This window comes from Loxodonta africana, chromosome 6, assembly GCF_030014295.1.
Source record: "Loxodonta africana isolate mLoxAfr1 chromosome 6, mLoxAfr1.hap2, whole genome shotgun sequence".
Lineage (NCBI taxonomy): Eukaryota > Metazoa > Chordata > Mammalia > Proboscidea > Elephantidae > Loxodonta > Loxodonta africana.
In genome coordinates, this window is record NC_087347.1 from 29,962,184 (window position 1) to 30,106,362 (window position 144,179).

The 144,179-nt window shown below is 44.8% G+C and overlaps 1 protein-coding gene across 1 annotated transcript; it reads left to right on the forward strand.

Moving 5' to 3' along the window:
- Positions 1 to 10,064: 10,064 nt before the first annotated feature.
- MARCHF4 (membrane associated ring-CH-type finger 4) lies at positions 10,065 to 115,677 on the forward strand. The gene is made up of 4 exons (XM_003406073.4): positions 10,065 to 10,586; positions 90,728 to 90,883; positions 95,558 to 95,750; positions 115,313 to 115,677. Exons 1-4 carry the CDS (start codon positions 10,065 to 10,067, stop codon positions 115,675 to 115,677), a joined length of 1,236 nt encoding a protein of 411 aa, XP_003406121.2.
- The last annotated feature ends 28,502 nt before the right edge of the window (positions 115,678 to 144,179 follow it).

Below are 144,179 nucleotides of genomic sequence, written 5' to 3' on the forward strand. Positions count from 1 at the left end.
AGGGTTCTATGGGCAAAATATTGAACAAAGCTGGAAGCATCAAAAGAAGATGGAAGGAATACGAAGAACCCCTGTGCCGAAAAGAATCAGCTGACATTCAGCCATTTCAGAAGGAAGCGTATGATCAAGAACCAATGGTACAGGAGGAAGAAGTCCAAGCTGCACTGAAGACGGTGTTGAAAAGCAAGGTTCCAGGAATTCACAGAATACCAATTGAGATGTTTCAGCAAACAGACGCAGCGCTGGAAATGCTCACTCACCAAGAAATTTGGAAGAGAGCTACCTGGCCAATTGACTGGAAGAGATCCATATTTATGCCTATTTCCAAGGAAGAGGACCCAACCAAATGGGAAAATTATTGAACAATATCATTAATGTCACATACAAGTAAAATTTTGCTGAAGATAATTCCAAAATAGTTGCAGCAGCACATTGACAGGGAATTGCCAGAAATTCAAGCTAGATTCAGAAGAGGACATGGAACAAGGGATATCACTGCTGATGTCAGTCAGATGGATCTTGGTTGAATGCAGAGAATACCAGAAAGATGTTTACCTGTGTTTTATTGACTATACAAAGGCATTCGGCTGTGTGGACCATAACAAATTATGGATAACATCGCAAAGAATGGGAATTCCAGAACACTTAATTGTGCTCATGAGGAACCTGTACATAGACCAAGAAGCAGTCGTTCAAACAGAATAAGGGGATACTGCAGGGTTTAAGGTCAAGAAAGGTGTGCATCAGGATTGTACCCTTTCATTAGACTTATTCATTCTGTATGCTGAGCAAATAATCAGAGAAGCTGAGCTGTATGAAAAACTTGGCATCGGCATTGGAGGAAGACTCAATAACAACCCGTGTTATGCAGATGACACAACATTGCTTGCTGAAAGTGAAGAGGACTTTAAGCACTTACTAATAAAGATCAAAGACTACAACCTTCGGTATGGATTACATCTCAACATAAAGAAAACAAAAATTCTCTTTTTAATAAAGATCAAAGACTACAACCTTCGGTATGGATTACATCTCAACATAAAGAAAACAAAAATTCTCACTACTGGACCAATAAGCAACATCATGATAAATGGAGGAAAGATGGAAGTTGTCAAGGATTTCATTTTACTTGGATCCACAATCAATACCCATGAAAGCAGCAGTCAAGAAATCAACCGATGTATTGCATTGGGCAAATTTTCTGCAGAAGAGCTCTTCAAAGTGTTAAAAAGCAAAGATGTCACTTTAAGGACTAAGGTGGTCCTGACCCAAGCCATAGTGTTTTCAATTGCCTCATGTGCATGCAAAAGCTGGATAATGAGTAAGGAAGACTGAAGAAGAATTGATGCCTTTGAACTATGGTGTTGGTGAAGAATATTGGATATACCATGGACTGCCAAAAGAACGAACAAACTTGTCTTGGAATAAGTACAGCCAGAATGCGTCTTAGAAGCGAGGGTGATGAGACTTCATCTCATGTACTTTAGGCGTGTAGTCAGAAGGGACCAGTCCCTGGAGAAGGACATCGTGCTCATAAAGCAGAGGGTCAGCAAAAAAGAGAAAGACCCTCAGTGAGATGGATTGACACAGTGGCTGCAACAATGGGCTCAAGCATAACAACAACCATGAGGATGGTGCAGGACCAGGCAATGTTTTGTTCTGTTGTACACAGGGCTGCTGTGAGTCAGAACTGACTTGACGGCGCCTAACAAAGCACTGACTTAGGCACCTGTAGATTAAAATGAACAGCAACAATGAAAAATCCCTGTTCCATGGGGCTGAAATTCTAGAAGAACAAATTGAAGGAAATGATGCTAGCATTCTTCTTCCCTGTTTGAAGCACTTCTTCTCATGGGTTCTTAGTCGTGAAGGATTTAGTTTCTACCAAGTCCCTGGGTTTAATGTGGGAGTCTCAAAACTTTACCTCCTCCAAGGCTTGGAGACTGATGTTTGCCCAAAATGCTTATATGATCATGGAAATAGATGCTGGTTGAGAGATAAGAGTCTCTGTGTATGTGTATTGGGTGGTGGTGATGGTGATAGTGTACAGAAAGCTTAAAACAGCATTTATTATCCTACAATTTCTGTGAGTCAGGAATTTAGACACAGCTTAGTTTTTTTTTTTTAGCTGGGTCTTTTGGCTCAGGTGCTCTCATAAAGTTGCAGTCAAGATTTCTGCCAAGGCTACAGTCATCTCAAGGCTCAAATGGGGAAGAATCTACTTCCAAGCTCACTCACATGGTTGTTGCCAAGATTCAGGTCATCCTGGGATGTTGAATTGAGTTGAGGGCTTTGGTTTCTCACTGGCTGTTGGATGGAGGCCACCTTCAATTCCTTGCCATGTGGGCTTTCCATAGTGCAGCTCACAACATGGCAGCTGGCTTCCATGGGCAAACAAGCAAGAGGAGCTGAAAATAGAGAAAGCAAGCAAGATGGAGTAGAAGTCTTTTGTAATTTGGTTGCTAAAGTGATATACTATCACTTATGCTGTATTATATTTATTAGAAATAAGCCACTAGGTCTAACTCACAGTTAAGGGCAGGGGATTCCACACAGCGTGAATACCAGTTAGCAGAGGTCATGGGAGCCATTTCAGAAGCTGCCTTTCACACCTTAGCCTGAATTTTGAATTATCTTTTGACACGGAACATAGTATACACACTTGATGAACTCAGTATGCACTGCGTGGGGATTCCATGTTGCAGCTGGAAATGTAATTAAAAAGGCAGCATCGCATAAGAGGAGCATAGGTTTGGGGCTCAGAGAAATCTGTCAGAATCTCAGCTTCGGTGCTCACTAAATGCGCGACCTCAGACTGAATTTCGCCATATCTCAGTTTTCTCTGAAAAACTATGAATAACAACATCTTCCATCTAAAGAGCTTTGAGGATCAAAAGGTCACTTGAGGTACGCTTGTTAAAATGCAGATTCTCAAGTTGCTCCCCAAAAGATTCTTATTCAGTAGAGTAGGGGCGGCACCTAGGAATTTCTATTTTTAGAAATAGACATGTGCCCAGGTGTTTCTAAGTATACATGAGAAGGGTTTGGCTCAGGGTGGTAGCTATTAATAACTTGTTAACAGTAATTCTGCAATTATTTTTGAGGCACTATAAGTGTGAAAAGTGTCAAGTGTGATATAGTAGAAAACAAACTACTGAGGATTAGAAGACACCTGGGTTCTAGCCCTTGTTCTGATGCTCTGCTGTGGGATTTGGGGCACAAACCTACCTAACCTCTCTGTACCTCTATTATTTTTCAGGTTCTGTAAAACCCCTTCTAGCTTTGATGCTCTCTGTCTAGGTAAAGAAGACACAATAGCAGTTGGCGTGGGGATCACTTTAAGACTCTCCCGGTAGGAGAAACAAATGAAATGGCCTCCTTGATGAGTCTTTTCTGAATCTCGGGGTCAGCTCTATTCTTCTCTTATTTCTTTCTAAAGACTACTCATTGCAGCCTCTCATTCCGCTACTCGTCTTCTAATTCATATGATCCCAGTATCTCTGAATGCAATGAAATATATCTGAAAACAACCTCATTTAAAAGAATAAATCTATTAAGGAGCTGAGAACTTTCTGCCGTGAAATGAAAAATATTGATTGCTTCCCACCTGTTAGCAATGAAATTCCATCCAGTTAATTAACCTGCTCAGAGATAAAGTTTATTTCTGCCCTTCACCTTCAGCTCCAAATCTTTAAAACCATTAAAATAAGTACCTGGTCAGTGAATAAATCTTCTCCTAGAGTGGCATTCAGGGCTTTCTGTGATCTGGCTCCAGCCTACCTTTCTGGCTTTACTTCCGACTATTTACCTTCAAGTGCCCTTCACTTCAGCCAAATGGAAGCGCTAAAGTATTCAGTGTTCCCATGGCCAGGAATATGCGTCCCTCCTTCTCTGAATTCTACATATCTTAACTCAGTTCAAGTGCCACTTCTTGAAAAAGATTTTTTCTTCCTGTGCTCTGGCATCTCCACCTCTCCCCAAGTCTTCCCACCTCTACTAATCACTACTAAACTGCAAGTATTACCTCTCTGTTCTGAACACTCCCAAAGCTTTTTATACCTTTGTAGCATTTACTATTTTATACTTTGTGTTATGATCACACGCACATTACAGTACTTGGCCCTTTAGGATGCAATTCCAATTGGATTAAGTTTTTGTGTTCCTCATACCTTCTTAAAAAATGCCTTGCCTATAATGGATATTCAATATTTTTTGAATGTATAAATGGACATTTCCTTTCTGGTGGTTTTTGTTTTTGAGGCTCACATCCCCTGTTTCAACACCCGCCTAAGAGGATCTAACTTAGTGAGACTTTTTTCAGGATGTGTATTATATATAAAACTAGAACCCCAAGCCTTTTAGTTTCCCTGGAGAAAATCTGTTGTTGCTTTCCATCCATATCAGCTTCCTATTTCTAGAAATCTTTTTGCTTTTCATGGAAGGGTTCGGCTGCTTATGGTTGTCTGTAAGTCTTCTTATGGACATCATTCTTTTCCATGATCCTGAACAAAGATGACCTTTTCATTGCCTGCCCAAGTTTACTTGTGTGACATGCTTGTCACTAGCATTCTTTGAGTACAAATTCCAATTTTATGTAAAGCAGATATGCAGTCATATATGACAGTGTCTAGGTTGAAGGGAAGAAATCTGGCAGCCTCACTGAAACAAAAAGGCCATTCACCCTGTCTGAGTTACCTGATGCTGCTGTAACAGAAATACCACCGGGGATGGTTTTACAAAAGAGAAGTTTATATTCTCATAGTAAAGTAGGCTAACAGTCCAAATTCACAGTGTCAGCTCCAGGGGCAGGCTTTCTCTCTCTGTTGGGCTTCTCACCAATCTTCCCCCAGACTAGGGGCTTCCCTGCACAGGGACCCTGGGTCCAAAGTATGCACTCTGCTCCTGGCACTGCTTTCTTGGTGGTATGAGGTCCCCACTTTCTGCTAGCTTCCCTTTTATCTCTTGAGAGATAAAAGGTGGAGCAGGCCACACCCCAGGGAAATTCCCCATACATTGGATCAGGGATATGACCCAGTAAAGGTATTACAATCCCACCCTAATCCTTTTTAACATAAAATTACAATCACAAAATGGAGGGCAACCACAGAATACTGGCAATTATGGCCTAACTAAATTGATACACACATTTTTTGGGGGACATAATTCAATCCATGACACACTCGTTCAGCATTCATTTTCTTGATCACTTACTAGAGCTCAGGTGCTGCGTTATGTGCTGATAATACAAATATAAATATTACGTGGTCCACGCCTTCAAAGAGCTCTGAGTCTTGTGATAGGGAGATGAAAGTGTGATGAGGTAATTATTCTAGGGTGTGGCTTGAACAATGCCAGAGGCAGGCACAGAGTGACGTGGCACACAGAGGAGTTTCTCTGAGAACAGATGGAATTAAAACAACAATAAAGTAGTCCTCTTTTGCAGTTCAGTCAATGCTGATATTAATAATATACGTATTATTTACTAGTTATTAATAGCAATGCCCATGGAAGCAGCAGTCAAGAAATCAAATGACGTACTGCGTTGAACAAAGTCGGCGGCAAAACACCTCTCCCAAGTATTGAAAAGCAAAGATGTCACTTCGAGGACTAAGGTGTGCCTGACCCAAGCCACGGTGTTTTCAATCGCCTCATATGCATGAAAAAGCTGGGCAATGAATGAGGAAGACTGAAGAAGAATTGATGCCTTTCAATTATGGCATCAGGGAAGAATATTGAATATACCATGGACTGCCAGAGGAATGAACAAATCTGTATTGGAAGAAGTACAGCCAGAATACCCATTAGAAGCAAGGTTGGTGAGATTTCATAGCACATAACTTTGAACATGTTGTCAGGAGGGACCAGTCCCTGGAGAAGGACATCCTGCCTGGTTGAGGGTCAGTGTAAAAAAGGAAGACTCTGAATGAGATGGATTGACACAGCGGCTGCAACAATGGGCTCAAGCAAACAATGCGAGGATGGCGCATGACCAGGCAGTGTTTTGTTCTGTTGTACTTGGGGTCACTGTGAATCAGAACCGACTCGATGCCACCTAAAACCACCACCTTGTGCCAGGTCTCAGCATTCATGGTGTTTACTGGGGCATGATTCAGACAAGCAGCTACCCTGGGTTAACCAAGACTCAGCTATCACTGAGGTCTTTGTTCCTTAGTGCTTGTAGGGATAACTCATTCACGGACATGACAGCAAAGGGGTAGAATTTTTTTGATTCATTGAACTGAACTTCATGCCAATGATATTTTGGTGCAGACTTTTTTTTTCATGTTACTCTTCTGTGGTTCCAAGGCTTCTACACAACACTACGGTTGTGTAGAAAATTCATTGGATTATCTTGTCCAAGGCTATGACCCTAGAGGTGTGTGCATGCGTATGTCTATCACAGAGAAAAAGAGACAGAGAGATTTATGAGGAAAGGCAAGAAAGTAATCCTGAATTTTAAATAGCCAAAGTCTATGGCTGCGTATGCTGGATATTTGTCAGGACCACTTTAAGTTCCTTTCTTTTTCTTGCTCCTCACATTGGGGATATTTTCTGCTTACTAGAAACTCCTTGAGAAGGAGGGGGTAGAACGACATGAAGCAGGAGCAGAAATGGAGAAGGTATGTTAGTCATCTAGTGCTGCTGTAGCAGAAATACCACACGAGTGGATGGTTTTACCAAAGGGAAATTTATTTTCTCACAGTCTCATCAGCTAGAAGTCCAGCATTGGCTCCAGGAGAAGGATTTCTCTCTCTGTCAGCTCTGGACAAAGGGCCTTCTCCTCAATCTTCTCCTGGTCTAGGAGCTTCTTGGAGCAGGAACCCTGGGTCCAAAGGATGCGCTCTGCTCCTGGCACTGCTTTCTTGGTGGTGTGAGGTCCCTACTCTCCACTTGCTTCCCTTTCCTTTTTATCTCTTGTAAGGTAAAAGGTGGTGCAGGCCACACCCCAGGGAACCCAAAAACCCAGTGCCGTCAAGTTGATTCTGACTCATAGTGACCCTATAGGGTTTATATTGGATCAGGGATGTGACCTGAGCAAGGGTGTTACATCCCACCTTGATCCTTTGTAACCACTGGCAGGGATTATGATTTATAACACATAGGAAAATCACAACCACACAGTTCAGGGAATCATGGCCTAACCAAGTTGACACATATTTTTTGGGGACACAATTCAATTCATGACGAGAGGACATTAAAATTCATTTGAAATTACCCTTTTGTCAGTGGCACAGTGGAATGATTGAGTAGGGAAGAAGTTGGGGATGTTGGTTATGATGAAGCTCTAATATTGCTCTGGATTCTTATGATTAATAATGGAAATTGGTCTATGGCTTGGAATAATGACGACTATGGTCATGGTGACCACAATCCGTTCAACAAATATGTATTGAGTATCTGCTACATGCCAGTACTGACCTAGGCACTTAGTATTAAAGTGGATTAAAAAAAAAAAACTCCAGGGGAGGCTCGGTTCTAGAACAAATGGAAGGAAATGGTGCTAGCATTCCTCTTTCCTGTTTGAAGCATTTCCTTCTCATGAGGTTTTAGTCAAGAAGGATTAGTTTACACCAAGTGCCCAGGTTCAGTGTGGCAGTCCCAAAACTTTTTTTTTTTTTATGTGTGTGTGTGTGTGTTGGGGTGTGGGTGATAGTGTACAGAGGACAGAAACACTACAATCGTGTCATCCACTGATACTTTCCAACTGGGGGGAAAATGGACGAGTTAGCACCTGAATTGCTCCCCTCCTCCCCACTTGCCTTCCTCCCTCTTCGTTTTACTTTTCACTTTTTCTCTTTTCTCCTTTCCTCCCTAAATCCCTCCCTCTCCTCCTTCCTTCCCTTTCCCTGGCCCCTCCCCATCCCCTTCCCTCGCACAGTTCTCTCTTCCTCTGGTTGCCTCTCCCTCTAGCTTCTTTTCCCTCGTCCCCTTTCCCTCCTCCACCCCTCCGCGGCGTCTGCGTCAGGCCCCCAGGAGCGTGACGCGCTGGGTCTGGGTGGGAGCTGTCCACTAGCTCCGGGTGCTGAATGCAGCAGCGGCTGCCTTGGCGGCGGCAGAGATCGCCGAAAGCCTTCTCTTCTCCGAGAGCCTTGCTTTCCAGTCTTCGGACGGTCTGCTCACCGCCCTACCACCTCTCTTCCAGCACCACCCCTTTGGGAACTGAGCCAGGGGGGCAGCAGTAGCGGCGGCGGGTGCTGAGCAACGGGCGGAAGACAAGACAACACCTGGCAGCAGCCTCGAATCTGATTTGCTTCTTCTTGCCTTTTATAAGAGATATATTTATATACGGTTTTGGGGAGTCGCGAGGACTAAGCCGTAGCCAAGTGCCGGCTGCCTCCCACCTCGGCCGCATCGCTTGGCTTTCTCCTCCCCACCTTCAGCTTGCACCGCAAACAAGACTTACCTCGTTGCATCTGAGAGGAGAGGTAGCAACAGTGAACCCAGCCAGCCAGAGGCAGCGGCGAGGAGGGAGGGGCGGGGTGGGGGGGCAGGGAGCGGGCCGAGGCCGACCTTGGGAGGGGGGCAGAGCTGCCGAGGAGATCCAGCAGCCGCCCTCCTCCGCCCCCACCCCACCAGAAGCACTCTTTCTTGATTATTTGAGAGCCGAATTATTCCGCTAGTGTTATTTCATTTCTTCTTACCCCTACCGGCGCCCCACCCGCCCCCACCCCTACCCCTGCCTCGTCTTTGGTTGCATGGCAGCGCTGCCCGGGCGCGGGGGCTCAGGGCCGGCCCCCCGGGAAGGAGGAGGAGGAGGAGGAGGATCATGAAGCCGGGAGTCGCGGCCGCGCCGGACGGCGGGCAGCAGCCAGAGGACGAGCCGGAGCAGCCCCCGCCCCGGAGACACCCGGACGCCGAGGAGCAGCCGCCGCCGCCGCCACAGGAGCTTCGGCGGCCGCTGGCAGACGCTGAGGAGGAGGAGGGCGCCAATAGCCCAGAGGAGGAAGAAGAGAAGAAGGCGAGGTCACACGCTCTCCCGGACTTGCATTTCTCCTGGCCCTTGTCCCTCGTCCGAAGGGGCCTTTGATGGAGCCGAGGGGAGGGGGCCGCGGATTTACAGGCTGCAGCATGGGTGGGCTGAGGGCTGAGATCCTGTAACCACTCCTTTCTTCTGCCCCCTCCCACAAGCCCTCTTCTCTACCCTCTTTTTCTACTCCCACCTTCTCCCCACACCCCACGCCCAGCCAGGATCTTAAAGCTCAGGAAGGAGGCAGCTCTGCAAGGGATAAGCGATCTTTTCTTTCTTTTTCTCCTGCCTTTCGTTTCCCCAACCCCTCTCTTCTCCTAATTAGCTTTCCCCTCTTCTATGCAGCCCTTTGACTGCGGAGGCAAAGCACAAGCCCCTTGCCCAATTTCTCCCGCAACCACCACCCGCCCAGCCACTCAACTGCTCTCTTACAAGCAACTCTGGTGCTACTGGGGTAAATGGCCCCAGTTTCCTGCCCAAGAGAGTTGAAACTTCTCCCAACCTTTCCCTCAGTCCTATCTGAGGAAAGCTATCTTTTCTCACACAGACAGTCCTCAATCCTTCACTGAGCTAGTTTGCCCTAAGCCCAGGTCAATCCACCCTAAATCTGATTTATAATCTTAACCGCCCTCCTCCTTTTGTACAAAAGAAAAAGATTTTCCACTGCCTGGGAATTTGGGAGGAACCCAATAATTTCCTAGCCAACTTCTCCTGGGGAACTTTCTAACAATTAAATCTTGATCTCAAGGTCCTAACAGTTTATCCTCAACACTTCTTTTATCCCCCTGCCCCTACCTTTGCCCCCAGGTCAAAGGCAGAAAGGAAACACCCTGAGCAAGGTCTGAGGTGGGGGTGGGGGAGCAGTGGGCATGAAAAACTTTTTTGTTGTTTGGCTTTCCTGGTAGGGTTCAGAATCAGTGACTCACAGTGCTCAGTTATGGGGGCATTTATTTGCTCTTGGAGGGGGTGTAAGAAGAGCCAGTGAGAAAGCAGAGTCCTCTCATAACACAGATACGTTGTGGACCCCTGAACCCTCCTACCCTCCTCTGCAAAGACTCCAGCTGCCCCTCCTGGGCTCTCTGCCTCGGCTGGGCACATGCTGGTGCCCCTGAGTGGGCTGCTCTCCTGGTGGTGCTGCTGCTGCTGCTGTGGCTGCTACTGCTGTGGACTGTGCGCCCCGGTCCCCCAGATGTTGTGCCACCAGGGTCTCCTCAAGTGCCGCTGCCGCATGCTATTCAATGACCTGAAGGTTTTTCTGCTGCGGCGCACCCCTCCAGCCCCCCTGCCCATGCACGGAGACCCCCAGCCCCCCGGTTTGGCGGCCAACAACAGCACCTTTCCGGCTCTGGGTGCCGGGGGATGGGGAGGCTGGAGGGGCCCTCGAGAGGGGGTTGGCAGAGAGACCCCTCCTCTGCCACCTCCACCACCTTTGCCACCTTCTTCTGTGGAAGATGACTGGGGTGACCCAGCCACAGAGCCACCTGCCTCCCTGCTCAGCAGTGCCTCCTCAGATGACTTCTGTAAGGGGAAGGCTGAGGATCGCTACTCACTGGGCAGCAGCCTGGACAGTGGTATGAGGACCCCGCTCTGCCGCATCTGCTTCCAGGGGCCGGAACAGGTGAGTCCTTTTTCTCTCTTCTCCTGCTTTCTGGTGATATCTCCAGTCTTGCAGATTGCTACTCACCTACTTGCCCTGGGAAACCATTATGCCGTCTCTAGTGTGAGGTCTATAAGTTTTAAGAGCTCCTCGGTGATGTTTCTTGTGGTTAAGTTTACTCAAAAGGTAACTGGTTCCTGGTGGAGCTTCTTTGGTTGTACTCTACTTTTTACATTTTCCTTCCAATGCTAGTGTCTTAGTTTCATCCCAAATTGTCATAAGTATTTTCAGAATAGAAGATCCAGAAATCAGAAGCGATGAAATGAGGGAACTTGGTGGTACACTCACGCTTGCGGCCAAAGTATTTTTTTAAATCTCATTTGTTGTGAATGACATTCTTCCCAGCTCATCTTCAGTCCCAAACTCAGACTTCTTCACTCTCCGAAAGTGTGCTGAGCTCTTGTTCTGTTTCCCTATTCCCATAGACTGAAATGCTACAATCCTGTTCTTTTGCTTTGAGACTACCCCCTCCCATATGACATTGACATCCTCAGCAATATGTTCTAGTCACTGAGGAGCAAATGGAGGGGAATCCTAGATCCCAGAAGACTCTTCAGTTTTGGCAGACTCAGGTTTTTCTGGGTTGGAAAGAAACAGCGAAGTGGGGATGAGAGTGAGTTCAGGGTCTTGGAAAACGGAGTAGGAAATCTTGTTATATCTGTTCCCTTTTTCAGGTTTGAAGTACCTTGTCTTCAGACATCCCTTAAACTCTCTCCATCCAGGGTAGGGAATGCCAAGGTCCTCCTGGACCACAGCTTTCCTAAGTCTGGAGGATCCTTCCCACTCCGTGCATTCAGATTTTCACAGACGTGCTCACCCCACCCCACCCCTTCCAGCTTCACTTCCAATCTAGCGCCTGGAACTCTGGCTAGCATGTACACATTCTTCTAGAGTCATGAATTGTGGCAACACTTGCCGAAGAATCCCGGATAGGAAAGGCTCACCTGAAAATCTGCTGTCATTAGTGATACTGGAGAGGCAGCATTCCATTGCAACCTGGGCAGGGTTAAGGGGCCACACCAGCCACTTCTTTAGTACTTTTCCTGAAGCGGAGGGGAGACTTCTGGGGCGCTCCTGGAACAAGTGGCAGCACAGCAGGATGCAATGCTGGTGCTTCTGCTTGGCTCGAGCTCTTGCTGAGGGCTGGCTCTGTGAGATGCAGGCTTAGATGACATTTTCATTCATTTTATCTTTGCTGTGAATGGACAGAGCACGCCAGGGACCAGTGATGATGGAGGCCATAGCCTGGGAATTATGACAGGAGATGATACAGATCTCAGTGTGAATAAATGCCTCTGAGAGGCTGAAGGCCAGGTTCTTCTTTTGCATGACCAGGATTGTCTGAAGTTCCAAATGAGGTGCTGCCCAGAGTTGAGGACTCCTGTTAGGTGAGAAGGTCCAGAGCTCTACACAGCTCCCTCCTCCAGCCCTCCTTGCCACTCCCAGCGCTGGCCTCCAGCAGAGCTACAGAGTGGAGGGGCTTGGCTGAGCAGTAGTGAGCCTCTCAGTGTGGTGTCTGGTGCCTCCTGTCTTGTTTTTGTGGTGTTCCAATTCCAGAGTTTGCTCCGAAAGGGAGCATTATCTTTTCCAAAAGAAGAAGTTATTTAGCCTTCCTAACTTCATAATCTTCCTTCCTCCATATGGGCTGGCTTGGGTCTTCAGTCACAAAGGCTGGCTGGGAGTGTGGCTTCTGGCAAGAGCATCCATGTTTCTAGAAAATGGCAGGATTTGGAACCTGTCCTGGGATGCTATTTCACCTGCTTCGTGAATGTCTTCAAATTGCTTTATGCTTCCGGGCCTCTTTTTCAACTTCTCTGATTTAGAGACACCTTTTTCTGTCTCCCTGCTTTCCTTATAGGATCCAGGAGATGATGAGTGTGAAAATGCCTTGAAAAGAATTAACAAATAATGAGCAAGTATTTCGATAACGGAAAAGTTGTATTTTATTAAAAAAAAAAAAGAGAGAGAGAGAGAGAAAGCGATCATTAGCAATATGGTAAAGTGCCCTCATATAATACAGGGTCTGGTAGGAGGTTAGGGGCTTTCCTTTCTTGTTCATTATTTTTAAGATTCAATAAAGCATTGAATGAAAAGTCTATCACCAGTAAAGGAATGGGCTGTCTTATCATGTGGGGAGACTAGGGGTCATGGTGCACTGACTGGATCAAATCCAAGTACAGGGAAACCTGTAAGAGCTGGAACTGCCTTGTTTTTTCTGGGTCTTGTGAGTTTTCCACTTTTGACAGGGTGCAGTCTTCCACTTCTCTGTCACTCATTTTAGTGGAAAATATTTGAGTTTTCTTTCTCTGACAGGTCTCCACCTTACACGGTTTCCAGGTTTGCAGGTTTTACTTTACATGCTCCATATGACTATTATATTTTGGGTTTACTTAATCGGTGCAGGAGCTGGATGTTTTAATGAGATTCTGCTCTAGTAGTTAATAATAGTAATATGGATACTATGTTAGATATGGTCAATACATTTTTCCCACTTTCCTCTTGATTTTCTTCTCAGAATTTCAGTAAGGAAGGGAGGCAAAGGGGGCAAGGATAGGGAAAGCTCTCTAGAGAAGGCGAAGGGATAGAGAAAGTGAAAAGCTGAGATTTGAGAATTTTAGTTTCTGTTCAGCAACAGAGTTGCCCAGCAATTGTCCACACGTGGTCCTGGAGGCAGTGTAGACAGTCTGCAATCTTAGTAGCTGAGTGTCTTGGTCTTTCCCCTGCCCAAACAGAGCAACTAAAGAGCACCCCCCCCCCGCCCCGCCCCGGTCATTGACCACATCTGGTAGGCTGCCACATTTGAAGACTGAGTCTCTGCCTACCCAAGGCTTGCATGTGTGTGGTGAAAGACAGCTGGAGAACCCAGCTAGGTCCACCTTTGCACATATCTACAAAGGACTTTGCATCCATTTGTTCATGCATACATTTACTTAAAAGATGCTTATTGGGCATCAACAGCATGCCAAACACTGTTCCAGTGAATATCCAGGAGAAAACAAAACAGATGAGATCCTGCTCTCCTGAAGCTGCCATTCTAGTGGAGACAAAAAATAGATGAGTAAACTAGCAGGTCAATAAGAAGATTTTGGGTGGTGCTGAATGCTTTTTCCTAAACCAGGAAATGAGCTGGACAAGAATGAAAGGGAAGGCATGAGCAAGATAGGGAGATGAGGAACAGCTTTCCTGAGAATGTGCCATTTGAGCTGACACCCAAATAATCAAAGGACCTAGCTATGCTAGAGGGAAAGCATTCCAGGTGGAGGAGACAGCAATGCAAAGGCCTGAGTGGGAACAAGCTTGGCATGTTTGAGAAACAGAATGAAAGGAGGACGGGTGGAGAGAGAGGGGTAGGGTGGGAACTAGTGCGTTGAGAGTTCCAGCTGAGTAGCCACTTGCCTTCTCTTAGTCATTCATCCAGGTCAGACAGGGGTCCAGGGTCCATGAGAGTGTAGGACAAGAACCCACTTGGCAACTCTGCACTCTCCATTCTTGGTTGAAGGTGCTCTAGGTCACTTCAAGGGACACTTCAAGTGCAGTAGTGGGTAAGTCAAGGTCTCCGAAGTCAGGTTATACCAGTTGAAGGCCTGAACAAGTCAAACAACCTCGATGTGCCTCAGATCCATCTTTGTAAAACTGGGATAATGATGATAGCCCCAATTTCATGAGGTTATCGTAAGCATCAAATCAGTCAGTACTGTTATAGTAATGCTGGCACATAGTGTTTTGTTATTGTTGTTGTCATCATCATATAATTGTTATGATGATCACAAAGGCAAGAGGGTGGCCCCTCTGCCTCTTTTAAAAGGAAGAGTCTGCCCTGGCTCTCAGGCTGGCAGAAGGACTGCAATGACTGTGGCCTGGCTGTGGTAGTGGATTGCTTCTTGGGTACTCACAATGCTCTAGGTAGAGAGCACTGGTCCTCTGTTTCTAGCATCAAAGTCTTTATTAAGCGCCTACCTGCACCTGCTGCTTTACTGAGCACGGTCTAGAGACACAGGGAAGATATGGCTCTGTGATGTGGCCCTGCCCTCTGGGAGTTCTACAATCTCACCCAGACATCACAGAGGCTGATAGACATCAAGAACACACAGACAGGGAGCCTGAGGTGAACGCCAGTAATATCAGGTACAAGAAAAAGATGTGTGCTTAAAGGCAGCTGGTGTATGGCGTGCCTATTCAGAGAGGGAAGTGGGGGAATTTGCTATCTTTTCCCTAATTACTTAGAGAAGGCTTCTTTGTTGCTGCTGAAGACCAAGTGAGAAGAAATAGACTTAGGCTGTGAGGCTGAGGCTAGAAGCGTGGAAGCAGAAGAGATGTGAGATACATGGTTAGACAAAGAGGCAAAACTGCCTCCTCAGCTGGGTCAGTTGTGGAATACCTGAAGGTGTTTAAGGATGAAAGCCACCGTAGCAGTGAGGGGCCCCACTTGTTTTGAACCTAAGGGAAAGCAGGACATGAGGGCCCTTGGAATGGAGATCAAATAGAGCAGTTTTAGGAGGAACCCTAGCAGTGTACTTAATTTTCTTAGCCCTGTGTTTCAATTTTATGTTTTCTGTCCCCACAAAGAGGAGAGGCCCTTGGGCAAGTGTCTAGATGGAGGCTCACAAACTGTAAAATAACATACATTCTAATCGCCTATCTTGGCAAATACACCTGGGAGACCAGGTTTAAATTTAGAGCCTTTGGATTCCCCTGGATTCTGAGCTGAAATATAGCCAACAGAAGTTGCTGGCCCCTGGTTCACAGCCCACCCCGATTCTCTTTCCACTGCTGGTTCTGTGCCAGCTCCACCGTGAGGGGTCTTGATGCATATGGATGGACACTACAGCCAGCTTGTCCAAGCTTTGTCCATACCACTCCACCCCAACAGCTGCCTTCTGTGCCCACCCCCTCTGGCCTACAAGGGAGCTGAAGAAGAGGATGCTGCAGGCCTTGGGAGCAGGCCCAAAGTTGTCTGGGCAGGAATTCTGGAACCGTAGGTAACCAGAACATGTTGTAAAAGAGGCACATGGCCCCTTGACCCTGCAGACTCGTTGCCTTGTCGGGAGGGATGAAGCTGAAGAAGGGCTGAAGGAAGGCCATCTAAAGCAAGGAGCCGTCCTGTCTGGGTCTTAGGGAGGTGCTGCAAAAGGACTGCAAGATCCCTGGAGGCAGCTGCTTGTGTGTTTTTGCTCATCATTGGGTCATCACCTCCCAGCCCATTGCTTGGCACATGTTCACTTGTTGAATGAACAAGTTTCTGGAGCTCACCCAGTGGCGACTCCACAGGCAGGGGATCTAAGGAGAGGAGAATGCTTGAGAGTATCAAATGCTGAAAGTGCTCTACAGAAGAGGGGCAGACCTGTCCTGTGGGACCACAAATGGCAGTACCTAGGGCAGTGATAGACTCTCCAGAGAAGCAAACTTGGGTTTTGATATCAGAAAGAACTTTCCATCAAAGCTGTAACAAGAGTGTACGGGCTGCCTTAGAAGGGGAATCATGTGGGTGACTGGGACTAGATGGCTCTCAAGATCAATTCCAAACTTCAGATTCATTACGATGAGATTGTTTTGGGGTCTACTGCCACCACCAGCTGCTGCTGAGTCGATTCTGGGTCACGGTGACCCAATCTGTGTCAGACTAGGTTTGTGCTCCATGGGATTTTCAGTGGCTGATTTTTTGGAAATAGATCATTGGGCCTTTCTGCTGAGGCATCTCTGGGTGGACTTGAACCATCAGCCTTTTGGTTAGTGGCTACGAGCATGAACCATTTGCACCCACCCAGGGACTTCTTTGGGGTCCAGAGAGAGTTTTAATCTAAGGAGGAGGAGATGACCTCTCATCCCTTTCCAGTTCAAGGGGTCATCTCGTCCCTGTACATCTAGCCCCAGTGTATGCAATACCTGGCACGCACAAATGTGTCTTCAAGCAAAGATTGTAAAGAACAGCCTCTGTCCTGTGCTCATAGAAATCCCCGGTTTTGGCAATCATGAATTTATACCTTGAACACACCATGGTAAAAGAGCAAGCCCTTCGTGGCCAATAGGCAATAGTCTAAGGATTCAGAATCATCCCAGTAGAAGGGAGCCCAACTTACCCCAGAGTTGTGAGTAGGTTATTTCCACTGTAGTCCTTCAGTTCCTACTTCTGCCAGCCCTGGTTCTATTTAAACTGGAAGTGCCTAGGACCCTTTCCTCACTCGGGGCTTTCACCCCCACCATCGGGTACCTGGCCATCTTACAGATTTAGCTATCTATTGTTTACATACACACACGCACTTATGAAGAAAACATCGAGTGCATCTGTTCATGCTCACGGATAGAACTGGGATGGGTAGGAGGGAAGACACCCTGGTGCCTTGACGATTGTGGAGTGGCTGTCACCTAAGATCTTTAGTCCCTCCCCCATTTTTTATGTCATTGTCTATACACGGTTGTTGTTGCCTCTGGAGTCATCCTTCTCTTGCCAGCCTGTATCAGTTAAGGGGTAGGTTGGCTAATGTGTTGGGTGTGGCTTCGGGCTGAGCCCCCGTACAGAGGGTTACGTGGTAAGGTTGTTAGGGCAGGAGGTTGTGAAATGTGGATTTCAAAAGAGCCTGGAAGAAGAAAAGAGAGATATTGGGAATCGCTCGTGTGCTTGCTCGCTTGCTCTCTATCTTTCTCCCACTCTCTTTTCCTGCCTGTGTATTGGAGAAGCCCAGCAGTGGCCTGTGAATGGAGGGGAGGTAGTGGAGGGGGAAGGGATATTCAGAGAAGTGTGGGAATGAGTGAGCTGCTTCTTGTTTGCTGGGAAAGAAGCCAAGTTGGAAGTGAGCCCTGGATGTAAGGAGCTGGCAAGCGAATACCGTATGGCCCAAGCTACACACCATCCCCCTCCCGAGATGGATCATAGGAATGATAGCTTATGTGTGCATGCGATGTATAGTACACATTGATACCTCCCCCAGTGTATGTTAAAAGTAAAAGTGGGGTACACATGGGGCTGACTGCCTTGTGATAAAATAGATAAAATTGAACAAGTTACAATTTGAGCCCTCAAACTGTCAGCAAGCAGTCAGCAAAAAAGGGGAAGTCTGTGAATATAGGCTCCGTCAAACTCTGTGACCAAAGAATTGTGGACATCACACTCCTACAAGGGGACAAGCAGTCCCCAGGCTTTGACCCAGCTCATTGCTGTTCTGAGAGTTTCTCCAGGGCCCATCCCCAGGTTTAAGGAGGGCATGTCAAACTCCTTTCTTTCTCTATGGGAAGACTACATGTGATTGAAGGGGATCAGCATCATTTTCTCCAGAAGAATCCTCCTGAAGCCACCCTAGTGGCTAGCAAAGAGCTGTGCACACAGTAGGTGCTCAGTATGTATTTATTGGTTCTTTCCACTCCCTTCTGGCACATGCTCATTCCAGATTAATAGCGCTACGTTCGGTCCTTAGTGTATACGTGGTGGAAGGTGTATTTGTATGTGTGTGTGAGTGAGTGTGCGTGTGAGTGTAAGTGTGTGCAAGTGGGTATATGAGAGTGTGACGTGTGTGTGATTAAAAGTGTGAGTGTGTAACAGTGTGTGTGTGAGAGTGTGTGTGTGAGAGTGTGTGTGTGAGTGAGTGTGACAGTGTGGTGTGTGGCAGTGTGAATGTGTGTGTGTATGGGCACATGTATTAAAATGTCAAGCAAGAGGGGTGTGAATGATCCCTTGAGGTCGATTCCATCTTGTTTTCTGATTCCATAATGAAAAATAATGATGATTCTCAGCCTAGTAATCATGGTGATTATTATCCCAGCTTGGGACCATGTTGCCAGGAGCAGACATTTTCTCATTCTATTGCAGAAGGATGAGAAAAGCATGAGCTTTGAAGTCAGAAAGACACGATTTAAGTCCCAGTTTGGGCCCTTCCCAGCTGCGTGATCTTGAGTGAGTTATTTAACCTCCCTGGACCTAGATTTTATTGCTTACAAAATAGAGATAAGATACCAAGCTTGAATGCTTGTTCCAAGGAGCCAACATGATGCATTAAGTCCCAGGCACACAGCAGCTCTTCATTCTGTCAGCGTGTCTCAGAGACCTGGGGTGAGTCTCGGATCACACTGCCACCTTTCCTCCCACCCTTTCTTACTGGAGCCTTGAAAATGTCAGGCACTCTACGGCTGTGCTCTGACCGGACTCCCCCAGCTATTTTGTGCCTGACAGTCGGGTGCATTGTTGCCTGACTCAGCTGAACTTCGATCCTCTCCTTCCTGGGCGCTGCACTCCCCACATAGTTGACTTTATCCATCTCTGTCATCACCACGTCCCTGATAGGTCTTTATTAAGCAGCACTCTGCTTGGCAGGGACTGTGCAGAAGATACTTTGCTGGACTTGGAGCCCCTAGAGGCCGGGAACACACCGTGCATGTAGAGGAGCACATGGTCTCACCAAGTGCACACAGCAAGAGGCCTGCATTCAGGGTCTTCCCTAGGCTGTTTGTGGTTCGCTGCCGTCATTGAGTCAGCCCCCGACTCATGGCAACCCCATGCACAATGGAACAAAACACTGCCCGGTCCTGCGCGGTGATTGATTTTGAGTAGAACAGTGTTCTGTTGTGAACCATCGTATGAAATAGCTTCCAAAACTTAGAATTTAAGTTTAAGATGTCTAATTGATGTCTTCAGATTTTCCTGTAAATTCATTGCACAATCTGGAATTACCTTCCAAAAGACTTAAGGGAATGCAAAGATGCTATTTGTTGTAAGGTACTTTGAATACTATAAGTAAAACAAATTGTTTTTGTTTTGTTTGAAAAAAATAGATGGTACATGAATATGACAAAAATTGTAAGTGACTGAAGTTGGGTACCACTGACTTGGGCTGTATGCACTACAATAGTTCTGAAACGTTCTTGGACACCAAGAGGTACTTCATGAAAGTGATGAAATGTTGATTCTCCAGCCATGGGCCCACGGAGGGGCCTTGAAATATTCATTTTCAACAATTGACTTGGGCAACCCCAAAATAGGGGTTACTTAAGGGATAACGTGGTTTAGACAGCAGCTTGAGGAGGCAGCCAAATGGGGAGAAGAAATATCTCCACCAAACCTGAGGTTCTCAAACGTATAAGGAACAGGGGTGTGCAAACTGGGAGGAGGAGGGAGGATTTAGTTGGGAGGACACAGGCTTCACTACCACGGCAAAAATAAAGACTGTGACTCATGGCGACCCTGTGTGTCAGAGTAGAACTGTGCTCCACAGGGTTTTCAATGGCTTAGTTTTGAGGAAGTAGATTGCTAGGCCTTTCTTCCAAGGCACACCTCTGGGTAGACTTGAACCTTCAACCTTTTGGTTAGCAGCCAAGTGCATTAAGCACTTTTTATGCAGCCCTCCATTTTCCTACTCCCCTTTTAGTTAGATGGAGACCATGTGACTAGCTCAGCCAATGGGCTGTGTCACTTGGGGCAGAGGCAGGAAGGGATGACACCTGCTACGTCTCTCTCTTTCCCTGCCTTGGTCACCCGAGGGCCACAAGTTTCAGATAGGAGAGCTCCAAGGTGAAACAGGAACGCCTAACTTACACGAGACTGTGGCATGAGGGGACAAAATGTTGACTGTGTAAAGACACTGAGATTTGAAGGCTTGTCTCTTCCCAGGTGATGTTACTTTCCCTGACCAGTACAACCAACAATCCTCACTCCTGACTTATGTTCAGAGGGTATTTTTGAGCAAACTCAAATCAGGGGCCTCCCCGGGGGAAGCCCCAGAGTCTCTTGAGCAGAGCGACAGACGGTGCGCCCCTTGCTCCCTCGCAGTGCTTCAGCCCAGGAGTGGCGTATCACATTGGCTATTGTGTGTCATCATTGACTGGGACTATAATATGGCTGTGGACAGGGGCAGGGAGTGGGATCCTCCTGGGTGCCTAAAAAAAAAAAAAAAAAATTGGCCTGGAAAGAAGAAATCTAGATAGAAGTGTATTCTAGAAATCTCCCTCAACAATATTAGCACCTCTCTCTTAAGGTTGTTGTAGGAATTAAATGAGAAAACACATGTTAAGCATTTAGCACCTTGCCTAACTCACAGTGAACAATAAATATTAGTAGCTATTGCTATTACTTCTATCTCTATAAAAGTGGGAAGTCCTAAGGAATCTCCAAGCGTCTTCCAGTTCTGTTGTCATTTTTTATATCATATCCAGTAGATGAGCAGTACCTGGGACTAGTATAAATTCAGTCCATTCTTCCACCAATAAGAGGGAGTCTCCCTAGAAGAATGGACTTTGAACTGAGTTCTAAAGGCTGGAGCTGGGGAAGAATTTGGAAAATAGGAAATGAGGACTGTTCAAGATCTAGAACAATGGAAGCAAAGATTCAGAGATGCTTCTGGAGAAAATTAGCATGGCGGATAGGAGCATGGGGCTTTCGGAGCCTGGGAGAACTACATTCGAATCCCAATGTTGCTGTGCCGAGGATGTGTGACCTTGGGTAAGTCCCTTAAGACTCAGAATCTTAATTTCCTCCTTGGTAGAAGGGGAATGATAATAGTAGAACCTGTCTCAGAGGTGGTTGTGAAGCTTAAGTGAGATAATGCCTACAGAACTCTTAGTATGGAATGCGAACATACCATCAAACCACAAACATACAATAACCATTAGCTCGGGATGTTCTTACCTGACCTCACCCAGCTCTCCACTGTCTCCTAACTTTCTTTGAGGATTTCTGCTTTGGTCTGTGTGTGACTGTGGGCTGCTGATCTCAGGAGGAGCTCCCAAGATATCATAAGCAGTGCTGTCGTTAGCGGCTCTCAAGTTGCCCCCCAGACTTTTGGCAGCCCCATGCACAATGGGACAAAATGCTGCATGGTTCCGTGCCATCCCGGTGATCAGATGTGGATCTGACGGTTGTGATCCATAGGGTTCTCACTGGTTGATTTTTAGAAGTAGATAGCCAGGCTTTTCTTCCTAGTCTATCTTAGTCTGAAAGCTCCACTGAAACCTCTTCAGCAGTACAGCAAGCCTCCACTGACAAACAGGAGATGCACTGGCTGAGAATCTAACCCAGGTCCCTTACCACCATCCCCTAGGTAAACCTAACTATATCCAAGCGTTTCCTGGAGAGAGAAAAAATAAAAAATAACAATTATCTTACAGATATCCGCACTATGCTTTACATGTAGTAGGAAGCCATTGTGACGAATAAAAAAAAAAAAAATCAAAAGCATCCCGAAATTTTAGAGTGACCTCTTGTCAATCAGCGTATTGGCAAGTATTAACAACAGATACTCGAAGTACAACTACAGTCATTTGCGGGTTTGTGAAACTTTTTGACATTAAAAGGGGCCCAAATTGGGGGCATTCTGTAGAATAATTGTTCGATAATTTCCAGAAGTGTCAAGGTCATGAAAGATGAAGAATAATAGGGAAAATGTCACAATTGGAGAAGGCTTTAGAGACAGGACAACTAAATAGCAATCTGTGATCCTGGATTGGACCCTGTACCAGAAAAAGGGCATTAGCAGGACGAGTGAGGAAATTTGAATAGGTGCGTAGATTAGTTAATAGTATTGCCTCGATGTTAAGTTCCTGATTTTGATCACTAGGCTATGATTATCCTAAGATGTTAACCAGTTGCTGTCGAGTCAATTCCAACTCATAGTGACTCCACGTGTGTCAGAGTGGAATTGCGCTCCATAGGGTTTCCGATGGCTGTTTTTTTTGGAAGTAGATTGCCAGGCCTTTCTTCCGAGGTGCCTCTGGGCAGACTCTGACTACCGGTCTTTCGGTTAGCAGTGAGTGCATTAACCGACCGCATAAAATGTTAACATTCGGAAAAGTGTGTGAAGGGCATGTGGAAACTCTGTGCTATTTTTACAGATTTTTTAAATAAGTCAAATGATTTCGAAATAAAAAATAAAAATGTTTGAAAGGAAGGTTCCTTATCCTTGGACAAAATTGGTTAGTGGTGTAGAGAGAAGAGCATGGGTTTGGTGATTAGCAAAACCTGGGTTAGAATTCAGGCTCTAGCATTTGCTAGCTGTGTGGCTTTGGGCAAATTAATTAACTCCTCTGAACTTTAGTGTCCTGTATCTGTAACATTCAGTTAATAAAAATACATACCTCATAGACATGTTGTGAGAATTTAAAGAGACAACACCTAGCGCCGTGCATGGAGAGTCCAGTAAATACTTGTTCTCTCTCTCAGCCCCTCCTTCCCCCTCTGTCCAAAGTGCAGCTGAAAATGCCTCGCATGCTTCCCCAGGTGAAAGTAACTGTGTGCTAAGTGCTTTGAGGTTGACAGGGTGACCCCTGAGTAGTGCAAGTGTTGTGTGGGCAGGAACGTTTTCTCAATAACAGATTTTAGCATATAAACAGAGTTAATAGTCATTGGCATAAACAGCATTGGCCATTATACAGTGTCCTTTACTGCTTCTTAACCTGACACCCCGAAAGGAGCCCTGTGGCACACTGAGTGAGCGTGGGCTGTATATTTTGATTCATCCTATGGCGATGCCTCCAGGATTCCAGATTTAAGCCTCCGTGGAGCGTTGCTGCTTTAGAAAGAAAAGCTTTCTAGTCCTGGGTTTCTGAGTTCTTCAACAGGTTTAGAAAACAGCTGCCAAAACCAGGCGGCTGCGGGTGAATGGGAGAAGGTGGGTGTGCGGAGGTGTATGCGCCTGTTGTGTGTGTTTGGATCTGAGTGAGAAGCCTGCAGGCGCAGAGGTGGGTGGCCACGTGCATGCATGGAATACAACTACAATATTTAACCCAGGAAAAAAGACACTTTGGTGGGGCACTGCCAGGTCTCCGCTGGTGTGGCTGCTCCCATCTTTTTGCTCATTTTTGTTCCAGAGTCTCGAGGGTCTGGTTTTTGCAAAGTCACCACTGAGATTCTACACCATACTTGTCATCTTGTTTCTTGCTTCTGACATGTATTAAGTACCCGCAGAAACAAAACACAACCAAAAATCATGTTGGAGTTTGAAGGAGGATATAATGCAATTTCAAGTGTTCCCTATTTTTCTCTCCCCGCTCCCCCCCCAAAAAAAATTTAATGGGACATGGCCCTAGAGAGAGGCTCCTCTTTAGATTTAATCTTCATCCTTCCTATTAATGCAACTCAAGTTCAAAAGTATTTATTTGACATGATACCTGGAATTCACTTCAGAATAATCCAGTGATTATGGACGCAATGAGACTGGCCGTGTGCTGATGATTGCTGAAACTGTGTGTTGGGTAGAACTTGTTATTGTCGAGTCAATTCCAACTCATGGAGACCCCGTGTGTGACAGTATTTAACCCCACAGGGTTTCTTAGCTGTGATTGCAGAAGCAGACCCTCAGGCTTTTCTTCCCCAGTGCCACTGGGTGGGGTTGAACTTCCAGCCTTTAGGTTAATGTTGTTGTCAGGTGCCGTCAAGCTGGTTCTGATGCATAGCAGTTCTATTTACAACAGAACGAAACGCTGCCTAGTCCTGCGCCATCCTCACAATCGTTGTTATGCTTGAGCCCATTGTTGCAGCCGCTGTGTCAATCCATCTCATGAGGGTCTTTCTCTTTTTCGCTGACCCTCTACTGTACCAAGCATGATGTGCTTCTCCAGGGACTGATCCCTCCTGACAACATGTCCAAAGTATGTGAGATGAGGTCTCACCATCCTTGCTTCTAAGGAGCATTCTGACTGTACTTCTTCCAAGATAGATTTATTAGTAGTTGAGCACAAATCATTTGTACTACCTAGGGACGCAGGTGATAGGTACAACAGGGTTTATATTACTAATCTCTCTACTTTTATCTGTTTGACCTTTTCCATAATAAAAAGTTTGAGCCTATTGTTTGGTTAATGAAAAAAAAATATTATAAAAAGGCATTAAACAGGTTGTACAAAGAAAAAGAGGCAGAGCTAGCTTTGGGAACATTTAACCTGGGGACCAGAGTCAAAGACAGATAGGACCTGAGTGAGTCCCACCAGGTGTTTCATCAGTCTTGCTCAATAAGAAGAATAATTCTGGTGATCTCTTAAGGGACCTACCATCCCCAAAGGTCATGAGTTAAAGATGAAAATCTTCTGTCATCCATTTCCTTCCTGCTCTAGCTGCCTGGTGGCAGCAAGGGGATCAGCATGACCATTCACTCAGCAGACACTGATTGAACATAGCTGGCTGCCCAGCCTTGGGGATGTAGAAGAAAGACAGGGAGCTCAGAGCCTAGATCAGAGACTGGAGAGTTAAGCCACCAGTCTGGGAAAAATAACTTTGCAAAAATTCTCCTGGTTGATTGAATTGAGCGGCCACAAGACAACATGATGCGTACCTTTGATAGGGATTGCAAACATTGCCCTAAAGAACCACACATGTGGGACGGGTGATGAGTAATGCCTGGGAGATCCAGAGAAGGATCTCCAGAGAAACTCACCTTTGAGTGGCCAAATCGGGATGAACAGGTGATAAGACAGTTCAGGGTAGAGGTGTGTGCACAGACATCAATAAGAGACTCCTTTCCATCTGGCTCGAGGCCTCTCTCACTCTCTCACTGCTTTTTAAATTGGCCCTGCTATGCTTTAATAAAGCGAGCCCTGGTGGCACACTTGGATGCTAACTGAAAGGTTAGTGGTTGAAACTCATCTAGCAGCTCTGCAGGAGGGAGACCTGGTGATCTGCTCCCAACTAGAAAACCCTTTGGGGCAGACTTGAGGGTACCTAACAACATGCTTTAAGACCCAGTATCACTTTTGATGGGGAGTCGGGTAGACTAAAGTGTGGGTAGGGAACAGGGAAGGGAGGGGCTCATCTACTCCTGTCTAGCACTTAGTACAGTCCACGCAGCTTATTTGAGCTTGGGCCTAATGGCCTTTTTGTAACTGGAGCCTAGTAGTCTGGATGGCTTTGGGAGCCACCAGCCTGGGAATAATAACTCTGCAAAAATTCTTTTGGTTGATTGAATTGAGTTTTTAATCTGGAAGCCCTGGGGGGTCTGGAAGGACCCTCGTGAGCCCAGAAGCTTCCGTATCCTCCAACACATGCTGAACCACAAGCTCACATTCTCGGGGTAGGAAGGAATGAGCAGATATTATTTCCATGATTTTTGGAAGTGAGAAACCAGGACCAGAGAGGTGAGGTGACTCGTTCAAGATCGTGGACAAATCATGGAGCTGGGATCTTCTATTTCTCAGCCTGTGGCTGAACTGACCTATGTATGTCAACATTTTTCAGGCTGAGAAATACCAGAGAACCCATCTGGACCTTACAGGAGGGAGCAACTCTTCCTTTCTCCTTCCTTTTTCCAGCCACAGAACTATTTATTCATTTACTTCCTAATACAATAAGTTGCAGTAAAGTGTTAATTTACCAGAATGTTTGGAGAATAGAAGAATTTGGGGATTGAAAACAGGCAGGAGGGGAGTGAGTTTATGGTTAATTTAATTTTCTAGGGAATTTAGGCCTAACCCTGTAACTTTTATTTCAGTTTTATTGTTGAAAATATTTACAGAATGTGAGTCCACTTTGCAGTGTGTTTGGACATCACCCAGAATTTCTTTAATGTTGGAGGATATTGTTTAAAATTAGGCTCTGTGGTTATAGAAGGCATAGAAAATGAAGTTCGAGCTTCATGCACTAGAGGGTATCTCTTAGAAGTTGGTGGGTAGATTTTATTTATTTAAACCGTGACATCAGCTTGCTTTATCTTTCTTTCACAAGAGTGGAGAAAAAATTCCAGTTCATTCATTTAACTCATATTTATTGGACAGCTGCTTTGAGCCAGAACTGTGCTGAGGATTCTGGATATAACAGTGAGCTAGAAGCTGCTCTTGCTTTCCAGGAGATTGCAGTCTTATGACTACAATTATAGTGTGGCAATTACAATACAGTGCTAAGGACTAAGAATTGTGCAAATACAGTGGGAACCCAGGCTTGAGGTTCCAGGAGGGCTTCTCACAAGAGGAGATAGCTACGGTAGTGGTAGCTCAGTGGTAGAATCCTCGCCTTCCATGCGAGGCACCCAGGTTCAATTCTCGGCCAGTGTACCTCATACACAGCTACCACCTGTCTGTCAGTGGAGGCTTGCATGTTGCTATGATGTTGAACAGATTTCAGCAGAGCTTTCAGCCTAGGAAGACAGACGAGGAAGAAAGGCCTGGCGATCTACTTCTGAAAATTAGCCAATGAATCATAACAGTCTAATCCCATGTGTGTGAAGTCTCTGTGCATAGGGGGTTGACATGTTGGCAGCTAACAACAACAACAACAGATCTGAAGCTGGCCATGATAAAGAGTAGGAAGGACAGTCCAGGCAAAAGGAGAATCTTTTCAAAAGCACTGAGGGAGGAAAGGAGTGTGGCCCTAGGAGGAATGGAAAGGCCCAGTTTGCTACAATACACAAGTATTCATTCATCCTCCTTTTCCTGCCCACTCCAGTTAGTGGAATTGGATCTGCCTTCCTAGAATATCCGATGCAATGGCTATAAGTCTCATTCGACTTTGGGGCTTCCTCCGTGCAGCCCCAGCTCAGCCCAGCCTGGTTTCTTCTACCAGGAGTCTGTCTTACCTAGCCCACTTGAGGGAAGGGTGTTCAGGAGTCTCAGCATCTTGGATGATCTCCATGGTAACAACCACCTCCGCCCAGCAACAGGCTGACAAAGGAAACTGAAGAGGCCCAAGAATTCTAAACACTCAAGGTCCCTCCAATGTGGTTGGCAAATGGTGTCTCATTCAAGACCCCAGGCACACTTTTCTTCCTGGTTTCTTACCTGGGATAATTTTCTGGCCAAAGAGAGCCATGAGAAGATGTAAAAATATAGCACAGTCCCTGTAGTTTTTCTAGACCTTCTGTTTTTCCAGGCTCCCTATCTCTCTGTGTTTGCCCATGCCTGTGAAGATCTGGTAGACTCAGAACTAAGGTACCATGCTTGCTGTTTTTCCTTTTTAAATGATCATTCTCTGGTTGCCATCAGCATTACCACCTATCCTTATTCCAGAAAATGCTAACAGGTTTTGTTACTTATAGAATAGCACAATTTGAGAAAGGGGCAGCCCCTTATTTTTGAGATAAGGGAATTCAGGACCAAAGAACGTAAGTGATGTGTCCCTGTTGCTGTTATGTACAGGGACTGCCTTAGTCATCTAGTGCTGTTATAACAGAAATACCACAAGTGGATGGCTTTAATAAAGAGAAGTTTATTTTCTCTAGAAGTCCAAATTCAGGGCGTAAGCTCCAGGGCTTTCTCTCTTTGTTGGCTCTAGAGGAAGGTCCTTCTCATCAATCTTCTCCTGGACTAGGAGCTTCTCCACCCAGGAACCCTGAGTCCAAAGGATGTGCTCTGCTCCCGATACTTCTTTCTTGGTGGTATGCGGTCCCTACTGTCTGCTTGCTTCCCTTTCCTTTTATCTTTTGTAGGATAAAAGGTGGTACAGTCCACACCCCAGGGAAACTCCCTTTATATTGGGGTCAGGGATGTGACCTTAGTAAGGGTGTTACAATCCCACCCTAATCCTCTTTAACATAAAATTACAATCACAAAATGGAGGACAACCACACAATCCTGGGAATCATGGCCTAGGCAAGTTGACAGATATCTTTGGGGGAAGCAGTTCAATCCATGACAGGGACTAGGCTAGCCATCAGTGATCCAGGCATGAATAGGCTGCCATCACATGGAGCTTACAGTGTAAAAGTGAAGTCTAGCAGAATAACAGGCCCTTAGTCATGATCTACAATCAACGTCCATGGAAGCAGCAGTCAAGAAATCACATAATATGTTGTATTGGACAAATTTGCTGCAAAAAACCTCTTTAAAGTGTTAAAAAGCAAAGATGTCACTTTGGGGACTAAGGTGTGCCTGACTCAAGCCATGGTATTTTCAATCACCTCATACGCATGCAAAAGCTGAACAATGGTTAAGGAAGACTGAAGAAGGATTGGCGCCTTTGAATTATGGTGTTGGAGAAGAATATTGAATATACCATGGACTTCCAGAAGAACAAACAGATCTCTCTTGGAAGAAGTACAGCCAGAATGCTTCTTAGAAACAAGGATGGCCAGACTTCGTCTCATCTACTTTGGACATGTTATCAGGAGGGACCAGTCCCTGGAGAAGGACATCATACTTGGCAAAGTAGAGGATCAGCAAAAAAGGGGAAGACCCTGAATGAGACAGATTGACTCAGTGGTTGCAACAATGGACTCAAACATAGCAACGATTGTGAGGACGGCGCAGGATTGGGCAGTGTTTCATTCTGTTGTACATAGTATCACTATGAGTTAGAATTGACTCGACAGCACCTAACTGCAACAACAAGTCATGTCAGTGGTCCTGGTAGGCCTTGGCCAACTGGGTGACCTGCTCCAGTTCCTTGGCATAGTTCTGCTTGCAGCCCTTGCCTCCTGATGTGACGTGAGACTTTCAGTGCTAAAACTGGGACAGTCCCAGCAAAGTGGGACAGTTGGCCAGCTTACAAGAATGCTCCCACTAACTACATTGTTGAGTGCTAGACCCAGGGACCATAGCTCACATACTTCGTGTCTGTTTGTCCATTTGTTGGGAACCACTTGTTGATTGATTGGCTGATAGGTGACTGTCTTCATGCTCTGGAAGAGCAGCCATCAGCTCTTTGCCAGGCTGCTTAGAGATGAGGTGTGATCCCTGCTAAGAAGTTAGGTCTCTAGCACAGAGCTTCTGAAATTTTAATGTGCATATGAGTCACCTGGGGTCCTTTTTGAATTGCAGATACTGATTCTGCAGGCCTGGAATGGGTCTTGAGATTCTACATTTCTACAGGCTTCCAGGCTAAAGCAGATAATTCTGGTCATAGACCACAGTTGGGGTAGCAAGGTGGTCAGTAATTCTCACCCTTAGCTGGCACACTAGAATTATTTCAGGCTTTTATAGATGCCCTAGAAGGCATTGGTTGTTCAGTGGTAGAATTCTTGCCTCCATGCAGGAGACCTGGTTCAATTCCCTGCCAAATCACCTCACGCACAGCCAGCGCCTGTCTGTCAGTAGAGGCTTGAGTGTTGCTAAGATGCTGAACAGGTTTCAGAGAAGCTTCCAGACTAAGATGGACTAGGAAGAAAGGTCTGGCAATCTACTTGCAAAAATCAGCCAATGAAAAACCCTATGGATCACAACGGTCCGATCTGCAGCTGGTCATGGGGATGGCACAGGATTGGGCAATGCTTCATTCCATTGTGTATGGGGTGACTATGAGTCACAGGGGCCAACTCCTTGGCTGCTAAGAATAACAACACAGATGCCCAGGCCACAAATCCAGACCAATGAAATCAATTTCTTGGGGTGGAACCAGGCATGAATATTTCTAACTCTCTGCAGGAGATTTCAATGTGCATACAGAATGAAGAATTCCGGGAAGGGTTGTGTGCCGTCAAGACAACTCCAACTCATAGTGACCCTATAGTGCAGGGCAGAACTGCCCCATAGTGTTTCCCAGGCTGAAATCTTTCCAGGAGCAGATCACCAGGTCTTTTCTTCCATGGAGCTGCTGGTGGTTTGAACTACCAATCGTTTTGGTTAGCAGCAGAACGCTTTAACCATTGAGCCTCCAGGGCTTCTTCCTAGGAAGGGAGAGGGAAGAAAATACCAGAAAAATACCGGCTTGATGATAAAGACTGATTGATTGGTCCAGATGGGCTAAGCTGTGCTGTCAAGAGATTCGCTGGAAGTAGAATCAGAAATCTAAAAGAAGGAGCTCATTTTGGAAAGCCCAGAGGCAAAAATCTTAAAATAAATAAAATAAAAACTCAGGAGTATAATGGTTTGTATTCTTTGGCTGATTAGCAGGGAATCAACAAGATTCTTTGAGCCCAGTCAACAACCTGTTGGGGAGGAGGGACCCCTGCCCTAGAAGTGTCAAGCAGGAGAGAGCAGAGCCCCTACCTCCAGGCCAGCACTGCACAGGTTTCATGGACTGAGTCATCTGAAGGAGTCCTCAACTATTTAGCATTTCTTTTATTTCCTTGCTTGTTGACACTCCCGAGCAGCTGCTCCAAACATTTCTCATTCTCATCAAGTTGCCAACCTCATTCTCAGTAGATGACCTTGCCTCTGACTTTACCGAGAAAATTGGGGTCAGCCTGTGACCATTCCATCATCTCCCCCTTCTGCCTGCCATCACTCCCTCTTCATTTCTGCAAATGTCTGTCTTTACCTAATCTTTCTCTTTCCCTCTGGTTTGACAGGAAGGCACCCTGCCTCTTTCCCAAAGTGACCCCATGCCAATGCTCTTCCCAGCTTCTTCCACCTCCCCAGAGACTTCATTTCATCCATTGCCACCCCACCTGCAGCCCCACACCTCATTCTGGACCTCTTTAATCACTTCCTTTCTACTAGCTCCTCTCCTCTACACAGGCACGCTCAGAGGTTTAAATGAAAACAGATCTTTTCTTCCACCTTGATGCCCCTTGGAGGTGTAGTCCTCTCCCATTTCTTTCTGTCCTTTCTTATTTTGCAGTCTTTCTGCTTCTCTACCACCTGACTGAAATTGTTCCTTGAAAGATCCCTGATGACCTAATTGTAAGACCAAGTGGCCTTTTAAAAGCCCCGCCCTCCATATTTCTTCTGCAGCATCAGATACTCTTGGTCCTCCCCTCGTTGCCAGTATGATTTCCTCTCTTGGTTTCTGGAGCCCCATGCTCTCTTGGTTCTATGTCTTTCTTAATGTCCGTGGGTGGTGAATATGAGGATTGGCTGCCCAACATGTAGCCCACCCGGATTCTGGTGAAGCATTGGGTCTTTCCCCATTGTTGGGTCATGAAATCGATTGCATGATTGAGTTGCAGCCAGCATTCTCCTTCCTCTCTCCTTGCCCCACCATGAACTAGACTAGAATAGGGCAGAAAATAGAGTACATCCTTCGTAGGAAGGAAAAGTATTGCTAAACGTGTGTTTTCACTGTGGACTGGTAAAAAAGTTGGGAAGCATCTGTCCTAGTTTGCCTCCCAGTACTGCAGAGCTGGAAAGTAAAAACAACTAACTCAGCTTTTCTCAAATCGCTTAAGAGTATGTTCTTAAAATCGAGAGCCCTCCTCCCAAATTCCCTGTATTGCTGATGGTCTCACCAGGGTTGCTGCTCCCCCACCACCTCTGTGGACTTCTTCCTCTCTCCCCATCCATACCTAGTCAGCACTAGGTCTCACTCAAAGGACTCTGGCATTCATCTCCCCTCACATTTCTCCTTGTTTCAGTGGCAATTACAGATACTATTGTTCATACCAAGAATATTACAAGAGCCTTCTAACTACTCTCTAGACCTCCAGTTTCTGGACTCCCCCAGACTTAAGTTATAATCTCGTACTGTCATTTATTAGCTATGTGATTTCAGTAACACTGCTTGGCATTTCTGAGCCTCAATATCCTTACCTGCGAGGTGGAGAGATTCCTTACAGGGCTGTTCTCAGGATTAAATGAAAGATACACAAAGAATATATATAGAGCTGGATAAAGGATATGCAAAAGGTTAATACAAGTTGGGAACTCAGAGGTTAGCTTCCAGCCTCCTAAATCATCATACATGCTGCTACCAAACCTTCTGACTCCCAGTTGCCTACTGAATAAAATAACTGAACTCCAGTCCTAGTCCCTTGTTATAGATTGAATTGTGCCCTCTTCCCGCAAAATGTGTGTCAGCTTGGCTAGACTATGATTCCCTGTATTGCCCCCCATTTTGTCATCTGATGTGATTTTCCTATGCGTTGTAAATCCTACCTCTATGATGTTAATGAGGCAGGGTTAGAGGCAGTTATGTTGTATTTTGAGTCAATCTCTTTTGAGACATAAAAGAGAGAAGCGAGCAGAGAGGAGAGGGACCTCATACCACCAAAAAAGAAGCTCTAGGAGTGGAGCACGGCCTTTGGACCTGGGGTCCCTGAGCTGAGAGGCTCCTTAACCAGGGGAAGATAGACGACAAGAACCTGCCTCCAGAACTAACAGAGAAAGAAAGACTTCCCCTGGAAGCTAGCACCCTGAATTCAGACTTATAGCCTTCTAAACTAGGCGACAATAAATTTCTCTTTGTTAAAGCCATCCACTTGAGGTATTTCTGTTATAGCAGCACTAGTTAACCAACACATTCCTGAAGGCCCCCTTCACTTGACCAGTCTTCCATTTAAACCTTCACTTTCCTTCTGGACTGTGGGACAGCTCACCATTCCCCCAACAGACATGCATGCTCCTATCTCCCCACTCTTTTTCCAGGCAGTTTCTTCTGCCTGACCTTCCCTTCCCCCCAGGCTCACCTCTCTCCTGACAGTTGCCATTGCAGTACAGTCACACAGAAGTGAACACAAGAGCCCATCCACTGCCTGGTGTGGCCCCATCAGGCGCTTCCAGGGGAGGGTGTACTGCAGATCATGTGAACAGCTCCCCAGGGGCCAGTGCAGACAGGAAGGGGGTGTTGGACTTTGCCACAGGCATGGGGAAGGTAGAACCTCCGCACAATCCCTGCTTCCCGCTCCACGACCCAAACTCACTCATTTCTCTGCCTGGAATTAACTCCAGAGTCTAACACACGTACCCCATTCCCACTTCTTTATATAGATTTATGCCCCCTTTCCCATCACCAGTAGCTATCCTAGCTCAGTCACACTCACCTTCTGCTCTCTTGCCAGTCCCTCTGCAGGTCTGCCTACAGCCCTGGCACATCCACCAGGAAGTCAGGTGCTGGTAGGTGCACAGAACGCCTTTGCACCCAAAGGGGTCCTTTCTGCTCTTTGCAGACAGGCAGACCTGGGTTTTTCAACCAGCGTTTTTCTCTTATATCAGATAGGTGCCCTTGTGGGCTCCTGTGACCCCATGTAAAATTGGCCCTCAGTTTTCTTATCTGTCAAATGGAGGGAATATCATGAGCCTATTGGTTTTTTTATGGGTGATTATGGGTGACTGTGGGGATTAACTGGAGTTACAACCCGTAGAAGTCTAGCACAGCTCCTGGTTTGCTAGGGCCAGAGGGTTCACACTGGATTCCTGGGATGTATGTGCACAAAGATACATTTTCTTTGGCCCAGACTGGGTATATTCTTTTTTTTTTTTTTATTTAACAAAAGACCCCTCCCCTGCCGCCTTCTTGATATAATTCCTTCTCAAAAATGGGACAATCTGGAATTATGGAGCTACTTCCTCCCGTGAGACAATTATGGGCTGCTGCTGAGTAGTAGCTGCCCCCTAACCATGGGCAGATTTCCAGGTCCCCTACCTAGCCCCCTTACCTAGCCCTTCGTATACATGACTGATATTTAATATCGCCACACATTGAATTTTTCTGTGCCGGTAGTTGGTGAACAGCTGCTGTCCAGGGCTTCACTATCCTGGCTGCTCCAGCCCCTCCCTTAGGACTCCCCCTCCCTGGGTGCCCCCAAGGCCCGACAACTAAAGGGTTAATACCCAGCTCAGTAGGGGTTCTCTGGGACCCTTCTCAGGGCTACAGGGCACTTATTGGCTGCCCTCAGTGCAGGTCCAGTTAAATATTTTGAGGACCCTCCCTGCCCAGATGTACTGGGGCTTGCATCCTTGTGTTCCCTACTCTGTCCCCACATGGAGAAGAGGGCCCGGTGCACAGCAGGTGTTATTTGCTGACTGAGTCCTCTCTTAAGCCCTCAAAAAGTGTTTCCTCTCTCACCTCATCTTCCCCTTTCTTTGCAGCTACCTGAAAACCAGCCCACCCTGTATCCTCTCTCCCACCTCAATCCACACCCAGCCCAGAGGGGAGGGCTCTGGTGTTGTTCCACTGCCCAAGCCCCTCAGCGGTGAGCAGGCCTCTTCCAGGAGCCAATGATGGAGGGATACAGATGGTGCCTTCTGCTTTGTGGGTAGCCAAAATGTAGTCATTCATGAGAGACTGTGGGTGTAATCAAAACCATTTTATTTCTCAGACAATAGAAACAAACAGAACAGCAATCTCAGTGAGGACATGGCAGGACCAGCAGGGAGCAGGCAGATTGCAGGAGCTGCGAAATGGTATAAATTAATGGGAATGATTTTGCTGGCACTTCTCATCGCCTGCCTGCTTCCTTGAAATGGTTTGAGCAACTGCTTTCCTCTCCTGGCCCCTTGGGGCTGGCCCTTGGAGAGGGCAAAGGCTGGAGGATGTGGTAGAGAAGGAGGGTCCTTAGTTCCTTGAGAAGTCCAATGCTTCAGAGGAGGAGGAGGTGATAGTGCACAACCTGGACAGAACCGTGGGCAGAAATGTGGGCACACTAAATATGAGCAATTCCAGGGCTCTAAGCCCTGCGCTGACCCTGGCTGGCCGAGTGACATTGGGCAAGCCTCCACACCTCTCTGGGCCTTGTTTTCTTATACTGAGCAGATGGCGCTAGTGGAGCTTCTGAGTCCCTGCCAGTGCCGGTATTCTGTGACCCCACCATACCCTTTCATACCCCACCCCCGCTCCATTTCCTCTGTTGCAATTATTTGGCTTCTCTCACCTACAACATAGAGCTCCTCCTTGAGGGCAAAGGTCGTATCCTTTCCCTTTCTCCTCCCACCCCCCAGGGCCTAGGAACCTCCAAGAAGCTGGGTGTATGTTGGAATGACAGACTTGACACATAGGGGTGGGAGGGTGGTGACTAAGATGGCTGCAGGCAGCCGTCATGGGCGACTACTTACAAAGCCGGGAGAGGGTGTTGCAATTACTGGTTCTGAGTGGAGTCAGGTGGAGTTAATTATGTTCCTGTTGAGACTCAGGCCTGGTGACCCCCCTCAGCCTCTTCCCTTTGCCCCCCCAAGGATAGCATCAGGCTGACAGAGGAAGAGCTGTGGAGGGCATCACAGGAGCTCCTGGCTGAAACCTAATCTCCAGCTCCTCAAAATCATTTTGGGTTTATATTCACGGGTCTCCCTAAAAACCCATGGCTGTTGAGTCTATTCAGACTCATAGCGATCCCATAGGACATAGCAGAACTGCCCCCCCCCCCCAGGACTTCCAAGGAGCGGCTGGTGGATTTAGGGTTTAGGAGGGAAAAACCCTCAGATGGTCAAGTTTCCTCCCAGCCCCACAAGAAGTCCCTCATTTTGGCCGTGAAAAAGAAGCAGGGCTCCAAGTGCCCAGGTGGTAAAACAAACCTGGCAGCAGGCTCCGTGGAAACACTCCAGGGCTGAACAGCCAGCCTACCCTCTCCACTGCCTGTTTCCTTTGTTTGGGGTAAGGGTTCGGGAGGGAAGATTCTGGAGAGGTGTGGGAAGGAGAGCACAGCTCAGGCTGGAAATTCTGCTTCTTCATCCTGGCTGCCTCTGAGGGAAAGGGGAGGGTGCTGGGGAGTGAGCCCAGCAGGGAGGTGAGCCAGCTGCTGCTTGATTTAAGGGTTGTTTTCAAATCACCCCAGCAGGAGGGCCAGGGAGATGGTAGGAATTAAATGCCTAACTCCCCTGAGGTTCCTTGGTACCTTGTAAGGCTGAGTCCTGGGTGGTAGTGGGGTCTCCCAGAGGATCTCTATGGTATCCCTGGTGATGCCAGCCTTAGAGTTGAAAAAAAAGACCCTGATAAAACCCAGAGCACCAAGTCAGTGCCCACCATATAGTGGGCAAATGAAAGAACGAATGAGCAGATGGATGAATGACCAGGAGGGCAGATGAGGATTTGAAAAGAATTGTAAGGCTGCCAGACTCCCCGTGTTAATGCCACTTCTGCTCTTGCCGAAGAAAAACACTTCTCGGCTGAGCAGCTTAAAGAGAAAAGTGTGTTTTACAGGAAGGGGTGGGGGGAGGAAAGAGTGAATGGATTTTGTGTTTTGACATATTTACTAAGAAATGTGGAAACTGCTTAGCACCTGCTAATTAGAGTCAGAGCAACCTGAATTCCCCGCAACATGCAAATGCCAAGGGAGCTACAGCCTGGAGGATGGGTGAATTTTCCGAAGGGGATGATGGGCTTTTCCCAGTTGAGGATGGAGGACCGTGGGAAGTGTGAGGGTGGAGATGAGGACTCTGCTGAGAAGGGCTGGGTCATCCCACCCTACCTTAGATTTCTTGGCATCTTTTCATCTGTTGGAGGCCAAAGCACACTTTCTTCTCTCTCAGATGCCCAGGATGATGGGGCTGCTGTGGGACGGAGGAGGGGCTTGGTGACCAGATACCAGGTCTGTCCTCTCAAATTAGAGCCAAGGAATTGGAACATTGAAGGTCAAAGGACTGGTCCAAGGTCACCCCTGTGTTTCTTCTCTGTACTTTTACCTAATTCGCATCTCTCTTGGGACTCTTCCCCACCTTCTACTGCTTCCTGGGGACAACAGAGAGGCTAAGAACACAGGCTCTGGACTCAAACTGGGTCCAACTCTTCCTCCACTACTTGCCTGTGGTGTGGCTTGGGGGAAGTTACTGTGGTTTGGAGGCCTCAGTTTCTTCTCTTATAAATGGGAGATAATAATAGTATCCACTTCATAGGGCTGTTGTGAGGATTAAATGAGATGATCCATTTAAAGACCTTGCTTGACATTTAGTGCTCAATAAATGTGGGATATTATGTTCCGTTGTGCATGGGGTCACCATGAGTCAGAAGCCGATTCAACAGCAGCTAACAACAACCACCAGGATTATGTTTGAAGACTTTGGAGCCCAAGATCCTTGAGTATGAATCCTGGCTTAGACAATTATTAGCTGTGTGATTCTATGGGAAAGGATCTCTTCATGAAAACAGAGCCCTAGGTACTCCAAGGAGGGATTTTAATACAGAAAACTAGTTATGAAGGTGTTAAGGGAGCTGGGAATCCAAACAGGAGATGCTGAGGCAGAGCAGAGAGAGCAAAATAGGAAGGTACTACCACCCCAGGGTATATCAGCATACAGCTTTGAGCCATAGATAGGGTTTTCAATGGCTGCTTTTTCAGAAGTAGATCTCCAGGCCTTTCTTCCAAGGTGCTTCTGGGTAGACTTGAACCTCCAGTCTTTGAGTTAGCAGCCAAGTGGGTTAACCATTTGTACCAACCAGGGACTTCTGGGAATCCAGGCTTCCTGGTGGAAGCTGGGGTCACCAAGGAGGGGCTGTGGAGGGTGGGGAGTGAGGGAACTGAAACCAAGGAGGAGACATAGCCACCACTGAAGTTACCTGAAGCCGGGAGGGAAGGAGTAACTACTCTGGTTTTTCCCCAACTCACACCCTTCAGCCTCCCACTTGTTAAAACCAGTTGGTAAGCCAATTGACAGCAGAGCCTAGGAAGAAGTTTGCGGGGATCAGTGCCCTGCCATATACAGCAGAACAGGGCAAGGCAGGAGTGACCAGCTCTCTCTAATCTTAAGTGTTCTATACATCCTAAGAAAAAGTGGAGGAAGGAAGAGGAAGCCAGATGACCAACTCGATATGGTTATTGGGAGGATTTGATGCAGCAAGGTGTACAAAGTCCTTAGCACAGTGCCTGGTCATAGAAAGAGTTGACTAATGGCTGGTTCATATTGCTCCTCCTTAGGAGCCAACTTCAACATTACCTCTTTGTCAAGTCATAATTGACCTATGTGGTCTTACAACACTGTGCTCACACTTTTACAGAACATTTATCACATTGCAGTGCAATGCTTTGATCAAATAGCTATCTCTTCCACTAGACTATAAGCTCCTAGCAGCGTCTTCTTCCTCTTGGTATCCCTCACTTCCAACACAGTGTGTGCCACTCAATAAATAGTTACTGGATGCAAGCCCTCTGTGTCAATATACAGCAGATAACTCTTCAAAGCTTCAAGCCTGTGAACTCCAAATGCAGGCGTTATAGGCTATGGTTTCCTAGAAGTTGTTATTGTTAGGTGCTGTCCAGTCAAGCGGAACTGTCCCATAGGATTTTCTAGTCTGTAATCTTTACGGGAGAAGATCGCCAGTTCTTTCTTTGGCGGTGCCTGTGGGTGGGTTGAGCTGTCAACCTTTTTATTAGCAGTTGAGTGCTTATCTGTTGGGCCACCGGGGCTCTTTTTCTTAGAGGTAGTAAGAGTATCTTAATGGGAGGAAAGGAAAGACAAAGAGTGAGGGATTCAAAGAAGATGAGAAAGACACTTGGGGGCTTATTCAAGCTCCTGCATACTGAAGGTTGACAGATCTGGCTTCCAAGCTAGTAGATGATTTACAATTTTTTTTTTTGTCTTATAAAAATAATACATATTCAGTGTAGAAAATTTAGAACATATAGGAAAACAAAAAGAAGGAAATAAACTTCATCCATAATGCCAACTCCCAAAACAACCACAGTTTATATTTTGGGGTTTATCCACTCAGTCATACATGCAGGCTTTTCTTTTCCTTATTTTTGTTTACTAAAGTAGTCTCAGTCTGTTCTGCAACCTGTTTTTTCTTTTTAACTTAATAATAATGCTTGCACAACTTTGTAAGATATCAAGCGCTCTTTTACAGCAGTTTTTCAAGCTTCAAAATAGCTCACTGTACATATTCGTTTGATTTATTTAATCAATCCTCTCGTTGAAATTTTTAGTTTGTCTGGAATGTTTGATGGTACTGGACAATTCTAGGACGGAATCATGTAGCCTAATCGTCCTGTACGCTGTTATTATTTCTCGAGGATAATTTTCTAGAAGTGGAATTGCTGGTCAAAGAACATGCATATATTTACAGATCTTAACAAGGATTGCCAAATTGCTTTCCAGAAAGCTTTTTTCTTTTCTTTTTAAAATCTATTTCCACTGGCTATAGAAGAAATGGTTCTGGGTAAATTTACCAAAACGGATTGCTCTGAAGTTACTTTTGCCAAAAATCAATTCATCAAAGAATCAATTCACTTAAATAAATAAATAAATAAACCAAAGATAGTTCATTAAATGACCGATTAAGAGAACAAACAAGTCAACAAAGGCACTGATTCACATTGTTGTGAAGCAACTTGTTTTGCGTGGGAAGGTTTTCGGGTGGCTTTTGGAGATGGCCATCAGGTTTGAGTGGACTGGTTTTCATTTTCTCTTCCAGACAGCAGTTTAAAGATTGCTCAGTTTGCTGAAATGATGGGGTTTTTATGTGGATCAGTATCTTTAATATTTGGAAAGGGATTTTTCCTCATTTTGGCATCTTCAATGGGACTGCCAGTTTTCACTGATTTCTTTTGAATTCATTTTTATGCCGTTTTCTGTTGGCACACTTTTAAAATTTTTATGAGTCTTCAGCTAATTTCTCCATAGTGCCTTGGTTTGTTATTTCTAGCAATTAGTGGAGAGTATACGATGTGGGTCCTACTGTCACTTCTTAGTTCCTTTCTCATCTTACCAGTCATTTAGTACTTCTGGGATTCTCCTTCCTGAATAATTTTATATTGATCGTTCTCGTCCAGCCTATATGAGCCACTCGCTCTACTGTCCATTATAGTAGTCTCTTCCAGTTTCTCTTGCTCGTTTTCTGCTGCTTTGAACCTCTGACTCCTTTATCTCACTTCTTCTCCAAACTGTTACCAACTTGTCTTCTCCCAGTTACTCCTGTTAGAAACCAAAATGTCGGGATTTCATATTACATGGGACTGTTTGAGATTCCTTTGATTTCTTTAGTTTGTATGCTGGAGGGCGTGGTTTTAATTTTTTTCAATTATATGCATTTTTAGCATTCATTTGCTAATCTCCTAAATTGTTTATCAGCTTAATGCATTTCTCACAGTCACATTTTTAAATTCCTGTCTTTCCCCTGGGGTGGAATTGTTCCAGACACTTTGAAGGCTTTTGCATGGCAGTTTCTATTTTTCCAGTCCTTAGTCATTGGGGGCATTCTTTCATCAGCCCCTCCAATGGTCTATCAGTCATAATTGTGAATTTCTGGAATTAAATTAATGTGATTGTCTCTGCCTTTGTTTCGCTTAGCCCATCTTTTGGTTTACTGAGACTTCAGGCAATTTATGTTCATCTCCTTCATTTATTTATGGTGAATGTGTATCAGATTTGGTGATTTTGTCTGTCATTGGTATCTTCTTTCTGATATTTTGACCAGCTTTGTCCCTGAATTGTGAACTATATAAATTTTCTGCAAATTGCTACCAAGTTGATACTACAGCTTATTTTTTATGACATATAAATCATACGTCATTACTGGAAATAGCACCTAGCCATCTGAACAGTAGGAAGCAGCTCTGAAGGTTCCATCCCCATGTCAATCTTCATGGTACTCCAGAATCTGCAGGTTATGTGTGTGTGTGTGTGTGTGTGTGTGTGTGTGCATGAGTGTGTGTTTTAAATTAGCAAACTTGGTAAATTGGCTGACTTGTTCAACATCCTGGCTATTTGGAAAACCCATGTTTTAGTGAATTCTTTTTTGACAACCCAACCTCCTTCATTAGGAAAATGTCAATTTCCTTGCCAACTGTATTAGTTTTAAAAAACTACAACAGATTTAGTGGCTTAAAACAACATCAGTTTATTTTCTTACAGTTCTATAGGTCAGAAATACGGTACCATCTCACCAGACTAAAGTCAAGGTATTGTTGGGCTGGGTTCCTTTCTGGTGGCCCTAGGGGAGAATTCTTTTTCGGTTCATTACGGTTTTGAAAGAATTCAGTTCCATGCAGTTGTAGGACTGAGGTTTTTGTTTTCTTGCTGGTTGTAAATTTATGGCCTTTTCCAACTTTCAGAGGTTACCACCTTCCTTGGCTCATGGTCCCCTTCCTCCGTCTTCAAAACCAGCGTCAGTGGTTAACCCTTCTCACATTGCAACTCTCTGACTCACTCTTCTGCTTTCCTCTTCTGCTTTTAAGAGCCAAGAAATTAGATTGAGTGCAACTGGATAATTGAGGACATTCTCCCTATTTTAAGGTGAGTTGATTAACAACCTTAATTTCATCTGCAAATTTAATTTCCTTTTGCCGTGTAATATAACATATTCATAGGTTTTCAGGTTTAGGATGTGGACATTTTTGTTGCTGTTGTTGTTAGGTGCCGTTGAGTCAGTTCTGACTCATAGTGACCTCGTGTACCACAGAGCGAAACACTGCCCAGTCTGGCACCATCTTTAAAATCGTTGTTATGCTTGAGCCCGTTGTTGCCGCCACTGTGTCAATCCATCTCATCAAGGGTCTTCCTCTTTTCTGCCGACCCTGTACTTTACCGAGCATGATGTCCTTCTTCAGGGACTGATCCCTCCTGACAACATGTCCAAAGTATGTAAGATGCAGTCTCGCCATCCTTGCCTCTAAGGAGCATTCCGGTTGTATTTCTTCCAAGAGAGATCTGTTTGTGCTTTCGGAAGGCCATGGTATCTTCAATATTCTTCTCCAACGCCACAATTCAAAGGCGTCAATTCTTCTTTCGTCTTCCTTATTCATTGTCCAGCTTTCACACGCATATGACCGATTGAAAACACCATGGCTTGGGTCAGGTGCACCTTAGTCTTCAAGGTGACATCTTTGCTTTTCAACACTTTAAAGAGGTCCTTTGCATTAGATTTGCCCAATGTATCTTTTGATTTCTTGACTGCTGCTTTCATGGGTGTTGATTGTGGATACAAATAAAATGAAATCCTTGACAACTTCAGTCGTTTCTCCATTTATCATGACGTGGCTTATTGGCCCAGTTGTGAGAATTTTTGTTTTCTTTATGTTGAGGTGTAATCCATACTAAAGCCTGAGGTCTTTGATCTTCATCAGTAAGTTCTTCAAGTTCTCTTCATTTTCAGCAAACAAGGTTGTGTCATCTGCATAATGCAGGTTGTTAATGAGTCTTCCTCCAATCCTGATGCCACGTTCTTCTTCATATAGTCCAGCTTCTCAGATTATTTGTTCAGCATACAGATTAAATAGGTATGGTGAAAGAATAAAACCCTGGCGCACACCTTTCCTGATTTTAAACCAATCAGTATCCCCTTGTTCTGTCCGAACAACTGCCTCTTGATCTATGTAAAGGTTCCTCATGAGCACAATTAAGTGTTCTGTAATTCCCATTCTTTGCAGTGTTGCCCATAGTTTGTTATGATCCACACAGTCGAATGCCTGTGCATAGTCAATAAAACACAGGTAAACATCCTTGTGGTATTCTCTGCTTTCAGCCAGGATCCATCTGACATCAGCAATGATATCCCTGGTTGCATGTCCTCTTCTGAATCTGGCCTGAATTTCTGACAGTTCCCTGTCAATATACTGCTGCAGCTGGCTGCAGTAGACATTTTGGGGGACCATTTTCTGTCTGCCACACCGTTAGGTATTGTTGTTAAAATGATAGGCCTAGATTTAGGGGAGTAATGTAGGGGACCCATTAGTTGCTTTGGACCTGTGTTGCAAAAGATGTGTTCACCCAAATCCTGATTGAGAATGATTCCAGCCTGTGGTCTGTTCCTGAGGGTGTTGAGGACACCAATCAGCAAGAGATATGTCCTTGGAACAGGTATCTCCCACAGGACTGTGCAAACTAAATATAGGAGAATGGAAGTGCCCATTATGACCCTGAAGGAAAACAGGTGAGAAGAAACTTGGAAGATATTCAACAAAATGGGGTCAAAGGAATTATTTTAGAGCGGAGAGAGATGAGCAAGGCAGGAGCAACCTGGGGGGCCTATTTTGTAGTTCACGAACCTAGAAATTGCTGGGTTATGGGGTATGCATGTTTAATGTTAGTTGTTATTGTTAGTTGCCATCAACAGGTCTGTCTTTCGATTCACCTCTGAGTGGGTTTGAACCACCAACGTTTCGGCTAGTAGTCAAGTGCGTAACTGTTTGCACCACCCAGGGACTCCTTCAACATCTAGTAGAGACTGCTAAACAAGTTTCAATATTTGTTGTACCGATTTACACTCCCACCAGAAGTTAAGCTTCTCCAGAGTTTCTGTAACTCTCTGTGTTTTACGTTGCTTTTATTTTAGCCAGTTTGGTAGAGGTACGAAGTATCTCATTGTGGCTTTAAATTCACTTTTCTGAAGACCACTGAGGCTGGGCACTTTTCCGTAAACGTATTGGCCTTTTTGGTGGTTTTCTTTTGTGAAGGATCTGTTTAAGCCTTTTGCCCATTTTTCTACTGAGTTATCTGTCTCTTTCTGTTTGATTTGTAAGAGCTCTTTACAATTCTGGATTTCAGTCCTTTGTCATATATGTGTCTTACAAATATCTTCTCTTATCCTGTGGCTTACCTTTTCACACTCTAAGTTAGTCTTTGGATGAACTGAAAGTTTTCATTTTATTAATTTCATTTCCTTTATGGCTAATGTTGTTTGTGTACGGGTGAGAAAGTTTTGTCTACCCCCAAGATCATGAAGATATTCTTCTTTGGTTTCTTCTAGAAGCTTTATAGTTTTTCCCTTTATGTTTAGAACCACAATTCATCCAGAGTGGATTTTTTAGATTTGATTTTCTAGAATTGTGGAAGATGAACGAAGCTGGGATGTGGCAGGAGCAACAGTGAGATGGAACCACAAGGCCTGGGTTCTGCCAATCTGTGTACCTTGAATGACACATTCAACACTCCTGAGTTTCACTTTTTTCTCTTAACATCAGGGTTGTATACCTGCTTGCCTTACCTGTCTTACAGGTATATTCAAGGTTAAATGAGATAGTCTATGTGAAACTGCTGTGTAAACTCCAAAGGAGAGATTGCAAACTGTGACCTACGAATTGTCTTCAGGTAGCAGATAAGATTTATTTTTGGCTAAAAAAAAAATTTATTCTTTAAAAGTTTAAATAAAATCTCACATTTCACATAAAATGCAGATGTCTGGCCGGCAAAGATCTGGGCACTGTAGACCTGGCTTTACACATGGAACCAATGGCTGGAGCTGAGTAAGGCTCACCTTTACCACAGCATGCTTCCATGGTCACGCCTCACCTTTCTCAGCACATACACATATGCACTCATACTGCCAATTTTACTCATCTCTGCCTACCTCCTCTCAGCTAGTGACCCTTGTGAAAGCATTATGTCAATATTAGTTGTTACTACTCGTTTAAAAGTCAGGGACATGCAGGGACAGAGCTTTCTAGTGTTAAGTGTTGCTAAGCACTGGAACAGGTGACTGAGGGAGGTTGTAGAAATATCTTCCCTGGAGATCTAAAAATAAAACTGATTTGTCCATAGCCTCTCCAGGATACCGGAGAAGCCTGGGCAAAATGACTGCACCAAGTCTCTTCCAGATTTTAAATTGGGCTGGGAGTAGGGAGGAGCTATTTTAGAATCTGTATGTTGGAGGGAGAGGGGGTGGAGATTTTTCATAGGTTGTTTTATATTGTACTAATAATTCCATATTTGGAAAACAAAAAATTTCAGAATATGGATAACAGAAAGGGTATGAGGCTTTCGTTTATCAAAAAGAAGCATGGATTTGTCAGAACTTATTAAACCGTCCACTTAAAATCTGTGAATTTCACTGTATGTAAATGATATCTTTTAAATGATATCTTAGTAAAAAATAATGTACAATAAAAACAAAATTTAAAAAGGTAGGCATGGTTAAATAGTAATTCTAAGCTTTGTCAGACACTTATTCTGTGCCAGGTACTGTAGTGAGTCCCTCCATGAATTAAGTTGATTATTTTACCCTCACAATACTTTATAAGGTAGATACTATTATTATCCCCATTTTCCCAGGCCTAGTTCAGGGTGATGAAATAATGTACCAAGTTCTCCAGCTGGTAACTGGAAGAGCTATGTCTTGAACTCCAGATTGAAAGACTCCAGTGCCCAGGTTCTCGTTCTATCTTCAAATCGTTTGGGAGATTGGAAGAAGAAGAAAATTAATTGTTATAAGCTTGAGTAGGGAGAGATGATGTAAATGTGACTTACCTAGAGTACCAATATAAGCATTTATTGGCACACACATTGCTTATTCAATATTAGGTATGCTCATCTTGAAAACTCAAGGCATTGAGTTACCATTGTCTCTAATGTGCAGGTTGGTCAAATTCTACACAAGAAAGAAAGGGTGCCTCAGGGGCGTCGGCAGCTCCTTCCTGGGGGACATTAACACTTCTTGGCCTTAATAGTAAATTGTTTTGTTCTCTGACAGGACATTTCATGACAGGTTGTTTCTCTCTTCACAAAATACACCCTGAAGCACCCAAACAGGCAACCTGTGCTTCTTAAGACCAGTGGTTCTTAATTTTAGAATGCGATGAATGCTAAGAGCCCTCTCCATAGAGAAAAAAGTGTATGTATACATACTTGCAAAATAATACTAACAGTTTCAGGAAGTTCAGAGAGGCCCTGAAGCTCATTCATGGACCCCAGGTTAAAAACGTTTCTCTAAACTGGGTTGTGACCAACTTCCAGGGGACTCCAAGCCAGCCTCTCTGGCTTTCCCAGGAACCTTATTACCAGTAGGCCAATAATCTGGCCTTAGTCGTCTTTTCTCCTAATGGCTTGAATGTTCATCTCTTGCTTTCTTCTTGTCTCCTGGTAAATTGACCCCAGTAGACAGGAGATGATGGCTTTGCTGGTCTTCATTCCTGCTACACCCTTTGGACTTCTCTAACTATCTTTGGCAACCTACATTTGCTCACCTGGACACAAATACACACACACATCCAAGTATGCATTGTGTACAATGTTTCTGATCAGCGTAGTCCATGTTTCATAGCCATCTCAATCACTGAGACTAGCAGAGCAGAGGCCTGCTGACCATGTCTGGATGTGCAGATTGTTCACTGGACAAGAGCAACTGTTTTGGGTTGGGGGACATAGTCCCTGGGGGTAAAAATCCAGGCCATGCTTTACTCCTCAAGCTTGGTACTCTGACCCAAGACTGTGTCTTCCTACAGGAATGGGCATCTTTTTCTAACTCACACAAATGTAGTGTGTGGGACAGTGACAGTCTTGCTTTTTCATAAAGCCCAGTGTCAACAAGTAGTCCAGGAGACTGAGATATCAGATGATAAAATACCGATGTCTCTATTCCGGTTTTGTGTCACCAGCCACCTTGTCTCTTCTTTCTCCTTAATGAATAAAACTTTCAGTGTTCCCAGGGCTACATTCACTTGGAAGAATGAGACCTGAAGGATTCATTTCCCGTACTGCCATATCTCCATTTCATAGTGTTCGGGTTTCAGGCATGGAAAGCTGAGAGGGAGAGAGGACAAGAAAGGCTGGATAGTTCCATTAACATTTTCCATCTTTTCTTTGCCTACTTAACTCCTAGCTGTCATTTCTGTCTTGGCTTAAGTACCACTTCTTCAAGTCAAGACCAATTCCCTCTGACATGTTTTTATGACACCATATATCTCTCTTGTATTGGACTTGCCACCATTGCAGTTAGATATGTTTGATATTATCGGATTATATATATCTGCAGGGGTGGATAAGCAATAAGCAAGGTAAACACAGGCTCGCTTGTGCTTACTTACAAAACTGTAGTGAACAATTTCACACGGGTTTTACCACATCAAAAATGTGAAATTGTTCACTACAGATTAGAAAGTAAGCACAGGTAAGCCCCTGCTTAATTTGCTTACTGAGTCATCTGTCCCTGTCAGGGATTGTAAATTTGTAAAGAGACTTTGATTCTGTAGGAAGGTGCTGTAGGGTTGGGAGAGTGACAGATGCCAGCCATACCTAGAAGCAGAATCTTTTGAAATTGTTCACTACAGGTGATCTGGTAAGCCAAGTAAGCACCAGGCTTACCTTGCCTACTGGATAATCTGCCCCTGTATATCTCCCACTAAACCATAAGCTTCATGAGAGTAGGGATCATTCTATTCGTGTTAACCACTCTAGCCCTATTGCATGGCACATAGGTGCTTAATTAAACATTTGTTTGAATGAATTAATGAATGAGAGGTAGTTAGTCCGGATTGTAGGAGGCCTTAGTTTTTTGACTGAGGAGTTTAGGTCTTCCTAGGGGACCCATTTCCTAGGCTAAATGGCCCTCTTTTCTCATCCCAATCTTTTATTTTTAAACTGAGTATCACAGCTCTGGTATGCCAATGATACTGTTCCTCTCCACTCTATGAGAGAAATAGTTCAAAGTTTTATTTAGAGGGAAAGAGCCTAATACTACATGTCCTTATCTGTCCAGAGAAGCTGTTTAGTGTGGTTGTTAAGAACTTGGGCTTCGAAATCAGGCAGACCTGGGTTTTAAACCTGGGTTGCCTACTTGCTAACTATGTGATTTTGAGCAAATGGTTTAATGTTTCTAAGCTTCAATCTGTAAAAGGGGGTAATAATATCCCTCATTAATACTGAGTTATAAAATTAATATAAAATTAAATGAGTTTTGCTTGTGAAATATTTATTTATTTTTTAAATTAACTGAGCTGGATCGTCATGAGACAGGTGGAGAATTGAGCACCCCACAGGAACTGGGTCAACAAGGGAAGCATACTTTTTAAGTTGGAGTTAACATGTGACATCTGCTTTTCTTATTTATTTCCCAGAAAACATGGAAGGAAAAATACCTTAACAAATTATTTAGTTTATGGCTTTGATTGCTTCTCAGGCTTTTGGCTAGGATCAAGTGTAATTTACGGATTTGTCTAATGTCAAGTCCTTTGTTTTCTCTGATACATATCTTTGTGTCTTGCCACAATCCTAGGCTCTAAGCAGGTTTTTCACACTCCCTTTAGGCATTATCCAGCACACTGGGGAGATGAAGAACTTAACCAAGGCATTGGTTGATGATGCAGTTTATAAACGCACATAGGCTTCCAGATTGGACGAGCATGTCAGGGAGCAAGCAGCCAGGCAGCCAACAGAGGCTCTGGTGAGGAGCATGGTTGTCCAGATGGCCATGGCAACTGTTTGTAAGGTTAGGCCAAGCAATTGGGGGCACTAGTCCCATTACCCTGAGAGAGGTGAGCCTGAGAGGGTTAGCATCTCTGGCCTTGGGGAAAGAGGCAGTGATCTGGGCTGGAAAATTAAATCCAGCATCTACTAGAGTTTTTCTAGTCCAATTCTCCCATCCCCAGTTTTCATCAGAAATTCCAGTAGTCTGAAGCCATGGAGGAGATTTGTTGTATGGAACAAGATGCCAATGGAATGTCTGTAGAACTTTTGTTTGAATGAAAGTCATAGTGTTTCTTCAGTCACCAAACCCTCTATAGGGCATGACTAATTTGAAGATGGTGAAACTCTTATGATGATGTGAGGAAGCTAGGGCTATACTGACCTGCTTTTGGTAGGGTCCACTCTCCAGGCAGAACATGTAACCCATCTCAAGAGGTTTATCTCATTGATTCCACAAGCATTTATGAGTGTCGGCAATGTATTAGATCCTACTCTGAGTTCTGGTGATACAGAAGCACCATCCTTGCTTCTGAGGTGGTGGATTTGTTTTGGTTACTGGTTAATTAACAGATTTTAGTTTTAGATTTACAGAAAAGTTGAGTGAATAGTATAAAGAATTCCTATGTGCCCACCTTCCCCATACAGTTTCCCCTATTATTAACATTTTGCACTAGTGTAATATATTTCTTTCCCACAAGTCAGTCAGTTTGTTGTACTGTGATGGCTTGTGTGGCTGTGAGGCTGAAAGCTATGGCACTGGTATTCCAAATCCGGCAGGGTCAGCCATGTATATAGGTTTAAGCAGAGCTTCTAGACTAAGACAGACAAGGGAGAAGGACCTGGCAGTCTACTTCTAAAAAGGTTAGCTAGTGAAAACTTTATGAACACCAGTGGAACATTGCCTGGTATAGTGCTGGAACATGAGCCCCTCAGGTTGGAAGGCACTCAAAAGACAATTGGGGAAGAGCTGACTTCTCAAAGTAGAGTCATACTTAATGACATGGATGGAGTTAAGCATTCGGGACCTTCATTTGCTGAGGTGGCACGACTCAAAACTAGAAGAAACAGTTGCAAACATCTATTAATAATCGGAACAAGAATGTATGAAGTATGAATCTATTAAAAATGGAAGTCATCAAAAATGAAATGAAATGCATAAAGATTGGTATTTTAGGCATTAGTGCACTGAAATGGACTGGTACTGACCACTTTGAATCAGACAATCATATAGTCCACTATGCCGAGAATCACAAATTGAAGAGGAATGGTGTCATATTCATTGTCAAGAAGAACTTTTCAAGATTTATTCTGAAGTACGATGCTGTCAGTAATAGGATAATATCCATACACCTACAGGGAAGACCCATTGATATGACTGTTATTCAGATTTACCCAGCAACCACTAATGCCAAAGATGAAGAAATTGAAGATTTTTACAACTTCTGCAGTCTGAAATTGATCAAACATGTACTCAAGATGTATTGATAATTACTGGGGATTGGAATGCAAAAGTTGGAAATAAAGAGGGATTGGTAGTTGAAAAATATGACCTTGGTGATAGAACCAATGCCAGAGATTGCATGATAGAATTGCATAAGACCGATGACATCTTCATTACAAATATCTTTTTTTTTTTAACAACATGAATGGCGACTATATACATGGACCTTGCCAGATGGAATCTACAGGAATCAAATTGACTATATATGTGGAATAAATGATGGAGAAGCTCAGTATCATTGGTCAGAACAACTCGCATATCGATTGCTCATATGCAAATCCAAGTTGAAGCTGAAGAAAATTAGAACAAGTCCATGAGAGCCAAAATACAACCTTGACTATATCCCACCTGAATTCAGAGGCCATCACAAGAATAGATTTGATGCATTCAACACTAATGGCTGAAGACTAGATGACTTGTGGAATGACGTCAAGGGCATCATACATGAAAAAGCAAAACATACTTAAAAAGACAGGAAAGAAAGAAAAGACCATAACGGACGTCAGAAGAAACTCTGAAACCTGCTTTTGAACATCGAGTAAAGTGAATGAAGGAAATGATGAAGTAAAAGAGCTGAACAGAAGATTTCAAAGGGCATCTCGAGAAGGCAAAGTAAAATATTATAATGACATGTGCAAAGGCCTGGAGTTAGAAAATCAAAAGGGAAGAACGTGCTTGGCATTTCTCAAGCTGAAAAAACTGAAGAAAAAATTCAAGCCTTGAGTTACAATAGTGAAGGATTCTTTTGACATAGAAAGCATCAAAAGAAGATGGAAGGAATACACAGAGTCACTGTACCAAAGAGAATTGGTTGACATTCAACCGTTTCAGGAGGTAGCATATGATCAAGAACCAATGGTACTAAAGGAAGAAGTCCAAGCTGCACTAAAGGGAAAGGCAAAAAACAATGCTCCAGGAATTGACAGAATACCAGTTGAGATGTTTCAACAAACGGATGCAGCACTGAAGGTGCTCACTCATCTATGTCAAGAAATTTGGGAGATGGCTTCCTGGTCAATCTACTGCAAGAGATCCATATTTGTGCCCATTCCAAAGAAAGGTGATCCACCAGGATGTGGACATTATCAAACAATATCATTAATATCACACATAAGTAAAATTTTGCTTAAGGTCACTCAAAAGTGGTTGTGGCAGTACATTGACGAGGAACTGCCAGAAGTTCAAGCCAGATTCAGGAGAGTACATGGAATAAGGGACATCATTGCTGATGTCAGATGGATCTTGGCTGAAAGCAGAAAATACCAGAAAGATGTTTACCTGTGTTTTATTGATTATGCAAAGGCATTTGACTGTGTGGATCCTAACAAATTATGAATAATATTGCAAAGAATGGGAGTTCCAGAACACTTAACTGTGCTCGTGAGGAATTTGTACATAGACCAAGAGGCAGTCATTCAAGCAGAACAAGGAGATGATACTGTGTGATTTGAAGTCAGGAAAGGTGTGCATCAGGGCTGTATCCATTTACAATACTTATTCAATCTGTATGCTAAGCAAATAATCCAAGAAGCTGGACTATATGAAGAATGCCTCATTAGGATCGGAGGAAGACTCATTATCAACCTGTGATATGCAGATGACACTTGCTAATAGTGAAGAGGACTTGAAGCACTTCTGATGAAGATGAAAGAGAGCCTACAGTATGGATTGCACCTCAATACAAAGAAAACAAAAACCCTCACAACTGGACCGATCAGCAACATCATGATAAATGGAGAAAAGATTGAAGTTGTCAAGGATTTCATTTTACTTGGATCCACAATCAGTGCTCATGAAAGCAGCAGTCAAGAAATCATATAGTATATTGCATTGGGCAAATCTGCTGTGAAAGACCTCTTTAAAGTGTTAAAAAGCAAAGATGTCACTTTGAGGATTATGGTGCCCCCGAACCAAGCCATAGTATTTTCAATCGGCTTATATGCATGTGGAAGTTGGACAATGAATAAGGAAGACCAGAGAAAAATTGATGTCTTTGAATAATGGTATTGGTGGAGAATATTGAATATACTGTGGACTGCCAGAAGAACGAAAAAAATCTCTCTTGCAAGAAGTACAGCCAGAATGCTTCTTAGAAGCAAGAGCAGCGAGACTTAGTCTCATCTACTTTGGACATGTTATCAGGAGGGATCAGTCCCTGTAGAAGGACATCATGCTGGATAAAGTAGAGGATCAGTGAAAAAGAGGAAGACCGTCAAGGAGATGGATTGACACAGTGGCTGCAACAACGGGCTTAAATGTAACAGTTGTGAGGATGGGGCAGGACCGGGCAGTGTTTCTTTCTATTTTACATAGGGTCGCTATGAGTTGGAACTGACTCAATGGCGCCTAACAACAACAATACATTTCTTACAGTTAAAAAGCAAAGATGTCATTTTGAGGACTAAGGTGTGCCTGATCCAAGCCGTGGTATTTTCAGTCACCTCATATGCAATGAAGATAGAAGAATTGATGCCTTCGAATTATGGTGTTGGTGAAGAATTTTGACTGTACCATGGACTGCCGGAAGAACAAACAAATCCTTCTTGGAACAAGTACAGCCAGAATGCTCCTTAGAAGAGAGGATGATGAGACTTCGTCTCACTTACCTAGGTTATGTTATCAGCAGGGACCAATCCCTGGAGGAGGACATCATGCTTGGCAAAGTAGAGGGTCAGTGAAAAAGAGGAAGATCCTCAATGAGATGGATTGATGCAACGGCTGGAACAATGGGCTCAGACATAGCAACGATTGTGAGATGGCACAGGACTGGGCAGTGTTTCATTCTGTTGTACATAGGGTTGCTATGAGTCAGAATCGACTCGATGTCACTTAACAACAACAACAACAACAAATCTTTATGGAAGCCGAATGCCACATCTTTCTCCCACAGAGTGCCTGGTGGGTTCAAACCACTGATCTTTTCAGTTAGCTGCCAAGCACTTAACCACTGTGCCACTAGGGCTCCTGGTGGAAGATAGGGCCTCCTTTACTACAGGGAGGTGAGCAGGCAGGGGCCCCACAATAGAAAGCACAATTAAGAATGTTCCCAGCAGGAAGGCTGCTCCCTAGGAAGCACAGAGAGCTGTCGGGACAAGTGACCTTTCTAATCACGCCTGACATTTCGCAGCCTCAAAGGCAGAAGGGCTGCCCTTATTCTGGTGGCTTCGTGTTGTGTAGTGTCACCTGCGTCTGAGGCTGCGGTGACCTGGCCTCCAGCCGGGTGATGAATTCAAGCACCAAAAGGGCTTTGTTTCCAAGACAAAGAGAAAACACTGAGCAGGGGCTTATGCGGATGGTATGACTGTGTCTAAAGCAGGGATCAAAAGGGATTGGTGGAGGGTATATTACCTCCCCCAGGGATTAGCGCTGGTCCCCAAGGCTCAGGTGATGCTGATCAAACAGCCCTGTTCCCAGGAAGCGAAACAGACAGGATCATCTTCCAGGCCTTTCTGGCCTGAGGCGACTGTGATGACTCACTTTTACCCATCTCAATATGAAAACAGCTTAATTTTTTTCTGGTTATAAAAAGTCATACTGGCTCCTTCTAAAAAGGTCAGACTGCACATAAAAGGTCTGATGAAGAAGGTAAAAAAAGTTACATGCAATCCCACCACCCAGAGATGGCCATTGTTAGCATTTTTAAAGACATATCTACTCACATAGACAGTATTTTAAAACAAAATACAATCCTACCATAAATACTGATTTGTAACTGGCATTTTTCACTTAACCTCTTGAACACATTTCTATGCTCATAAAATATAAATTTAACAAAATCATTCTTACTCTTTTCCATTCTATGAATATACCCTCTTGAGGTTGTCTCTGATTTTTAAATCATGATAGAGTATACTGTAATGCACATTCTAGAAGTTAAATCTTTAGGTACAACTATATTCATTTTCTGTTGTTACTGTTACTTGCCTCCAACTCATGGCAGACTTAGTGTGTAATAGAACAAAACAAAAGTTCTCCTAACCTCTGTTTTTCTTTCTCTTAGCACTCTGTTGTTTTCCTTGGTAAACTTTATCAAGAACTGTAGTTGCATATTTTATTTCTTTACTTATTCAATAGTATCCCCAACTGGAAACCCTGGTACCATAGTGGTTAAGACCTATGGCCACTAACCAAAAGGTCAGCAGTTCGAATCCACCAGGAGCTCCTTTGAAACTCCATGGGTCAGTTCTACTCTGTCCTATAGGATCGCTATGAGCCGTAATCCACTCGACGCAAGTGGGCTTTTTTTTTTGGATTTCCAACTAGCCTATAAACTCTTTGAAGGTAGAAATCATATCTGTTTTGTATTGCCAACACCTAACATTGTATTTGTCACATCGTAGACATGCAAAAATTATTTGTTAAAAGCTGTTGAATGTTAAGTCCACGTAGAATTTATTTTCATATAAGGTGAGAACTAGATGTCTAAATTTTAATTTTTCCAGATAGTATCTAGTGATTAAAACATACAGGATCGACTCAACGGCAGTGGGTTTATTTCTATTTTGGTATAACGCAAACTGTTGTTGTTAGTTGCCATCAAGTCAATTCCAACTCATGATGACCCCATGTGTTGCACAGTAGAACCGCTCCATAGCATTTTCAAGGCTGTGACCTTTCAGAAACAGATTGCCAGGCCTGTTTTCCGAGGAGCCTCTGGCTGAGTTCAAACCACCCACCTTTTGGTTAGTAGTCTAGCACTTGATGGTTTGCTTCGCCCAGCCTCCTATAATGCGAACGAATTCTCACATTCTCCCCATTTCACCTGGAGCAAAGAAATGAAACCCAGGAAGTGAAAGGGGATAGAATCAATGACTCTCTCCACTGCTGTTCTCCAGCCCCATCATCTCCTTTCCCTCCAGTGACTTACCTTCTCCATTATTGCCTTAGTTCTGAGTACTTCCCCTAATGCTTATTTGGGGGCTTGGCCTAGGGCAGATCCTTAATTAATCGTATTTACTGGCCGACTCAAATCATTTAGATGGCAGGGGAATCAGATATCTTTGTTATGTTTCCTATAACAGTCACATCAGCCTTTGGAGATCCTGAAAAAAAAAATCTATGCTCCCTCCACTGTTCCGAAAACCTGGATTCCACTGCTTCCTTTCCGTATCTAGGGGTAAGGCATCTAACAGCTGTGAGCGAGAGTGAGAGACAGGGAGTTAGAAAGAGAAAGAGGGATATGGCAACCATCGATTGATTACATGTGCTTTTCAAGTTTGCAGGTGCCCTCTGTCTCCAGCTACATGGCATTTCGTCCTTTAAAATTACCTTGAAGCAGGTGTGGGGAGGTGTGAATCAGGCCTGGGGAGGTCATAACTTTTCATTTAAAAAAGTTTACCATCAGTACATTTTTCCAATTTATGAAAGTAATTCACTAGGCATAAAAATAATGGAAGACATCACAAAAGTGATATCAATTTTACTCTATTTACAAACCATTTTAATAAACCTAAAGAATGTTCAATTTTATTAATAATCAAAGGGATGCGACCTAAAGCAATGATTAGATACCATTTGCCTCTATAAACAAGGGGAGAAATTCACAAAAGAGGTATCAATTTTATGCCATTTAAAAATTGGTTTGATCAACCTAAAAAAATTCAACTATATGAATAATTGAAAGAGTACAACTGAAACAGCAATTAAATACTATTTGCCCTAACAAATTGGTTACAGTAGGAGAAACTATAGTACTTAATGCTGAGCAGAAGGTAGTGAGGCGAGTGATCCATTCACTACTGATGGGAGAATAAATGGGTACGTTTCTGGAATGGAATTTGCCAGAAGCAGCAGGAACTGTACAAATGTTCATACCCCCCTGACTCCTCATTTTACTTCTAGAAATCTCTATTAGAAATGTTCATTGGATGGTTATTCATTAAAACGAAATGTGAGAATACTTAAGTGTTTGACAATAAGGTTTTTGTTGTTAAGTGCCGTGGAGTCAGTTCTGACTCGTAACGACCCTATGTACAAACAAGACACTGCCCGGTCCTGTGCCACACTCCCAATCGTTGCTATGCTTGAGCCCATTGTTGCAGCCATTGTGTCAATCCGTCTCTTTGAGGGTCTTCCTCTTTTTTTGACCTTCTACTTTACTAAGCGTGATGTCCTTCTCCGGGGACTGCTCCCTCCTGATGACATGTCCAAAGTATGTGAGACGAAGTCTCACCATCTTCGCTTCTAAGGAGCATTCTGGCTTTACTTATTCCAAGACAGATTTGTTCATTCTTCCGGCATTCCATGGTATATTCAATACTCTTTGCCAATACCGTAATTCAAAGTGTCAGTAAGGACAAGGTTAAAAAAAAAGCAGGGTCCAGCCACAGTATGGGCTATTATGGAATCATTACCAATCATGTTTCCATGGGTTATTTAATGACACAGGAATATGCTCATGACTCTAATAAGTATCCAGGGTTTGGTTCCAAATTTTTATTTTAAAATTATATTTATGTTTTTATAGGAGAAAGTGTTAGAAGAGAGATAAGAAAGTGTTAACAGTGCTTATTTCTAGGTGGTAGGATTATAGGTAATATTTTGTTTCCTTCTTAATGCTTTCCAAATTCTGCACCAAAAAAAAAAAAATACTACTTTTTTAAAAGTTAAAAACAATTTTTCCCCTCTTTCCTTCCTTCCCATCTTTTGATGATGCTAATGTGGTCTTGGGTTGCATTCACAGAAGTATGGAGTTCAGAAAAAAGAAGTAAGACACCTCCTATATGCTTAGGTGTTGTCAGCGTAACACCTGGCCTGTGCAGGCTGCAGGCCTTAGGAGCATATATTGCCAGAAATGGCTAATAAAAGGATAATCATGATGAAGGAACTTAAAACCATGCGGCATGAAGAATGGTTGGAATACATAGGCAGGATCAAGAAGCCAGAATGGTGCCCATAAGTACCTGAAGGGTTATCATGAGGAAAAGAAAGTAAACTTACTCTGTGTCACCCCAAAAGGCATGATCAATGCTGGAAATGACAGACAATTAGGGTTTGGTTCAGTTTAAGGAAGAACTGTCTGATAATTAGAATTGTCCCAAAATGAAAGGGCAGCCTCAGAGGGGAAGGTTCCCCTTTGCTGGGGCCAAAGCAGGGTGGCTATCTGGTGACAGTGTTGAGGGGGACCTTGCATCACATGAGACGTTGGACTGGTTAGTTGCCCTCCAGAGTCTCATCTAGGTCAATGAGTCTATGGTTTGCTCATCATAAAATGCAGATGAGAGTCCTGGAGATATCATTTAGTCATTGTCCCCTCTCCCTGCCAGATCTTGAGCTCTAAGTAGGAAGGCACCAAAGCCACCTAAGACAGGTGGTGTGTGCTTGTGAATGGGATGGTATGGGACTTAACGGCTGGGGAAATGAAGACGTATCAGCACATTTTTGGTCGCAAGTGACAGAAAGTCAACTGAAGCTGTATTGGGCAAAACAGAAAATATATTGGCCAAATAACAGGGAAACCAAAGGGAATGGAATTGCATGACTAGAGCCAAGGACTGTTTCAATTTCCATCCCTTGGTTACCTGTAGCTGAGTCTGGCTGCATCATGAGGTGGAAGCAAGATGGTCTCTGATAGCTTTGATTTATGTTGTACTTACAGTGCATGGACGCAGACTAAGATAGTGTCTTCCCCCCAAAGCTTAAGCACAATCCTTGGGAAGACCTTCTTTGGTGGTTAGGGTCATATGACCCATTACTAAGCTTGTCACTGTGTCCCAGGGTAGAAGTCCTCTGATTGGCTAGGTTATGTTATCTGAAACCACCTGGGACATGGGTATGGTGGGACGAGTTAGCCTCATGTGGACCACATGAGTTAAGCAGGATCTGGAATGGAAAGTGTCCTATGTCTGCTATAGGGGGTTCTCTCCTGTGTTAAAAATCTTTTGGGGAAGAGAGGTACCATCTGCCCTTGGAAATCTATTTCATGTCTACATCATCTGATAATTTTACTTCTAGCTTGAATTTCTCCTGCTCTATTTTCTGCCGATCTTGTTCTGTTCCAGCTTCAGAGTAGATTTAGATCAAAACCTCCTCACTCACAGATTAATTAGATTTTCCAGAAGCCATCTGTGAAGAGCCATGGGATCTTCAGAACCAGATGCCATTAGAATCAACTCTTTATTTTTCATGCTTAGGGGGCTTAGGGGTGAGAATGGATCAAGAGTCAAGGAGCTAGAAATCTACAAATAGTCCCAAGACTTCATTTTGGCCATGACAACCACTGTCTTCCCCCTCCAAATACTTTACCCGCCATTCATGAGGAGCAAACATGAAGAACAACCACGGGGAGGGTTGAATGTCCACACTTTTCTCCAGGAGGAGTAGGAAAGGTTGGGAACAGAGATCAGGAGTGGCTAAGCAGCTTATATAATATGAACTAACCTGGATCGGCCCCTGGAGAATTAGCAGCTGGCTGTATCTAGTGGTTTCCTTTTTTAGCTCAGGTTAATGAGCTATGAGTGATATATAAGTGTCTGGGCAATGTGCAAATGTCACAGCCTGGGCTCCTCCATCAGCCAGTAAGATCCCTTTTGGGGGACTGTCAGGGGCAAATGCTGGGACAAGCAGTGCATTAGTGGGAGGATCACGACACATGGGTAGGAAGCACAGTGCAGGCCTAGCTCCCAGGCCACACACTGGTCAGGACCAAGCCCACTGCAGGACTCTCCTGTTCAGTCAGCTTACCTAGGTGACTTGGCCCATCATTTGATCTCAAGGTGGGCAGAACGGCAAACCAGTGTCCACAGCTGTTCCAGGGAGCAAGGTCTGACAGGAGCTTCGTGGGCCTGACTTTTTTCCTTTTTAAAAAAAAACGTTTTCCTCACTTTTAATTTTAAAAACATTCAAGCACACAGGAAAGTTGAAAGAATAGAATATGAACACTTTACTCAGATTCACCTTTTGATATATTGTACTTCCTCTTTATTTCTATGATGTATGTATGCACGTATGTCCACATGGATATATATATATATATATACATATTCATATGAATATATGGCTGCTAACCAAAAGGTCAGCAGTTCGAATCCACCAGGAACTCCTTGGAAACCCTATGAGGCAGTTCTACTCTGTCCTATAGGGTCACTATGAGTTGGAATTGATGGCAATGGGTTTGTTTCTTTTTTATATACGTGTATACATACCTCTCTCTTTCTCTTTATATAGACATCTATAAAAAATTTTTCCTAACCCATTTGAAAGTAAGTTGCAGACTTTATAATACTTTACCCCTAAATGCTTCTTTATGCATCTTCTAAGAACAAGCACAGTCTCCTGTATAAACACAATACAATTTTCACACTCAAGAAATTTAGCGTTGATACAATGGTAAAAGCTAATATACACCTTATATTGAAATACCCCTGGTTATGCCATAATGTCCTTTATAGCCGTTTTTTTTTTCTTCCCCCAATCTAGCTCCCTACCTTTATCTTTCAGGATGCTGACGTATTTGAAGAGCCTAGGACATTTGTTTTTTATACTTTCTTTCTATTTGGATTGTTTGATCATTTCCTCATGATTAGAGTCAAGTGCACGAATCCTTAGACATGTGACCGTGAACAAGACACTCAATGACACAGAGCCTCAATTTACCCATAATATTGCATACCTCATAGGGTTGTTGTGAGAACCAAGAGAGATAATAGCTACCGTTCTCAGCACAGGACCCGATAAGAGTAAGCAACGGCAAAGTGTTCACTTTTCTATTAGCATCATGATCATCACCACCATGCAGAGCCAGATAGACCCTGTTTCCAGTCAGGTTTTTACCTCCCTGTGAAACTCCCAGAGTCCACTAGCCCCACTCTGCTCCTCTGCAAATGAGGGACTTAACCCCTGCCCTGAATCACTTCCTGGTTCACTGTGAGAATCTCGTAAGAAATGTGTTTAACAGCATGGTGCAAACTGGCTCATAATATGAAAATGTAAAGAAGCATTGGTATTTATTCTTCTCTGTGTTGGATGCAGACTTTTAAACCATCCACTTGTGTACCAGGAAAACCCCAAAGCAGACGGTAAAGGAAATCAACATCTAACAAAATCCTAGTTCCCACCTGGGTTTTACTCTGGCCCATAGGGTCGCTATGAGTTGGAATCCACTCGACGGCGGTGGGTTTACCTAATGCAGTAGCGTTCACACTATTGTTTTTTTATCAGCAGAAGCTGATTTTCTGATGAAATTCATGGAACCCCAACATATAAAGCAGATTGAAATAAAGCTACTCTGAGTTAAGCTGGAGGTGGAATGGGGTGCTGGGGGGAGGGGGGCTACTGAGCCACCCCTGCAGAGCCCCCAGGCTCTGAGGAGCGAGGTTGGAGCGCAGAAGACAGGCCCTGGGTGCTGCCGTGGCCAGCGCTCTCCCAGGGGTGCCTCTGTCTCCATGTCTTTATCTGCTTACAGAGCCGCGAGCACCAACATTTGTCTAACCCGCCCCAACCCCTCATTTCTGTTGAGGAATGGTAATATCTATAAACGCCGATGATGATTTAGTGGGTTCATTATTAATCATTTTAATTGCATATAAACACTCTTCCCTGGAAACAGTGCTAAATGCTAGCGCTTGGTAAGACGGATGTTGACAGATCACATAATGAGATACCGGCGGAGTCATGGGCAGAGCCGCTCTTGCCGGAGCCCCCGTGTAAATGCCATCTATGCCTGTATGCCTGTGTCCTAAGCTGGAGGCCGAACATTCCCGTAGCCCCACCTTTGCCTCTAAACCCCAAACCCCACTCTTCAGGGATAGCACCCCATCTGACCGGAGCAGGCGTTGTTTACACCACGGCAGGGCCACGTAATGGGACAGAAAACGGCCACGAACGTAGTTCCTGCTATGTACTAAACACTTCACCTGCTTGTATCATTTAATCCTTGCAATCAGCCATGCAAGGCAGACACCAGAACCCTCATTTTGGTAACATGTTCAAGGTCACCTAGTGAGGAAGTGGCAGAGCTGGGATTCAAACTGAAGTCCTTGAGACTCCACAGACCATCTACTTCATCCTGAGGGTCATGGAGGGACCTATTAGGACTTCCAGTAATACCGTCCATACCACAATACATTCCATGGCTCACTGCCCCAGTCATCTCTTTGATCATCCCAACAATCAAGAGAGGCAAAGTATTAATATTAAAAAAAAAAAATTTTTTTTTTTTAATACATTACCAACGAGCCCTGTTGGCACAAATGGTTAAGTGCTCAGCTGCTAACCGAAATGTTGGCAGTTCAAACCTACCTATTTGCTCTATGAGAGAAAGACCTGGAGATCTGCTTCCGTAGATTAAAAACCCGAAAACCAAACCCACTGCTGTCGAGTCGATTCTGACTCATAGCAACCATAGATTACAGCCAAGAAAACCCCCTGGGACAGCTCTACTCTGTCACACAGGGCTGCTATGAGTCGGGATCGACTCAACAGCACGTAACAACAACATACATTACCTATTTTGCTAAGAAGGTCCCTGGGTAGTGCAAATGGTTTGTACTCCAACCAAAAGGTTGGTGATTCAAACCCACCCAGTGGTGTTGCAGGAGACAGGCCTGGCAATCTGCTTCCATAAAGATTAAAAAAATTACAGCCAATTAATCCAAAAAACACAAAATAATAAATGTTGGAGAGGCTGTGGAGAGATTGGAACACTTGTACACTGCTGGTGGGAATGTCAAATGGTACAGCCACTTTGGAAATCTATTTGGCGCTCCCTTAAAAAGCTAGAAATAGAACTACCATACGATCCAGCAATCCCATTCCTTGGAATATATCCTAGAGAAATAAGAGCCTTTACACAAACAGGTATATGCACACCCATGTTTATTGCAGCACTGTTTACAATAGCAAAAAGATGGAAGCAACCAAGGTGCACATCAACGGATGAATGGATAAATAAATTATGGCATATTCACACAATGGAATACTACGCATCGATAGAGAACAGTGAGGAATCTGTGAAACATTTCATAACATGGAGGAACCTGGAAGGCATTATGCTGAGTGAAATTAGTCCGTTGCAAAAGGACAAATATTGTATAAGACCGCTATTATAAGAACTTGAGAAATAGTTCAAACTGAGAAGAAAACATTCTTTTGTGGTTACGAGAGGGGGAGGGAGGGAGGGTGGAGAGGGTAGATAAGAACTACTTTAGGTGAAGGGAAAGACAATACACAATACAGGAGAGGTCAGCACAGCTGGACTAAACCAAAAGCAAAGAAGTTTCCTGAAAAAACTGAATGCTTTGAAGGCCAGTGTAGCAGGGGCAGGGGTTTGGGGACCATGACTTCAGGGGACATCTAAGTCAATTGGCATAATAAAATCTATTAAGAAAATATTCTGCATCCCACTTTGAAGAGTGGCATCTGGGGTCTTAAATGCTAGCAAGCAGCCATCTAAGATTCATCAATTTGTCTCAACCCACCTGAATCAAAGGAGCATGAAGAACACCAAGGACACAGGTAATTATGAGGCCAAGAGACAGAAAGGGCCACATGAACCAGAGACTACATCATCCTGAGACCAGAAGAACTAGATGGTGCCTGGCTAATAACCAATGACTGCCCTGACAGGGAACACAATAGAGGACCCCTGAGGGAGCAGGAGAGCAGTGGGATGCAGACCCCAAATTCTCATAAAAAGACCAGACCTAATGGTCTGACTGAGACTAGAAGGACCCCGGTGGTCATGGCCTGCAGACCTTCTGTTGGCCCAGGACAGGAACCATTCCTGAAGCCAGCTCTTCAGACATGGATTGGACTGGACAATGGGTTGGAGAGGGATGCTGGTGAGGAGTGAGCTTCTTGGATCAGGTGGACACTTGAGACTATGTCGGCATCTCCTGCCTGGAGGGGAGATGAGAGGGTGGAGGGGGTTAGAAGCTGGTGAAATGGACACAAAAAAAGCGAGTGGAGGGAGAGAGCGGGCTGTCTCACTAGGGGGAGAGTAATTGGGAGTATGTAGCAAGGTGTATATAAGTTTTTATGTGAGAGACTGACTTGATTTGAAACTTTCACTTAAAGCACAATAAAAATTAAAAAAAAAAAAAGATTACAGCCAAGAAAAGCCTACGGAGCTCCATTCTACTCTGTAACATGTGGGGTTGCTGTGAGTTGGTATCGACTAAACGGCAACAGGTTTGTTTGTTTGTTTACTCTGTGCCAAGTGCTGTTCCCTCTTTCCAGAGTGTTCTTCCCTCTTCTCTTCATCTCATTAGTGCCTATCCTTTAGCTCTTGGCCCACATGTGGGTCCCTCAGGGCGGCCTCCTGTTGGGGGACTTCCTAGTGCCGGGTCCTCTTTCATAGCGCTTGTCAAAGCTACGATTTTACATTTATTTTTGTGATTATTTGATGTGTGTCTGCCTCCCCTACTAGGCCGTAAGTAGGCACCAATGTCTGTTTCTATCACCATGATGTCCCCAGCACCTAGGACCACCACTAGCACATAAAAGTATTTCATGAGCGAATGAATGAATGAATACATGAAAATGTGATGTTCTTCCTATACCCGCTGGGCAATTGGTTTAAACCTATTTCCAGTAGAGCTATTTCAGGGGCCACTGTGTACTCAGGGGTAAGGCCAAGTGGGTGGGGATCTCAGAGTCACCACCTTGACATCAATGAACACAGCTCCCCTTTGATTTATATGTTTGTGTTCCTATAGATTACATTTGGGAAAAGGGTCCTGGCTACTAGAACAACAACAAAAAAAAAAACTCACTATCCTAGACCTTACCCCTCCCACCAGCTACCCCTTGCCCCCTCCCATCTTCTCGTTTCTTCTTCCTTCCTCACAGAAACTTCCACAGCACTAATGCCTGGCAAGGGTTTAAAAATAGAAACCCCTCTCCCTCCTTCTCTCCCTCCATTTCCTCTCCTTCCCATCCCCCTGTAATTTGTTATAAAAAAGGAAACGGTCTGGAAGCGTTCCACTGAACAGACTCTTCCTGACTAAATAAAACAACACACTGATGTGCTCCCTCAGCCCCCTGCAGCCCGGCCCTGGGTGAGCCACTGCATGGGCAGGGCTGAGGGACCGGCCTCATGGGAAGCAGCCTGCACCCCTGCCCTGGGCAGGGCCCTTCATTCACACATACGTGCACACACATGCACGCACACACACCACGTGGCCACCTCATTCAGGTGGAGGTCGAAGCGCACAGCAGTGTGGACTTGTGAGGACCCACTTTAGGTGCTACCAGTAGGAGCTCCTCCTGGCATGGCCATGGGGCTCACCTGCCAGGAGGGAGGAAAGAGTGTATCATGCTGCTCCCAGGGGTGAGGCCTAGAGCCTGGTGATGGGCAGGTGATGTGTGTGTGTGAGAGAGAGAGAGAGAGAAGGAGGGAGAGAGAGAGAGAACATACGGGAGAGAGACAAAAGCAAGGTGAGAGGTATTCTGAGACTTATGTGCAGCCACTGAATACAGTATATTTATGAATGAAAAGAGAGACACTGTGATACCGTGAACTTTTAGCACTCAAGGAGTCCCTGGATGGTGCAAATGGTGAACATGCTTGCCTGTTAAGTGAAAGGTTGGAGGCTTGAGTCCACCCAGCGGTGCCTCGGAATAAAGTCCTGGAGATCTACTTCCTGAAACTTAGCCATTGAAAACCCTATGGACCATAGTTCAGCTCTGACACACATAGGATTACCGTGAGTCAGAATCAACTTGATGGCAACTGCTCTTCTGGTTTAGCACCCAAAGACCTAGGTTTTGATTCCCATGTTCATCACATATTAGTTGTGTGACATTGGGCAAGTGACCTCGCTTCTCTTAGCCTTAGCTCACTTGTCTGTAAAATGGGGATAATGAGACCCACCTCTCAATGTTGTTTAAATGAGGTAGTGTTTATCTGATACATAACATATACTAGGCAATTAATAAAATATCCTTTCTACGACCTAGCAGACACTTTCACCACAATGACATTTAGGAACATTCAATACAAGATAAAACTGATGATGACTAAAACTGTCCTGAATAAAACTTACAATTGATTAATATCTGACAGAAGACTCACAGTTTCTTGACAAAATTAAGATCTACAAACTTTGTTTTACAAAAAAATAGATTTGGAAGGATTATAAACACCATAAAATAACATTTTCAATGACAGAAGTTATAAGTAGTACATTTTGATATGAACCCCAAAAAAGACCGACTAATCAAACGGTTGAGGTATATTTGGCTTATGATTTATCACAATACGAAGTTTCAATAACATTAATTGAGAAATAGAAAAAAATGGAAACAGTTTAACTTCTCTAGATTAAAAAAATTGATCAAAAATTAAATGGGCTTAATGGCATTCTCTTTGAAAAACATATTCTCAATGAGAGTTAATCAAGGCAGACATAATTCCGATCAAAATTTTGCATGTGTAAACTCAGAATCAAAATGTGCTTGGGGTCCAAATGGTACAATCAGAAAAAGTTCTACTATGATTCTGATGATGAAGATGACAGTTACTATCATGAAAAATGTTTAGGTGAAAAGAAGGTGGAGTGCGGTTAGGGAGAGTGCCGGGGTGTCCTGGTGAGAAATGGATCTGTTTAGATACAGGGGTGTTGAGATAAGACGTGTGTGGTCCCTCTGCCTCTTTACTCTTTTGGGTTTCTGCCATGTCATTCTTTTGAGGGACTGAGGCAAAAGGGACAGGGGTGAGTTCAGGGAGATGATTAGCAATGACAACTTGATTCCTTCAACATGACCAGGACCACCCAAAACAGCCCCCAGTACAAGTTGCCCAGTTTCCTTGTGGGCCTCTGATGACTCTAGGCAGAGACGGGGATAGGTCAAAGGTTCATGAATCAGAGAGCTCTTTGCCATACAGCCTGAGTCTGTATGGTGGATAGGTGCTGGCTTGGTTGGGGTAATGAGGAGCCTGCCCAGCCATTTCACCACTTTTCTTGGTGAGTCTTTTAGCAGCTCCTAAGCAGTTTGGCTCTTTTATCCCAGGGCTTTCTCCTCTTCTCTGCCTCTCCTCTATTTTTCTTGCCTCTGGTATTTTTGTCTCAGGGTTAGCACCAGGGCTAAAGGGTGGTCCTCGTGGTGAGTAGGGACAAGGACTGATGCCAGAAGAAGGTGGGAAAGGTGAGGGGAGAAATTGTTGTAGAGGTGATGGGAAAGGGTACTGTTATTTAGGCCATATGCCATGAGCACACGAACATCCAGACAGACCCACAGTACACAACCTTGAACTTGTGTATCCATCTCCTTTCCTGGTTCCACGTGCACACCACTCTCACCAATACAACACTCATCACCACATATTCTGATCATCTTCAAATCTTTATTAAAAAAATGTCTCTGCCATGGTTTACATATAGTGCTGCCCATTTGCAACTTGTTATCTAATATTTATCCATCCCTGCAGCAAGCATTCATTGATGGGGACAATTAAAAAATGCAATGGGCAGCCTTGTGAGGTAGTGAGCTCCCCATCACTGAGAGGCTGGTGGATGATTACGGATAGCACACATGGGCTGCCTGCAGGTTGAGTTGAATGGCTACCTATGAATGTTTTCCACGCTATTTTAATGTCTAAGGCATATCTGACAGATGGAAGTGTACAGAATGAAAACAAAGCCAACAGAATAAAAAGAGGAAAATGAATGGTATTGACCTTACATCATGTACATGTCAAGATCAATGCATCTCCTTTGTTGGAGGAGGCTGCAGGGGAGGTAGGATGGGAATGGAAGGGACAACCAACTTGAAAAGGAATTCTTCCCGCTACTCTTTGCAAGTTTGGATTTAAGGAGCTATCGTACTTGCCCTTGGTCATGACAAACAGCTTCTTCTTCCTCCACTACATGACCCAGGTTTCGGTTTTGCAAGCCAGGAACCTTGTATTTAATGACCTTTTACTCTGGGTGATCATATTCTGAGAAGTAATCCAGGCCAAGAAAACTCGTAAGAAATTGAGATAGAGACCAGAAAGCTGACTTATATTTACAGTAGAAAACACTCCTGTTTAATACCTAGAGTGCTTATACTCCCACGTCAAGGGAGCTCATTCTAGGATCTTAAATAGATGAGAAGCCAAACAAAAGACAAGAAGGTTGCTTAGTGACCTGGGGACATGAGGAAGTGAATCAGATGCTCTTTAAAAGTGATTTTGGCTGAGCACTAGAAATCCACTTCTATTCTATCTTCTTCGCTGGAGAGAGCAAATCTTTCTAATGCCCCCAAGCACTCCACGGATGGTGTCTCTCCCTCTGCTGTGCTATGGATGCTCAACCCAAATGCTTCCTCTCCAGGCTCCCTGTTTCAGGGTTCTGGATTGGGCTAGGCTTTCTAGTGGTGATGTTGTCGCTTCCAAAGACTTCTGGACCTGCCCGTGGAGTGTGCTCTCTTCAATTACAAAGATGTCCTGCTTCTTCACCTTTGGACTAGTTCACCTTTAAGCAATCCCTGAGGTCTGATGTTGAGTTGTTTTATATCTATGGAGGCTTTGTCTGATCTATAGAATCTTTAAAAGTCAGAAACTGTCAGAAACTTATTGAGATTATTAAATCTCATGTCCCCATTTTACCAATGAGAAAACTGAGGCCAAGAAAGAGAAATAGAGTTGCCCAAGTGGCAAGTGGAGAGGCCAGGTCTCAAAACTAGGCTTTGATCCAACCTGCTCCCACAGCTTCTCCTCATCCCTTACACCATCAGGAATGCGCCCACTGGGGACATCAGCACTGTCCAGGGCACGAGCGCTGTTACCCGTAGCAGCACTTACAGTCTGGGGGTCCAGCCATGCTTCTTTTCAGCACCTGGAATAGCAGAGGAAGAGCAGAACGTTTCCACCCACCCCTCTAACCTATTACAGACCTGGGAAATGTGTGTGTGTGGGGAGGGGGGAATCATCCCTTGAAGGGCTGAGCTAATTCGTGCAGCCAATTACTTCTGTAAATGACTGTCTTGCTAATCTTCCAAGCATTGAAAGTCCAGCTGGCAGAGGTTAGGCACAGGAGCCTGGACACCCAGGCATAATTGGAGGCCCAGGTTCCGAGGGGGAAAGGGCCTGTTTCCAACGGTGGGGGGCCTGCTCTGCCTTCTAAGGGGGAGAATCCATGCCACCTTCCTTGGGCTCTCTTTCACCAAGGTCAAGAACTGCCACCTGCTTTTATTTATTTATTTATTTTATTCTTAAATATGTAAGCAACAAGACATTTGCCACTTCAGCAATGTTCACATGTACAGTTCAACTTCATTGATTATATTATCATGTTGTTCAACCATCACCCTTAACCATTCCCGAAATTTTCAGTCACCCTTAATAGAAGCTCAGTGTCCCTAAGCATAGTGACTTCCGTTTGCCCCCACTCCCACCTGCCTCTGATAACCACTAATAAAATCTGCTCTCTATATACTCGCCTTGCTAGTCCAGATATGGAAACCCTGGTGGCGTAGTGGTTAAGTGCCGTAGCTGCTAACCAAAAGGTCAGCAGTTTGAATCCACCAGGCCCTCCTTGGAAACTGTATGGGGCAGTTCTACTCTGTCCTATAGGGTTGCTATGAGTCGCAATAGACTCTAGGGCAATGGGTTTTAGTCCAGATATTTCATATGCCATCTGCTTTTTCAGGAGATGAAGTTTTCAGCATTTCAGAGAGGATGTTGTGTGATGGTCACTTCTTTTACTCTGATTTTCATTTCTGAGCTTAAATCAGGAAGATGTCTTATTCTTCAGTGAGGAGACTGGGGAGATAGGAAACGGGGAGCGGGTAGTAAGAGGGAAAACTGCAATGAGTTGTGCTTTTTTTTTTTGGTTAAAAATTCACAGCTTGTGTGCATGTCTTTATAAATTATGAAATATCTTTTTAAATATCCCCCTTTAGTGCATCTCTCCCTTCCTAACTGAATTTGTGATGAACCTTCAATAAAAATTTGATAATGGAAATCAAAAGGCACAGGAAATATAAAACCATTTAGCAGTTTTAAAAGAGTTTATCGCTTTAAGTTTTTAAGTATTAACGAAGTAGAGTTTCCTTGAAAATTCTGAATTTGTGAAGTTCTCGTCTCACAAAATAATCTTCTGAAAGTGCGGATTTTATTTTTTGCTGTTCTGCTTTGCTTTTTGCCAACATGTTCATTACACCACTAGGGGGACAGAGCAGATGTGGGCCAGTGACCAGCTCCACTCGCCCTCACTAGAAATAATGATGAAAATGCGCTGATTGAATCTCTGTACTATTCTAGGCCTTTACATTTCATCATTATTTCCAACAGTTCTATTAGATGTTGTTGCTGTTAGCTGCCATCCAGTTGGCCACCGACTCATGGTGACCCCATATACAGTGGAACAAAACGCTGCCCAGTCCTGCACCATCCTCATAGTCAGTTGCAGATTGGACTGTTGTGATCCATAGGGTTTTCACTGGCTGATTTTTGGAAGTAGATTGCCAGGCCTTTCTTCCTAGTCTGTCTTAGTCTAGAAGATCCAGTGAAACCTGGTCAGTATCATAGCAACACTCAAGCTGACAGATGGGTGGTGGCTGTGCATGAGGCGTGTTGGCTGGGAAACAAACCCAGGAGGGCAAGAATTCTACCACCGAACTGCCACTGCTTCATTCTATTAGATAGGTACTACTATTACTATCATTTTATTGATGAGAAAACTGAGGCACAAGGAGGCTAAATAATTTGCCCAACAGTCCTGAAAAACACAACGTGCATCATCATACATTTGTACTAACAAGCTTACTCATCTTGTTCTTCATAGTCACATTCATTGACTTATACGTGCCATCCTGTGTTGCACGTGTGTTCCAGGAATTGGAGTGCCAGAAAGAGCCCCCACGATTTCCCCAAACATCAAGCGTTCATTTATTTTAGTGAATAACTATTAACATCACTCCAGGAACACTGTGCCATTGCTCCAGACTATCCAAATGGACAAATGGACATAGACACACTAGGGGGTTGAGCTTATATTTGGAGACCTGTCTGAAGTAGGAAACTCTTGTTGTCTTGGCTAGACAAGTGCCAGTAACTATGAGTACCCTTCTCATGAATGTCGGGGTAGCCCAGAGATAAAAGGGCTCACAGGTTCCATGCTCTTGTGCTAGCCACTCCAAGTGCACTGTGTGAGAAGGTCCTTGACCCTGGCTGGAGTCCAGGCCTGGAAATGGAACTATGGTATTGCAGCAGGAGTGGTCCCTGGACATAGTGGGTTCTTGCGGCCACGCACCCACTCGGGGGCCTTCCCCTTGAAGCCTCTCTGGCCTGCTTTGAGGGAGAAGACCAATTCCTCCCTGCACCTCCTGCCATGATGCTTTCACAGCCAATTAAAATTCTATTCCATTCCCAGCAAGGGAGCTGGCAGACTTGGGTCTCCCCAGCAGGATGAGCTGGCTGCAATTAATGTCTCTTCTGGAGCCTGATTAGCCAAGGAGAAGCCAGAATACTTATCCTACCCCCAAGGCCATCTTTAAATTGGGAAATAGGGGTTCCCCATCCCAGTGCCTCAATCCAGGGCCATCAGTTAATGCATGTTAACCCTTTCCATTTCACTTGTGGTAGTGGAGCTGGATCAGACAGCCAGGACACCATCTCTCAACTGCACAGTCTTGGGAACAAAAGGAGGAGAGACCCCTTTATTTCCTTGGTCTCCAAATCCCAGATCATTGGAATGAACTGAGCCTACTGTGTTAGGTACTGGCTAGGATTTGGGGATTCAACAGAAGCCACAGGCATAATGTTAATGTTTTACTGTGTTGGAGCTTCGGAGATAGAAGACAATGCGTATGAATGATGCATTTAAGAAGAAAGAGAAAGTCCAAATGATGGAGAAGGAGGAGAGAAAGAAATTAATACATATTGAATGTCTACTATGTGCCAGGCATTTGACATGGGTTATGGCAAGAAATTCTACAAAATTTCTGCATTTTTATAGATGATAAAACTAAAGCTCAGAGAGTCTAAGGAAGTTGGACAATTAGGTCACAGAGCTAATGTGGCAGGTTAATTGCACTAATGCCCCAGATCTTTATACTACCCTGTAGCCACTTCCCTTTTTTTTTCTTTTTTTATTGTGCTTTAAGTGAAAATTTACAATTCAAGTTAGTTTCTCATACAAAAACTTATACACATATTGTTATATGACCCTAGTTGCTCTCCCTACAATGCGACAGTGTACCCCTCCTTTCCACTTTGTATTTCCCATATCAATTCAACCAGCCATGTCCCCCTCTGCCTTCTCATCTCGCCTCTCTGATCAGGAGCTGACCACATAGTCTCATGTGTCTACTTGAGCTAAGAAGCGTACTCCTTGCCAGTATCGTTTTATGTCTCATAGTCTAGTCTAATCTTTGTCTGAAGAGTTGGCTTCAGGAATGGTTTAGTTCTGGGATAACAGAGTCTGGGGGCCATGTCCTCTGGGGTCCCTCCAGCTCAGTCAGACCATTAAGTCTGGTCTTTTTACTAGTATTTGAGTTCTGCATCTCACTTTTCTCCTGCTTCATCAGGGATTCTCTGTTGTGTTCCCTGTCAGGGCAGTCATTGGTGGTAGCCAGGCACCATCTAGTTCTTCTGGCCTCAGGCTGATCTAGTCTCTGGCTTATGTGGCTCTTTCTGTCTCTTGGTCTCATATTTTCCTTGTGTCTTTGGTGTTCTTCATTCTCCTTTGCTCCAGGTGGGTTGAGGTCAATTGATGAATCTTAGATGGCCACTCACTAGCTTTGAAGACCCCTAGCCACTTCCTTTTGATAATGCCCTCCCTCAGTGACTTTGGGGTAGACCGTGTAACTTGCTTTGGCTGATGGGGCATTAGCAAACTTTGGCAAGATATTAGCAGAGGCTTGGAAAGTACTTATGCATTGGGTGCTCACCCTCCCTGCTGGTTAGAACTCTTCTGCCATCATGAGAACAAGCCAGGGCTAGCCTAATGAAGTATGAGAAGAGATGTGTGCAGCAGAGATGGGTCATCCCAGCTGAGGCCCTCCTATGTCAGCCAGCATCTAGCCAAGATGCATGAGTAAGTCCAGCCAAGATCAGCCAAACCATTTTAAGCCACTAAGTTTTGGGGTACATATGCCAGAGCACAGTTAGCAGCAGGAACTAACTGCTACAGCTAGTAAACAGCAAAGCCAAAAGTTGTCAAATCTCAAAGCCTGCACATTGTCCATTCATAGGAAAGCCTGAAATTGCAGCAGGGAGATGCAAATTAGATTAGACAGATTTTTAATCAAAAGTCTCCAAGTCACACGAGAGTATTATTGGGCAAGTGTATGAGGTCTGATCTAAGTATCTTAAAGGGCAGTGGTGGGCAATTATCTTGCTGACAGGTCTTGAAGGTGGAACTCTTCAACTCATGTGTCTTAGTCTTGTAATTTCCTGTCTCAGAGATTGAACTATGCTGAGACTTTTGACAAGAATACTGTAAATCATCTACCATTTCCCTGAAGAAGAGAATCCCCCATAGTAGTGAGGCCAAGATTCTGCAGCCTCTACCTGACCAGGTGCTCACTGCTTCACTTTCATGGCCAAGATCCTCCCTCAAATTGCCTCAGTTGTTTTGCTGCTCATTCCTGACTTAATCTGTCCCACCTTCTGCTCCTTCTCCACAATGGAAAGAAAGGTAGAAAGGAACAGTTCACCTGTATTTCCTGAGCCCTCATTTTCAGGGTCTGACCTGTGGTACTGTTGACAGTTGCCCGTGAAAACATGGAGAAAGGACAAGGCCTTGGATGTGAGGTAATAGTAGCAGATATTGACATACTCTGATGATGTGGATGTAAATTAGTGTCATCTTCCTAAAGGCCAATTTTGCAACGTGTATCAACAGCCTTAAAAATGTCCATGAACTTTGACTAAGTAATTCCTTTCCAGGACTGTCATCTAAGGAAATAAGCATGGATATGAGCAATGATTGGCGTTCAAGAATGTTCTTTGCAGTGTTACTTATAATAGGAAAAACGTGGAAAAGAAATAAAAATGTACATTAATAAATACTTATGGTATGTCCGTATGTACCCATTAAAATTACTGTCCTATGTATCTAATTGGGTAATTACTAATTAATTCCTTAGTAATTACCACCATAATTCCTGGCACATAGAAGCTTCTCAATATTTGCTCCTCTCCCTCTCTTCAATGTCTGCTTCATTCCATGTCTTATGTTAGGTAATAGTAAGAGAAAATATGAAAATTCAAACTTACTAAAATTGATTCATTATAGGGGATAAGATAGTAAATTTATGCGTGATTCATTGAAAATGACATTTAAATTCTCAGACATCCCTTTGGTGTGGCCAAGTAAGGATGTTAAACAAAACAAGCAAACAAAAAAAAAATAAATACTGTCTTACACCATGGGAAATTTCTCATGCCATAGTGTGAATTGAAAAATACAAACTAAAAAAGGCCGCATATCGTGGTCCTGATTTGGGGAAATCATGTGTACATGTAGGGCTGTGGTTATGTGGAAAAATTTTGATTTTTAAATGAACCCTTGCTTACTTTTGAAATATAGTCTTTTTTCCCCCAGCCTCTGGGCATGTGGGCCCTTGTCTGTCTTGGACAGAGCATGAAAACTTACTTTAAAAACCTAAGGGGCTGGTGAAAGTCTAGAAAGAAAGTGATTGAAATGATTAATGACATGAGAATAGAATCTAAAAATAGGACTGTTCAGTGTGAATAGACGATGGCCGAGGGGAAGATGAACGAAGTTTTAAACAATCATGAAGAATAAGATGAGGGCAAGATGGGCTTTGGTCACCAAATGCCACAGCATGCTTAAAAAGAGCAAATCTTGATTTCTTGTTTAACCGCTTGTTGTCTGAAAGAGGTTAAAGGTAAATAAAAAAGAAGTAATATTTTACACGGAGTTCCTGAGTGGTGCAAATTGTTAGCATCCTCAGCTGTTAACCAAGAGGTTGGAGGTTCGCCTCCACCCAGAGGCACCTTGGAAGAAAGTCCTCGTGGTCTACTTCTGAAAAATCAGCCTTGAAAGCCCTACGGGGCATAGCTCTACTCTGACACACATGGGGGGCCATGAGTTGGAGTTGACTGGTTGGCAACTGGTGATGGTAAATATTTATGTATCAGCCACTAAATAAGTAAAATGCAGGCCTAAAAGCCATGGCAAAAGCTGAGAATCTGGATGGGTTTGAGAAAGCATGTCTGTGAGGGTCTCCTGGGCAGGTGTGTGGAAGCATCACCTTGCGTTCTCAACCCTGTGGAGAATCGATGCTCAACCAATGCTGGCTGAGTGACTCCTAAAAGGAGACTGTGGATTACATACAGTCTCACTCTTTCAGAGGGAAGCAGAGCTGGTCCAAAAATTTTCCCCCAATCCTAGAGTGCAGAGGTGTGGGCTTTTCTCTGAGCTTTGACTTGTCCTGCATCCACTTTCATACATGGACCTGAAAGGGGAAACTGGGAGGCTCCGGTGAGCAAGGGAGGCTCTGGGGCTCCCTTCCCTGGCGTCTTCTCTATACAGGAGAGAGCCCATCTCTCAGGGTTGGGAGTGGGCAGACTGACAGAACAGAGAGAAGTACCTTTGAAGACCACTCCCCACCCCCAGCTCCAGAAGTAAGAAATATAGACTTCTTTGAAACAGAAAGTAAAAATGCCAAGATGACAGAAGCTACAGCCACTTGGAGCAGCTTCGCAGAAGCTTGGAGTTAACAGACTGGAGCCTATTCGCATGCCATAGTAATTCAAATTCTACTTAGCGTGCTTATCTCTGACAGGGAGCTGGAGCCAAGATTTCAGGAATAGTGTGATTCCATGAGAGGTGTGAAGGGAACTGGGCTGAGTCTTAGGCAGTCTCTGGGATGGGTATCACCTGGTGAGCAGGGAGTGCCATCAATCCCACAGAGAGGTAGGACCGACTCTTTGGAGCTCTGAAAACAAGACATGGAGGCCTGTAATTTTTTCCTTTTTCAGTGTTGTCACTGCAACACCCTAGAATCAGCCATTCCTTTCCATGGGCCCCAGGTTTATTCTATCTCGATGGACTATAATCTGAACAAAGCTGATCACGAAGAAGAAACGCAGGTCCCATACTGAGAAAGAATTGAACCATTTAAATGTTGGCTGCAAGCTGTATAAAGTGAGCAGAGGAAATTGTAGAGCAGTGTTTTTTTCCCTCTCCTCCTCCCCTTTCTTTGCTAAGCTCTTTATTATGCAGATCATTTTAGCCTCTTTATCCGCCTTTTGCTTCCTTTCTTTAACTGTGCTTCCAGGGGTACCACAAAGCCCTTAGTTGGCCCCACAAATGTGCAAGCTCACAGCCATGTGTGAAAGAAGAAGATGGGAAGAGGAGTGAAGGCTGTAAACACCCACAAAAAAGAACAAACCAACCCAAACCAGTTGCTGTCTGGTTGATTTGGACTCATGGCAACCCATGTGTGCAGGGTAGAACTGTGTTCCATAGGTTTTTAAGGGTATGACCTTTCAGAAGCAGATGGCCAGGCCTTTCTTCTGAGGGCCTCCTAGGTGGGTTTGAACAACCAACGTTTTGGTTAGTAGTCAAGTACTTAACCGATTGTGCCACCCAGGGGACTCAGACACTCACAACTTAATACCTTTTCATTTATCCCTATCACAATTTTTCAGGAGGTAGGAACATGAGCTTATGAGGAAAGCAGGCTTGAGGAGGGTGAGGTTCTAAGTAAGAGACACCGAAGCAACAGGTGAATGCCCATCTGGGGCACCTGTTTTGTTTTTCCCTCCCCCTGAAATAACAGAGCATTTAGCAGCACTTGGAGACTGCTGGCCTTCATCACACTGTTATCACCTAGGCTCATTATCCAGGCTCCCAGTCAACTTAAGTACTCACAGGTCTCAGATTGATGAGCTTCATTTACAAGGCAGCAAAGTGAGGTGCTTGGTAAGGTAACAAATGCAGAGACACCCGGTCCACAGAGAGCCAGCACCCTCTGCCTACCTTCTTTTTTTAGGACATGAAGAAACTGAGTAAGAACAGGTGGATACATAAAAGGCAATATATAATGATACTATAATGAGCACCATGGAAACCCTGGTGGCGTAGTGGTTAAGTGCTACAGCTGCTAACCAAAGGGTTGGCAGTTCGAGTCCGCCAGGCGCTCCTTGGAAACTCTATGGGGCAGTTCTACTCTGTCCTATAGGGTCTCTATGAGTCGGAATCAACTTGACGGCAGTGGGTTTTTTTTTTTTTTTCGGTTTTATAATGAGCACCACTACGTGTCAGACAGTGTTCCAGGCACTTTTCAAAAATGTATTATCTCATTTTATCCTTAAGAGAACCCGGGGAGCCGGGAAGCATCATTGGTCCCATTTTACCTCTGAGGAAACCTGCACCAGCTCATACAGCTATTAAGTGCCAGCAGAGCAAGGATTCCAAACCCAGGCAGTTGGGTCCCCAAGTCCCACTAACCCATGCTACACCACGCCATGCATGTCAAGGGCTTAGACCAATCCCTGGCCACAAGTACATGTTCAGTAACTGTGAGATAGAAGAGAAGTAGCAAAAACAGTAGGAACACTTGTTAAACAGTGTAGATATAGATGGATTGCCTGGGACTCAGCTAGATTAACTTATACAACATCCCTCACCTAGTCAGTGGAGGAATCAGGATTGAAACCCAGCAGCCAAAGCTTGCATACAAGGCTTGGCATGTGGTAAGAGCTCAACAAATTTTAGCTCTTGTCACTTATTTTTATCTTTGTCTATATAAGAGTCTTAGAGTGATGTAGAGGGCAGAAGATTTGCTAAGGAACATCTGGTCCAGGGCTTCACGAAATGAGTTAAGTGCCAACCTTTGCTTTAAGAGACCTAAGATTGGGTCTATGTGGAATCAGAATCTCTGCTGCTGAAGCCTGGGGATTTACAATTTTAATGTTTCCCAGGTGTGTCATATATATGTAGGCTAAATTCTGAGAACCAAGCACCATGGCTTAAAAATCAAATCTGTTGCTGTTGAGTCAATTCTGACTCATGGCAACCCCATGTATTACAGGGTAGAATTTCTCCATGGAGTTTTCTTGGCTGTAGTCTTAGTGGAAGCAAATCTCCAGGCCTTTCTTTCATGGTACCACAGGGTGCGTTCAAACTGCCAAGCTTTTGGTTAGTAGTCAAGTGCAAACTGTTTTCACTGCTTGGGGATTTGCACGTTTAACAGTCTTCCCAGGTCTGTCATACGTAGGCTAAGTTCTGAGAACCACGGAACCGAGGCCTAGAAACTTGTTGCCATCAAGTCAATTCTGACTCATAGTGACCCTATAGGATAAAGTAGAACTGCCCCATAGCATTTCCAAGGAACAGCTGGTGGACTCGAAATGCCAACCTTTTGGTTAGCAGCCGAGCTCTTCAATCGCTGTACCACCAGGGCTCCACAGAGGTTAAAGCAGGGCTTCAAACCAGTTTGTTCTGGCTTTAGCCCCTGCTGAGAATTTGCATTTCTAACATGTTCCCTGCTGAGAATCTACATTTCCACCCCAGATATACTGAATCAGAAATCTACATTTTAATAAGATCCCCAGGTGATTCTTATGTATAACTTCCTGTGAACTTGTTAGAAATGCAAATTCTGCTTTTTTGCTTTCTAAGAGTAGAGTCAGCCATTACATGAGTTGGTTCTAAGTGCCTAGGACAGTGGTTTGGAACTTATGGGAAGTATCTTAGGCTGGATTCTCTAGAGAAGCAAAACCAGTAAAGCATATATAGAGAGAGAGAGAGAGAGAGATATCAAGGAAATGGCTCACGCAGTTGAAGAGGCTGGAATGTCCCAAGCCTGTGGGTCAGGATAGAGGCTTCTCCTGATTCATGTAGCTGCAGGGGCTGGCAAACCCAAGATCGGCAGGTCAGAGAGCAGGGCTCTTGCTCACAGGCTGCAGAGATCGACGAATCCCAAGATCACTGGCAAAGATTGCACATAAGCGGCTAGCTCAAGTTCCAAGAACTGGAGGTCAGATGAACAGGAGCCAGTTGCAGGATCCAGTGTGAGCAAAGAGTCCCCAAGCCTTGCCAGAATGTTGGCTTATATTTAATGCAGGCCACACGCTCAAGGAAACTCCCTTTAACTGATTGGATACTCACAGCAGATCCCATCATAGGTGTGTATATTAAAGCTCATCATGGAAATGATCACAACATCATACAACTGCTAAACTAGAGAATCATGGCCCTGCCAAGCTGACACACAATCTTATTCATCAGAGGAAGTAACACCTCATCACAGCTTGTTTGCACTCACAACATCTGCTGTATCCCCTAAACGCACCAAATGGCATATTAATTACAGTGGCTTTTGGAGAATTTCATCATGATTCCATCAAATAACATCTTAAGAATTTTGTAGAACTGAGGCTGGGTTTCCTTCTGCCAGGATGTAGGGACCATGGGGGCTGACCCTAGGGGCAAATGAGGATTTGCCCCTTTACTTGCCTGATGACTTGCGCCTTTACTTGGCCTGATTTCTGGGAAAGAAAGAGAACATGGTGACCTGGCATCCTTAGGATTGCAGCCTGGCAGCCTGGAACTTTGGAAATAGGCCCAGCCTGCTATATCCAAATAGTCCAGTTTTGGTCTGTCAAGGTTTGTCTAAATTATGTTTTCATTTTGAGCCAGTCTGAGGACTGAGGCTTTCATTTTAGCTCTTTGGTAATGATCGTGTTGGTAATGATGAGTTATATAGAAAGACAAACAGATGGTATATTGCATATTTATGTTGTTAAAAATCAGGGCTTTGAACCTGTTCTTCCTGATTCAGTCATGGCCGAGGAAGTGAAACCGGAACAGCACTTAATTTTTTAAATTTTGGTGAACCAGAACCAAAACTGGAATAGGAAAAATTACCGGTCGAAGCCCTGCTAGAAACCTAATCTCCCTCTTAGAAAACAAGGGCAGCGTACGCGTTTCATAGCAACCATATCTCTTGCCTGAGGGATTTTGAGCAGAGTCAGAAACAGAGGTGCCCCACTCAAAGATGATGGCAGACCATGCTGCTTTGAATGTGCGTTGCTCTCTGCAGCCCTGCCAGTAATCCAGTCTCACCTATCATCCTCCTTAAAGGGCTCACTATGCCTCTTCTGAGTCTCCTATTCCAGGGCTTCAACCCATAATTGTTCCCACTCTGGTTATCATTCCAGATCACCCAAATTGTAAAAATTCGAGTATGTTCCAATTTCTCTTCATCCACCGTGACTGAACCAGTTTGAACTGGTTCGAAACTCTGTTAGACATGCAGAGGTGAATAAGAATATACACATAAAATAAAACCTTTCTTTCTGCCAGCACTCACATAGCTTGGCTTGTTTATTATGCAGATCATGCTTGACTTCATAGAATTGGATGTTATTTAAATTCAATTATTGTGAGGTTAAGTTCTTCTTTCTTGTACCAGTTGAGTAAATTTAGAGGCAGCTAGAGCGAATAGGTACATTTGTCCTATACCAGTTAAATTATAGGGAGAAAAGCACTGCAGGAATAAAATAATTCTTGTGAAATGAAAAAACAAACAAACAACAACAAAAAACAAACAAACATGGTTTGGAGGGTGTGGCTTGGGTCTGTATATGTTTGTTTTCCTTGTCTCTTTTTGCATTATTATTATTTTGAGCTGATAAAAGGGAAGGCTGGAAAATTTTCCATGCAGATAGATAGAGGTAGGCTATACATTTCTCTGTGTGTGTGTTTGTGAAAGTCAGCTGCTGCTCTGAGAGTAGAGCTAGAAATAATTATGTGGTTAATTGAATTTAGTGTAGATAACTACACTTCCTTAAACCTTAAGTCTTTTTTTTTTTTTTAACTTAGTAATAGAGTTCTTTGTTTTTTTTAATCAAATTATCTTGCAACAATTTTTTATTTTGTTCTGCCAGTGTTGATAACACTGTTAGTGTCTTTGAGCCAAGGTTTAGTCTTGGTGCCATTGAGAGAGGAAGTGAGAAGACTGGGCATGACCGGGCTGAGAAGGGGACATGGTAAATGCCGCAAATGAGTAGCAGAGCTAAAAGATTGATCAGCAAGAACTCCAACCAGAAAACAAAGAACTGCCCATACGCAGCCTGACATAATATACAGAGAGTTCAGGATGGCTCATCTGTGTACAATAATGGATTCTAGGGCCGTGGGGATCTTTGAAGGTCATCTTGCCAATCAGCCTGCCTCCCACTGATAAGAGGGGAAGCTGGCTTTATCATCCTCTGGGGCAGCAGGAGTCACACCGTCTCCTATTCATCTCTCCTCTGTAACTTTTGTTGGTAAAGTCTTCATGAGTTGTTATTTTTCTTGATATGTGGGGTCCAGAGATTGGTACAAAGCAGTTCTTCAATTTCCCTATCAAGTCAACTATCCATCCTCATGGAGATTACCTAGGACGGACAATGGGAGTTCTTACTTTCTTTGGCATACCTCCTTATTCTTCTCTACAATCCCAATGAACTTTTTCTACTCCTATGCCTATTCCTCCTCATTCCAATACACACAGGTTCCAGCTCCACCCTGTAGGGGAAATGTCTGATCTTTAAGGCTTTAGGTCGTCTGAGTCTTCATAGTGGTGCACCTACAAGGCAACCTTTGTTGGCAAGAAAGTCTTTATGAGGGGTTATTTTTCTTGATCCTGATACCAGGATACACTGACCTCTCACAGGTCTGTAGAATCAAGAAATCATTCTCTGGTGCCCTGTGGGAAGAAGAGGGTGAAGCCTTCTAGGTTCTTCTGGCTTTGTCCTCCATTTTTCTTGATAATATTTACTCTGTCTAGCAGCAAACTTCAGTGTATTACTATTCTGACAAAAATTTCTCTTGTCTTAATAACTATCCTTCCCCACCAGGGTTGGGGAATGGCGGACAAGGGAGTAAGAGGGAAGTAAAACCCCATCCTAGCTCTTGCATCAAATGAATACCCACTTGCCTGCCTATCATTACTGAATGTTCTGATCAATGACTCTCCAGAAGAATCCTGATCAAGAGGGGGTGGGGAGATGTGAAGCAGAATTTCAAATTACCGTGTACTCTAGACTTTCTGAAGTCATTGAGGCTGGGTGATCCCCTGAAACTAATGCCCTGAGATAAACCTTAACCTTTAAGCTGAGATTATCTCCTGAACTCATCTTTAAACCAAATAATAATAATAATAATAAATAGTTTAGCTTAATTAGTAAAGAATGTCTGCTTTGAGCATTGAGGTCTTTTAAAGAATTATCTATATGTGATCAAATTGATAACAGCAGCTCAAAAGCTTAGATGAGAAGCTTATGGGGCAGTGAATTTGTGTTAATGGCAGTGGAATATGGGAAAGGGTAGTGAGAACGGCTGCACGACTTGAAGAATGCAATCAATGTAACTGAATTGTACACATAAAAATTGTTGAACTGGTGTATGTTTTGCTGTGAATATTTTCACCAAAAAATAAATAATTTTTTAAAAGTACATTCACAAACTTAAAAAAAAAAAGAGCACCCACTGTGAGTCCAGCCTGGATTGGTTTAGTGGAGACGGGCAAAGAGGAAAGCCTGGTAGGGTTTCCGCCTTTGCACTAATATCTCAAGAGGAGAGTCAGCAAGGCCATATCTTATATCCGGGCCAGAAAAGTAAGGATCTGAGGGGCAAGGCTACTGGGGGTGGGAGAAGAAATGAAAGACAGGTGACACTGGAGGGGGCAGAGATGGTCTGAGTAATCCGAGGCTGCCAGATGGACAGAGGGACTGGTTTCAGAGCTGTGCTCTGCCATTTTCTTGAGCAAGTAACAACCTCTCTGAGTGGTTACTTCATCTGTAAAATGGGGAAATAATTAATAACCTAATGGTTATTGAGGTATTAGATGATTCAATGTCTGTGGGTGTTTTATAGAACTGTGGAATGTTTACAAGATTAGGATTATTAATAAAGAGAGACTGTTACTTACAGAAAGGAAGGAAATCTGATCAGTGTTTGAGAAGGTGGGTTTAGAGACAAGAGATCTATTATAACCGTTTAAATGACTGAAATTTGTGGGCAATAATATTAGCCAGCATTTACTGAGAGTTTACTGTGTGTTAGACATGGTGCTAAATGTATGTTCTTACTACCCCTCCTCCATCTCACAGATGAGCTAGTAAGTCCTAGGGCTGGAATTATCCCATTTCATTTAAATAGAAAGGATCCTGAGTGCTGCCTGCAATCATGATTTATTTCTCTAGTCTAATCGTTCTTAAACTCTCCCCATGACTATATTAGACTAATCCCCAGGCCTCCAACTCCAATACCCCCTCTTTCATCTTCACTCTCACCCTATGGCCTTGCTTTCTATAGAAGAAATCAGAAGGAAAACTTCTGCAAGTCTACCCACTTACCGTACACATCCTATTACTATGGATTAACTGTTCAAACTCTTGGTACAGGTAGACCCCGTCATATGGGCATAGGCCTTATCCCTCCTCACCTTCACAGGGCACCTTACTCCAGCAATTCTCTCCATTTTCTTCTGCACCATTAGTTTTTCTGTCACTTCTGGAGCAGCATATACATTTCTTATCTCTCTCTCTCTTAAAAACAAAAACAAAACCTTTCTTGATTCCATTTCTTCCTCCAGTTAGAGCTCCATTTCCCATGTGCTTTTTCAGAAAACATAAAAGAATTGTCTATTCATACTATGTTCGATTTCTCATCTCCCATTCTCTCTTGAACTCACTCCAAGCAGATTTTCACCTCCTCCAGTCCACTGAAATGGCTTTTACCATGGTTTCCAATGATCTGCATGTTGCTAAACCCAAAGATCAATTATCAATTCTCATCCAACTTGACCCATCAGCAGCATTTGACATAGCTGATCACTCCCTCTTTCTTGAAACATTCCCTCTTCTTTCTTGGCTTTTGGAACATCATGTTATCCTCCCAACTCACTGGCCTTTCCTTCTAAGTCTTCTCTGCTGGTTCCTTTACATCTCCTTATTTCTGACATCTTGGCGTCTTCCAGGGATCAGCCCTGGTACCATCTTCTTTTCCTACCTACACTCACTCCTTTGGTGATCTCACCCAGGCTCATGACTTTAAACATCTCTATCCAACTGATTCTCAAATTTATACCTTGAACGTGGGCCTGTCTCTTAAACACCGGACTAATCTATATTGCAGTACCTTTTTTTTTTTTTATTAGACATCACCACTTGGATATTTTATAGGCATCTCAAAATCTACATTTCCAAAACTGAGCTCCCCATCTTCCCTTAAAAACCTGCTCCTTCCCCACCCTTTCTCGTCTTAATTAAAGACAGCTCTATCCTTCTACTGCTCAGGTCAAGATCATTAGCATCATTCTGGATTGTTCTCCTTCTCTCACATACCATGACCAATCCATCAGTAAATCTTAACGTCTATTCCTTAACATCTATAACATCTATACCTTGTGGAATAAGGGATATCATTGCCGATGTCAGATGGATCTTGGCTGAAGGCAGAGAATACCAGAAACATGTTTACCTGTGTTTTATTGACTATGCAAAGGCATTTGACTGTGTGGATCATAACAAATTATGGATAACATTTTGAAGAATGGGAATTCCAGAATACTTGTGTTCATGAGGAACCTGTATATAGATCAAGAAGCAGTCGTTAAAAAAGAACAAGGGGATACTCAGTGGTTTAAAGTCAGGAAAGGCATGCATCAGGGCTGTATCCTTTCACCATACATATTCAATCTGTATGCTGAGCAAATAATCAGAACAGCTGGACTCTATGAAGAAGAGTGTGACACCAGGTTTGGAGGAAGACTCATTAACAACCTTCGATATGAAGATGACACAACCTCACTTGCTGAAAGTGAAGAGAACTTGAGGCACTTACTGGTGAAGATCAAAGACTATAGCCTTCAGTATGGATTACACCTCAACATAAAGAAAACAAAAATTCTCACAACTGGATCAATAAGCAACATCATGATAAATGGAGAAAAGATTGAAGTTGCCAAGGATTTCATTTTACTTGGGTCCACAGTCAACAACCATGGAAGGAGCAGTCATAGTTTATAAAGAAAACGTTCTACGTTCTACTTCGGTGAGTAGCGTCTGGAGTCTTTAAAGTCTTTGAGTGGCCATCTAAGATACTCCAATGGTCTCACCCCTTTGGGAGCAAGGAATAATGAAGAAAACTGAAGACACAACAGAAAGATTAGTCCAAAGGACTAATGGACCACAACTACCACAGCCTCTACCAGACTGAGTTCAGTACAACTAGATGGTGCCTGGCTACCACCATCAACTTCTCTAACAGGGATCAGTATAAAGGGTCCCAGTCAGAGCTGGAGAAAAATGTAGAACAAAATTCTAACTCTCAGAAAAAGACCAGACTTACTGGTCTGACAGAGACTGGAGCAACCCTGAGAGTATGGCCATCAGACACCCTTTTAGCTCAGTAATGAAGTCATTCCCAAGGCTCACCCCTCAGCCAAAGATTAGACAGGCGCATAAAACAAAACAAGACTAAAAGGGAACACCAGCCTAGGGGCAAGGTCTAGAAGGCAGGAGGGGACAGGAAAGCTAGTAATGGGGAATCCAAGATCAAGAAGGGAGAGTGTTGACGTCATGGGACTGTTAACCAATGTCATAAAACAATATGTGTACAAACTGTTTAATGAGAAGCTACTTTTTTCTGTAAACCTTCATCTAAAGTACAACAACAACAAAAAAAAGATGAAGGCCCTCAACGAGATGAATTGACACGGTAGCTGCAATAATGGGCTCAAGTATAGCAATGATTGTGAGGATGGCACAGGACCGGGCAGTGTTTCATTCTGATGTATATAGGTTTGCTATTAGTTGGAAATAACTTGACAGCCCTGAACAATAACATACCTTCAAAATATATCTAGAGACTGACCACTTCTCAGGACTTCCTCTGCTATGGTGGTAGTCCAAACCACCATCATCACTCACCTGAATTATTGGCAACAACCTCTTAACAGTCAGCCTCCCTGCTTCTGCTCCTACTTCCCTCCAGTCCATTCTCAATACAGCAGCCAGAATGACCCTGTTAAACACGATCCATTATGTCATTCTCTTCTGCTCAGAACACTCTAATGAGTGTCCCTTCTCCTTCAGAGTAAATGCCAAAGTCCTTAAAATGGACCAAAGCCTTGCATGATCTGTACTCCCATCCCTGATTCGTGTTCTGCCTCTGATTTCGTCACCTACTGCCTTTTCTCTCACTCACTCTGCCCCAGACACACCACCTCTTAGGTGTTCCTAAGCATACCAGGCAGGCTTCTGCCTCAGGGCCTTTGCACTTGATGTTTCCTCTGCCTTGAATGCTCAGCCTCCGATATCTGTGTGGCTTGTTCTCTTACTTTCTTCAGGTCTTCACTCTAATGTCCCTCATTGGTGAAGCCTTCCATAGCCACCCTATTTAAAATTTTAACCTGCCCCCTCCCTGGTACTCCATTTCCCTTTCTCAACTTCATTTTTCTCCACAGCACATACTTATAATTTACTTGTTTATCCTATTTATTGTCTGCCTCTCTCTACTAGAGAATTTTTACCACTTTTTCACTGCTGTGTCCCCATCACCCAGAACACAGTACATAAATATTTAATGAATCAAAGGGTAATTGAGTGAAGCAGAGACTTGCCCAGGATTGCACAGATTGCAAGAGTCAGAGTATAGCTGGGTCTGTCTGGGATCAGAGCTCAAGCTCTTAACCACTAGAGTCTCAATAAAGCAAGATGTCCCTAAATTGCTTTTCATCATGGCTGGTGTCTCTATTGTCTCCTTTGTTTTGATCTCCCAGAGCTGCAGACTGCAGCTTGGGCTTGGACTGTTTCTGCTTAACTAGGCTGCATTTCTTTCTTTCTGCTCAGTGGCAGGGATGCCGGGTGCCTGTGTGGGTGGAAGAGGGAGTCTTTGGCTTACCTGCCACTGCCATGGCAACCAGGTAACTTAAGGACTCCGGAAGTGGGTCTTTCAGATTGTGAGAGGAAAAAAAATGAAGCAAACCTGCAATAAACAGAATAAAATCTATGAATGGAGAAATGGCTGGAGTCCTGCCCCTGCAGGACTTGCTATGTCATTGGCAGTGTGGCAGAATCCATCCTCTTCCCCTACCCACCAGATGACCTATGGCCTAGGGCTGCAAGATCCCCTGGTCCAGCCTCCTGTCTCTAGCATGACACCATTTAACCCAACAAAGAGGCCTGCACTCTTCCGTTCAGCTTCCCCAGAGGAGGAGGGCTCCCAAATGCTCTCAGTGTCCCCGTGATAACACAGGGCTGGCCATCAGGAGACCTACATTCTGGTCCCTTATCCACCTCAGAAGGGTCAGCTTTCTTAGAAAGTTCTATAATCTCAACCTCTCTCTGGGCCTCAGTTGACCCTTTACTTAAGGCATTTTCTCCTTTCCTTGCCTAATTGACCTACCTTAGAGTGACAGTGGGCATCGGTGGTTGGTGTTAGAATTCTCACCTTCCATGCGGGAGAGCCGTGTTCAATTCCCACCAACGTGCCTCATGCACAGCCATCACTCATCTGTCAGTGGAGGGTTGCACGTTGCTATGATGCTGAGCAGGTTTCGGTGGAGCTTCCAGACTATGATAGACTAGGAGGAAAGGCCTGGAGATGTACTGCCGAAAATCAGCCAATGAAAACCGTATAGATCACAGTGGTTTGATCTGCAAGCAGTCATGAGGATAGCATAGGACTGGGCGGCGTTTTGTTCTGCCAACTCAAAGACAGCTAACAACAACACAGTGATAGTAGGAGAATAAAATAGAGTGTTAGTGGGGCGGGGGGAGGAGGAGAAACTATGAAATTAAAGTCCTTAGAGAAATGCGAGTTAGAATTGTAATATTCTTGTGACAGGCCCTGTGTCAAGCTCTTTGCGTGTGTGATCTCATTAACCCTTACAAACACCCTTGGAGGAAGTAAGAGTTAACTGCAACTGAAAGATGAGGAAATGTAGCCTCGGAGAGGTTAAGAGACTTGCCCAAGTTTGCATGTAATTCAAACTCAAGAAGTCCGTTTTGGAAGACCACACTCTTAACTACTCCTCACCCTGTGTTTCCTGGGGGCCAGGGGATTAGAGGAGATCTGCTTTTCCTTGCTTTAGTCATTCCCAGGGGAGTCTCCAGGCCCCAAAGCTTCTAGCAGATCATCAGATCATTGGGAAGTGTTTGGTGCCCCTTGCATTTAATTAGCCCCATTGATCTGCAGAGTTTGCTGAGCTCTGCAGACATGATCGTAATAATCCTACAGGCCCAAAGGCTGGAGCTCCAGGAACCGGGACAGAGGGCCTCATCCTCTTCCAGACCCCGGTCCTGGCCAGTCAGTAAACACATCTGTATTGTGCACCTGCAATGTGCTCAGATCCACGGGGCAGGTCAGAGCAGCCCAACTCCCAGAGGAAACAATTAGAGCATGATTACCTGCCAAGCTGTAGGTGATGGTGATGGGACAGGAGATGAGGGAGCGGGTTGGGCCAGTGTCAGGTCAGGAAGGGGAGGGGTGGGATCATAAGAGGAGGAGAGAGATGAGGGTCTTAGCTGCAGGTGGGACGTCAGGGTGCCCAGGGGGAATGAGCAGAGTGGTGCAATGAGAGCTCGGAGTCTGATGTCAGAGGACCTGGCCATAGTTCTGGGCGTGCCACAGGCTGACCTTGAGTTAGTCATTAACTTTTCTCTTTAGTAGGAGTCTCATGTTGAGAAAATTTTACTAGGGGAGGGTCCGTTTTAGTTTCCACACTCCGCCATTTTAGCTCTTAAGAGAGTCTACTGCGACAACCATGGTCATTAAGTCAAACTTGAATCTGTCTGGCTGCTAGCTCATCTCCGCTTCTCTTGTTCTTGAAGACATATAGGTCTGCCCCGTCACAGGTGGTGCAGGGTTCCAAATAGACTTAAAAAAACCCTAAACACTAAAAAGACTATGGCACTCTTCCCAAATGCATATTAAAAAGCAAACAAATACTAAATCATAAAATACAAATCTTGCATGAATGTCAAAGTAAAAAGAGCTTCTTTCCTGATATTTTTTTCCCCTCTAAAATCCTAAATCTCTTTTTCAAAGGTCAACCTTTTTTTAATATTTTTGGTGTCCTTGTTTTCTAATGGTTGTGGTACCCAAAGCAAGTTTCCAAGTCTGCCTTTTGAGTTGCCCAGCCCCAAGCGAATGCGTAGGATCGTATTTGGACTAAACAAGGAGCTTCAGGGGAAACCACCCCCCAAGACAGGCCACGGACCAGGCTAGGTCCTGCTCCCTGTTTCTCCAGGTGCATATGTTGAGGCTCAGAGGGCTCAGGTGAGCCTGAGTTGGTCCCCAGCCCATTCAGAACCAAATGGAGAGCCTGGGTCTTGTGATCAGTTGTGCCTCGGCCAGCAGCTCCTTCTGGCCCTGCCTTGTGGCTGCTTCTTGGGTAGCAGAGAGTAGAGCCTTCGCTGTCACTTGTCACAGTTACCAAGGACCGGAAGTAATGTCTCCTACCTGATTGGCAATTTGACAGGGCTGCTTAACCACCCGATCAATCAAGCCCAGCTCATCCTGTTAGAATTAATGAGCCTAGAAAATGCTGCTTTGAATAATGAGGGATTTTTTTCTCCTCCACCACCACCTCTTCCCATTCCACCCCTTCCTTTTTCTTTCTCAGAGCAGTTACTCAACACCAATGCCCTTTAGGCCTTGCTGTTCGGTGAGTGCCCAGCGCTGTGGGCATCTCCAATCTCTCCTAAGCCTCTCTCATGTTGGCCATGTCCCAGAGGAGCAAAGCCTCTTATCTATCAAACAGATGTATGTGCAGGCATTCAGCCATCAACACTGGACTGAGGGCCTTATTGCACCAAGCACTCTACTGGGCACTAGGGATACAATATTGCCTGTGTGAGGGGTCACAGCATAGTGATCCAGAGACAAGTAGGGGACATGCTATGATAGGGGCGTGGGAAGGACCTGGAAGCACAGTGAAGGGGGCCATCAATATTGGAGGAGCAGGAGGGGAAACCATGGAGGGTCTTACAGAGGGTGAGGCACCTGGGCTAGGGCCTGAGCGTTTATGCACCAAGTTCATTCATTGCACACATATTCTTGGCATGCTGGGTACTGAGCGAGGTGCTGGGGGCCCGAGGTAAGGAAGACTGACGCGGTTCCTGTTCTCATGGAGCAGGCAATCTCATCCATCCTGTTCCTCAGGGCATTGCAGGAAACCTGAAGGCAAGGAAACTGAGTGGACACATAATTCAGTTTTTCGTTTACTCATTTGTCTTAGTTACCTAGGGCTACTATAACAAAATACACCACAAGTTGGTGGCTTTAAAGAACAGTGATTTATTTTCTCAAAGTTCAGGAGGCTAGAAGTCAGAATTCAGGGGGAGGTCCTTCTTTGTCTATTTCAGCTTCTAGTAGCTGCTGACAATCCTTGGGCATTTGGGGGCTTATAGATGCATCTGCCGTGTGTGTCTGTCTTCATATGGTATCTTCCTTCCGTGTGTGTGTGTGTGTGTGTGTGAATTCTGCTCTTTATATAACTCAAAAGTGATTAGGTTTAGAACCCATTCTACTCTGGTGTGCCCTCATTGTTGCAGGGCAGAAAACCCAGGTTCTGCGCGGTGCAGCTTGTCTCAGCCAATAACAAGACACTGAGGTGGGAGAGTAGAAAAGGGCCTTTATTTCATTGTGCAAGTAAAGGAACAGTCGGGGCTGCTGCTGCCAAGCCTGCTCAGTGGGGGTGAGGGGAAAGGTTACTTTTAAGGCGTTTACAAGTAGGAAGTTCATGTAAGTTACATCCGCAGCGTTCTTAATCACACTGTGCCGGCACAATGGGGTTTACATATAACTTCATGCATTGCATGTTCAGAAACTGGCAGTTAAACTCTCCCAGAGGCGGGGAAGTTGCTATGTATGAAGTACTCAAAGAGCTAAAAGGTTATCCTGAACGTCAACGTGGTGCATAAACCAGTTTCTGCCAATTTCCTCTAGCTTGGGGCAGCAATTAAGGAGAGGGGAACCAGGATTTTAATGTAAAGCTGCAGGGTGTGTCAAGCAAAGGAAACAGGATTTTAACTTAAAGCTACAGGGCATGCCAAGCAAGCTGCTTGAGGCAGTGAAAGTTTCTGCAGCCTGGGGACCTCTGTCTTATCATTAACATAACAAAACAAAACAAACCCTATTTCCAAACAGGATCATAGCCACAGGTACAGGGGCCAGGACTTCAATACATACTTTTGGGGGACACAATTCAATCCATAACATCATTCAAACACAGAGTTGTTGAGTTATTTGGGGCGCAGTGGTAGGCACTGGGGGAAAGGGTGTAAAGGTGAACAGTACCTCGATTCTGCCTTGCAGGGTTCCTCTGGTGGGCAGACGCACATATGACAGGTCCTTAAAATGAGGTAGAGTGCTCTAACAGTGAGATGCCGTGTAACTCAGCACAAGACACTCAGAGATAGAAGCATGGAGCTCAACTTGGAGAAGTCAGGGATGACTCCCTGTAGGAGTTAACACTAGAGCCATCTTAAAGACAGAGCAGCAGTTTGACAGGTAGGAAAAAAAAAAAGCCTCTTGCTCTCAAGTTGATTCCAATTCATAGCAACCCTATAGGACAGAGTAGAACTGCCCTAGAGGGTTTCCAAGCTTTATGGAAGTAGACCGCCATGGGCTTTCTTCCATGGAGCAGCTTGTGGGTTTGAACCACCGAGCTTTTGGGTAGCAGCCGAGCGCTTAACCACTGCACCACCAGGGATCCTCTTGACAGGTAGATCAGGTACAAAAGGACATTCTAGACCTCATTCAGGTCAAGGTGAGGTCCCTGAGTGATATGAGGTGAAGTGGAAGGGAAAGATGATTCTGTGCACCTCGGACAACAGAGGGCTTCCAAAGAAATCCGCCTTCTCATTGCCACAGACACCCTGGGACTTGGGCGGCACAGGAAACACTGCCTTGGTCTTGAAGAGTAGGAGCTGAGAGTTCAGAACCATTTGTTGAGCTGAGTGAAGTTGCTTGATTCAGATGGTGGGGGCATTGGGACCCAGGTCTTCTCCTACGGGGCTGGTGTTCTCTTGGCAAAGCTCGTGGCCTGGTTGTGGATAGGACCTGGTTGTGGGTGGTGTGGTCTGGCCGACAGGGCTCCAGCTGCCTTCCCACGCATAGCCTGTGGGCCCCTGGCCTCACTGCCCTCTGCTCTCTCCCTGCAGGGGGAGCTGCTGAGCCCGTGCCGCTGTGATGGGTCAGTGAAGTGCACTCACCAGCCCTGCCTCATCAAGTGGATCAGCGAGCGGGGCTGCTGGAGCTGTGAGCTGTGCTACTACAAGTACCATGTCATCGCCATAAGCACAAAGAACCCTCTGCAGGTACAACCTGGAGCTGCCCAGATGGGGGCACAGGGGCTGGGCCTTCCCACGTGGCCTGCTTTCCAGTTGGAGAATCATTTACCTTAGATTCTGAGCAGCGTGGAGAAAAGCAAGGAGATGGGCTCAGGCCGGCAAGCACTCGGGTGGTGTGTGCACAGGGAAGGGGATGAAGGAACTTTTCATGTTCTCTTAAGCCTTGGCAAGAGGAGAAGGGTGGGGCAAAGTGAGAAACATGCCCTACAGAGACAAAGAAATGTGGATAGAGGAAAAGAAATGCCTACAAAGTGACAGAAAGTCAGATGGAGAGAGGGAATAAATGAGCTAGTGGATAATATGAAGGAAGGACCAGAGGGCAGAAAAGAGCAGGGATAGGAAAAAAGAGAATGGGAGGGATGAAAAGGATAGAGATGAAGGAAGGGCTGGAAGAGAAGGAATAAGGAGGATACTCAACAACGCTTCTCAAACTTTAATGTGCACTTAACTCACCTGGCATCTTGTCAAAGTACAGATCGTGACTCAGTAGGTCTGGCGTGGGACCCGAGATTCTTCCTAAGACGCTGTGGTGATGCTCATACCGCTGTCTGTAGACCACACTTTGAGTGGGACAGGACAGAACGATGGAGGAGAGACAGGAGAGAGAGGCGGAGAAAGACAGAACAGGCTGTTAGAGAGGAAAAGAGAGAATGTGATAGACTGCTGTGAGAGGCAAAGGCAGGGTGAGCTGGGCTGGGCGTGGGAGTCTGCCACGCGAATTCAGACAGCTGGATCTGCCAAAATTTAGGGCTCCCTCTGCCCCCACCCCCGTCCTGACACACTCATCATCCGCAGAGAAGGTGGCAGCCTGATGTCACTCTCGTAAATCCCCCCAAACAACACAGCCTTCCCTGCAAGGTGCATGCACGTGCGCACACACACACCCCACACACGTACAAAGCGATTTGCTTCTGAAAATACCTCCACATATGCAAGATCAGCCAATTAAGTGGCTTCAAGATCAATTAGCTAGTGCACAGGCGAGGATGGAAACTTCAGCTGCTGGCACAGTTGTTTCTCGCGTCCTCTGTGAAAGAGGGAAAAGCCCAGGAGAACAGGGTGACTTGGTGCTGGGGGTGGGATCTTTGTGGGGAGGGGCAACTGCACACACCTGGAGCCGCAGCGTCCAGGCCATTTTATTTCAGACCCTTTGGAGCTCTCTGAGGGGCACTCCAGGAACAAGTGTATGAGTGTGTGTGTGTACCAGGAGTGGGGTCTGAGTTGGCCACCCTGGTTCTCGGCAAGCCATGGCCAGGCAGATGTGTATTTCTGGAAGGTGGCATTAAAAGTCCCAGACACCTTAGCCATGTAGATGGTGTATCAAGGGCAGGGGCAGATTAACCAGTAAGCAAGGTGTGCATGGATTTAATTGTGTTTACTTACTAATCAGTAGCGCACAATTTCACAGGAGTTTCACCATGTCTTTGACGTGGTGAAAAACAGGTGAAACTGAGCACTGCAGATTAGTAAGCAAGCACAATTAAGTCCGTGCATACCTTGCTTATTCGGTAATCCGCCTCTAACAAGGGGTCAAGATAAGAGGTGCCTCCGCCATCCTCTGCTTCCATCTTTATCCTTCATTTCAGCATCTTGAAGTGTCTTAAAATAGCAGTGTTCTGAGACAGCTGAGTCCACGTCTTCTGGGGCGTGAGCAGAGGTCTGGCTGCCTTGTTCCCCCCTTCCTTTTCAGCTGATTCAAGCCTCTGGAAAAGGTCAGATCCCCAACTCACAAGCCCACTCCAAAGTACCCCCAAGAAAGAACATATCTGCCCTTGTCTTATAAAATGAAAAACCATTTAGGAATAACTTTCTCCTGGGTGCCAAAAAAAGGATATTCTCATAAGTATGGTGGAGCCCGGTGGCACAGTGGTTAAGAGCTCAGGCTGCGAACCAAAAGGTCAGCAGTTTGAATACACCAGCTGCTGCTTGGAAATCCTATGGGACAGTTATTCCTTCCTGTAGGGTTCCTGTGAGTCAGAATCAACTTGACAGCAGTGAGTTTTGTTTAAGTATGGTAAGCAAGCAGCAGGAGTGTCAATATTGACGTGTAAGTTTATTCTTAAGCTACCACCATGTCTTTAACTGTGAATTTCTAGACACTGGGGACTCCCTCTGCTTCTGTTACTCCTTGAAGTGCACAAGTGTGTGCTCAGGAAACACCATTTCACTTCTCCAGATAGCACCAGAAGAAGGAAGTGGTTTGGACTAGAAGCAGTATTGTGTGGCTGTCATCCAAACTGTCCCAATTGTGTATCCTGGGCTCCTGAGGCCCAGCCAAGTGTGAGACAGAAGGCTGTTCAGCTGCTGAGGGACAACACATGACACACTACGGACAGAGCTCTCTAGAATCAAGTCACTTGACCCCTGGCTCAGTGCTCCTTCTTGTTGCAGGGGATGAAACATCTCCTCTTTGTGCTCTTTCCCATTTGTCCGTCTTTATTCTCCCTCTGGGGCACTGCAAAACAGAAGTTCACACAGGACAGAGAAGTCTGACACTCCTGGTCTTTCTACTGGGATAGGAATCTCTCTTGGAATGAAGCTCTGGGTGCCTGGTGGTAGCAGAACCCAGTGCCTCTGGGGCCCCTTCCCCTTCCCAACCTTCCTTTGAGATTTCAAAGCTCTCTTGCTCTCTGCCTTCTCCATACAGTTCTTCCCTCACCCCTGTGGAGCCTCACATGGGGCAGATAGGAAGATAGCCTTGCCCATAGCATACTCTCTCCTTCCTTCTTCAGATGCTTCCTATTGTGGTCAGGACCACCATTTAGGTTCCACAGGTGGCTTGGGGATTGGTAAGAAAGGGCTTTAGGGATTAAGGGGGCCTTTCTGGGCAACTTTTTTTTAGAATTTTTGAGACCTTGGAGGAGGCGAGAGTTATTGGTGCCTCAATAGTAGAACCAAAAATCTCAGTCAGGATCCCTCATTACAGACAGTGAGGCATATCCCAGAAAACTCATCTGATGTACACACGGGAAGTCTGTATGACCAGGCCATCATCTGGAAAATTCCTTCTTTCTGTGTAACCCTAGGCTGGGGGAAGCAGTGGAAAATTTAAAGGCCCAATTACCTGTAATGGGATGCTATCTGTATAATTAAATGTAAAGGCTGATGTTCTTTATCGAGACTAGCAATTGAAATGTTTTGCACAGTTATAATTCCTCAGGGTCCCTCATCGGTCCCTACTGGAACTGGAATCAGTGTGTCCATCCTAGCCACTGAGCACGTAGTGAGGGCCCCAGTGTTGGCCGATGGAAGACAATAATCTGCCTTTCCTCAGAAATTATGTTGGAATGCCTTCCTTTGGGGGTGTTCTTTCCAGGGTATTAGGCAAACTCTTCCAATCAGGAGGTTGTCCTTCTCTCCACCTTCCCAGATTTGATCCTGTCAGTCTCCTGCTTAAATCTCTTCAATAGCATCACGTTTGCTCTTAGAACAGAGTCCAGAATCTGTGCATATTCTACAAGGTTCCTCATGGTCTACCTGCTTACCTTTCCAGTTGTCTTACCCCAAGCTCCCTTTTGCATTCTGTGCTCCACCCACTCTGGTCTTCTTCCATGCTTCCTCCTGACACAGGGCCTTTGCACATGCTGTTCTCTCTGTCTGGAGTCCTCCTTCTCTCCTCTCTTCACCAAGTAAACTCTTGTATATCCTTCAGGTCTCAGCTCTAGCATCGCTTCCTCTGGGAAGTCAAGTCCCCCTTTCTAGGCTTTCACAGCACCATGGTATCCCTTTCTGCCCTCTGATGTATTGCAGTCATGAGTAATTATTTGGTTGTCTGTGTTCCTACCAGGCTGTAAACTCCATTAGTGTAGGGATTTTGTCTGTTTTTGCTTACTGTTTTATCTCCAGCATCTAGCACAGTGTCCAGCACACAGAGAATACTCAGTACATATTTGTTGAGTGAGTACATGAATAAACCCCAAACTAGAGTCTAACTCCAGGTTCATTTAAGCCTGGGTTTCCTGGGCCAGCCATGGAATCATAGAATTTCAGAGTCGAAACTCACCCACACTACAGCCTTCAACCCATTCATCAATGCTGCTGTTTGTACAGTGCTTTTATGTTAAAAAAAATTAAATCTCATTGTTCTTATAAATTAAACACTATTTTTTTTATCTCTCCCCCAAGTCCTGTGTCTCCTCTTTGTCTATTGAATTGATAACCTCTAGCATGTATATTAAACATGCCAGGTGTTGTCATGGAAAAAACAAGGAAAGAAAGTCCTGTGCCCTCTCAGTATGTATTAGTGTGACAGTAGACAGTGTTTGTTTGAAAAGAATATTCTAGACCCCTGGAACACCACCCACACTAGCTCTGTATTTTTTACTTTCTCCCTCCTATTTCTCTGTCTGTATCGTAATCAACTCTAAAGGTCTTCCTTCCCAGCTCTGCCTGACCAGGACCTATTCCCTACGATGACTTCTGACTGATTAGTGTGATACAAGTTTACTCCATATCAAAAGCACAATGTAAAACTCAGAGACCTGCAAAAATATCCTTTGTATTAAAAGCTTGAAAATCCTGGTTTGAATCCTAAACCAGATGTGAAAGGTTAGAGTGGCAGAAGGAAGAGGGATGGGAATGGGGTGGAAATAGGTTGAGAGCATTCAAGCAACAGCTAACCTACCATTCCTTTCTCCCCAGTGGCAGGCCATCTCTCTGACAGTCATTGAGAAGGTTCAGATTGCAGCTGCCATCTTGGGTTCTCTGTTCCTCATCGCCAGTATCTCTTGGCTCATCTGGTCGACCTTCAGTCCCTCGGCAAAGTGGCAGCGCCAAGACCTCCTCTTCCAGATCTGCTACGGGATGTATGGCTTTATGGACGTGGTGTGCATAGGTGGGTCTGGGTGCTTGACTCCATGGAAAGTGGGGAGCCACACACTGGTGAGCTGGACAGATCTTCAAGATTCCCGCCCCAGCCCCCATAGGAAGCTGAGCTAGGCCAAAGCAGAAGGCACCAGGCTTGAGGCCTCTGAGCTCAGGGGGCAGTGGCTTAGATTGGAGGGGTAGACGTGGGGCAAAAAAGGAAGAGCTAAACCTCTCCCAAGCAAGCAAATTCTGTCTTGCCCAGTTGAAGTTAAGGGTAAGGAGGCTTGCCTCTAAGAAGATTTCAGAAAAGTCACTTGGTCATTCTATTTATTGCAACAGGATATGGAAGGCCACTTTTCTGTTGTCTACTCCAAGGCTGCCAAGCCATGCCAACAGATGCCTGTTCATTTAAGTCAATTCTCTTGAGAACAAAATGCCCAGAAATGGCTGTGATGACCCCTGACCTTTTTTTGCCTAGCCCAATACCCAAGATTTCTCTGGTGTAGTGATTTTCTAACCGAGTGTAGCCCTGGGGTTCCATACAGAGCTTGAGAGTGGGAAATGGGGTGCTGCATGGAGAGGCTCTGACTCCTCACCAATGCTTCACCTAAACTTCTGTATTTTTATCTATTTACATATATATCTGTTCCAGGTAAGCTTTTGTGTAAGTGGTTTGAGAAAACAGTTGAAAACCCACTGTTTTTGTTCCTGCTTCTTCCTTATCCCACTCCCCAAATCGACGTTCCTTCCCTCTTCTACCATGTTAGGTTGGCTTGAGGAGGCCTGGGTTTATTTGTTTTTTATTCCCACAGATGATATGGTTGTTCACTCAGAAGGCCTGGTCTAACTAACTGAGGAGGTGGGGAATGGGCCTGGTCTTCTCTGAGTAAAATGAAACTTGCTTAAGCACTGGGCACACATCTTAACCTGGAACTCTCAGGTTACCCCTAAGGCATCAGTACTGGGTGCATTAACGTTCCAGTTATCTTCTCTGGGTATTCGTTTGAGTCTTATATCAAATGTGCTACATTGCCTTGTTTGGCAGAAAAACATTTATTAGTAGTGTTTGGCTGGGATGATGTTGGTGTGAATTTCTTTGGGGTCGTTTAGTAGTGGGAATCAGAGAAGCCTGGAGACTTGTGTACTGATCACAGCAGCCAGACACCAGTGATGCCAGAACTTGTGAATTTGTTTAAGCCATCTTGTTGCCTCTCTGTTCTAGCTCACTTTAATTATGGCACCCTGGCAGTGAGGAAACAGACTGCCCAGGTTTGGAGGACTGTGTGAGAGAAAGGGCTTGAGTGGGGAGGAATCTGACATTGAAGCATTCTAATTGATTGCTTCCCCTCACCGAACTCCCTTCCTACCCCTGCTGAGGCCTAGGTGGTTGATGCCAAAATCCAGGTGTCTCTCCATATGGAGGTCTATGGCTCTGGCACGGAGGTGGGAAGCAATGGAGGGCCTTCCTGTTGGGGCCCTTCTAGCTGCCCTTCATTCTCCTTCAGGCCGGCTTCAGGTCAGTCCCTGATGTGCCCTTCTATGAGGCATGCTTTCCTGTTGTGTGGTGTATTAGTTAGCATTGGCTGCAATAACAAAAGACTCCAAAGTTGCAGTGCCTATAGCATTTATTTCCCATTCACGGGTCTGCAAGATGGCTATGGCTCTGCTGGGCTTGGCTGGGCTTAACTTCTGGCTGTGAGTTGGGTTCAGGCCTGGTCTGAGTACCTCTTCATGCTGGGAGCCAAGAGCAGGGACTATCAAGGCGTGCTCTTTTCCTCCAAGAGTACAGGAGAACGAGAGGGCTGGTGGAAACCTGCAGGATCTTTCAAAGCTACTGCTCAGAACTGGCACACTGTCCTTTTGCCTACAGTCCATTGGTCAACATCAACGGGGTAGTATGTTGGGGGAGTACATCCTCCTCCCCAGGGTGGAAGGTGGGTGAGGGGAGCTCGAGTATTTCCTGAACAATAATACCATCTCTACCACTCATGGTTTCATAGATTTGAAAACTGAGAGAATTGGACATAGAGGAGACCGTGCAATTGACCACTATAACTCCCTCATTTTGCAAGTGAGGGAGCTGGGGCCCAGAGAAAGGAAGTGATCTCTTCAAGGTCATTCAGCTCATTAGTGCCAGAATTGGCGCTAGAAACAAGGTCTCTGGACTCACAGTCCAGTGCTCTTTCCATTAGCCCTTTTACATCAGATGGCAGGAGTCCAGCAGTGTCACTTATGGGATACCTCCGGATGCTACCTGTGACTTAGAGTGCACCTGGGCCCACTAACAGGAGCCCTCACAAACAGGCCTGCTGGCTGTGGCTCTGAGCCACTCAGAACATGCCCCCAACCCCGCCTTCCTGGAGCTTTATCCTGCTCATTAGTGGCTCCCTCTGAGTAGCGCTGCAGTCACTATCTCCTCCTCTATCTCCTTGTTGGCTCCTCTCTATCTGCCTACTTCTATCTTTAATTTTTTCTCTTTTTATATATATGTGGCACTCAGCCAGCCCCTCCATTTCTGGGAGAAGCAGAATTGGCTGAATACCGAGAGTTTTTCACATTGCTTCACTTTCTTCCTTGATTTTAGGAAAACATAATTTCCCAGGGTGCAAAGCCACACCATGATCTATCTATTCTGCTCTGACAAGCCAGTGAGCATTTGGAGACAGTCATTGGATGGGAGGGGAATGCATAGGGACTTTAACTGCTTTGGTGCCACCAAAAGTGTTCAGATATATTTATATTTTGACTGTCTCACATTTAAGGAGCTCAGGCTTTGCTATTATTTTTTGTTGTTAGCTGCTATTGAGTTGGCCTCTACAGATGGAGATCTTATGTATAACAGAACAAAATATCTTCCAGTCCTATGCCACCTTCATGATCATTGGTATCTTTCAGTCTATTTTTAAAATTATAATCGGAGCTAATTAAATTCAGAGTATACCCTGGGGGCTAGGATTATTCTTCCCATTTTTCAGATGATGAAACTGTGAGACTGAGGGATGTGTCATAGGCTGACTCAGGCAGCAGAGTGGCGCTTAGGCCAGTGTTCTTCTAGGAGAGGCTGTCTGTGGGAGAAAATGCTGCAGGCCAAATGAAATGCGAATAGTACGTGATCTAGGGAAGATGGTGGGAGGTGAAAGGCAGTAGCTGGAATCATCCACAGATTCTCATGGTGGTTGGAATCAGTAGCGATAATGGAGGTTTTTAGAGTGAAGTTAAAATATCAGTCATTTCTCCCCTGCAGTGTTTTGACCAGTAGGAGAAAAATGCACAGCACTGGCACAAGTGGGTGTAAAAGTATCAGCTTTTTAGGGGCTCTTCTGGAGGGAGATCCAGGTAGAACCTGCAGTGCCCACCACAGGTATCAATTAAACAGTCAGGCTCGGGACTAGCAGAAACCATACTTAGCATCAGATTCACTTAGAGGAATGTGGGACAGGAGCCTCAGCCAGCAGCTTACTTTTTAAGGGGAGTCCTCCTAGCACTCCAGAACCTGGTCCAGGGGTAGACTCTGGGCTCCAAATGATATAGTTCAGGTGCAAGGAGATACAGGGTCCGCCTTTGCATAGTTACCACAGTCCCTGCAAAAGTCATTCTAAGTTACAAGAGTCACTGTACTCAGGGATGCAGAAAGCTTCAGGCTCCCTCCAGACATTCACAGTCTACCAACCAGGGGTTAGCCTCAACACGGGCAATATTGTAGCATAGGTGACAATCCACCATCTTCAGATTTCCAGGAGAAAAGAGCCAGAATGCCAACCCAGGGTGCAATTCTTTCTGAGAGAAGAAGGGTCCCTCACCCCTCTCCTGTGCAGGGTGGATTAACCAGTAAGCAAGGTACGTACGGGCTTACTTGTACTTACTTACTAATCTGTAGTAAACAATTTGACATGGACTTCATCACATCATGTGAAATCATTTACTACCAACTAGTAAGTAAGCACGAGTAAGCCTATATGTACCTTGCATATTGGATAATCCCACCCTGCCTACAGGCCTCCTGTGTCCATCTGTGAACTAGGACATCTGGACCACACAAGCCAATTTATCCAGCTGATGGGAGGCAGAGAAGCTGGAACAGGGAACAGAGACTTGGCCTGCCAGAAGGAGGCACCATGTAGTCATACTGTATGAAGAAGGAAAACACAGGCAAGAGAGCACAGGCGGCACCTGCCTTACTTTTGAGGCACTCATTAGCTTACTCCCATGGGAAGGGGGAAGCTTCCCTCTCAGAAGTCCTGAAGGAGTGGAAGAAGATGGTGTGGGAGAGTGGGAAGAGAGTGGGGTGGAGGGAATGATGGACGAGGTGTGCATTCTCAGGAAATGTTGGTCGAAAAAAATGTTGAATGAAAGAATGCCTCTATATAAATAGACTCAAGTTCCCTGGATGGATGGAGCAATTCAGTACCTGGATAAAAGTTTATCATCAGGAGGAAAGAAAATGAGTACATTCCTGTATTAGTTCAAAAGGCTGACAGAGGGAGGGGGAATAAATCCATTTGCTAAAATGAGCCTTTGGCTTTTCTCTATTTTTCAGATACTAAGAACAATTTGTCTATTCCCTAAGACTATTAAAGGACTACAGATCATAAAGAATCTGAACATAACATGTATAGCTTCAGTACACAGTATATTTACCTTTTCTATCAGAGTGATATGCTGAGGGAAAGTTCTTGAGGGTGGCAGGGACCCATGAGAAGAAATTCCACTGGGAGCCAGCACGAGCTCAGCAGGTCTCAAGTGAGTAAGGAGGATGCAGGGTCTGGGACATGGTCTGCTTCCTGCTCATGAAGCCATATCAGCCCCCTCCATGGCTCTGCCTACCTGGCTATTCTCCAGGACCATGAGTGGTCAGTAAAAAGATTTCAGAGTGATGACTCTCAGGGAATTGCCTTTAGTCCTCACCAAAGGATTTTGCCTGAAATGATCACCAGGAAGGTCTGGGTTGTCTGTCTGATCCAGAAAGACTCCAGTATTGGGGACAATGGTTTTGAACGTGGTGATATCAAAGGGTTGTACCTTCAGTGTTACAAGCTACCTCTCTACAGAAAAACCATCTCTTGGCTTAGAGTCCCAACTGCCTAGACCAACTCATGCCACTGTGAAAGCCAAATGTAAGTTGCTGTGGACAGAACAAACCGCCAAATCCTTGAAAGGATAGGGAGGAACTGAGACAGTGTGCAACAGCCCTGAGAGATAAGCAGGGTATTATTATGATCTATATTTAACAAGAGAAGGAAAGCTTAAAGCAACTGTGCTTTGGGTCATACACTCATAGGGCTAAGCAAATGGCAGAGCTGAGGATTGGACCAAGTGCCTCTGGCTCCAATTTCAGGGCACTTTCTACAGCCTATTTTATCTCTGATTGCTCTCTGAAATTGCAAATGCAGAGCTTTGATGAGGAAGCAGTTTGAGAGACAATTGGTCCAGTAATACCTCTACCCATAGGGTAACTGCTAGTAACAATCAGAAATTCAGTGAGCCCAACGGCTCTTGTTCTCTATCCAGGTTTTAGAGGTTAGCCGTTGTTGCCCCTGTCTTTTGTGCAAACAGTTAATGCGCTTGGCTGCTAACCAAAAGGTTGAGAGTTTGAGTTTGCCCAGAGGCACCTTGGAAGAAAGACCTGGCAATCTACTTTAAAAAGCTCAGCCACTGAAAACCCTACGGACACACATGAGGTCGCCATGAGTCAGAATCGACTCAGCAGCAACTGGTTTTGTTTCTTTGGTAACTGGGGCTCCTGAAGAGCAGGGATCTGTGTGGATGGAAAGGTTTCCAACAGATTTGGCAGTCAACAATAAGGTGGCTGAAGCCATGAGTTTTGATGGGATAACTTAGGAGGAGTGTTCATAGAGTAGGTGGCTAAGGACAGAGGCCTGGGGAACATTTAAAGGGTGGATGGAGACAGTGAATGAGAAAAAATAGGCGAGACAGAGCCACACAACCCAGAAGGGAGAGTTCTGTGGGATTCTCTCATCCAAAGTGCTTTCTCGAGAGTCAAGCCAGATCAGGTCTGGAACTGCCAGGCCTGTGGCAGGTGTTTGTTCAGTGATCAGCAGTGGTGCTGCGCAATGGTCTGAGGTTGCGTATTGCTCAGTTTCTTACTAACCTTTCCACCTTGAGCAATTTGCATAACCTCCCTCTGCTTCTGTTTCCTCTGCTGTGTAATGGGATAATAATACCATCTTCAGAGAGTTGTTGAGAGGATTGAATAAGATGGTGTATGTAAAGGACCTGTTATTAGTTGCCACCAAGTTAGCTCTGAATCGTAGCAACCTTATGTATAACAGAACAAAAAGTTGCCTGGTTCTGCGCCATTCTCACATTCACTGGTGTTTGAGGCCACTGCTGCAGCCCCTACGCCAGTCCATCTCATTGAGGGTCTCTCTATTTTTTGGTGACCCTGTATTTTACCATGTAAAGGCGTAGGCGCTCATAAATATCCATGACCAGCATAGGAGGTACTTGATCAGTGTAAATTTCCAAGTAAAAACCAGTTGCCATCAAGTCGATTCCAACTCATGGTGACCTCATGTGTGTCAGAGTGGAACTGTGTACCGTAGGGTTTTGAATGGCTGATTTTTTTTTTTTTTTTGCAGTACATCACAAGGCCTGTCTTCTGAAGTGCTTCTGGGTAGACTTGAACCACCAGCCTTTCAGTTAGCCACTGAGCGCATTAACCGTTTGTACTACCCATGGAATCCTCCCCTTTTAGTCGGCACTCAATAAAGGTTTGCCGAAACTGTTGAATTCCGAATCCGGTCATAGTCTAGATAGTCTGACCTCATGGCCTCACATAATTGAGAGTGGCTGTTATTTGGAGCAGCACCTTTTCTCGAAGGTTCTTGGTTCCCTTACCAGTGTCCCCTCAGTGAGAAGATCTGATTACATCTAATGTTCTCGTTCCACCTGCCTCCTCCTCGTCACCTCTAATGACGCTGTCTGCCACCGCAGAGAAGCTGACAGAGCCTCCCAGCAAACAAGTGGCGCATTCTCTGCTCCAGTGGGTCAAGTTATTAGCATTTAACAAGAGCAAATTAATTAAGGTCTTTGGCATCAAGAAACTTTTTTTTTTTTTTAACTTCACAGACCCAAGAGATTTGGCATCAAAAGGTCAACCCTGCCAAAATGAGGACCTCATCCTCATCCTCATCATGTTTGTTTTCTTCTTGTGAGTGGAATGGGGCCAGGGGAAGGAAGGAAAGAAATGATTCTGAGATTGCGCCGAAGCTTAAAAACTATAAAAAATATGGTAAAGATCAAAATTCTACAAACTTTGTCAGGCTTCCTTTGTGCACGGTTCATCGTCTCTGGGTGGTGCAAACGGTTAAATGCTCCGCTACTAATCGAAATGTTGGCAGTTTGAACCCACTCAGAGGCACTTCTGAAGACAGACCTGGCAACTGGCTTCCGAAAGGTCACAGCCTTGGAAGCCCCATGAAGCACACTTCTACTCTGTACGCGTGGAGTTGCCGTGAGTCGGGACTGACTCTACAGCCACAGTTCTCTCTCTCTCTCTCTCTCTGTGTGTGTGTGTGTGTGTACAGTTCGCTGAGGTTCTTTCCAGTGATTTTGAGATACCTGGTCTCTGCCTAAAACAGCTCTGGTGATGCAGTGGTTAAAGCGCTTGGCTGCTAACCGAAAGGTCGGTGGTTCAAACCCACTGGCTGTTGCACAGGAGAAACATGTGGCAGTCTGCTTCCTTAAAGATTTACAGTTCTGCTCTGTCCCACAGGGTTTGCTATGAGTCAGAATCAACTTGATGGCAGTGGGTTTGGTGGTTTTTTTTTTTTTTTTTTGGTCTCTGCCCTCTGAGATAGATTGAATCTGGCTTTATAGCGAGGAGGTAGGGAGTAGGGGAGAAGGATTATAGAAATTTACTTTTTCATACTTAATTTTAGTTCACTTTACCAAAAAAGAAATATATATGACAAAAATTCCTTGGTTTCTTCCCTCCTCCTTTCTTCCAGATTGAAATGACCCCACCTTTCAAGCCTTTTAATTCCCAAGTTAGGAGACTTTGAAAATATGGGGGAGATAGCCTGGTGCAGTAGAAAAGACTAGGAGTGGGAAGATCTAGGTCTGAAGACCCTACCTCTATGACCTTGGGCAACTTATTTCCTTTCTCTGCACCTCAGTTTCCTCATCTATAAAATGAGAACATTGAACTTGATAACCTCAGTTATGGATCAAATTGTGCCCCTCCCCCCAAAATATGTGTTAAAATCCTAATCCCTGTACCTGTAAATACGACCCTGTTTGGAAATAGGGGGTTTTCGTTTGTTTGTTAATGAGGTCATACCAGTGTAGGCTGGGTCCGAAACCTAATCACTTCAGTTATGAAAAGAGCAGACTAGGCATAGAGGCACACACAAGGGGAAGGCAGACACCAAGGAATGCCAAGGACCCCATGGGGCTTCTGACAAGGAAGGACCTCTCCCTGGAGGCACACCCTGAATTTGGACTTCTAGCCTCCTGAAATGTGAGAAAATAAATTTAGGTTCTTTAAGACCACCCACTTTTGGTATTTGTGTTACAGCAGCACTAGGTAACTAAGACAACCTCCAAGGTCCTTCCAAGTCTGACATTCTAGGATTTTCAGGTTACTGCCATTTCAAGAAGATGTCAGAACTCTCAGAGGCTAACAATTGTGGCTGTGGGAAATTTCCAGCCGTGCTGCCATCCCTGCCTGGCCAGGCCAAACTACAGACACAATAAGCATCAACCACGTAAATTCGTCAAGATCCCTAGTCAGCGTTCCATTATCTGCATGTGGCTTACCCAGCTTTCTGAACTTCACATCCCAACCACCCCTTCCTTACCTCTTAGTGATTTCTAGTGCATGGCCACCTCCCTCCACAGCTGAGCAGCTGGTTGCTTGGGGGGATTGATATGACTAATTTAGAAGCAGACACGCCAAGTGATCACTATCCTATTCAAAGGAGACCCCTTGGGAAGCCATTGATATATTCCAGATGTCTCCAAATAGTAAACACCTCTTGGGAACTGACTTTAGAACCTGCTGCCTAGTCTTCAGAACAGATTCAGCCGTGATATATCTGTTCATTGATAGCCCCAAGCTAATAAGGTGGATGTTCAAGACAGCTAATACATTTTGGGGACCACATGAAACAGTCATCAAATCATAAACTGCTTTTCTTGGGAGGCTCCTAATCAAGCATGGAAGGTATGTTAGTTAAGGTAACCTCAACTGCTGTAAAAAAAAATTAAGCCCCTGAATTTCGGTGGTTTAATCCAATAGATGTTCCTGATCAGTGGGAGGTCTGCTTCACACACAGATTCAGGCATCCAAGCTCCTTCCATCTTGTGACTCCACAATCCCATTGGGCTTTTGAGTCTTCTGCTTCTACTTAGAAGAAGATGAAAAAGAGCGTGCTCCTCCCCACCAGCACACATATTTTCTTCAATACCCATTTCTTAAACCCTGGCTTAACTCATACTCACATTTAATACCAGTCACCTGGCCCCACTTGTGTGAAAACGGCTGGAAGATGTAATTCCTTCCTGGTGACAACTCTATACTCAGGAAGCGGAGTGTGAAATTTTGGTGGACAGGTAGCCATCTCTATCACAGAAGGCCAATCTAGCCCAATGAGAAAGTTCTAGAAACATTCTGAGCTAGGATAACCTGACAGAAGAAAAAGCCAAATTCTCAAGGAATAATGATTAAAAAAAAGACAAAACTCTTTGGATATAAAAGCTTTGGTGTGTTTGCTCAAATAAACTACTCTTGTAACTTTATAATAACTCCTTTAATATAAAGGCATAAGATAATTAATAATAATGGTAATAAAATAACAACTAACATTTATTATTATGTATCAGGCACTGAGAAAAGTACTTTATGTGCATTATCTTATTTACTCACCACAACCCTTTGATGTAGTTGTTATTATAATGCCCATTTTTCAGGCAACAAAACTGCAGCTGAGAGTAAAATCGCTCAAGGTCGTACAACCAGAACACAGTTGTGACTCCAAAGCCCACATCCTTGACTGCTGTGTTATAACAGTGCAGCACATGTATTAAGATACACACTGCAAAAGACATCTTGTTATGAATTCAAGCAGAAATTGTTGATGTAAGTGTGTATGTATGTAGTAGTATGAATGTTTATAACTTTGTGTGTTTACGTGTCTATACACACACATACTTTTTTTTTTTTTAAGTATACTCCTCACAGCTGCTCACGGTTTGGGGCAAGCACATAACCTGGAGCACAGAGGGGGAAACGACTCCAGACAAATGGCACTGTCCTGTTTCAGATGAACCTAGGACCACATCCACTTCACATACCAGCTGTGTGTCATTGGGTAGGACATTTAGCTTTTCTGAGTTCAGTTTCCTCCCCGGTAAAATGGGGATAATATCACCTCCCTGATAGGTGTTTTCTGGGAAAAGTAAAGATTATATTTGCTTAGCCCTTTTCGAGTAACAGTAAAGCTTTCAATAAATATTGGCTATCTTTTTTTATCATCACCATGGAGCCCTGGTGGTGCAGTGGTTAAGAGCTCAGCTGCTCACCAAAAGGCTGACAGTTCAAATCTACCAGCGACTCCTTGGAAACTGTATGGGGCAGTTCTACTCTGTCCTATAGGGTCACTATGAGTTGGAATTGACTAGACAGCAACAGGTTTTTTGTTTGTTTTTTATCGTCATTGTCATAATTGCCTTCAACGTCATCACTGCTAACACTGTCATAATCCTCATATTACGATCATCATTATCACCGTCACCATCATCACCATCATCATCATTGTCATCACCATGCAGTGACATCATCCACAGCGTCTAAGAAATACCATTCTGTCAACATCTGTTCAGATAATGAGAGCTCTAAGCTTCACTAAGAAACGTCTTTAGAAAAAAAACCTGCAGAATCTTAGAAAATCACGAAGACATTTCCAGGAATGAGCCCCTCGATTACATCAATGCAGGGATATATGGGCCTCCAAAATTTCTCTCTCCTACCCAGTTCTAGTGAGTTAAGCTCGCTTTGCTTCACAGGGTCTCGGCATCGTTAATGGTTTTCTAGCAGAGCTCTCCTCACAAGTCTCTGCGATGTCCTGGGTAGGCAGAGTGATGGGGGTGGTTCTGGCCCTGGTGCATTGAGAAACACTCCGTACAACTTGATCAAGGCCACCCAGCCAGACAGGAACTCTGCTAGGAAGAGAACTCTGACAGGAGTCACCTCCAGGGGGATGCCTCTCCTTTGGCAGTGGCAAGGCACTGGAGGGACAGAAATATAAGGGGAGGGTTCACGTTCACCTCCATTCGCTGCTGTAGGCTTCCTCTGTCCTTTGAGTCTTTGTGACTGGAAGAGTCGCCAAAACTAAGGCTCAATGCAGTCAAGTCAAGGAGAGCCTGCCCGAGTGGAGACCCTGGATCCACATCTTGCCACCTCACTGATCTTCAGAGAGGACCCCAAAAGAATAGCCTGACCACACTTGTGAAAACCACGAAGCTGTACCCCTGGGGACTATCAGGTTCCTGGTGGCACTGCCAATCTGGCATCTTCCAGCAGCATCGTCTGAACCCACCAAAAATAGCTGGCTATTTCTTTCCCACACTTTATTGACATGTTCTTTAGTGCAGCTTCTCAACAGGGCTGGGCTCTTGAGTGGTAGAATCTGGAAAATAAGTCTCTGGCAATGGTGAGGCTTTGGTGTGAGACATGCAGTCTCACTCCTCCACAGCTGCCTGACAGTGGGGGACTCTGCAAGCGGAGGGGAGCATCTCTCTCTGGCACTACTAGAGGGTTTTGGTGGTGGGCGAGGAAGCACAGATGTGAAAGTTCATTTCCACATGTGTAGAATCGGTTGGTCCCCAGAGCCCCTTTCAGCTCTAACATGTTACTCATCTATAAACAATGACTCAGGCTGAGGACTGGGAAAAAGGACAGATAGGAGATGGAAGAACAGGCGCTTGTGGCTGGGAATGGGGTTGGCAATGAAGAAGGAGGAAGAGATACAAGTGGGTGTTTTCAGTGTCCTATAACTCCTGCCCCACAACAGTCAATATCACGTGGCATTGAGTGTTCAGTGGGGGCCAGGCAGAGTGCCAGGCCTTGGCACACATGTCAGCCCCAATTTAGTGATGAGAAAACACATTCAGAAAGAGGAAGTAACTAACCCAAAGGAACAAGGCTAGTATGTGGCAGAAGCTGAATATTCAGTACATGTTCATTGATCATGGTGGTATAGTGGTTAAGAGCTACAGCTGCTAACCGAAAGGTTGGCTGTTCAAATCCACCAGGCGCTTCTTGGAAACTCTATGGGGCAGCTCTACTCTGCCCTATAGGGTCACTATGAGTCGGAACTGACTCGACAGCAATGGGTTTGGTTTTTTTTGGTTCATTGATGAGTTGATTTTAAACTATGGGACCCAAAAGGATTTGGGTCTAGGACAGGTAATATCTATTTGTTCTATTGTCTTGAAGTCCCTGAGTAGTGCAAACTGTTAAAACACTCAGCTGCTAACCAAAAGGTTGGCAGTTCGAGTCCACCCAGAGGCACCTCAAAAGAAAGACATGGCAATCTACTTCTGAAAAAGCAGCCATTGAAAATCCTATGGAGCACAGTTCTACTCTGATACACACGGACAGGGTCACCATAAGTCAGGGTCAATTCAACGAAAACTGGTTCTGTTGCCTTACATTTTTATGGCTGTCATGTTCAGGAGTATTTTGAAAAATTACTTACAGTCCTTACTTCAGTCAAAATGTAGAGGCTTCCATGAGACAGAGCGGGGCTAAGGACCATGCTACTCAAGTGTGGCCCAGAGACAGGCGGCATCAGCATGGCCTGAAAGCTCCTTAGAAATGCGTATTTCTTAGCCTCACCCCAGATGTTCTGAGCCACAATCTTTGGCGGTGGGGCCTGAGAATCTATGTTGTAACTAGTCCTCCAGGTGATACTGGGGCACGCTTATTCTGAGACACGCTGTTGTAGAGTTGTCAGCATTTTTATGCCTCTTAAGCTAGGATACTAGCAGGAGATAAGGAGTGGAAAGAGGGGGTGCTGGCATCACTGAGGGGGTTACAGGGTCCTCTACAGATTTCTCAGTTAGCCTTGGCCTGTTAATTCCATATGTGATGGGAACCAGTTCTTTGTTCCATCATAGGTACTCAGGAAATACTAGGTAAACTGAATTAAATTGAATCTCACTGCTGTGGACAGACAAGATCCAGTGGCCAAAATCCAGCAGTGGATGATTGCAACCCCACCTCAGGGAGAACGCCGATAGGGCTATGGTGAGTTTGGGGCTGGGGGAGCTGTACCGGCGACTAGCCCACTCCCGGTAGCTCGCCCTTCCCTTCCATCTTCTGAAATGGCAAGTGGCCATTTCAGCTGGAGGCCGGGGAGAGCTAAGATGACAAATGAAGGGTTCTGATAACCTGTGGAGCCTACAGTTATGTGAGGAAGAGGAGTCCAGAAAGTGGAGATACATTCCAATTCTTCCGGAACAGTATTTCTCACAAATAGAGCCCAGGGTTAGGTGCATTTTAGTTGGTTACTTGTTGTTGTCAGCCCCTCGAGTACACCTCAGGTCATGGCAACCCCATGCACAATGCAACAATAAGGCTGCCTGACCCTGCCCCATCCCCATGATCAGCTGGAAATCCATAGGGTTTTCATTGGCTGATTTTCAGTAGTAAATCTCCAGGCCTTTCTTCCTAGTCCATCTTAGCCCAGAAGCTCCACTGAAACCTGTTCAGCATCTTAGCAACACACAAGCCTCCACTGGCAGACCCGTGATGGCTGCATATGAGGCACGTTGGCTAGAAATCAAACCAAGGTCACCCACATGGGAGGTAAACATTCTACCATGGAGCCACCAATGCCTCGCTAGGCGGCTACTGAATAACTGGTAAATTAAATAGAAAAGTCCAGAAAAGACTCATTACTACTTCTTGAGTTTATTTTACTATGCGTTCTGATTTCTCACTTTCTTCTTCTACTGTTTCCCTGCCTCCCTTCACCAACAGCCTCACCGACCTTGTCAACCTTGCCCACTTCACCTGCCCCTACCACATAGGTCCCACTCATCTTCCCCCACCTTTTTTTTTTTTTTTTAATTCTGTACACCCAAGGAATCAATAAGTAATTTGTAGAGCAGGAAGCAGGTGCAGGGCTGAGGGGAATGGATGTGAATGAGGTATTCTATTTGTGCTTTTCCAACTTTTGCTAAACAAGCTTTATCTAGACAAACAGGTGCTCCCTCCTCCCCTTCAGCCACCGATGCATTAAAATGGTTTAATTACTTCCTGAATACCAGAAAGTTAGAAAATGAGAAGGCAGTGTTCAGACCAAAATTTTAAGCCACCCTCTTCAATCAGGGTAAACTTGTGTGATCAAGAAGCTAATTAAGAATCAAGTGTAGTGGCTCTTACTGGAAAGAGTTAGTCTGGGGCTTCAAAAGATCCCACTTCTCTCTCCCCCAGGCCCTGTCTCCTCCATCATCGCCAAGGCTTTATTAAGTTCCTGGTGCTGAGTTAGCTGCGTAAACCTCAACCAGACCTGGCCTCTGCCCTCAAGGGGCTTATGGCCTAGCGAAAAGAGCACAGCAATGTTCAAATAAGGCTTGTGGACTAAATGAGCAAAGGAACAGCTGCAATGCCAAGGGTGGTGGGTGTTGTTAGTTGCCGTGAAGTTGGCTCCGACTCATAGTGAACTTATGTATGACAGAACGAAATGTTGCTCTAAGTATATATCCAAAAGGCTGACAGAATGATGGCAGCACATCTGAGAGAGGGCGAGAGAACGGGACAGAGAAGTCTCCATTTCCAGAATCAGACCGGATCAAGGAGTCCACAAGTGGTCTTCAGGAGATTTATGAACCCCCTAAAATTATAAGGACAATCTGTGTATATGTATTTTTTTCCACGGAGATGGTCCTGAGCTGTAATTGGATCCTCAAAGAAGCCTGTGACCCAAACAAAGGGTTAGCAGCTACTGGGCTACGGTGAGACTCTGTCTCTCCTTCATTGAATCCTTGGAGACTTGTTAAGCAAAGTACAATTTCAGGAACTGTTGGGATAAAGCAGGAAAAAGTGGCAGTGGGTGGCTGTTCTTGTCTCCTAGAATCACAGCATGCTGGAGAAAGAGGAGGCTTTGAGGGGTTCCCATCCAGCCCCTTCCCTTTACATGGAAGAGGCTGTTTGCTTCCATGAGTCCAGCTCCTCCTCCCAGGGGTAAGACCTCTGGCTCCTTGACTTTCAGTTGGTGCAGGATGAATTCCATGGAACCTCACACCCCTAATCATCTCACTCACCACCCGAAGTCTAAGCTTCCCAGAGCACCTTCACGCTATGGACCATCATTCCTTTCCCACTTTGTTCACCCCTGATCTGACCCCATCTTCCCGGCCTTTCCAGCCTGCCTTCTGGAATTCACAGTCCAGCACTAGCAGCTAGCAATCCTGAGTATCCCTTTCATCTTCTTCCTTTAATTGAAACATGGCTGTCTCCTGAGGTCTCTGATTCCTACACAGCGGTCCCAAAGTGGTGACTGTTTTTTCTCCCACACACTGTATTCTATCCGGCCTGGAGGCGGGGTCCATGTCTTCCTTGTTCCCCATCAACACTTCTAAACTGCCTCTCTTCCTCCTTCAGAACCCCTGGCACCTTTGAAGTGCATGTCATCATACTTTACCATCCCTTGCCCTTCTTGATGCTGTTGGCTGCTGCCCACCTACTCACTCCTACGTTCCTTGATGCACCTGGCTCCTACACTGCCCCCTCCTCCACCATTCCTGCCAGCAGCATCTATACAGAGCAGTGGTTCTCAGGAGAGATGGAACTATGCCCTAGGGGGCATTTTGGAAATCTTTGGCTTTTTCTGTTTGTTTTCTAACGTTGTTGTGCCCCAGCATTTATACTGAACTTCACATTGTTTTGTTATATATGACTTCCCCTATGTTTTGCCTTATATTACCTGTTAGGGCATTGCATTAATATAACAGTCTATATTATCTTATGAATTTCATTTCAGGATAAGAAAGGGGCATATTAAAGTATATTTGTTATAAAAAGGGGATATTGGTCTGACAGTGTGAGGATGGTTGATATAGATAATCTATCCAACTCCCTGGTTTCTCCGTTATTCAAAAGATCTTTCCCTCCAGCCAACCTTAGCCCTTACTCAAATCGTCATTCCTGAGACCTCATTATTGCTAATAATTACGTCAATTGCAAAAATCTTGATTTAAACATCCCATTTCCTAACTATCACACCACCACCCCGCCCCCATCCTTGTAGTTCACTGACTTCAGTACAGGTAGTCCCTGACTTACGGCGGTATTCGTTCCGATGACTTCATTCTAAGTTGGTTCTGACATAAGTCGAATACCTCTTTTTGTTTTTTTTTTTAGTTTTTATTATTATTGCCTTTTACTATCAGATCTTTATAAATTCCATCTTTGGACATATACGAATGAATATCTGAGAATAATAACATCAGCAGATTACATGCTGCAACATTGTATGTAGTATATATTACTAACGATAAGATACATTGAAAAAAAAAAACAGCTGTGTTAAATGCAGTTCGTCGTAGCTTGAATACGTCATAAGTCAGGGACTACTTGTACTTCTACCCCAGCAGTTCTCCAACCTCATAGAAACCCCCTGATGTTGACCGTATCATTTTTCATTATTCCTTTTGTATTTTCACTTGCCTCCTTCCCAGCTTAGACTCCATGGTATAGCATGATAACCACTCCTTTACAAACATCCACAATTCTCATGTCCATTTGCCTGGAAAAAACAATTTTCCTCTTACTCCACATCTGCACCTGAGGAAGCAGTTGAGTTATACAGAAAAAAAATTCACACAACCAATGACTAGACTCACCTCAAATTCACAGCCACGAATTTCAAATGGGCACTCAACACAGATAATTCTGCCCCATCTGCCTAGGAATTCACTTTCTTACTTTCCAACATAATTTTTCCCACCTTCTCCTATTTCCACAAATTTACAATATTTCCTCTCATATCCCCTCCACCTTAGCTGATGACTTCGTAGAAGAAAAAAAGATGCACTTGGGCGAGAACTACTTAATTTCCAACTACCACTTTTATCATTCTACCCCCCTACTTGTGCCCTCGGAGCCAAAGTGCACTTCTCATTTTTCTTCGGCTGACCTCTCAACAGCATTTAAAATAGTTATCATACTCTCTCTCTTGAAACATCTTCTTCTCTAGGCTTCTCAGTTTCCAAAATTCCTGGTCTAGCTTTTACCCCATTGGTTACTCCTTCAGAGCCCCCTTTTCTGGCTCCACCTCCAACAAAATCTCCACCAAACTTCTAAACATCAAAACCCCACTCTCTCCCCAGGAGATCTTGGCCATTTCTGAGGCTTCAATTTCCACCTCTATACTGGTGACTTCTATCTCCAGGCTAGACTTCTTCTTAAGCTTCATACTCGTATGCCCACTGCCCACTTGACTCTTCCATTAATATTTCTATTGGGCATCTTACACTTAGCATGACCAAAATATAACTATTAATCACTATGGTCAGCTGAATGATGACCTCCAAAGATACCCAGATCCTAATCCCTGGAGCCTGTGAATGTTACCTTACGACAAAAAGAACTTCAGATGTGATTAAGTTAAGGATCTTGAGATGGGCCCTAAATGTAATCACAAGTGTCCTTATAAGAGGGAGGCAGAGGGAAATTTACAACATAAGAGTAGTAAGAGGTATGACAATGGAAGAAGGAGGAGGTTGGAGTGATGTGAAGAAGAGGTCAGGGAATGTACGTGACTTCTAGAAGCTGAAAAAGACAAGGACATGGATTCTCCCCTGAAAACTCCAGGAGAAACCAGCCTGGCTGACACCTTGACTTAAGCCCAATGAGGCTGATTTTAGACTTCTGGTCACCAGAACTATAAAAGAATAAATTGTGTTGTTTTAAGCCACTGAATTCATGGTGATTTATTTTAGCAGCAATAGGGAACTAATAAAATCACTGCCACCACCCGTCCACCAAACCTACATCTCCTGCTCCCTTGCCCTCCACATCCTGGTAAATAGATCACTATTCATCCAACTACTGAGGCTAAAGTCTTCAAAGTTGTCCGAATTTTTCTCACCACTCATACCTCATCTGTCAGCAAACTGTCAGCCTTACCTCCAACTTACTGTACCTTCTGATATGAACACTTCCTTGCTATTGCCACCACTATATCCTTAATCTAGACTGCCATCAGAGTCCCTGGGTGGTACAAACTGTTAATGCGCTCAACTGCTAACCCAAAGGTTGGAGGTTCAAGTTCACCCAGAGACACCTTGGAAGAGAGCAATCTACTTCCAAAAAATCAGCCATGGGATCTCCATGAACCGGGGTTGACTTGATGGCAACTGGCAACTGGTAGGCCGCCATCATATCCAACCTGAGCTGCACCTCCTGCTGTGTTTCCCATTCCTACTCTTGTCCTTCTTCAGTTTATTTCTCCCACAGAGTGGACTTTCCAAAGGGTAAATCATATCACATCATTCCCCCTATTAAAACCCTTCTATGGCGTCCCATTATATTCAGGATAAAATACAAATTCCTTACCATATCTCCATATATTCACTTCCTTTTCATTTCTGACTCTTGTTCAGGTCATTCCTACCTCATGACCTTTGAACTTGCAGTTCCTTCCAGTAAAGTGGTCTCTCCCCAGATCTTTGCATGGATCCCTTCTTCTCATCATTTGTCTCAACTCAAATATCACCTCCTCCGAAAGGTCTTTCCCACCACTCTAGCTAAAACAGGATTCCCAACTCCTGCAGCCAGTGGCTATTTAACTGGCTTTTATTTTCCTCATAGTATATGCCAGCAAATGAAAGAGTCTACTGATGTAAGCAAACTCTCATAGGGCGAGATCCAACCATATCTCTCCTTGCAGTATTCCCAGAGCCTGGCACATCCTAGGTTCACAATGAATATTCATTTCCCTGGCTGCCTGATGTGGGTTGTTCCTGACTCCACTATACCACTGCCTCTGGCCAAGGTAACTGCATCAAGGTTATTTTTCTCAGGGGTGTTTGTATCTCAGTAGCATTGGGCTGTTGTGCAGAGTTAACCAGTGGAATTTCAGACATCATTCAGCAGGTATGGAATGACCATAGGGTTTCTTTTATGGCGCCTTTGAAATCACACGATACATTCAGCATCTGCTAAGTACCAGGTGCCATGGATACATGATAGAGAGAGGAAAAGATATTTATGTTATACCTTGAAGGATGGATTTGGATTTTGTCAAGCAAAGTGGGGAGGGAAGGAGGGAGAGGTAGAATAGGCAAAGGCATTGCATGTTGGTGGTCAACTATTTCTTGAACACAGCACTTGGTCTTCCAACTTCTACCTCCTGAAGACTCCTCCAGCCTAGGAATCTAAAGGTGGTAAACATGACAGAGAGGGGAATCGTGGGTTTGAAAAGAACAAGTCAAAGTGATAAAGCCTAGCTTATGCGCTGCCTGTATCTGTTTGTAAATAAAGGGAGACTGAGGTTTTCTCAGTCGCTTGCACTTTCTTACTTGGCTTTTGTTTTCCTCCTCTCCCCGGTGCTCCAGGCCTCATCATCCATGAGGGACCCTCCGTGTACCGCATCTTTAAACGGTGGCAGGCCGTCAACCAGCAGTGGAAAGTGCTGAACTATGACAAGACAAAGGACCTGGAGGATCAAAAGTCAGGGGGCAGGACCAACCCCCGGACCTCCTCCTCTACCCAGGCCAACATCCCCTCCTCCTCCTCGGAGGCCGTGGGCAACCCTGCCCCCGAGGAAGGCCCCACCCGGGCTGCCAGCCACCCCTCAGGCCCTCTGTCCGATCACCACTGTGCTTACACCATCCTGCACATCTTGAGTCACTTAAGACCTCATGAACAGCGGAGCCCCCCGGGCAGCCGAGAGCTCGTCATGAGAGTCACGACAGTGTGAGAAGAGATCTGAAAGGCAGGCCTTAACCACCAGTATGAGAGGGGACGGGGCTGCAGAGGGCTGTGGGACACCTGTCAGAAGGCAGGTGTGAGGGAGGCGTGAAGGCACCTCAAGGGCCAGGGCAGAGAGCAGGCAGGAGCCCTGGGGGCTGGTGCAGGGCTGGTGCTGGGAGTGGGTTTGTCATTTCCAATCAGTCAATACCATCCTCCAACAACAACAGCAACAAAAACCAATACCAATTCAACAGCAAAGTGCAATACAGACTGGATCTCAAAACAAAACAAAAACACCCAGACATACACATATGTAAAACACCTGGGAGGAGTAGCAGCTGGGGTGGGCAACGTGGGTGTGTCTGGGGTCGTGGGGGTGGTGCGTACACGGGCACAAGAGCTGGGAGAGAAAATGCGGAAAGGACAAGTATTTGTGGACTGTTTTGACCTTAACTTTGAGTTTGTTGGGGTTTCTCTCTGGGCTGTGTTCCACGCGGGCAGTGGGGCAGGAGAAGGTGGGCCGGGTGGGAACTGGCGGGAGCGCTCACAGCTCGTGCAGCCTCTGGGTTCACCTGGGTGGGCAGGACTCACTGACTTGAGTGGCTTAGGGTCGCTGGGGGAGGGTATGGGGAGGGAGTGTTGGTGTGAGCGGCCAGAGGGAGGGAGGGGCATTTCTCTAACCTCCCAAATGGAGACTCCCAATTTCAGACAGATTCAAAGAGGGCTTAGGCTTGAAGATGAGTGTCTTTTTGTGCCCCTGTTGCTTTGTTTTATGGTGATTTGACTCAAAGATGTTTACAGGAACCAACACACACACACACACACACACACACACACACACACACACACACACACAACAAGAGAAAAGTACAGATTCCCGTAGGTATCTCAAGCACAGTCCTGCTGCTGTGGCTGTAGCATTTGAAGCTGTCAATCCAGGAACAACTTTTTCGACTACCCAACTCCACCCACGGCCAGGATGTGCTCAGTGCCATGCCTTCTCCTGCCATGGCACACGCCCAGGCCCAGGTCCCCCATGGTAGGGTACCTCCCACCCAGGTTGCCCAAGAGTGCTGCTGCAATGGATGGGAGGATGTAGGCTGGGTGTGCCCCAAGGCATGGGGATCTAAGTATTCCGTGCTGCTTGGGACCCTCCCCAGAGAGGCAGGATAATCCATCAGTGCTACGTGCTCCCTGATTCTTCCCATGCATCTAGGGGGCCTGACAGGGAGTACTGTCCCTGGAGCCCACCCACTGGTTCCAGGGACCTTGCCAGGGAAGGCACTGCGTGGTACCTGCAGTGTTTCTCGCTGTCATTGCACAATGGCCGCGTCATCTGTGGGTATTAAAGGGACACTGTCGAGTACTTTTTTTAAACTAGTTTTTAGGGTTTTTTAAAACTCTCTGTTGTTTGTAATATTCTCTGAAAAGCTTGAAAATAAAATTTCTTTCCCTACCACTAGTGTCCTTTTCCATAGGTGAGTTTTTCCCTCTTTCCTGTCTTCCTTCTGTACATAACCTTGCCTTCCTCTTTCCTGTCTTCCTTCTGTATGTAACCTTGCCTTCCCTCTCTGTTGTGTCTGCGCCATCGGTAAGTTCTCCTCCAGAGCAATAAATTGGTGTTTTCATTTCCTCCTCTGAGGATGCAGATGGAGGGGGGCTCAAGAGCTTGAGCAAAACAGGCAGGAATGTTCCCTTCAAGAACGGAACTCTGCACAGGCCCAGCACAGGGCTGTGTGTGTGTGTATGCATGTGTGCACGTGTGTGTGTGCATGCCTGTACATGTGTGTGCATGTGTGCACATATGTGTGCGTGTGCATGTGCATGCTTGTGTGTGTGTGTGTGTGACCCTGCAGCGAAGCGCTGGGACTCCTGGCCTCATCTTGCCTTTCTAGCAGATGAATCCCTTCGAGTCAAAAATAGGAACAACTCCCAAACTCTCCCAAGGCACCTGTCCAGGAATCCTAGAAAGAGACTATTAGCAATGGAAAGAAATTTGGAGAGCTGCCACCCACCATGTCATTCCAAAGAAGCTGAGAGAGCCACAGGAGAGGAAGGTGTTAGGACCTCTTATCCTTGGCACTGTTCCTTTGAATATCAGACCTGCACCAGGGCAGGGCTCCAGGAGAGGGCTTGCAAATATCACAACGCAGCAAACAAGATATTTCCTCCTTCAATTTGACCTGGCCCTCCTTCCACCAGGTGGCGGTCAGGCAGGCACTGTCATCAGTGGGATGAGCGCAGGCTTAGGAAGTTTCCTACCCTGATGAAGCTCACAATCCAGTGGGTCAGAAAAGACATAACAATTCTGAGAGATCAAGGAAAGCATACAAACAAGTGAAAAATCAACAAACTGAACAAATAATTCCATGTAGAGTGAAGGTGTTTATTTGTCATTGTGGTCTAGGAATAGGTCGTTTAGTTCGATTAAATATTTAAGGAAAATATAGGTGTGTTACATGGACAGTTTTTTAAAATTATAAGAATTGCAACAAAATATGTGTATCGTCAAAACAACAGTGACCAAAATGTGTCCTTTTGGTGATTCACAAGGCGCTTCAAAATCTTGTGATCATTCAGGGTCATCATTCTGAATATGTTGTATCAAAAAAGAGGCAATTAACGGAAAATTCTAATAGAATGATGAATAACATGTTTGTTGGACATTAATGAGGTAAGCTCCAAGAGAGTAAGGAGCCTGTCTGTCTTGTTGACCACTACATATTTAAGACCTAGAGCAGTATCTGGCACACAGTAGGTGCTCAATAACTATTTCTGAATGAATAAGACACCCCTGGAAAGGTCCTGGGAATACCTTCCACATCCAAGAGACAGTCCCCCTTTTCTCTCAACTTACACTTTAGTTCTCACAGTCAATTATCGAGTAGAAAAGGTCAAGCTTTGACTTACCGCAGGGATGGTAAATGTCCTATGCCTTGAGGAATGGACCTTATGGATACAGAGATGAATAAACTGAGGTTTTAAATCTTATATGCATCTCTGGGGAGTGAGGTAGAAGTACCCCCTGACAACCAGAGACCACTGTCCCCTTCCACATACACAAGCTACCCTTCATGCCACCAGACAAATGTCTAGCTTGTCTGTGGAGTTGTCTGACACAGTGATAGAGAATGGGCCAGATAATTCACCTGCACATCACTGACAAGTATGCCCCCGCCATGAGATACGATGATAACTAGTCCCTGTCTCAGTATGTGCCAGGCACCACATTAAATACATCATATGTATTAACTCACTATTCCAACAACCTCATGAAATAGAGACCATTACTGTCCTCATTTTATGGATGTGAACACTGAGGTAGAGAGGTTAAGCAACTTTCCCATAGTCACCAGCCACAATTCCAAACCAGACACTCTGGCTTTGATTGTATTCACTTCATTACACTCTCAAAGGATAACGCACACCCATTTAAGGAAAATCTAGGTCAGGCCAAAGCAGGGACTTAAGTGTAGTAGAGGCCTATGGAAAAGTTTTAAAGGTTGGGGAAATTTGGGCTAGATAGTTATAAATTATTTTTGTTACCTACAGAAAAAAACAAACAAAAAAAACACCTGTTTACCTAACAACTGGTTCTTGATATTGTCCAGATAATATCCGAGAAAATGGAAGCTTATATAACTGAGAGTTGGCTATATCTGGACCCTGGGGAATTTTGAAAGGGCAATGAATATAGTTCAACCACATTTTTATGGGAAGAAGGCCAGATTCAATAAAGTCTTGTCAAAGCCTCTACTTCTAGAAAAAAAACAAAAAAGTCAACAATTATCCTATCTGGGGACTAGACTGTTGACCCTGGTTCCATGTAGATGGTGCAGAACCACAAGCTGGGGGTTCTGGTGATAGTCCACAAAATTTAGGAAGACCCCACAGTTATGAGCTCTTGTCCCTGTCTCTCAGGAGAATCATATCTGTCACCACCTTAGAGCACCGAGCCACCAAAACAGTAGAATTTTTAGGAAGATTCATTAACAACCTGCAATATGCAGATGACACAACCTTGCTGAAAGTGAAGAGGACTTGAAGCATTTACTGATGAAGATTAAAGACCATACTCTTCAGTATGGATTACGCCTCAACATAAAGAAAACAAAAATCCTTACTCGCTATTCCAACAACCTCTTGAAACAGAGACCATTACTGTCTTCAGCTGGACCAACAAACAACACCATGATAAATGGAAAAAATGTCAAAGTTGTCAAGAATTTCATTTTATTTGGATGCACAATCAACACCCATGGAAGCAGGAGTCAAAAAATCAAATGACGTATTGCATTGAGCAAATCTGAAGCAAAAGACCTCTTCAAAATCTTAAAACTCAAAGATGTGACTTCAATGAATAAGGTTCACCTGACCTAAGCCATCGTCTTTTCCATTGCTTCATATGCATGTAAAAACTGGAAATGAAAAAAGAAGACCAAAGAAGAATTGACACATTTGAATTATGGTGTTGCTGAAGAATACTGAATATCCTACAGACTGCCAGAAGAATGAACAAATTGGTCTTGGAGGAAATACAGCCAGAATGCTCCTTAGAAGCGAGGATGGTGAGACTTTGTCTCGCGTACTTTGAACATGTTATCAGGAGGGAACAGTCCCTGGAGGACATCGCGCTTGGCAAAGTAGAGGGTCAGCAAAAAAGAGGTAGACCCTCAACGAGACGGATTGACACTGTGGTTTTGACAATGGGCTCAAATATACCTACTACTGTGAGGATGGAACAGGACCAGGTAGTGTTTTGTTGTTATTTATGTTATTTATGAGTTGGAGACAAATGCATGGCACCTGACAACAACGACAATGAGATAATTTATGGCTATTTGCCCATGACATCTGCAGTGCAATTGATTACTTTCGTGTGGCCTTACTAGCCATGGTCTTGGGTGATAGGGTAATTGTGGCCCACCAGGGGGATTGGTCAGTTTTGCCATAAAAAAGAGCCAATTCCAGAGTAGGGAGGATCCTACCACCACTAAGGAAGAACAGCCAAGAGTGGACAACGTGTCCTTTGGACCTGGAATCCCTGTGCTGAGAAGCTCCTGGAATCAGGAAACCAAAAAAGAGAGAGAGAGAGAGCTGTAACCCTGAAGATGGTCAGAAGAGGTGGCAGGAGAGACCTGGCAGCAGAAGACAGAGCAGTGGGCTTCCTGGCCTACAGAGAGAGAAAGCTGAGTGTCTTTGGGCAGAGGCCTAGAGCCAGGGAGAGGTGTGCCTGTGAGCATGGCTGGGAAGAGGCTGTCCTGATGGAAGAACTGTGTCTTGAGTGTTTCTGAGCCTGAATTGTAACTATTTCTTCCCTAATAAATCCCACAATCGTGAGTGTGGTCTGTGAGTTCTGGGTGGCCATTGCAATGAATAATTGAACCCAGCAGAGAAATAGAGAGTGCTGTGGGAGGGATGGTTGGTGTCAGAGTTGGTAAAGGTGGCAGAGAGAGGAGGCATGGCTGACCTGTGCCTCGTAGGAATCAGCCTTGGTCTGCTGATCTTCATTTTTCCTTCTCCTTGTGAAATTAGAGGTCAGACACTGCCCCCACGCCATTTTTACAATATCCAAAGACATATAACAGGGGGTAGGGGCATGGTTTGATACAACAGTAACCAGTTGCTAAGGGTAATGATGTGCTCTGTAAGCAGAACTCATTATTTTGTGGCGATGAGAGGGCACAGGCTGGCAGAGTAGGGAAGAAACACATTTTGCTCATTCCTCATGACCTTTTCTCAAATTATCCTGCTTATTAATAATAAGCAATCAAGATAATTTTATCTGTCAGGGTCTGATCCTATAGCAGTGACACAATGGTCCTAAAACCTCTCCACACCACTTCACCTACCCCTATTGGAAGAATGGCAGGTGGGAGCTGGGAGGTGCTTAAACAATTAAGGATCTGTTTTTCTTTTATAATGAGAGGTCCAGAGTAGATGGCTGGCAGCATCGGTCCAGCTGCTCAGATGCCCCTAGTGACCTGTGCTCTTTCTATCTCTCCGTTCTGGCATCCTTAGTGTGTTGATTTAAAACCTCATAGTCTCAACTGGGCTTCTAGAGCTCAAAGAAGGAAAGAAAGGCAGATGAGTGGCATCAGTCAAGCCCTTTCTTGGCTTTGCTAAACATGTGTCAGATGGCCACCCTTAGCTGTAGGAGAGGCTGGGAAAGTGATTATTTACCTTTTTCAGCTTCCGTTGTGGAAGGTGGAGTGCTAGGTGGTGCAAACAGTTAACATGCTCAGCTGCTAACTGAAAGGTTGGAGGTTTGAGTCCATGCAGAGGCACCTTTCTAAAAAAGGCCTGGCAATCTACTTCTGGAAAGTCAGTCATTGAAAACCTTAGGGGCTCAGTGCTACCCTAGCACTCACAGAGTTGCCATGTGTTGGAGCCTACTTTATGGCAATTGGTTTACTGGTTGTGGAAGGCACCAAGGAGAAGGAAGTGAAAATGGATGCTGGGAAGGCCATTCAGGGGCATCTGCCACACCCTATGGGCAAGAGGATAAATTAGTGTGCTGCTTTGGAGGCCCGTTTGGTAGTAGTCAATTGAATTTAAAATGCACACATACCCTTTAACCCAGGGGATCCCATTTCTTTGTAATGCTCCTAGAGAAATAGTAGCAATGTTGCATTGGCACAGAGCTTGGGAAATGAGGTTCGTAGCAGTACCATTTGTAATAGTGAAAAATTTGAACAAACCTAAATGTCACATGGAAGTGATGAGCTATGAGATATTGAATGATGGGATACCATCAGCTTCCGAGGAGATGTCATAGGCCCGGGAGGACTGACAGGGAAAGATCTCAAAGTCATATTGTTAATTGAAAAATACAATCTGTAGAACAATATGCACAATGATTACAGATTTGTAGAAGTCCCTCAAAACCCCATAATTTTGAAACGCCATATTCCAAAAGCATACAGAAGGCTACCCACCAAAATGATGAGAGCTATTTACCTCTGGGAGAGGTTGAGATTGGAGAAAGTGAAGGGGAACTTTCATTCTATTTATATTGTTTGCATTTTAACAATATGAATGAATGCATGTAATATTTGTGTGGTTTTTAAAAATTACGGTACATCTAAAAAAAAGAAACAGTTGCAGTCTAGTTGACCGACTCATGGCTACCCTGTATGTATCAGAGTAGAACTGTGCTCCAATAGGATTTTCATTGGCTGATTTTTTTTTTGGAAGTATATTGCCAGGTCTTTCTTCCAAGGTTCCCTTGGATAGACTCAAATCTCCAACTTCTTGGTTAGCAGCTGAGTGCCTCGACCGCTTATGCCACCCAGGGACTCCATGATACATACAGACTGTGAAATATTAAGTAATCATTAAAAACAATGTGAAAACTTTTCAGAATACGGGTACCATGTACCGGGAGGAACCCCGAGCTCATCTTTCTTGAGATCTTTGGCTTGAAGAAGGGGTACCTGCTGGGGCGTGGAGAGCACTCCATGGGGACTCCCAGGCTTCTATGTTTCTATAGTTGTGTAATAAGGAAAGTTGACAGCAAGGAGCTTTGTCATTGAGACTTGACTTACTGATCTGATGGGGGTCAAGGGTAGTGAGGAGGATCCCAAGTTGGCTTGCAAAAGTGACTTCTCTGACCTTCACTTTGGCTATGGCCTTCCAGACCAGAGATTTTTCTGGAGCAGCTTCTAGAGCTTCCAGAGATCTGGAGTTGTTGATGCCAGCACGCACTTGAGACGAGAGGTCGCCTGGCCTATTACAAACCAGACAAAGGTCTAATCTCTAAAATCTACAAGACAATCCAACACCTCTACAACAAAAAGACAAATAATCCAATTAAAAAATGAGCAAAGGAAATGAACAGACACTTTACCAAAGAAGACATTCAAGCGGCCAACAGACACATGAGGAAATGCTCACAATCTCTAGCCATTAGAGAAATGCAAATCAAAACCACGATGAGATACCATCTCACCCTGGCATTACTGGCATGAATCAATAAAACAGGAAATAACAAATGTTGGAGAGGCTGCGGGAGATTGGAACTCTTATGCACTGCTGGTGGGAACGCAAAATGATACAACCATTTTGGAAAACAATATGGCTCTTCCTTAGAAAGCTAGAAATAGAAATACCATATGATCCAGCAATCCTACTTCTAGGAATATATCCTAGAGAAATAAGAGTCATCACACAGACAGACATATGCATACCTGTATTCATTGCAGCATTGTTCGCAATAGCAAAAAGATGGAAACAACCTAGACACCCATCAACAGATGAATGGATAACACAAACTGTGGTACACAATGAAGTATTATGCAACCATAAAGAACAATGATGAATCTGTGAAGCATCTCATAACATGGATGAATCTAGAGGGTATTATGCTGAGTGAAGTAAGTCAATCACAAAAGGACAAATATTGTATGAGACTACTGCTGTAAATACTCATGAAAAGGTTTACATACAAAAAGAAACAATCTTTGATGGTTACGAGGGAGGGGAGGGGCGGGATGGAAAAACAACAGATAAGTAGAAACTTTGGTGAAGGGCACAACAGTACACAATACTGGGGAAGCCAGCACAAGCTGCACAAGGCAAGGTCGCGGTAGCTCCATAGACATATCCAGACTCCCTGAGGGACCGAATTGCAGGCTGGGGGCTGTGGGGACCATGATCTCAGGGAATATCTAGCTCAATCAGCATAACGTAGTTTATAAAGAATATGTTCTACATTCTACTTTGGTGAGTAGCGCCTGGGGTCTTAAAAGCCTGAGAGCAGCCCTCTAGGATACTCCACTGGTCTCACCCCTTCAGGAGCAAGGCAGAATGAAGAACACTAAAGATATGAGGAAAAGATTAGCCCAAAGGACTAATGGACCACATCTACCACAGCCTCCACCAGACTGAGTCCAGTACAATGAGATGGTGTCCAGCTACCACCACTGACTTCTCTGACAGGGATCACAATAGAGGGTCCTGGACAGAGCTGGAGAAAAATGCAGAACAAAATTCTAACTCAAAAAGAAAGACCAGACTTGCTGGCCTGATAGAGACTGGAGAAACCCTGAAAGTATGGCCCCTGACACCCTTTCAGCTCAGTAATGAGGTCACTCCTGATGTTTACCCTTCAGCCAAAAATTGAACAGACCCATGGAACAAAAACAAGACTAAAGGGGCACACCAGCCCTGGGGCAGGGGCTAGAAGGCAGGAGGGAACAGGATAGCTGGTAATAGGGAACCCAGGGTTGAGAAGGGAGAGTGCTCACATGTCCACAGTTGTTAACCAGTGTCATGGAACAATGTGTGTACTGTTTGATGAGAAACTGTTTTGTTCTGTAAACCTTTATCTAAAGTACAATTAAAAACAAAAGAGGTCGTCTGGCTAGAGGCACCGCGTACATCTACAGCCCAGAAACTTCAAGAGCGGCCGCTTGCCATCTGTGTCCAAAAGAACCTGCAGACAAAGCTGGCACACACAGAGCCAGGATCAGCCAGGCCACAGGCAGTTGGTCCTTTTCCTTTCTCCCTCCTCCTCTTTTCTCCCACTTTCCAAATCATCCCTAGGCAAGGGTCTTCAACCGGCATCCAGATGATGCCTTCCAACAGCCCAAGGAGGAGGTCAGGGTGTATGATGCCAGCGCCTCGCCCCAGGCCCACCCCAGGCCCCAAGCTCAGGAGCCATTGGGCACTGATGACAGAGTCTTCTTCCCAGGGACATGCCAGCTGGAGACATTCACTGAAGGTTCCTGCTTGTCCAGACAAATGTCCAAAGCCTTCCAGACATCAGCCCTGGCCCCAGCACCTGCCAAATGTGGCTAGGAAAGTCAGTCAAGGAGACACACAACGCGAAGCTACCAAAAACAAACAAGGTGAAGCTGTTACCTGGGCTCCAGGCAGATGGAGACCCCAGGGAATCAGGCGAGTAAACAAACATCAAATAAATAAAGCCTCTCTCAGCTACAACAATAACTTCTGCTCCTTTTTTGTGCATATGTGAAAATCTTTATAATAGAAGTGAACAGAATAGCCCTATCGCACCATCTCCTGTTGCCCTTGTTCACGCATCCTCCTAGCAGGGAAAGTGCCTCCTTCATATTCCCCATGTATAAATCTTGCAGGTCCCACATGGCCCAGTCCAAATGCAAATTTCTCTAGGATTCCTTGTCCTTCCTCCACCACCCAGTGAGAATTAATTATGCCTTGCTCTGAGTTCTTATTTCATTTTGCTTGTACCATTTTGATATCAGTGATTCCATTCTCACTTGTAAACTAATCTGCATGGTAATGCTCCCAACCAGCTTGAGAGCACTTTAAAGGCAGGGGTTCTGCTTCATTAATCTCTCTGTCCTCAGCACCTAGTACATGGAGACAACGGGACTAGATAAATGAACAGATCAATCATTCGTCTCATAAACATCTATGGTGCAACTGTGATATAATAGACACTGTACTAGGCAGCAATGTTACCGAGCCAAACAAGGCACAGCGTCCTCAGGGGGCTTAGGGAGTCCACGTGCTGGGAGATGGAGACAGCATGTAAACAGAAAATTGCAGTAAAGTGTTACTGGCACAATCATGAAAGTGTGTACTAGGTCAAGGGGAAGAGGTGAAGGAAAGAAGGCTCAGTTCTACAGGAAGGAGGTTAGGAACATCTTCACGAAAGGTATTAATATATTAGTTCAGGTCTGTGGAAAAGTAGTTGCCAAGACAGGATTAGACATGCAAGAGATTTACTGGGTGAAGGAGCAAGAGAAGGCAGGAAGGGCTGTCAGACTACAATGTAGGTGTGATACCTGTGCAAGGAGAGAGAGAAGAAAAGAGGCTAAGGTAGGAAGAGTCTCAGACTGTACAGCAGCTCCAAGAAAGATTTGGCCAGACCAATGGGGGAGTCCTTGAGCCAACGTTACCCACTGGAGGAGTCTCGTATCTCACTGGACGTGCCTGCCTTAGCACCCTGCTATGCTCACTCATCAGCTGGGAACAGCCTGCAGGAATCATGGCCTTGGCATGAACATGGTGGTGGATACAGAAGGGCAAAAGCTGGGGCCATTATCAATTATGCTCCCTACAAAAGAAGATGTGAATGGCACATTTTCATGGCCACCACACTTGGTCTTTATATATAAGAATCAGCAGACATGTAGGTAATGGAATATGGGATAAGACAAAAAGGAAGGTGTTCCAGGATAAGGGAATGACAGGAGCAAAGACACCAAAGCATGAAAAAATGTGGCTCATTAGTGGGTCCATAAGTAGTCTGTCATGGATGGATTGTAGGCTGGGGTGGGAGTAATGCAGCAAGAGATGAGATTGGACTAGCTGGCAGTTGCTCAGTCATGGGAGATATTGGGCATTGCATGTGAGCAGCACAGAGTCATTGAAGGGCTGAGATCAGAAGAGCATTGGAGCAGATTTGGGGTTCGGAAAGAGGCCTCTGGCAGCCATACGGAGAAGGGTTCAGAGGGAGGAAGGCAAGTTGGATAAAAGGTTCTAGCAAGTATTCAGAAGCGTCATATTAAGGCCTAGACCCAAGCAGTGGTGATGGAACAGGAGAGGGAGAGAGGGATGAACGAATGGAAGAATGGATTAATGCATGAGTGAATATAAGCAGTCAGATGCAAACCAGCTATCCGTCCATCTGGTGGACAGCTCCATTGCATTCAAATACCTGAATTCTGCTCTGGAAATAAAATAGCTACTCTAACTCCTTTCTGCTGAAGAGTTCCCATTAGGTGAAAACATGACCTGATATATTATCAAGGAAAAAGGAAGTATTTCCCATGTGTCCAGCTCTGCAGAAACACGTTAACAGTTGCCCCCAGACCAGGCTAGTCCCAGGTAAGCTAAGCATGGATGTGACTCTGTGTCCAGTGGGAGCACAGATCCCCAGGAGGCAAGACCGTCCTTTTTTTCCCACTCATTTTCAGGGCCAGATGGTGTTTGCCTCATTGACTTTCACTGCTGATTTCATCTCGTTTGCTGGTTTTTCACAGGTTGTTTCATTTCCTTTATTTCAATTCATCCTTCCAACTTGTCCCACTTTCGTGCTCTGTGCCACCTTCACCACGATGGCAGGGAGACAACTGGAGCTCCCAGAAAGTGAAAGCTTTCAGGAAGCCAGCCAAACCTAGTTCCCACAGCTCATCCCTCTGGCTCTGGGAAAGCACCATGCAGTGTGAGCCCAGAGGAAAACAGTAAACACAGTTTTACTGATAAAAATTGTTGGGTAAGCAAGATAGCACAGAGGCCTCTGATAGTAAGTCACCAGCAAAGATGGCTTCTGGTCCAAACTGCTTCCTTTTTCCTAGTCTCTCGGTTATCATCTTGCATAAAGGCTGATTCTAAAGAGCAACCTCAAGGATGTCCCACCCCCACCCAGGTGCTCTCTGATCCCATTGCACCCCTTTGTCACGAGCAAGGTCAGTCAGCTTACCCACCTGCTCACACTGCCCCCTCCACCCCCATGCCTACCTCAATTTGAACGGCTCAGTCCTTCCTGCAAATGGTTAATGTGCTGTTAACCAATAGGCTGGAGGTTCCTGTCCACCCAGAGGCTTCTCAGAATAAAGGCCTGGTGACCTACTTCTGAAAAAGCAGTCACTGAAAACCCTGCAGAGCACAGTCTACTCTGACACACACGAGATCGCCATGAGTCTGAGTCAAGGTGACAGCAACAGTTGGTTGGTTCCACCTTTAAAATCCAGTTCTACTATCTGAAGAACCAATGTCTTCAGCAGTCACTATGACTCATATCTACAGCCCTGTCCAATATGGTTAGTTGTTGACTTGTTTGGGTCTGAGTTCCTTGAACAATGGATGTTCTGTTTTCTTCATTAGACTCTCAGATCCTTCAGAATGAGGATGAAGCCTCCTCTCTTTTTTTTTTGGCCTCAAAGCCTCCAGGGAATGGCCTGTCATCAGCGTGCAACTGAGGAACACTGGTGTCTGTCACCTGCAAGGCCTGGCTACGCTGTGAAGTCTCAGGTCAACGCTCGCCCCTGTCTTTTTCTCATCTACCTGCCTCATCACGTCTTGGGTATAATGAATGCTACTGAAAAGTGCTCTGAAATCCTAAGAAGGACTAGAACGCAGAAACTTATGGCCATTTCCAGAAAGTGAGCAACACCAGAATAAAAAACTGCCTCACGTTTATCTTATATTTTCAATGGTCTTCTGTATATTTGTCCTCATTCCTTGCCTCTGCCATTTGCCTTTCTCCCTAGTCTTCCATATGTGTATTTATGGCATTATGTAACTGTCTCATATTTGGATTTAATTGAAAAAAAAATTTTTTTTAAGTATATTGTTACAAAATCTTTTACTGTCTAGCACACAGTTCCCTGGGCACTAACTGTGCATTTGTAGGGTGGTAGTTGTGCTGGTGGAGGTGGTGGGATGTGTGTGTGTTAGTGGGACTGAGAGAAAGACACCAATCCAGCAAGTGCCAACTGGCAGCCTCTCTGGATCAAAAATATTAATGATTTCAGAGACTTCCAAAGAGCCACTGCCAACTCTTTGGGCTTTTTTCAATACAATTATCACTATTATGAAGGCACTCCAAGGCCCTTTTCTTTAAAGGCAAGATAGAATGGCCCAAATGAGAGGGCTGTTGGTTTCTGACTTCAAGGGCTGCGGCTTCAATGCCTCCTAGTGCAATGGGTGGCTGGTATTAAGGATGACCTTAATTTTGGGTTCAAGGTTTCAGAGGGAGGGATGGCATAGTCTCCTGAGAACTTATGCTGTGACTGATGCCCATGTGACCACCTACTTTGCTTTATCCTGAGAATTTCTGCCACCTTTATGAAGACATGTTTTTAAAAATCTAGGGCTTCAATGGCAAACAAGGTAGTGTTTAAGTTCCTGGGCTTTGGAATGGACATTCTGGTTCCACTCTCTGCTCTGTCATTTACTGGGTGTGCATTCTTCTCATGGCCTTCCATCTCTCTGGCCTTCCATCTCCTGTTATATGTGGAGTGAGGGGCTGGCAAGGTGGTCTAATGGTGGATGGCAGCTGAGACTCTATGACAGCCATTCACCGTAGGCATAGGGAGCCAGAGAGAGGGCATATAGTTCAAGTGAGAAGAAGGTCTGGGAAATCCATGAAAATCATTTATACATTGAACAGATATTTCTTGAGAGCCTACTCTGTGTCAGGTATGGTTCTTGGTTCTAGGTCAGTGCCATACAATTTGTTGTTGCTGTTTTAGGTGCTACTGAGTCCATTTCAACTCCTAGTGACTCCATGTGACAGGGTTGAACTCCCCCACAGAGTTTTCTCAGCTGTAATCTTTACAGAAGCAGACTGCCAGGTCTTTCTCCTGTGGAGCTGCTGGGTGGTTTCAAGCTGCCAACCTTTTAGCTAGCAGCTGAGTGCTGAGCACCACCAGGGCTCCTTAATAGAAATTTAACAGGAGCCTTATATGTAGTGTTAAAATTTCTAATAGTCACATAAAAAAGGTAAGAGGAAACAGGTGAACTTAATTTTAATAATAGATTTTATTTAACTCAATATGTCTAAAACATTCTCATTTCAACATGTAATCAATATTAAAATACTAATATAATATTTTATGTTTTCTTTTCACACTAAGACTTCAAAATCCACTGTGTATTTTAGACTTAGGAGTCCCTGGGTGGCACAAATGATTAAGTGCTTGGCTACTAACTGAAAGGTTGCAGTGTGAATCCAGCCAGAGGTGGACCTACTGACAACTTACATCCAAAAGGTCACAGCCACTTAAAACCCTATGTGTAGTTCTACTCTGAAACACACGGAGTCATCGTAAGTCGAAATTGACTCCATGGCATCTTTTTAAAAAATTTTTTACCCTTATAGCACATCTCAATTCAGACTAGCGAGATACGGAGTGCTCAAATCCATGTGTTGCTAGTGGTGATCATATTAGACAGTGCATTTCTAGAATATTTCTTTGGTGATGTGTAGATGAGTAAGCCTATCTGAAAGGCCAAATAATAATTAGGACAATGGTGATGAGCAGTGCAAATCCTAGCTCGGTGCTCAAATAATGGCTATCTAGCTCTTGCTTGCTGAAAATGAGATGAAGTACTTACTGAGGAAAAGTCAAAGACTACAGCCTTCAGTATGGATTACACTTGAATGTGAAGAAAACAATCCTCACAACTGGACCAATACAATAAACCTCATCACGGAAAGTGGAGAAAAAAATTGAAATTGTCAACAGTTTCATTCTACTTTACCAACAATCAATGTCCATGGAAGCAGCAATCAAGAAATCAAATGACATAGTGCATTGGAAAGATCTGCTGCAAAAGTCCTCTTTGACGTTTTAAAAAGCAAAGATGTTACATTGATGACTAAGGTGTGCCCGACTTAAGCCATGGTCTTCTCAGTTGCCTTATTTGCTTGCAAAAACTGGATAATAAAAAAGGAAAACAGAAGAAGAATCGATGCATTTGAATTGTGGTTTTAGCGGAGAATATTGAATATACCATGGACTGCCAGAAGAATGAACAAATCAGTCTTAGAAGAGATACAACTGGAACGTTCCTTAGAAGTGAGGATGGCAACGCTTTGACTTGCTTACTTTGAACATTTCATCAGGAAAGACCAACCACTAGAAAAGGACATCATGTTTGGAAAAGCAGAAGGCCAACAAAAATTAGGGAAAGCCTCAGTAAGCTAGATGGACATAAGAACCACAACAATGGGCTCAAATATACAATCATGAAGATGGTGCAGTACCAGGCAACATTTTGTTCCGCTGAACATAAGGTCACCATGAGTCAGAGCCAACCTGATGGCAGCTAAGAGCAACAGGTTTCATGTGCAAGTAGATGGACTTGAATAACAGTAGTGACAGATAACATTTACTGAACACTCATCAGGAAAGAGGCATCCTACTAAGCGTTTTTATACATTAAATCATTTCATCCTACAAAAAATCTAATAGGTTTTACTTTATCACTTATTTTACAAAGATGAGGAAATGGAGGCCTAGAAACTATAAGCTGCACAACACCAAATGGTTGCTGAAAGATGAGCCCAGGAGCCCAGTGTGTCTGGTTCCGTCTGCTAGTGCATGTAGTTCTATTCTATTTAAATGAGTCTCTGTGGGCCAGTTAGCCCATCTGAATCTGTTAACGTGTAGTTGCTTCTTAGCTCTCAGTGCTATTGTGAGGGATAAAATGAAACACTGTTGCAAGTGGTGGGAATTACTTGCTCTACCTCACCAAGACACCAGAATCCCTCACATCCCCTTGATTCTTCCAATTCATATTAAAGCTACCCTTAAACGAATTATCAAGAAATGAATTGCCACACTCTTGGGGCTCTTCCTGTCCCTGGGACTTACAGCATCTTAAAAGGAGATCTGCCTGGCTCCACAGCCACCCTGCCACTGTCTCTGTGTGCCACACAGGGCTGTGTGGAGAGCTGGCTCTCTCCCAATGAGAGCTGTTGTTTCTTACTAAAGTTCAGTCTCCATGACCTTGCTCCCAGTGCGGACCGTGATGGCCCTGCGAAGACGGTAACTGTATGACACCACCCTTCCACAGTGCTACTGTCCACTCACAGTGGGTTCCTGAAGCCAGAACTTAAATGCAGCAAGGAAACTTAAAATGTCGAACTTCGGAACTCACATTAAAAAATTGGATAATTTACTGATTAATTAGTAGATAAGAACTGCTTTAGGTGAAGGGAAGGACAATACTCAATACATGGAAGGTCAGCTCAACTGGACTGGACCAAAAGCAAAGAAGTTTCTGGGGTAAACTGAATCCTTCAAAGGTCAGCGGAGCAAGGGCGGGGGTTTGGGGACCATGGTTTAAGGGGACTTCTAAGTCAATTGGCAAAATAATTCTATTATGAAAACATTCTGCATCCCACTGTGAAATGTGGCGTCTGGGGTCTTAAATGCTAACAAGCGGCCATCTAAGATGCATCAATTGGTCTCAACCCACCTGGATCAAAGGAGAATGAAGAACACCAAGGTCACACGATAACTAAGAGCCCAAGAGACAGAGAGGGCCACATGAACCAGAGACCTACATCATCCTGAGACCAGAAGAGCTAGTTGGTGCCCGGCCACAATTGATGACTGCCCTGACATGGAGCACAACAGAGAACCCCTGAGGGAGCAGGAGATCAGTGGGATGCAGACCCCAAATTCTCACAGTAAGACCATACTTAATGGTCTGACTGAGACTAGAGGAATCCTGGCAGTCATGGTCCCCAAACCTTCTGTTGGCCCAGGACAGGAACCATTCCCAAAGACAACTCATCAGACGTGAAAGGGACTGGACAGTGGGTAGGAGAGAGATGCTGATGAAGAGTGAGCTAATTATATCAGGTGGACACTTGAGACTGTGTTGGCATCTCCTGTCTGGAGGGGGGATGGGAGGATAGAGTGAGTTGGAAGCTGGCAAAATTGTCACGAAAGGAGAGACTGGAAGGGCTGACTGAATAGGGGGAGAGCAAGTGGGAGTACAGAGTAAGGTGTATATAAACTTATATGTGACAGTCTGACTTGATTTGTAAACGTTCACTTGAAGCTCAATAAAAGTTAATTAAAAAAAAATTGGATCATTTCACAAACAAATCCAGATTTTTTATTTCTCTTGAGAGAAAAAAAAAATCTAATAACATTAAGGCCGTATTCCCACATAGCAACCAATAGCACTGAGTAGCAGCTGTCCGTTTGAGATGAGGCATGCTCTACAGTTAGCCACAGTCCTCACCACTCCCTACTGTCCCTGACACAAAAGAACATTATAGTTTTCACCCTTGCTTTAAATTGCAGAGACCTATCTTTCTGTCTCATGTCTTTACAAGAAAGACCAAGAGGGTGTACGTTTCCTAAGGCCAGCAGCAGCAACTTTATACTTGCCTGTCGCCTTGTGATATCTGCCTAGCTATCAGGGTACAGACCTTCAGCAACACACAGAGCCAACTGCCTCTCCAGTCACACAGCCCCAAAGGCCCTATATCAGGTCAGGTTCCAGAATCCATCCCTTCAGAACCTGCAGCCTCTTTAAGGCTCTGAAGATCCTTTGTAACACTAAGTTCATTCTGTTCTCGCTTTGAGGGTGTGAATTCACTTCCAAGGAGGCAGATCCTAAAAACCCAGCAGCCTATTTTACCTTTGCTAGGAGGTAGGAAACACCAAACATGCCTCACTGATGAGTTGTCTTCCTAAGAGACTATGTAGCAATGTAGTCAGGAGCAGAGACTCAGAAACCGGACTGTTGCTATTGTTGTTAGGTGCTGTCATTAGATGCGCTATCCTCACGACTGTTCCCATTGTAACAGCTGCTGCATCAATCTTCACAATTGTTGCTGTGTTTGAGCCCATTGTTACAGCCACTGCATCAATCCAGCTTGTGGAGGGTGTCTTAGGCTGGGTTCTCTAGAGAAACAAAACCAGTAAAGCATATAAATATATATATAGAGAGAGAGAGAAAGAGAGATTTTTATCAGGGATATGGCTCATGCGGTTGTAGAGGTTGTAAAGTCCCAAGTCTGTAGGTCTGGCTGGAGGCTTCTCCTGATTCACGTCTCTGCAAGGGCTGGCAAACCCAAGAAAGGTAGGTCAGAGAGCAGGGCTCTTGCTCACAGGCTGCAAAGATAGATGAATTCCAAGATCGGCAGTTAAGACCAAGGGTAAGCTTCTAGCTCAAGTCCCAAGAACCCGAAGTCAGATGAACAGAGTAAGCTGCAGGATCCAGTATGAGCCAAGAGCCCTGGAGCCTTGCCAGAATGTCTGCTTATATTTGATGCAGGCCACACACCCAAGGAAACTCCCTTTTAACTGACTGGCTACTCACAGAAGATCCCATCATGGGAGTGATCACATACCAAATCTCAACAGGGAAGTGATCACAACGTTATATGACTGCCGAAACACTGAGAATCATGGCCCAGCCAAGTTGACACACAATCTTAACCATCACAGAGGGTCTTCTTCTTTTTCACTTAAACTACCTAAGTTTAAATCTGGCTTCCACCACTCACTGCTTGTGTGAACTTGGGGAAAAGCTATTTGTCCTCCCTGTACCTCAGTATCCCAGTGGGAATAATAAAATATATAAAGTGTGTATATTAGTGCCCACCACAGTTAGTGCTATGTAGTCATTGCTCTCATTCTTACAGAATCACAAGCCAAGTTTTCCACAGGTCATCCCTCTATACTGCTTAATCCGATTGGCACATAGCGGGCGTAGAAAGATTGTTGGCTATTTTCTCTCTTAGTGACATCACCCCAGAGTGCCAACTCTGCAAAATACCTGCTTCTTCTTCTTTTAGAGCGTATCTGATTTCATAATCGGGACTAAGGGCATACTCCTCACTCTTCTACATCAGTGAGTATTCATGATGACATGCAACCAGGGAACGGACCCAACAAGAAGTCTCTGTTTACCCTGCTTGTTGCCCAGCAAAGAGGGAGCTGTGTGCCTCAGAGTCTGGCAGACATCCAGACCCCTTTCAAAAATGCAGAGGCCCAGGCCTACCCCCATGTGTAAACACAGGAGCTAGACACTTAAGGGTTGCCTTCCTCCCATAGGACCTGTGGGTCCTCTCAGGGGTGGGTGGCCTGGCTCCGTGCCCAATTATGACCTCACAGCACAGACCACAGCAGGATATGGGGGTACTTGGCTAAGATGTTCTCCCCACATCCCAGATGCTATTGAAGGAGAAAAAAGGGACTGGTTTGTAGAAGAAAATACAAACGCCAATCCAGACTGTGGGAAAAGCAGAGTAGGAGACCAAGGTCAGCTGGGCCAAGGGTGGGCTGCTTTGTGTGATGGGCAAGCAGGTTAAGGAAGGGGTTCAACCATCCTGGCAGCATGGGAAGAACAGGGCTAGGAGTCAGGAGCCCTGGCTTCCAGGCCCACTGTGCTACTGACCAGCTGAGCAACCTTAGGCTAGTGACCTGCTGACCCTTTAAGGGACTGGATGACATACCTGCACAGTCTTTTCCAGCTGTGACAGTCTGCGTCCATTCGCTGGCCTCTCATATTTGAGAGGCCGTGCATGCTTGTTACGTTGTTATGTGCTCTGTCAGCCCCAGTGCTGTCGGGGTATATTCTAGTCCCCCAAAACAAGAACGATGTCTAGGACAAGAACCAGGTTCCTCTGTCAAGTGCTATTTAGAATCTCAGCCCCAAATTCGGCTCAATGAAAACTTTTTTTTTTTTCCAATAGTGGTGGCTTCCATGCTTAGGTATGCACGTGTTCATTCATTCTCTGATGAATCCAACAAACATTTTACTAAACAGTTGTCACACATAGTATGGTGTTGGCACTTGGGAGGATGAATGAGACAATCCAGGAGCACAAAACCTATGACCCTTGATCTCCAAGAACTGGGGTGTCACATGCATCCTGGCATGCTCCTACTTCAGAACAAATGCCATGGCATGCTCCATGTCACCCTAGCTTCATGAGTCAGGTGGGAGCAAGGGGTCCCAGAGAGCCAGGCCATCTGCAGCACCATCTCAGCGTTGTGCTATCAAGGCTGTGCTCCTCCAAACGAGCTGGAATTCTCTTCCACAATCTACCTTCTCTCCTTTCTAAGGGCCCGTGGAAGGTCTGAAACCAAAGTATTTCCACAGGTTTACCTCCAACCCGCACATATCCTGGGTCCTGGCATCAGCAGCCTCTCTTCTTTTCCCAGAAGCCTGGACAGGCTCCCATTGAGGGAGTCTAATAATAAATGAGTTCATTACTCTGGCTGCTGGGGCCTATGCCAGCCGATGTGCTGGCATGATTAATTAAAACCATGACTGGTGATGGAGGTGCCATCTCAGGAATGGAAAGCCATTAATAAGGGCATCTTCTAGCCAGTCAGTTCAGATGGATCCTAGAGTGACAGACACCAGAGAGGGAGAGCAGGGTGTTCATGGTGCAGGCCCATTGCCTTACTCTCCTTTATGTTCTCTGCAGAGCCTCCTTCCTCTGAGAAGCCCACCTGAATGAAATGGAGGCAGAGGGCTGAGACCTAGACACTCAAACCCTCTAAGTAGGGCAGGGGGAATATTTTTTAGAGGGGGGTTCCTCCTCCTCCCCAGGTTGGGTAATGCTGGGATTCACAAGAAGCCTTGACCCTCTCCTTTCTTGCTGCCTGTGCTCAGGCACAGTATACTCCCCACTTTCTGTCTCCAAATGAAGGCTTTCTCTTTGTCCTGCCAGTGAACTGAAAGCTAAGTAAAACTGCTAGGTAAGGCCCAGGCCCAAGCGGTACTCTTCAGCATACCATGCCAGAGCCCAGCATTTGGGGGAAACTGGATGCTTTCCTGTTCATAAATAGGTCTGCTACTTTAGACTCCAACTGGCTATGATCATGGTATGCTTGTTTCTACAGTCAGTCTCACGTACTTTGGACACGTTTTCAGGAGGGACCAGTCCTTGGAGAAAGACACCATGCTTGGTAAAGTAGGAGGTCAACAAAAAAGAAGAAGACCCTCAGCGAGATGGATTGACACAGTGGCAGCAATAATGGGCTCAAACATAGCAACCGTTGTGAGGATGGCACAGGCCCGGGCAGTGTTTCCTTGTGTTGTACATAGGGTTGCTATGAGTCAGAACCAACTCAAAAGCACCTAACAACATGGCTAGGACCCAGGGGGGAAGGAAGGTCTCAGATTCTGAAAGGAAGACAGAGGCACCACAGTTCTGTCTTTTTTGGGCCACCCAGAAATCCTGAGACAGCAGAGTAAGATCCAACATGGTTTTCTCACTTGAGTGCAGCCATAGTGAATGATTACGTGTCTCCTTGTGCCCTTCCAACTTAGATAACACTGTCACGTTTGCCACTGGTCTCCAGAAATTCTATGTGTTTCTAAAGCAACTTTCCCCCCACATCTCAACCCCCAGTGCTCTTCTATTCCTCTTAAAACAAAAGTTACTCCGGATCCATCATTCACACCAATGTGTAAACAACTGATAACAGTTTAAACTAGTTCCTTTATTAGGAACATCTCCATTTTAACAAGGACCCAAGCTTTGTGCTACAGGAATGAGATAGGTACAATTTCAGAGCAGGAACTTAATGAATGAGGGAGGGAGCTCTGAACTCTGTTGGACCTTCTAGAAACAACCTTTTATACTAATACATTAGACAAGTCTGTCTCTTTTCTAATATTCCCAAATCACCCTTTACTGGAGTCAGTGCAATTTCATCATGCTATCACCAGGGAGAAAGTGGGGTACAGGGTTCCTACTCTGGACAGGTTTGCCATGTGAGACTCACAATACCCACAGGGATGAAGATGGAGATGCCCTAGAATTCAGTAGGCCCTTGAATTGGCCCATGATTTCTTCCAATCAGTGCGTTTTCGGGCACCATGAAGTGGAGAGGAGATGACATGGAGACGAGAATGAGAGAGGTTGGGTTGAGGGAGTATAGAACAAGTATAGTAACAGAGGAGAGGACCGGCAGGAAATTGGGGCCGTTCACATAAGAACACTTTGACTCACACCAAGAATTGATCTGAGAATTCTAGTTCTGTTTTCCCTACAAACTCATCTTGGCATCATAAGAAGTCTTCATCTCGCTACATCTATTTCTTTTACATATTCTTTTGAAAATTTTTTCTTAATCTCTTCTTTCTATACAGAAATATAATGGCAATCATAAACTTCATGTGCTAAATATTTTGAATGCTAATGAGGGGGCTTACATTACTTAACCTCAAAGCCCAGTGGCACCCTGAGAATACAGTACACGTGCAGTCCTGGACGCTTGTCTGCTTATTGATGTGCCTAGAACAGTGTTTGTCACCTGATGGGTTCTCAGGAAATATTTGTGGAAGGAATGAATGCAAAGAGACTAGGAAGGGTCCTTCAAGGTTTTATCTAGTTTGTAAAATTTTAAAGAAGTTTAAAATGACAAGAACTAACTTAGGTGAAGGGAAAGACAACACGCAATACAGGAGAGGTCAGCACAACTGGTCTAAACCAAAAGCAAAGAAGTTTCCTGAATAAACCGAATGCTTCGAAAGCCAGGGTAGCAGCGGTGGGGGTTTGGCGATCATGGTTTCAGGGGACTCTTAGGTCAATTGGCATAATAAAATCCATTAAGAAAACATTCTGCATCCCATTTTGGAGGGTGGTATCTGGGGTCTTAAACACTGGCAAGTAGCCATCTAATTTGCATCAGTTGGTCTCAACCCACATGGAGCAAAGGAGAATGAAGAACACCAAAGACACAAGGTAAGTATGAGCCTAAGAGACAGAAAGGGACGCATAAATTAGAGACTACATCAGCCTGAGACCAGAACTAGATGGTGCCTGGCTACAACCAGTGACTGCCCTGACAGGGAACACAATACACAATTCCTGAAGGAGAAGGACAGTGGGATGCAGACCTCAAATTTTCATAAAACCAGACTTAATGGTCTGACTGAGACTAGAAGGACCCCGGAGGTCATGGTCCCTCCCCAGACCTTCAGTTAGCCCAAGACAAGAACCATTCCCAAAGCCAACTCTTCAGACAGGGATTGGACTGGACTCTAAGATAGAAAATGATACTGGTGAGGAGTGAGCTTCTTGAATCAAGTAGACACATGATACTGTATGGGCAGCTCCTGTCTGGAGGGGAGATGTGAAGGCTGAGGGGGACAGAAGCTGGCTGAATGGACACAGAAACCCAGGGTGGAGAGAAGGATTGTGCTGTCTCATTAGGGGGAGAGCAACTAGGAGTATACAGCAAGGTATATATAAGGTTTTGTATGAGAGACTGACTTGATGTGTAAACTTTCACTTAAAGCACAATAAAAATTAAAAAAGTTTATAATGGAGTCCCCTGATCAAGCCACATCTTAAATGTGCTTCCAATAAGTAAAACGTTACAGAAGGTGCTGGTCTGGTTCAAGGGTGCGTGGTCCCTCATTTGCCCCCATTCTGAATTGATAAATAAGAAAATTGTTGTGAAGAGCTTCTGCATGACTTGTGGAGCTTGCCCAGACCCAGGTGTCCCCTCTCCATCTTCAGTGATCTTTCTCCTACTGCCAAGGCTACCAGGCTGTCTTGGGCAGGGGCCCTGAGGAAAACCCACAGCATATCTTCAGCGCTTCTAAACCAGAACAGCATTGCCTTTGTCTGTTATATATGTTAAGCTTCTGCTAGGCTTTTGTTGGAGGAAAAGATACCAATGTTATTAAAAAAAAAAAAAAAAAAAGTCTGAAAACCATTTCTGATGGGAGGGGAAAGAGAGAATCAGTAGTTTTGGGGGGATTCAATTTCCCCTTATGATATGATCTTAAAGAAGTCAGGGACGAGACATGCATACCCTTAGCTTCTGCTGTTTTTTTTGGGGGGGGGGATGGGGTGTGCTCCTTACGTTTTGTGGTGTGGGGAGAACACTTGCCTTCTGACAAGGATTTAACTTAGATGAAGAGAGGTAAGTCTTTAGATGGAGTCCAAATGTCTCCAAGCTACACAGGAAAAAGAAACTCAATAGCCTTTACACCAGACTCCCACCAAGCAGGTATTTTAGAGCTAAATGTTGCCAAGAGTGGGAGGGAAACTCAAGAACATGGTTCCCAAGCTTGGCTACATATTGGAATCACCTGGGGATCTTTACTGTGTGCTCTGGGCAGGGGTGAGGGAAGGGAGGGATGGAGCAGGGGACAAGGTTTTAAAACTCCTCAGGTGAGTCTAATGGCCAGCAAAGTTTTTGAACCACTGCGCCAGGGGCCAGGAATTGCAGCTCTGTCTGAAGCCTCCCAGTGGCCAGCCTCTCTAGCAGTTAAGAGTTCAGCTGCTAACCAAAATGTCGGCATTTTGAATCTACCAGGCGCTCCTTGGAAACCCTATGGGACAGTTCAGCTCTGTCCTATAGGGTAGCTATGAATTGGAATCAACTCAATGGCAATGAGTTTGGGTTTTTTTTGTTTTTTGTTCTCACAGACAGGGGTCCCAGAGCCAGGCCGGACAGAGTTGCTGGGGAAGGTTGCACGGGGAGTGCTCATGAGGAGAGGCGCCATCACATTGGAATCTGGCCTCTGTATCAGGAGTCTGACATCCTGTGATGGGTGCTCATCAACGCTCCTTGAATCATGAAGGTGGAGCTGGCACACCTGCAGTCTGTAAGGATAGAGGCTTATTCTGGTTTTTTCCCTCACAGGGCACACAGGCAAAGGGGGCACAGACAGGAGCTTTGCAGAAGGAGGCTACAGAAAACAGAAGGTGGCAAATTGTAAGCCCTTTCCTGAGAAAAGAAGGTCCAAGTGGGAAGTTGCTGAGGTAGGAGGGAGAGATGCATGGGTGTGGCCAGGTATAGGAGTGATCAGGGCAGGCAGTTTGCCCTGAGAGGAGGAGGGAAGCAAGCTAGGGGACAAGCTGACCCAGCCTCACAAGTGGGCCCAGGGGCTTATGGGCACAAGCCTTTGACCCCAGGCCCTCTTTCCAGGAATCTCAGGACCCAAGGGCGAAGGGAGCGAGGGTTCTCACCACAGAATGGCTGTCAGTGTGGTTGGGCTGTCAGCCATCTCTCCTTGAGGCTCTTCCAAAGCCTCTGAATGGCTCCCCCATCCTGCAGCCTGCCGCTTCAGACCCTCGCACGCTCTGTACACACCTGCCAGCCTAGCCTTGCTGAAGCCCGCCTGATGGCATTTCTCTTCAAAAACAGGGCTTTCCCCATGAAAATGGCCCTATCTTTGTAGTCTAAGTGCTCACCATTTCCCGCCATGCACATTTCCCTCCAGCCAAACTAAACCATTTACCCTTTCCTGAACCTGTCCTGAACTCTGCTGTGTCCTCTATTAGAACACCCTGCCCTCACCTCTCTCTTTATTAAATTCTTGTTCCATCTGTGGTCCATCCTAAGTGCCACTAACCCCAAAAAGTGTCCTCAGTTACCAAGACCAAAATCAATCTCTTCTTCAGGGCCTCTGATGCTCTCTTCTTGTGTCTCTTTTATAGCCCTCCTCACCTCTGGGATTCCAGCTATTAGTGAAATTCTTCTCTCTCTACTTAAGTGTTTGGCTGCTAACTGAAATGTTCGTGGTTCAAACCCCATAGCCGCTCTGTGAAAGAACGATGTGGCGGTCTGCTTCTGAAAAGATTTACAGCCTTTGGAACCTTATGGGGGCAGTTCTACTCTGTCCTATAGGGTCACTATAAGTTGGAATTGACTCGAAGGCAATGGGTTTGGTTTGGTTTCTGGGTTCTCTCTCTACTGGACTGTGAACTTCTGGAGGACAATGGATATGTGTTCAACTGTAATCCTCTGGGGTGCCCAGACAAGAGCTTTGGATACTGGTGACCAATGCATGTATATTAAATTGAATTTTATAGACAAGAAAACAGTATACATGCTGGGGAATGGGCGGGCACTCAGGCCTACTTGTGGGGTAGCTGCGATATCAGTAGACAGACACCCCTTCCTGCCATCCTTAGTGATGGATAAGATTCCTGTAGCCCACATCATGCCCATAGGACAAACATAAAAGGACAAGGTCACATGCCTGGAACTAGGCATGAAACATGGTCTCTTTCCTCTTAACATCCAAGAATTCACGAATAAAAGGATACAAAGACACATATAAATAACAGCAGCAGCACTTATAGAACACTTTGCAGTTTGTTTTCCTATTCACATTTTCAATAAAATGCAGAGACACACAGTTTCTTTATTATTCAGCAGCCCGACCCGTTCCACTTCCACAAGGTGGACAAATGTCCGTCACCAACTCACACAGAACGTCTAACACACACATACACTTTTTCCGTTTATATTTATAGAAAGAAGGGGATTAAAATTATTGAGTCCCTTCCACATGTCAGGTGCTCTTCTAGGTATCTAACATACAAAAATATACTCTCCAAAGGCCTGCTTGTATTATGTGTGCATATCCAGCTAAAAATCCCTCATTCTTCTAACTCCACACATTTATAACCAATCCCTGTGGCTCAGCAAGGGAATGTGTGCATCTTTGTGTGCACATTGGGACACAGGGATTATGCCTTGTGTGCATGTGTGCACACGTGTTACTTTTATGTGTTTGAGGTTTTGAGTCTGTATATACACATCATTATGTATATAAAGCCAAGGAATTATTTGTCTCTGTGCCATCACACACAGACTCACTGTACCCATCCCTGACACTTCAAGTGTCCTCTCTGCTTGGTCTATTAATAAGAGCATCCTAATTCCCCTGTCTCCCTTTGCCAGTGGGCGGATGGCAGTTTATGAGTGATTAAACCTCTATCAGGACACTAATCAAAGTGGCCCATAAAAGGCAGCTAGCCCTGACGCTGCTGGAGGATCCATGGCCCAGGAGGTTGGAAAAAGGGGAGGGAAGTCTTTAAACAAAGGAGCCAGGTGAAGTGACACATTGTGGTGTGACCAATCTACTTAAGTTCCAAGACTCAAAGTGCACGTGAACACACACACACATTCACACACATCTCCTCCCATCCAGAACTCAAACTGTCTTTGAGTTCTTTTCTGCTAGAGAGCTTCCCATTCTTCATTTTCTGCCTCCAGCATCCCGAGAGAGGCAGCTGTCCATTTTGTAGGAGGAAAACAGATGGCCTGTTTGAGTGATACACCCTGGATCACAAAGCAAGTTAAGAACTGAGATGTAGTTGTCTCTCTGAGGGGCCTTACTTATTAGCTAATCCACATAGTGGATTAGTGGGCAAAGCAGGACATTTTAAAGCCAGACAAATGCTGGTGTAGAGGAGGAAGAGATATAGAACTGGAGGGGCTGATAATAATGGAAGATATTTACTCTGTACTTAACTGTGTGCCAAGCATTTTATGTGAGTCACCTCATTTCATCCTGACAACCCTATAAGTTAGGGACCATTAACATAAACTCCGTTGTACAGTTTGTTACTGTTTATGTTACAGTTGTGGGAACTGATGATGATAATAGTTGAGTAACTTGCCCAAGGTCACACGGCCAGGAAGATGCGGGGGGCCTTGAGCATTAGGGAAATGGCAGGAATTGTTGATGTATTTAAATTGTGAGGTCAGCAAAGAATGTTGACTATACCATGGACTGCCAGAGAACAAATAAATCAGTCTTAGAAGAAATACAACCAGAATGCTCCTTGGAAGCAAGGATGGTGAGACTTCAGCTTGCTTACTTTGGACATGTCATCAAGAAAGACTAGTTGCTAGAGAAGGATATCATGTTTCGTAGAGGGTCAGTGAAAATGAAGAAAACCCTTCATGAGATGGATTGACACAATACACAAGAATGGACTCAAACGTACCAACAATCATGAAGATAGCACTAGACTGGGCAATGTTTCATTCTGTCATATGTAAGGTTGCCATGAGTTGGAACTGACTCAACAGAAACAATGACAAATGACACTGAGCATCCTTTCATGTGTTTATTGGCTGTGATGGTTAAGATTGTGTGTCAACTTGCCTGGGGCATGATTTGAGAAGTGTTTTGGCAGTTACATAATGTTGCGATCACTTTCCTGTTGAAATCTGGTATGTGATCACCATGATGGAATCTGCTGAGCAGTACTGGTGGGGGTGGGGCCTGTAGCGGCTCACCACCCCCTCAGCCTTCATCTTTCCG

Coding starts and splice junctions, on each gene's coding strand:
- MARCHF4 (XM_003406073.4), top strand. CDS start 10,065: ATGCTGGTGCCCCTGAGTGGGCTGCTCTCCTGGTGGTGCTGCTGCTGC. Junction 10,587..90,727: donor GCTTCCAGGGGCCGGAACAG/GTGAGTCCTTTT, acceptor CTCTCCCTGCAG/GGGGAGCTGCTGAGCCCGTG. Junction 95,751..115,312: donor TATGGACGTGGTGTGCATAG/GTGGGTCTGGGT, acceptor CCGGTGCTCCAG/GCCTCATCATCCATGAGGGA.